Raw genomic sequence first — 112366 nt, 5'->3', positions numbered from 1 at the left:
AGGTTTGGAGCACTGACATCACCACATACAAGGGCTTGTTACTGCTGATTGTAAAGAATAGGGATTAACTGGATAATATACATTCTTTCTTCTGTGTTTTCTGGGACAGTGCTTCAATTGCTGAAAGTTCCTTTTCTATTAGTAATAACTGTGTAAAACCAAAATGCAATCAAACAAGGAGTTAAAAAACCTCCACAAAAAACCCAACCCTCAACTGACCACAGCATGAATGGGAAGTAACACAGCACACTGTCATTGAAGGGGTTTTGACATGATGACCAAATCCCTTTGGGATGCTGTAACACTTCATCCTGCTGCTCAGAGGTCAGAGAGCAGCAGGACACACTGGCCACATCCTAACTGCTTCAAATGCAGTTGTTTTCTGGCCACAACACAAAGAAATCCTTCTGTCTAAGAACAGTAAATTCTCCCCTGATCCTCAGAGCAAGATCAGGTCAAACCAAGAGGACAGGAATATGATCCTGCTGGTCACCCACATTTCCACACTGAGAATTACAACACCAGGCATCTTAACCGGTCTGCATTTCCATTTGTGAGGCTCCAGCTTTTAGCTGCTGTGTCCTATCCTGCATTCAGTAACTTTGTGTGAGTTTTGACAAACTGGAAGGTGTGGGGAGGGGGCTGGGAGCTGCAGTGCTGAAGCAGAGCATCTGTGCCAAGGAAGGGGCTGAACAGAGCAGCCCTTCCTCCTTGGTCTCCAATCTCTGGCCATCACCTCCAACCTCTATGGCAAAAGAAGGCCTGAAACAAGTGCCATGGGCTTTCCCTGCCTTTTCATACAGCAGAGGAGACCAGTGTGTGTTAAAATGTGAGAAATGTGCTCAGTTTCCTCCAGACAGCCATTGCTGTTTGGCACTCACCTGGGGGCCACAGTCCCTGGCTTTGAGGAGGAGCTTGTTTAAAGGAAAGAATCAAAATTGCAATATCTCATTTTGCTGGTTGCAGAAATGATGAATGAAAAGCAAAGCAAAGGATCCCCAAAGATTGTGCATTTAAAGAAAACAAGTTAAAGAGATGAAAATAAATCCTTCCATGTTTTTTAAAGCAGCCTTGGGACTTTTAGGAATTCCAGTTCAGAAGTTTAGAGAGGGGATCATTCACAAGTTGCCTTTTTCCTGATTTCATATTCTGTCTTTTAATTCTTCCTAGGAAAGAATAGGGACTTTGTATTACAAGCAGCTTGAAAGATTAAGCAGGCAGAAATCCCGCAGCTCAACCTGCAGATTTGCGTTTGTTATTTTAAGTTTTGACCGGAGATTGACCCGGTGTAAGTGGGTGCTAAAGGTTATCTGAACACTCTCACTTCATTGTCTATGGAAAGTGGATCTTCCCCAGTCTCTGTGAAATGGTCTTGCAGTCCCCTCTGCTGGTGGCAGCTTGCTGGGGAGCTGCACCGTGCCACCACATGGGACCTGCTTGGTTCTCGATGGACGCTGCAGGAGAGCCCCCGGGGCTTGGAGATCCCCCAGCCTCCAATGAACAGGCACCGACTCCTCCAGAGACCAGGAGGCTTTCCCTCACCCTCTCTGCATCCTTAGTATGAGCACCTGGCGCCTCTGACACAGGGCAGCAGCACAGGAAAGGGTGAAAAAATGAACCATGGATAACCTTACAAAAACCCACCATGCCTGGGAAAGCTGAGAGCAAATTATCTTGCCCTGGGGAATGTATAGCTTGATATGTTTGTTGAATTTATGACCAAAGATCACCTGCATGTCTGTAAGGCACACATGCTTATGTCCCTGAGAGCCCACAGCAGTGATACTGCAGGCTCTGGCAGCATTACAGCCCTACAGCTTCTCCACCAACTCTACCATGGCCACTGGGATCCACTTTCAAAGCAACCAAACCATAGTTTTCCCCAAGAAGGTGAAAACAGACGTTCAGAGAGGGGCTATGCAGAAAGTCAGCATGGATGTGTCCTGGAGAATGGAACAGGGCCAGCAGCACAGGGCAGGGCTGGCTCTCAGGGATGTGGGGTTTGAGCACAGCCCATGATGTGCAGCTGCACGTGCTGAGTGGTGCAAATCTTCCAGCACAGAGGTGAAGTTCAATTCCTGGATGCAGAGAGCACCCAGGAATTTGTGAGGCTGCTGCTGGAAAAGTCTTCCTGATCAGCTCACACTGACCAGTGTGGGCAGTGGAGGCAGAGCTGGCATGGATGGCCATGGCTGGCAGTGTGCCAGTGCTGCCTGCCAGCCAGCCTGAGGAGGAAACCCAAGTGACAACTCTGATAACAGCCCCTGCTCGTGGCCAGGGGCCCTGCATGGGAGGGCAGTTTCTGAAGGAATCATCACTAAAGGGATTACTTTGTATGCATAAACCCTCCAGAAACCACTCCAAACATCATGCTATGGCGCTAGCATAGGCACCATGAAGGGATGTAGTAGAAAAACTAAAGGTTTATTTTTTTAATAAAATACATCCTTACAAAATAACCATTTTTCTCCCAGGCAGAGAGCTGGGGATGGTTCCTGCCAGCTCTCCTTCCTTCCCCTTCTCAATTTGGAACTGTCCAGCGGTGCTTCTGGGGCAGAAGAGTCAGCTGTGCTGTCCCCAGACCCCTCAGGTGCCAGTGACCTGGCACGGGCCTGGCACACCAGGCAGGTGCAGTGTGAGTGCGAGCTCCTCTGAAGGGCCTGCGGAGGCAGCAGACCCAGTGCCCTGCAGAGGGCTGGCAGATGGCCCCAAGACCCCTTAGTCTGACCCATCCACAGCATCATGGCAGGTCCCACCACAGGCTGTGTGCTGGGCCAGCCAGCCCCTGCCTGGCTGCAGGGCACCACCTCCCATGAGCTGGTGCTGGACGCTGCTTCTGCTGCTCTTGGGGCTGGCCCAGGGAGGTGATGGGATGGCCACTGTGTTGTAGGAGAAGAGGAGGAGGAGGAAGGTGCAGGTTTGTCAGTCAGTGTGGATTCTGCTGAGAGAGAGGTGCACAGTGATTTCTGGTCTCTCACCCCCCAGTGCCCTTTTTCAAGAGATGCTGCCATCAAAGATGCAATGCCAGACCCACATCCTGCATCTGCTGCTGCCCCATGCAATTGCTTATGTTGGGAAGTGCTGACCCCATGTTAGGCACTGCAGCCCACAGCTCGGGTCTCCTCCAAGCCTCCCTGGATCCCTGCTGCCTTCCTGAAACCCTCCTGCCTTCTCACACACCTTGGAATAGCCCCAAGCCCTACAGCCCTCATCCCTGACAGATGTGTGCTAGCAGGGCTGGGGAAACACCACTCACCTCTCACTGTGTGTTGTCTGGCTCCTTTACCTTCTTATGCGACTTTGACTAGGGGTTAAAGGAGAGAAAACAAAGATTCTTTTACAGACCTGCTCCTCTCTAATGTCAGGGAAATGTGACTGGGCAGCAACTCCTAACCCCCAGTGTACACACATTTTCAGATGAATATGAGGGGAAATGTTTTTGTATCCTTTCAAAGGCCATGAAACATTCCATGGTCATGGAGATGTTCTCAAAGAGCAGAAAAAAAAATTTTCTAGTCTGCTAAAGCACAAATCTGCCCCTGCTTCCCTTGAAGCAATGCAAGTATTACCAGATATTGGAATATCTGGGGTTAAAGGCAGAGAATAAAGTTATTAACAATGAGTCACACAACATCTCAGTAATTTTGGAGAGAAGATTCATGGATCCCAGTCTCCAACAGTCCCAAGGGCTCAGGAAGGCGCCTGGTTGCCCCTCAGCGTGGATGTTTGTGTTACAGCATCATTACTCATGCACACATCCACACACACCCCTGCAAGAGCCTCTGCAGGGCAGCACTCACTGTTACTTACAGGCTCCGGTTCTGCATATTTGAATTTCTTCTGCTTGTAATAGTCTCGTCCATGGAGAAAATGCAGCAGGAGCAGGTCACAGAGGACAGAGGCCTTGAATCAAAGTGCAGTTAGGTTTGGAGTTGCCCTCCAAGATTACCTGCACCACTGTGTACTTCCAGTTTTTCCCAGTTTGCCTCACAATTCAGGGTCACTTCAATTTAAGTGATTTGAGCCAACAAAAAATGAAATGTTTCCCCTTTAGGTAAGTGCAGGGCACAGCAGCCTTTGAGTTGTGCTCAAGTTTTTAAAGCCATAACCAAATCACACACTGGGCTTCTGTCCTGAATTAAATACTGCCAATCACATGCAGACTCTTCCTCAATGCCAGCTCTAACTTGAAACCATCAGGATACCAAGACCTGCCAAGAGAGCCAGCCTTCCCTTCATCAGCAGGGCAGAATTCACATCGGCCAGGGACCAGCAGGAATCTATTTTCCCGAGCTGACAAGGCAGGAGAGCACCTCCTTTCCCCCTTTTGCCCATCCCCTGATTCCCTGAGCAGTAGCCAGTATTTCACTGCAGCTCAAGGACACTTCCCACGGATGTCACAGGCAAAAAGAATAATTTGAGAGTCTCCATATAGAGGCTGGAAATATCTGAACTTACCACTCCAAAAATACCAATTCCAGAGCCAATTGTGGTCATGGTCGGGATGATGTCAAATTTGCCTGCCTGGATAAAGTCAGAGAAAATAGGTGATAAGTTACAGTCAGACCAGGGGGGAAAAAAGGGTGCTCTAGCTGTAGGTGGGGCTCAGCAAAAGTGCCTTGCAGCAACCCAAACCACAACCACAGCACACAGAGAAACAGGAGCTAGGAAAGAGCTGGTCGAACAGAAAAATATTGTAGGTTGGTTTTTAGGCTGAAATAAATTGAACTTACTTTTCTTCCTGTATTTTTAATATAAAAAACCCAACCCAAACCAAGCAACCAAACAAAAAAGGTATATAATTTGAATATTCTCCATGGGAACACAATAAGAGAAGACTTCTCTCCCAGTGGGAAGAAAAAGACAAAATAGAAAAATGCAAATGTTCAGCTTTTGCAAATAACAGTAAAAGGTTTTGAGTTTACCAAGTCCTCCCCACTCCCATCACAATTTTTTTAGACAAAACCACTGATCAAGCCACAGCTGAAAGATGTGACCTATAAAACATGTTTTCCACCTCTCTTCCCTTCCCCAGAATTTCCCAAGGGTTCCTGTGAGCAGGCCAGCACCCAAGGAAAGCATTCACACTAATGTTCCTGATCCCACAGGACCCTGGTGCTGTGTTCCAGAGCTGGTCCCTTCCAAGGACATGGCTCTGCTGTCCCAGGGACCCAGAGGATCCATCCTTACCTTGCCATTCACCAGAATGTCGAGCCGGATCCCAAACACCTTGTAGAGTGTCCTCTTTTCCATCCCATCTTCTCTGTAGTATTTGGCATATCTGTGCCATTGGATGGTGAGTGTTAATGATCTGCCAGGGGGTCCAACAGCCCTACAGCATTGGGATCTTGCACAAAGATCTGGGAATGTGCTATCACAGACCTGTCCTGACCTTCTCCTCAAACCCCCTGCAGGAGCTGGGCTGTTGGCACCTCTCTTCTCTGTGCCTCAGTTTCCCTGCCTGCAGGATGGAGTTCCAGCTCCTGCTGTTTGATCTGATGTCCCCAAGTTCTGTGTGTTACAGATATTGATGAAACACTGGTGACAAACTCACACAGAGCAGAGGATACAGACTATGAGAACATGTGACATGATCCTACACCATCTCCAGTCTTTCAAGGGGCTTCCCAAAAGCTCAGCCAAGCAGGAGAGCCTGCAAGGGGGAGGAGATGGAAAGGAAATGGGGCAATTTTCAAGGCAAGGGCTGTATTATCACTTTTCTGATGCTGTTTAAAAGAGCACTGGTACTGCTGCCTGGCCCTGCAAAGGTAGTGAGTATTTTGAAGGACAGTCTCTGGCCTTCCACCATCCCTTGAATGGGAACCTGGAAGCTGTCGCCTCTGAATTACACTTGGAGAATCAGCAGGTATTTCCTTACCTGAAGTTGAACCCTGGTGAAACATTGCTGTCATCGTTGTACAGGCCATGGAACTGGTAAATGGGTTTGCAGTAGCGCAGGGGCCAGTCGAGGTCACAGTTCCAGTCTATGGTGATGCCCACCACTCCACCCTGCAGCCAAGAGGGAGTCACAAGGTTGCCCCTCCTTGGACCTGGCCCACACAGAGAAATGCTTTCCCTTCTCACAGGTGCCCTGTCTCAATGCCATGAGGTGTCCTAGCTCTCCTAATTCACGCATCCCACAGCTGCCTCAGCCTTCCTGAGCAGCCCTGGCTTTGTGGCCTGTACATAACCCCTTGCAGAGACTCTTGTTTCTGTCCTGAGTGCTGGATACACAAATAAATTCATGCCTTCTTGTTTCTGATCAGAATCCTGTGCCCAAGGCACAGTCCTGAGAAACAGTGCTCACCACAGATCCCTCCTGGTCCTCGTGGGACAGCCTTCCCTTGCCTGATTATGCCCAAGAGATTGCTCAGGAAATGCAGGAGTCCCTCCTCCCTCCTGAGCTCACTCCAGGCTGTAAATAGCTGTGCCCTAGAGGTTTGTATTTTTACACCTTTAATATATAGAATGTTAGAATGGTTTGGGTTGGAAGAGACCATAAAGACCATTTTGTTCCAAACCCTGCCATGGGCAGGGACACCTTTGTTTAGACCAGTTTTCTTCAGGTCCTGGCCAGGAATGGGGCAGCCATAGCTTCTCTGGGCCATCTGATCCAATCCATGCAATAAATGTTCATATATGCAAGCCTCTGATTTTGTCCAATGCCTGACAAAGTTATCACAAGGTTTTGCAGCAGAGATAGCAGATACTCCCACACACCAGCCTGAGGAGTGTTAGGCAAAGCTGCATTTTGGAGCCAGGGAAAAGGCTGCAGTTAGCACTGTGCAATGACCAATATTTGACCATCCAGCTGGGATTTCCATGCTCAATCAGATGGGACTTGGCCACACAGATCTAGTTATTCACTGCTCAAATTGAAACAAGCTGAACCCTGGGATTTACTGCCAGAGGGTCAAATATTCTCAAGAGTTTCCAAGAAAAATGTAAATATTAGGCCATGTCCAAGGAGATTCATAATCTTTATGAGATAATTCTGACACTTGTTTTCTCAAGAATTCTTGAGAAAACTGAAAATCATCTCAACAGCTGGAGGTGATTGCACTGTTGAGTGTCCCTTTCCCATCAACAGCAAGGAACATAATTTGAAATTGACGTACCTTAACAGCCAGGAAGGTAAAATTCTGACCAGATTCCTTCACTATGTATCCCAGTTCAAACACAGGACACAAGGAATCAGTGACTTTGTGATAGGTGCATTTCTTCAGGTACTGCTTAGTAACACTCTCAACCAAGTTGCGCCTGTGAACGAAAAGAGAGTGAGAAAAAATCTCAGTAACACAATAATTTGGAGGGGGGAAAACCTCTGTAAGTCCCTTGCCCAGTCCATGTCACTCTCCCATTCACATGCCACTTGCCCATGGGCTCTGCTAGGCAGTGTTCTGAGCTCCAGCAATTCTTATCTGGGACACCTCATGGATAGTGAGTGTATCCCACACCTTTCACATTTAGCTGGAGTTTGCTATCTCCTACCGCAAGGGTTAAAAGGAAAGGGCAACTTCTTGCCTTCCATCCCACTCTGCCCTTTTGCCCAAAAACATCCTGTGGTTTTGTAAGCCTTGTGCCTTGCTCCAACTGATCCCATCTCTGATGCTCAGCAGTAAATTGTCAGCAATGATCAAAGGCAGGAAGTTTCCCCACAGCAGCCAGCCCAGCCACCCTCACTGCCAGGACCTGCTCCCTCTCTGTCCTCTTCAGCCTGTCCTCACCTGGGCCACCTCTCCTTGCAGCTGGAGGGGATCCCCTCTCCCAGCCACCTCCTGGGAGGTGTGAGGTCAGCCCAGGACTTTGCCAAGCATGCTGGCTGCCAGGACACTTAACCTTGGCTGCAGCACAGGGAGATCAGCTTAGAGAAAAGAATCCGCTGTCTACAGCACAAACAGCTTCTGTTAATTTGTTCCAAATCAGATATATGGTCAGTGCCATCATAAATCCTCTTAGGAGGGTGCCTTCAGCCAGCAGCATTTCCCCCAGTGCTGCCAACCCCACCCTTTGCTGAAACAGGTGGGATCTGTGATGTTAAGGGGGACTCTGGGGCACCAAGCTTATCCTGGCCATGTGGTATTGTAATTTTGTCTTCAGAGAAGAAAAATGAAAAATCAGAGTAACTGATTTGCAACTTGGGAGGGTAACTCAAGAGAGGTTAATTCCAGAAATCTTTCCAGTAACTACAGCCACCAGCTGAGGTGGGACACAACGGGAGGGAAATGTCTCAGTTCCTATGAGCTAATGTGGGGTTCAGTGCAGCAGTTAGAGTAGTCCTGGATCACTGAGAAGGTGAGGTGGGCAATCCTCCATACCAAGCATCCAGTTACACCCATCCAGCTGAACCCATGGTTTCCTCTGAGGGACACAGCTGGAGGAACTGACCAGGAGCCATCCCCTCAACCTCTCCTTACCTGGATACCTTGAACTTGGGGAAGGTGATGCTGTTCTTGATGAACAAGGTGAACTTCTCTGCTTCTGACAGCAGGGCAGGGCTGAAAAAACACAAGTATAGATATGTGTCCATCACTTGGCTCTCCAGGTTCTAGAGAAAGCTCCATCTGGTGGAAATTCACCCAAGCTTAGAAAAGCAGACCCAGAAAACTGGTGGTCTCATCCCTCCCCTTCCTGGTCTTTCACAACACAGGCTGTCCTGGCCACCTCCCATAAAGCCCCAACTTGGTCTGCTCTACACCAAGTGCAGCTGGGATGGGAAAGAGGGCACCAGCATCATTCCTTACCTGGGAACATGGTAATCAACTTCAACAGGGCACCAGCCAAAGATCTCACAGGTCTTCACAGTGCTGTTGAAGTGCACACACTTGCCGGTCATGAGCCCTGTGGGGGAAACAGCTGCTCACACCCTGGATCCTGTGAAATCTCAGCCTCACACTGGGATGGATGGGATCTGGCTGGGGCTTCAGCTCTGCCAAGGGCATTCAAGACACAAAGTGCTCAGGGCTTTGGCACCTTTCTAAAGCAATTAGGAAATTCATTGTGGCCTCTCAGCTCAGGGCAGTGGTTTCTTTTACAGTGCTGTCTGTACAGGAGAGCAGCTGGGGATTTTCCTTGTTAAAACACACCTAAGAAAATGCTGAGCTAATAAGAGGACAACAGTTTGGGGGAAATGGCTTACTCCTGATTAACCTTTTGTTTGCAGCTCAGGTATCTTTCAAAAGAGCAGAGCTGGACCAGCCCATGTGGAACCTTCAACCAGCATGTCAGAGGTTTTCCTGTTCAAAGCAGGTCCCCCAGCCAGGGGACACCCCAGCCAGGCAGCTTTTCTCAGTGTTGTCTCACCAGAAGCACCAGGACCGTGTGCCATACCTTGTCCCTGCCGGCTGTATTTCCCTTTGCTGCAGTCGCTGTCCTGTGTGCACAGCCCGGCATCTGGCAGCTGTTTGGAGAAAGCAGCCACCTCTTAGCATCCCAGCCTGCAGCTTCAATCCCCTGTCCCTCCTGCCTCACCAGACAGCATTTTTTCTTGAGGGAAACACTGCTCAACTACAACCAGAGCCTTGTTCATATACTGTTGCCTTATATATTACAACAGCTCTATTATCATTATAGGTTCTCTTATATATCAAGAGTTCTTTTATCATTATGGTGCAAGGGTTCCATAGCCTCAGAGTTTCACACCTCCTCAATGTTTCTTGTAGGCAGCTCCTCTAAGCACTGCCTATTCCTGGTCCTTGCAGCAGCCATCTGACTCCTCTGCCTCCAGTCCCCACCAATTCAGTCTTTTATACCACTTGTTCTTATTTGCTACAGGTGTTGCCTGTTCTCATCCAGCCTGCTCCTAATCTTTAGTAATAGGGTCCAGCTGGAACTCATTGGGGGATAAGATTACATTCTACATAACCTTCATTTATCTATACTGTGTCCCCCTACAATATAGTGCTTCCCAACCAAGGCTGTCCAGATAAAGCAGGAAAAAAGGCAATTTATTCACTCCAGGTAGATACTTTCATTTAAGCCTCAAGTCTGCTCTGCTTGATCATTTCAAAGGGAAGAAAAAAATGGATGCTACCTGTTTTTCTGCAGAATAAAAGTCTTCACATACCACACAGGAGTCAGGAACATTAAATATGGGGCCAGGGCCGGGCTTTTACTAAACCTCTCAATGTCAGAAAAGGTCTTTCCACCACAATCCCCTGAATTACAGAAGCTTAGCCCACTGAAGGAAGCTGGTGTGTTTACCTCTGGGCAGGTTCCTTGTTTCTGTCCAGGAGTGACAATGAAGTTGGTCATCACCACAAACGAGTTGTCCCCCTGTGGAGACACAGCCAACGAGCTCACGGCAAGCACAGGAGCCTCTCCCTGGGTGGGGACCTGCAGTGCCACCAGCCCCAGGGACACTGGAGGACCCCACTTGCTGCCTGAGACACTGCTCCAGAGGCACTGGAGAAACCTTGATCCTTTTGGAGGCAGCCTCCAATGTGCCCCCTCAGCCACAGTGGGTCCCAAGTACCAGATGCTCCCCAGGGAGAAGCTGGGCAGAGGTTTGTGACAGGAGCAAACTCCTTCCCACCACAGGGACACCCTGTCATGCTTAGCCCCATGGAAAGCCTATGCCAAGGACCCATCTCCACCCCAGCACAGGAGGAAAAGCAGCCACTGGGACAAAAGCAAATCCCTAACCCACCCACCCTGACTCCTTACCTGGGGTGGGAAAACATAATCCACCACATCCCAGATGTGAGGACCCAGGACACTCTCGTTGGTCAGTGTCAGCCCTTTCAACTTCACGGAGACCGAGCTGACAATGCTGTCCTGGGACTGGTAGCCCTTCTCGTAGAGGAACACCCACCTGGAACAGGGAAGGGTGGCAGGGTGAGCATGGCCACCAGCACTCCTCCACTGGCCAGATCCTCAGCACACACCTGTGCACTGGGGCTTTTTCTACCAAGTCTCACATGGGGAATCGTTTGCCAAGTTTCTTCCCGCTGGATGAGGGACATGTTGTTGAAATTTCCTACCCTTTGCCTGAGGCATGTGGTAGCTGCAGGACCCAACTTTCATGCCAGGATGATGTGTTTTGGGGACTGGGACCCGTTTTGTGGCTGGGGGTGTGTGAAGGCAGGTGGAGCACAGTAGCCATCAGTCATTCAGGGTTAAGGCCTATGGCAGGTTTGCAGCTTGCTGGTCTCAATGACCTACCCCAACGTTCCTGACCTCCTGATTCACTGCAGAGAAACTCTCCAAAACCCAACGCCTCCAGCACCAACACAGAGCTGAGTCTGGACACGGTTCACATCCAGAGCCGCTGTTTTCCCATCCAGCAGAGGGAATGTGGAGCAATGGCCCTGTGTGCAAGAGGGCTGCAGGAGCAGGGTTAGGGACACTGTGTGGCCAGAACAGAGCTCTGCCTGCCTTTCCCAGCCCATCACACAGCCATTAGGACAGGCTCCTGACACTATTTAACCTAGAGCATAAACAAGCTGCCGCTGGATTAACTCTGACTCAGGGACACTATAAACATGGGCAAGCGCCCATTTCGGGTGGTGCCTGCGGCGCCGCGGAGCATTCTCGGCACTAAAAAAGGAGCGATCTGGATTTTGTCCCCTCTGCCGCAGGCATCGGTCCCGCTGGCTGTGACAGAGGCAGCAGGATACCCATGGGACAGCCCATGACACCAGCCTGGTGTGTCAACCTCGCCTCTGACACCTGGCTGATGGGCAGAGGGGGAAATGGGGAGGCCCAGGTGCTGCCTGGAGGTTTTCTGTTTGGACTTTCTTAGAGAGGGAGCATTTAGCTTGCAGCCACATCAGCATCCCAGGACTGAGGGCAAGAGGACCTCAGGGATGGTTTGCTCCAGAGCATGGGGATGGGAGCAGAAATTCAGCACTACTGCCACTGCAGCTGGGACACCCTGCTCCAACATCCTCCTCCAAGGCAGAAGAATGTACTGAGTTGCACTGGTTACAGTGGGCATCTTCCCCAGTGCCCTCAGGGCTGCAGAAGGATGTGAACTGGGCAGAACATTTCTCTAGATCAGCCTCCAGCACAGACTCTGCTGCTGACCTTATCCCCCCCTGGCAGAGCTGACCATGGGCACACAGGGCTGGGCAACCCCACCTCCCCTGTGGCAGAGCCAGGGTCATGACAAACAAAACCATTTCCCAGGAGGCTGTAAATGCTGCAGCAAGTCCTGCCCAGGTTGTAAAAGTCCCCTGGTGTCACACCCTGATGTGGCAGAGCCACCAAGCCCTCTCCCCTTGCTGGCCTCATCCTGTGGCTCAGCCCACAGCTCCTTGCATGCAAGAATTCAGGAAGCGAAACCCTGAAAGTACCCAGCATGTCCTGGGCAGCAGTGATACCACCTTATCACAGCCATCACAGGAAAAAGAACTGCTCCCCAGGGGTGACACAGGGTCTCACAGGGGGGCTGGCCCCATTTCTGTGCACTGATGGCACCAGCCATGTCCTTCTAGCAGACACACATTTCCATGAGCATCCCATGCCTGCTGTGAAGGGAGGACAAAAGCTGGGAGAATGGTAAATAAATACACATTTGGCTGCCAAATTTGTTTTCAAAGGACAGAAAATCTCAAGCATTGTAGCTTGGTGAGGGCAGCAAACTGGGGGCAGTGTTGTGGGCAGAGAACTGGGAGTAGTGCTGTGAGAAGGGAACTGGGGGCAGTGGTGTCAGCAGTGAGGGGAAGCCAGGGGCTGGCAGGGCTGTGGGCAGCTGCAATCATAGGCAGCCCCTTGCTAGAGGAGACCCATCCCAACAAACCAGGAAAAACTTGGGAATTACAGCAACTTCATGCCAGATTCCTCTGCTCTGCCACTGGCTGTCACCCCTTGGCTGGTTCTTTTCCTGCTCCCTCCTGGTTGCCTGTCTCACTTCAAGTTGCTTAAGCCACATTTCCTTAGTTGCCCTGCACAACCATCTGTGCCAGTTCCCCATCACAGGAGCAGCTGCCCCCAGCCACATTTGGGACTGGAGCCCTGGGACTTCACAGGCTCAGTCCTTAGGAAAAACAAAGCTGCTCCCAGTAACACCAGCGCAAAACTCTTTGCAACAGAGCATCCTTGAGACCTTGGTTGAGGATAACCCTTGGGAGCCAAAGTACTGGTGAGCAGGGTGGGATTAATGGGGGGTCCAGCATGGGGGTTTCACACTTATCCCCTGAGAAGGTTTTTACCCTTCCCAGGGAGTCTGTGCTAAAAGGAGGGGTGAGCACTTCTGCTCCCCACAGCGACTCCCTTGCACTGAGGCCAGGGAGCCACTGCCTTTCCTCTGCATGAGACATTCTGCACCCCAAAAATTCCCAGATTTTCCAATTCATGGCCAGACACCCCCTTTCCTTTCAAACATCCTGCCCTGGGGCCCTTCCCCGTGAAAGGGTGCTGATCCCACAGCAGCCAAGGCTTACCAACCATCACATCCCATCGCATCGTCCCACACTGAGGGACAGGCACAGAGTAACTTCAGCAGGAGCAGCAGCCCCAGGGCACCTGAGGACACACATCCTCACCCATTCCGATCCCGCCTGCTCCACTCACTGCCTTTTTTAAGCAGTTGCCCTTGCTTTTGGAGCTGCCTCCCAGAAGCAAATAAGACCAGGAATTTTGGAGCCAAGCTGCGTCTCGGCCGCAGCGTCAGAGCGGTGAACAGGGAGATTTATGGCCCTGTCTTGAGCCGCTCGGGTCTCACAAATCACTGCACTGGCCCCAAATGCCTCTTATTTAATATAAATGAAAATAAAAATAACAACAGATTCTCAGGCCACCGTCCAGCAGCTGGAGCAGGATCTGGATTCTCTGTAGTGAGAGGACGGGGCCGCGGTGTGTGGAGCAGGGCTGGGCAGGGATGGATGAGTCTCCAGCCTGGACATACAGGAGCTTCTGGGGAGGAGATGGGGACTAAGCAGCCATCCAAAAGAGCCATGGTGAGACACTGGGCTGCACGGGAGCCACAACCAGGGGGATGTGAAGCCATTAGCAATAACCCTCCTGCACTGGGATATAGGGGATATAGAAGCCTTTCTCTCTCAATTGCTTTTTAACCCAGTGGCAGAGCATTAATGTCAGGGAAAGCAGGTGCTGGGCAGGCTTACCCGATGATGTACGCCAGGACGATGAGCTGGATCAGCCTGAAGGTCAGTCCCACCTTCTTGTTCCTCACCAGCACCATCCGAGGGGTGTCATACTCGAAGAGGAAGGAGGACAGCTTGTCCATGCACTTCTGCCCCATGGCTGTGCCAGGGCCGTGCCACAGCCTCCCAGCTCTTCACTGCGCCCTGGGTTGGGCCGTGCCCGCCGCCGCTCCGGCAGCTCCTCTGTTTGCAGATTAAAATAACAGAATAAGAATTGCTATCGGCGTGGCTCTGAGCACATCTGGGCTGCCGGGTTTCCTCCTCTGCGCAGGGATGAGGCTTCCTCTTCCTATAAGCCCTGGGCTGGGAACAGCGGGTGCCCTACATGGTCTGGGGGTGGGACAGGGTGTGGGAGGGTGCAGGGCCACCCTGTTGCCAAGCCCACATGCCACCAGGACGAAGCCATCTGTCTGTGAGCGATGCTCCCTCGCCTGGCAGGAGCCTTCCCTGGGGACAGAGAGGCTGCAGGCAGGGCTTGGGATGAGCAGAGACCACGAGGCATTCCTGGGGGCAACAGTGGGATGGGAGAGATTGTGGGGGTCCCGGGAGAAATTTTAGGAATTAGGATTGGGGTATCTTTCCTACCACAACAGCCACCTCAGGCTGTGTGTCCTGAGCCCATGTCCTCTTCTGTCTCCCAAAAAAGGGTTGGGAAAGAGAAGGGGGAGCACCAGAAAGCCCAGCTCAGCAATTCAGAGCTGACCCATGGAGCAGAAGGGCACCCAGCTTGGCCCCCTCCCATGGTGAGGCCAGACAGCTGGGGCTTGGCTCCTTCCCAGCACTTGCGCTGGGCTGGGCTGGGTGCACTTGGAAGCATTTCCAGCATTTCCTGAATGGCCTGGATGTGAGCAGGGCCAGGCGAGCCGGGGTCACTGCGACCGATGCTCTGCAGGGTGGTGCAGACACCACTTAAAACAAATGTCACTGAGAAAGGGACTGGATTTGACAGTGCCAGACTGAAATCTGGGGGGCCAACAGCTGCAATGGGGAGCTTTGAAGGGGGTGGCTCATTGCTGGGGAAAGCACAGAGGCTGTGGTGGATGGGGGACCCTGTGCCCTCAGTGCATCCCACTGGGCAGCTCCAGGGCACGCTCTGTGCTGGGGAGCACTGGGGCTGAGAAAGGAACACTGGGTTTGTGTTTTTGGGGGAAAGAGAGGATGTTTTCCCCAGAAGTCCCAGCACTCAGCTTCAGCACTCCAGGCAGGGACAGACTCCACGAGCCTCAGTTCATCTGCTGCCTCCCTTGGCCTCAAAGGAGACACTGGCTCTCTGCAGCCACCAAATCCGGCATAAAGGCCCTCTCTGCAGGAGGAATAGGTTTTGAAAGTAGGGAAAATCTTCACCTGCTGGGATAAATCTTTCCTTTCAGCAATATTTTTATTAGTATCACCACCTCTTAAGTTCACTTGCAGCTTGCTCAATGCCACATTTACCTTTCGACTCAATACATTACAGACCTGACAACTGTGAAATAATTGGGAAAAATCAATTATCTTTGCTGGGCAATAAGGAAAACTGGGGAAAAAGCAACTGAATCATTTATCTGAATCTTTTGGGCGCACCATGAAGCCTGGGAATCAAAATCAGATGATCCCACGTTGCAAGTGACGTGATGAGATCCCAATGCCCCGGTCCTCAGCAACATGGAAAGCTGTCAGACAAGGAGCCAAAAGCAAATACAAAATGCTGATGTTAATCATGTAGATTGAAGGCTGATGCTGCTATTGAGTGGAGCAGACAAACCTTATAAGCTTAGATATCTGTCAGGAGAGAAGCAAATAACTTACTGTATGAAACGAGGCCTTTTAGGGAAGGCTGCTCACCCTTGCCAAGGCCATGGGGATAATGAAAATAGGACAGCTAAATTTAACAGCAAAATGACTTGTAAAAAAGTCACTTCTAACCTCCTCTCTGGTACTTGGAGTCAATAAAATGGTTATAGCATGGATTTAGCTAAAATACTTTCCATTGGGAGATAATAGGCATCTGCCATTTTATAATCTCTTGGAGCCATGTTGCAGCTGGACAGAGGGGCCAGACCCCGTCTGGAGTGATGTGGAGAGCAGAAAACCCCAGCCTGGAGCACCAACAGAGCCTGAATCTTTTCCTGGGCTGACACCAGCACCCAGCATGGGCACCCACTTTGCCACAGCATCCAAATGCTTGAAAAAACCACAGCCTCAACACTTGTGGGTTCACACGTCTCCCACACCCACACCATCCCTGGGATTGCCACCCCTTAAATTACTTTATCATAGGGAATTTAGTAAGTTTGCACAGGGATTGTTCACCTGTGTGGCCCTGCAATGATGCCAAGGTGGTGCCAACACACCTCCCTGCCTCTGCCAGGTGGTTATCGAGGGACAGTGCCCTGCTTGGGCTGCTCAGGTGTTTACAGGGCACTCACTGGCAGAGATGCTGAGATCATGGGGCTGTGATACTTCCAGCTGTGGTGCAGGCCCTGGGCTGTCCTGAGGCCAGGTTGGGATGTCTGTTTGCTGTGATAATAAATGCATTGCTCTAACACCCAAATGAAAAAATAAAGATGGAATTAAGAGAAGAGGTTTTGTATCAGCCTACTGTGTAAGGTGCAGCCTGGGGGTGTCCCAGAACCCTCTGCACCAATTCCCACACACAGCTGGGATCTTGGGGATGGTCTTATCTTAGGTTCCCACAGACACCAGCTGGTGTGGTGCTGCCAATACACTGACAGCCATCTCCTCTGAATAACTTGTGTATCTCTTGGCTGCTTCCGAGCAGAGCAGGCAGGAGGGGCTGGGGATGCTCTGCCTGGAATGATGAGGTGCAGATGCTGCTGGAGGAGCAGGGGCAGCTTGAGTTTATCTGCAGCAGGTCCTGGGCACTGAGCATGGGTTTGCTCAGGGCACAGAAAGTGCTGAACTGGACTTGACCTGAGCAGCATGGAGACAAAGGACCAAGTGGGACAACACAGGGACACAGAGAGTGGAGCTGCAAGTGTTCAAGGCCACGTTGGACGAGACCTTGAGCAACCAGGTCCAGTGGAAGGTGTCCCTGACCATGGGAGGGCGTTTGAACAAGATGATCTTTAAGGCCCCTTCCAACCCAAACCATTCTGTGATTCTATGGCTCTAAAACCAGGTTGAGATAAGGAAAATGAACCCATCTAGCTCCACTGCCCACAGGAGGGGAAAATGAAAGCAGAAACAGCAAATACAGCTCTAAGCCCCCTGTGTTTGTGTCTGAGATTGCAAAGACCTGAGGCCACATTTCCCAAACACTCCCCTGGGTCAGCTGGCATTGACTGATCTCCAGTGCCAGGCTTTGGCCTCATCCAGCACCTCCAGCTGGGCGAGGTGCCAAGGGCACTGAGGGCTGGTGACCCTGCAAGGGCACCCCTGGCAGTGTTGGGCAGGGGTAGCACAGGAGTCCATCCATGCTGTGAAAGGAACTAATTCCCCTGTCCACGATACACACTCAGCCTGTGCTTGGGGCTGAGAGAAAAATGAAACATCTGCTGTTTTTAATGGAGACATTTGGAAATGCAAGTGCATCCTTGCTTTGAGCTGGGACAGGAACTGCTGGAGCACAAAGAGGGTTCTGAAAACCTCTGCATGGGGCTCAAACCCTCCCACACCCAGGGAAGCACCACTGTGGATGGCACGAAAGCCACCAGGTATTTCCAGGCTCTCAGACATTGATAGGGGGAAAAGAAAATAGAAAAATAATAGATGAAGCTCATTGCACAACCCAGACTCATGCTTGGCAGCGTCTAGCACAGAGCTCTGAATTTCAGCACAAAAATGTGTGGCATGCTGAAGATCCATGGCTGGGGAGGAGTAACATGGAGGCAAAGTTTAAAATATGAGGGTGGGTGAGGAGGGGACCTGCTGTGGTCAGGGTTGCCCCTGAGAGCTGCTGGCTTTCCCCAATAATTTTGGCTGCCACAGCCCCCTTGCCCTCACCAGTTGCAGGAGGTGCTTACACCGCACCACTGGCAATGGGAAGGGGAGGGTGGAAAAAAATTGGCAGATGAGAGCAAGCAAGGTCCTCCAAAACAGCATGTTCAGTTTTCTTTCCAATTTTAACTTGTCCTTGACCTCTCTTCGCTCCCTCCCAGCAGGGCTGGCTGGGCTCTGTACTTGTCCTGTGCTGCAACGCCCTGGCACGAGATGTTTTTGGTGGTGCTCACCCCTCAGAAGTGGCATTTCCATCCCCAGTTGCTGTGACAACACATCTCCCTGGAAATATTCAGTTGAGCTGATGCCAAAGCCAACGTGAACCTGAGGTGCTGGGGGTACCAAAAGGTGTCAGTGGCCATTGTGGGCTCCAGAAATGGGGATGCACATCCAGTGGGGCTGGACCTGTGCCATGGGATACAGGGACCCTTGGGATTTTTTGGTAGGGTGACATCTGTTTTCTGAATCATGCCTTCAAAAGACAAGCATAGCCCCAAGTGATGGCACCCAGGGGTGCAGGGAGTGACACAACATCAGCGGGAATTTGGGGTGTTTTTGGCTTCACTGCTGCGTCCTGACACAGCATTTCTGGTACGGGGGAGTGGCTTGAGGGTCACCTGCAGCCATGGCAGTGGTGCTCCTCTTGCTCTGACATGAGTCTGCACCAGCAAAGAGGAGGCCAAGCAATGGCTCCTTCCCAAAACCAGCATGTGCCAGGGTATCCCATGTCCCTCTTTGCAACCCCCTGTGGGTCACAAAGCTTTTGGCTTACCTTGTGCACCTCCTTTGTCCTGCTCACACGTTGGGAAGGAACACATGGGGCCTCATCCCAGTGAAAAAGCACCAAGGGTAGATGTTGCCATGAGCACAGATTTGCTCCAAAACAGGACCTGCAGCTGGATCAGGATTTTCTGTTTCAAACATCACCATGGGCAGAGCTCTGGGTGATGCCAAGATGGAATTGCATAGCCCTGAGCCCTGTGCCATCCCCCCAGAGGAGGCCAAGCTATTTAATTATTATTTATTTCACAATTATTTCTTGTAGAGGTTATAGCAGGGCTTATTTAAACCCCCCCTCCCAGCTGGGGGAGATAAGGTGATGACTATTCTGGATACAGTCAAAATTAGCACTGTTATTTGTATTCTCGTGCCCCAAGAGTGAATTTAAAAATTCCCAACAGTCGTATTATGCCACTCCGCTCATTTTGCCTTTGTCATCCCATGCCAGGCACAAGCTCAGCTCCATTTCTAGTTTGGCTCCTCTGAAAACCCACAAGAAATCCTGATCTGGTGAGCACAACTCCTTTTACGGCTGAAGAATGCCCTCAGGCTCCTGTATGGCTCCATGGGCTCCCAAATATCCCCCAAATCAGCCACAAACAGGACAAGAAAAGCAAAAAAAAACCCAAAAAGGTAAAACAACAACAACCAAATAAACACAAAAACCCCCAGTCATCCAGTAAAATTGCTTTTATTTCTGTAATTTTCTAAGTATAAAACAAATCAGCCCAATATTGTGTGAACAGAGTGGATTGTATGGATGTGACCACAAGGAGCCTTCCCACGTCTTCCCGGCACACCTGGCTATTTACAGTCAGACAAAGGACATGGTTTAGGAAGCAGGAATTTAGTGGAAAAATATCTCTCATATAATAAAATAGGAAACCTCATTTCTTTCAGTTCTGTCCCTCAGAGAACACCCTCCCACCCCCCAAGATATAACAATTTACCTTTTACTATGAAGCACAATCTCAGAGATTTCTACATTTGGCTGTTCAGGCATCTCATATTAAAAAAAAAAAAAAAAAAAAATCAGCATATTCCCAGACTGAAGCCACTGAGGGCACCTGCTGGTTGCCCTCCTCTTGGTCCCAAGTGCCCATCACTCCAGGCACACACAGATTTTGGCTCATTTAATGCCCCATTCACACCAAAAGCTGAGTGGCACCACAACAACAGGTCCAGGGAGCACAGTTGACCCTGTGCACTGCAGCCCTGCAAATCCTAACCCCAGTTGTGCCTCACAAGATCTGCATGGGGTAAAGCCTTTTCCTTGGTCAGTACTCCCAGGCTGTTTCCCCAACATGCCACTGCAGAAGTGGGAAGAAAAAGAGCCCAGATGGGGCTGAATCTCTGGCATCATTTATACAAAGTGATGGCCATGCCAGGTATGGTCCAAAAATCACAGTAAGCCTCAGGAGTTGGTAGTGGGGCCTTGGGTGTGTTTGAGTTTCAGGAGTGATGTAATGCCAAGGTCACTGAAGCTCATGGACATCTCCCAGCCAGGGCCCCTGCACAGCTCAAATCATTATTTGGTGAGTTTTGGTGGAGCAGGAGCCTGACTGGGAAGCAATATTATCAACCTGATGTACAAAAGAAGGACCAAAAATTAATGCTGAGTTTTCCTCTTGCTCCTCCTTCTGCCATCTCCATGAGCACAAAGTCCAACTCAATCTCTGATGCTCTTACAGGAACAAAGTCCCGCAGCCCCTCCATAGAGCCTGTCCCTCCTGCTGCCCCCCCAGAGCCTGGTGGTGCCATCCAGCCTTGGCTGAGCAGAGCATCAGAGCATCACCAGAAACACACACACAGGATGCTCACAGTGCCAAAACCCCAAACACACCAACACAAACCTCATCCAGACCTGGGCCACACGACACAAGTGAAATGCAGGACGCAGCACTTTGCTCTTTTTCCTTTTTCCAACGTGGGATCCCCATGGGATCACACACCACAGGGGGAAGAGCTCATCCAGCAATGACACAATGCCCCAAAACAGTACAAAAGGCTTCCCACCACAGCTGATCCCCCTGGTGCTCAGCCCAGGAACACAGGACCTTTCCCTCCCACCGTGGCCCCTGAGGAAGGAGTATAAAGTGCTCATGGATAATCACAACCCCATGCTGCCATCCAGCACCTCCTCTGCCCTGCATCTTGTGGAGGATCTGTCACAGCAGCCCACCACTCCTAAAGGTCTTGCTGGAAAGACCTGAGTTTTATTTATAGACTTAGACTATGCCAGGCAGCACCATCAAAATAAAACTAAAAAGGAAATAATTTCTAACCTCTGCTGCCAAGAAAAGCAAGGATCCCAGAGGTTTTCCCCTAAGCTGCTTTTTAAAAAAAGCTTTAGGGCTAAACAGCCACCCAGTGTCCATCTCCCTTGTATTGCACAGTCAGATGCCTTGGTAAGACACAAGAGCTTATCCCAAAGTGATGGTCTTGGCTCTGGGACCTCCAAGTTTACAAAAGAACATGTTCCAGCCTGTAAAACCTCCCAGCAGGCTGCTGCTGGCACACATGCAATAAATAACTACTCTGTGATCTATCCTGACCTTTCACCGAAGAATAAAGGAAAAAATACTTACATCTAAGGATATTTTTCTACTTCATTGAGGTGTTTGAAGTATGAGCCTCTGTAATCAAAAGTATGGGGTGAAACCTGTACTCCAAGTAATTAAAGGATGTGGGGAGAGACAAGAGATGTGGTCAGCCATTCTGAAGGGGAAATGGGGATGTGTCAAAATGGTCCCAACCTGCTCCAGGCAGATCTAATGCAGATTACCTGGGCATTTTCTAGATAGATTTAAGGCTTATAATATAAATAAAACACAATTTGCTGCTGCTGGGAAGAACAACCTGGGCACAGCTCTGGTTTCTTGCCCATGATGGTTCAGGCTTTGGTAACTCACAACTGTGACCCAATGGTTGCATGAACAGACTGACCTGCCTGGGCTTTTACACAAGAAACTTCTCCACACCACACACATTTGGGTTAAATTCATAACCCTCCACCTGACATTAGGTCCAGGGAAAGCAGTGTAACTCAGGAGGGGGATGGACCAAGCAGGTCCCTGCAGGCACAAGGGACCAGGGAGGCTGCAGGCCCTGCTGGACTCTCCAAACAGGGCTGGGATGCTCTGAATCCAGCCCAGCCTCTGAATCCAGCCCAGCCTCTCCCAAACTGGAGGTTAACCTCAGAAACAGAGAAGCTGCCTCCTCTGATGACACTGAGCTGGAGCTGGACTAAATTCCCACTGGCTGTTTTTCTGCACAGAACAATGGAGATGGACTCAATCATCTTGGATGTCTTTCCCAACTTAAACAACTCTTTAGTTCTGTGACCTGTACAAAAGTAAGGTGGAATCCACCCTTTTGAGGAAAGGCAAATCACATGTCTACAGCATTAGTCTTACTGAAGCCTTATTTTGGCTTATACAGTACCTGGGTCATGTCCTGGTCCTCTACACCAGGGTGGGTCTCATCCACGGTGAAAATCTTTGAAGAGGAATTGGTTATCCCATGGGATCAACTGATTAAATCATTTTGACAGAACACATTTGAAAAATAAAACTTCTTCAAGACAAAGTATAATAAGATTTTAAAAAATCAGCAACAATTTTCTAACGACAGAGTATCTATAAAGATCTTTTTTAAAGAGCTCCATATTAAAATTTCTTGAATACATTATATATTAAATACAGTAACAACATTTCATGCAAGGTTTTCTGTACAATAAATCAGCTCAGTAGTATAACAATTCTGTACATTCCCATTGGTCTGGGGGCTCTGCTCATCTTCAATGCTGGTGATGGAGAAAAGAAAGGAGGGATGATATTTGGCACCTACTGTATGGAAGGAGAGATGGTCTTGCCCAGATGATACAGAAAAACACTGGAAGCTTTGAAGAGGCAAAAAGTAGAAGAGGAAACCCAACAGCAAAGGAGCAAATGCTATCCCAGACCCTGGCTCTAGTGCTGTTGCTGGAATGTAAGAGAAAGGAAAGATACAGGCTCTGGCTAACTAAACATCATCAGGATGGATCCTAGGGGATGGTGAGGAAAACAGGAGGGAGAATTTGGAGAGCTGGAGAAGAGACCACCCACTATCAGCTTCTCAGCTGATGCAGCTCAATGGAGAAAGATAAACTTAATGGATCCCAAAATCCACTCCTGATCTACAAATCCTCACTGAAGACTGTCTGACTCCTGCTGTGGAAAAAATCCCCAGAGGGCAAGATGAAGTTGGTGCCTTACAAAAAGGGATGCCACAACAAACACCACTCATGGAAAAAGACCACATTATGTACAAGCATACATTCATTGCCATCGTGATCCCTTGGCAGGGATGCCCTGTGCAAGTCAGTGATGGTCTCCAGAGCAGAGCACATCAAGCCATGGATGTGCTCCTAAAAACTTAGGCTGTACTACTGCTGGGGAAATAGTTAAAAATTCACTGAGGAAAGAAAGTGTGACCAGGAAGGAGTGGTGGACATGAGGAATGCAAGGTGGGCATCCCCTAGCTTTCTTTACATGGCTGCCCCTCCAAGGAGAAGGACTGCCTTATATAGTGCAGATGGGATCCAGCAAGATGCCAGATGGAGAACAGACAAGACTTCATCGTGCTTTGGTGCTGGATGAGCCTGAGAAGGTGCTGGGCTTTCCACAATGCAGGGATCAAACAGGACAGCGTGATAAACAGGGAGAACTTCAACTTCCACCATAGGCACCTGACCTCGAGGTATAAACACACCTCCATGAGGTTCACATCAGTGTTGGGACACACTCTGAAGCCATGCCCAGCTGCTGCAGCCCTGGAGCAGAGCACAGCAGCAGCAACACTATGGACATCAGCAAGGCTCAACAACACAGCCCCCTCTCCTCTCTCCCTGCCCTCACTCACTGCCAAGCCCTTCCCAGCCCCTGAAGCTGCCTTGTGCATCCCATCCCACTGGGGGATGTGGCCTCAAATCCCAAATTCCTGCCTTAACCTCTCATGAAGGCCACCTTGCCCGTGCTCACTCAGTCAGGGTGAAAATTGCAAAGAGGGTCTCAAATTTGGCAAAAACAAAATCCCAAGGAACCACATTACAACGACTCAGATCCACACAGCTCCATCCCCAAACTCTAGGCCAGCTGTCCAGTAATTGCACTCATATGTACAGGAAAAAGAAAGCTACAGAACAAAACGAAAATCAGGATTTTTTTTCTTTTCGACGATTCACCCGCATTTGTCTGAGAGTCGGACACATGCATGTCCTGCTGGCTTTAGCGATGGTCACGCATGCAAGACTTCAGTCCCAGGGACAAGTTAGGGATCCTCTAGTTCAGAGTCGCCCTCAGGTCGTTCATTTCTTGTCCTCTTCTCCTGAAAGGAAGGGCAAAAGAGAGAAATGAAAGTATTGGTGAGGGTTCAAAAGCAAAGCAGCCCCATGGTTTTGTTACCGAGAGTGGTTGCTCCTGGGTTGATCCCAGAAGGAACCTGGGATCCTGTCTGCACAGAGCTGGCCTGACTGCAGCTGTGGCAGCTCAGGCTGTGGGAGGAGGAGGAGGAGGATGCTGGTCCCTGGGTGAGGAAGGTCTCTGCAAGAGTTGGGAAAAGGGATGAATTCATAGAATTCACAGAATGACTGGGTTGGAAGAGACATTCAGGATCATCGAGTCCAACCCAGCCCCAACACCTCACCCAGTGCCACATCCAAGCTTTGTTAAACACACCCAGGGATGGGGACTCCACCACCTCCCTGGGCAGCCATTCCAGAACTTTATCACTCTTTCTGTAAAAACATTTTCCCAATATCCAACCTGAGGTGGAGCCATGAGGGAAGGCGAGGAGGCAGGACCCTCCTCACTGCTCCCAACGAGGCATCATGCAGGGAGAGGCAGTGGCTCAGAGAGGAGGAAGGTCACTGCATCCTCCCACCACCCCAGAGCCCCAGCCCTGCTGCAGACATGGACACTGCTCCATGGGCTCACACACTTACACACACTGCCCATGTACCACACCCATAAATCCCTTCAAAACAATGAGCAAGGACCAAACTCCATCACAGCCACTGCCCCAGGGCTGCGCTCCCACCTTCTCCCCCTTCCAGATGGATGGGGTTGGAGAGGGAGGGTATCAGGCAACACATGGCCTGCAGGAAAGCGATGGTATCCAGCTCAAATTCCATGTGAGCAGCCTCAAAATCCCTGCCAGAATTTGACTTACAACAACTAGATCCCAAATTTTCAAGCAGTTGACAGGAGTGTCCCTGATCCCTGAGGCAGCAGCTGCCCTCCAGCCTGGGGTAGCTTCGTTTACCCAGAACACACCTTTTTCCTTAAAAAAAACCTACCCAGAAGCAGCACTTGCTAAGGAGAGTTAGAAAAATCCCTTATCATGAATCTTTTGACTGTATTTCTCTCTCTTTCATCACTGCACACATCACAAAATAAATCTCACTGGGGACTGCTGTTCCTGTGCTCTTGATAAATAAGGGTCCTGCCCAGGGTTACCCTGGGGCTCTGTGCCTGCTGCCAGCCCTGGTGCTGACAGCTTCCAGGGGAATTAATAAATAACAGGCAAGGCAGAGGGAAAAGGCTTTTTTGCAACTTCTGCCAAAATTTTTTTCCAGTGCTGGCTGCAGAGCCCCATCCTTGTGTGCTGGGATAAAATGGTTTGCAGCATCCCTCTGGATGACACGGCAGGCTTTGGTGCAAGGAAGGGATGCTGGCAACTGCACTGCACTAAATATCAATGCAATAATCAAAATTAATGTCCTCCCCACTGCAGCAGCCTCTCTTCCCTCTCCTCCAGCAGCTGAGCAGTCCCCACTGGGTGACACACCAGTGGTAATTTGCAAACCATGGCAGTTCCCCTAAAACATCACCCCATGGCTGTGCAAACGGGGAGGAGGATGCCATGGCATGTGGCAGGCACAGGAAGGGGACATGGCTGCAGTGTTAAACCACAGTGGATGCTCTTCAAAAAGTTGCTCTCAGGTGTCTAAAGTGACAAAATCCTGGCATGGAGTGAGTCAGGTGTTTCTACCAGCCAAGGGTCCAGCTCCAACATATGCAGGTCCCTGCATGCCAGTGTCTGTCTGTCCTTCCCTCACACAGGTGACAGGAGCAGGGCGGATGCAGGACCTGTTTGCAGGGATGATGGGATGGTGACAGTCTCTCTGGATGCTGCCTCACACCAGGGGTGTCACAGCCCTCCAGCACTTGCAAACCACAACTGCACAATGTGAGCTCAGCTGCTCCAAGCTCTGCTCCCCACAGACAGATGAGGCTTTTGGGGGGGCTTTTCCTTACTGCTTTTGACTTTCCTCAACAGGTTCCTGTAAAAGGTGCTGCTGGAGGGATGCAGGCTCCCACTGCCAGCCCAGATCACCTCCTTCGCCATGGGAAAAGCTGCAGCCCTTGTAGCTCTGAAAACTGCACATCTCCCCCATCACAGCAGGGCACTCTGAGCTCCAGCTGAGACCCCAGACCCCAGGAGAAAACCAAAAGGGAAATTGTCCACCATCCCTTTGCAATACCAGAGCAGCAACACTGGCAGCTTCCCTCTGCTCTTCCATTTCTAAAGCATGACACACAGACACACATAAAAAAACAGGAAAGAGGGGGAATTAAAACAAAAAGTGAGGCAGCAGAGCTGTAAAATCCTGTGTGAGTATTCCAGCCCTGGAAGGTGCAGCAGTGCTCTCCTGCAGAGCATCCCACAGCTCAAGAGAATATTTGGCCCATCACACAGCTCAAAGGATGGAAATTGTCCCCCCACCCCTTTGCAATACCAGGGCAGCAACACTGGCAGCTTCCCTCTGCTCTTCCATTTCTAAAGCATGACACATGGACACACATAAAAGAACAGAACAGAGTGGGAAATAAAAACAAAAAGTGAGGCAGCAGAGCTGTAAAATCCTGTGTGGGTATTCCAGCCCTGGAAGGTGCAGCAGTGCTCTCCTGCAGAGCATCCCACAGCTCCAGGGAATGCTTGGCCCACGGGGACACATCCTCTGCCAGCACCCAGCCAAGGTAGCTCCAGGCACACATTTCCCTACAAGGGCAGGCGCTCGCTCCCCGCTCTGCCGTGCCAGGGAGAGGATGGATGGCTGCCTCCTCTGCAGCAACACGGGCAGCTGCAGCAGCTCCTGTGCTCCTGGGGCACTTCCAGGAGCTTCCCTCAGACCCAGGTGCATGGGGGAAAATGAGGGTGAACAGCTCCTTTTTGCTATATGCTGGAGGATTTTTTGTGTTGGGACATGGAGATTTTGGTCCCTGCACGTTTCGGGCGGTCTCAGATGCAGAGCTGTGTCTGCCCCTGGCAGGGAGTGCGATGCATTTGTCACTGCACTGCCACCTCTGCCAGCCACTCTCCTCTGGGAGGATGCTGAAGCCTAAATCTGGTGCCAGCTTTGCAGAGAAGTGCCCAAAGCTCCCTCAGTGGTGGAGATGTTCACCCCAGGGACCAACCTCACCTGCAGATCAGCTGCAGTGCACTGTGCTGCCATGGGAGAGGGACCAGGAACAGGGTGGGGTTGCCACCATCTTTCACCTCCTGCAAAATGACCCTGAGGGCTGCTGTCCTCACTGGGCACAAGGACAAACAGCTGCCTAAATGCTGATCTGCCACAAAAGACACCAAGTCAATTCCTGTGCATCCAAATCTCCTGATTTTCAGTGGCCCTGCTGCTGTCAGGGCAGCAGGCATGTAGGGCAGAAAACACCTGCTTTGTGGTTTTGTCCCTGCTTTTACCACAGCAATGGTGATGCTCAGCACCCAGACAGGGCCTGCTGCTGGAACATGGTGAGAACAACCACAGCAGAGCTCCAACACCTGTGAGGGGTTTGCTTTGAGATGGGGAACATGAGGAGGTGCAGGGACAGTGCAGGAGGGGAGCAGGGTGGGCTCAGCAGTGGGCTGATGGTGCACAGAGGAACCTGAGCACTGGGGTTATCTCAGTGTCCTCCCCATATTTGGTACTTCTTGAGAACCACTTAGAAAAGAGACAAAGAGGCTTCTGCAAGGCCTTGGCACAGATGCCTGGAAATCTTCCTCCTGCATGCCACAGGATTCTGAGAGAACAAACACTTGAATGCATAGAGCATGGAAAATATCAAAGATACTACAGCAAGAGATCCCTGAGGGTGGTGAGCCCTTGTGAGCCTGTCAGTGTGTGACAGACCCTGAGAACATCTCCATGCTCCAGAACATCTGCAGCTCACACAAAGCCAACCTCAGAGGGGCCAGAGGGGAATGGAGGCAGTCAGATATGCAAAGGATGTGAGATGAAAGGCTGGATGTGAGCAGAGTGATGGGGAGAGGAATGTAAAGCACTGAGACCACAGTGAGAACTCAAGAGTCTCAGCTTTCTGCCACTTCAAGGACAAGGAAAATCCAGCATAATGGAAACACATCTTATCTAAATCTCATCAAAGGAGAAACCTTTCCATGCAATTCCTGAATCAGCAGAACTCACAGCTATACATTTACATTCCTCAGCTGAACACCCTTGGCCATCCCTTGGATGCTCCCATGCTGGAGACCATTCCCAAGCCCTGTCTTGCAGAGACCAAGTGCTAGCCTGGCTCCTGGCAAAAACTGCCATCAAACAGCTACTTCACAGGCTTGCTAGGCCTTATTCTGGAGCAAACACAGAGACCACTGTGGGAAAGGAGATCCTGTCTGGGTAGAGTCTCTTGGCTCTATTATTGTATCTCTGTTCTATATCTAAGCCATGTTCACCCAGACACATTCCAAGCAGGTCCCCACAAGACTGCAGGAAGCACAGGGATGCAGCATTCAGGGATGCAGCATTCAGGGATGAGACAGTTAAGGAAGCCAACCCTTGCTCTGGAGTCTTGCAGGTATTCAACTGGTGCTCCCCGCTCCATTTGGGTGTTACTGTCCTGAGAATGCCTGGCAAAAAAAAAAAATCACAAGACCACACATAAAAGTGGCTTTTGGAGGTATTTTCCTTTGCTTTTCAAAGGCCAGAGCAATCAGGAAGAGGAAGAGTTTCAATTGCTTCTTTCAAGTGTGATGACTGAAGCGTGATGATTTTGCCACACAGCTGTGATAGGAGAGTTGCATGGGAAACCCTGGATCCGTGAGACAGAGCAACCCATGAGCATCAGCAGCACTGTGACTGTGGGGATGAGGGAAGCTCAGAGCACCTGAAACATTGGGAGTGTGCCATGGGAGGAGAAAACTGAGCTGCTGTGCTGGCACTTGAGAGGATGTGTGCCTACCAGAAACCTCGCTGTGCTTGGAGCTGAGCAGGCAGAGCAAAGAAAAGCACTTCCTCCAGCAGTGCAGAGATTTTACAGAGAAATACAAAGTGTGGGAGAAGGACAGACTCAGCCTCAGAGTACAGATTGTGAAGTGAAGTCCAAGGGCATGCATAGGATGCAACATTAACCAGCTCTCCTACACCCAGTCTGGTGCCATGCTGTGGAATTGTTGCTACAGGCCTGTAATTGTGGGAGAAAACAGACTGGGTGTCTGATGAGAGATGAAACAATTCAATAAAAACAGGCTAGAAACAATTTCTATCTGGTTTGTAAACACAGGAGCCCTGCACTTCTGTTTCTCTGAGCAATTGCTGAGTTTCTGCATCAGCCCCATACAGGAAGAAAGGCTGACATGAGCACCACCTGCACACCAGGACACACTGATGGGGAGGGAGATCTGTTTGTGACCATTTCCTGCCTGCAATGCTTCCCCATCCCATATTTCCAGGTACTTGCAAAGCCCTGCTCCATGAGAAACCAAACACAGCTGTGACAATGCCCCAGAGCCCTCCTTGACAGGGCTGGCCAGACCTGCCTTCATCCTGGAAAGGCAAGAGTGGCTTTGCACAGATTTTCTGGGTTGTTATTACAGGGTGAAGGAAAAAAGAGGGGTTTGCTATGACACAGGTTGCCTGAGGGGTGAAAAGATGGTTTGAGCAAGGTGATGGTGTGGAAGAAATCCAGTCCTCACACTCAGATTGTTCAGATCTTCCCTAAGCAAGGACAGTGCCCTTCCTGCCCCGCTTCTCCCTGCTATCACTGTCAGGGCAAGCTCACCCCAAAACTGAATAAATAAATCCTATTTCTGGAGAGGGGCCACCCCTGTGGCAGGCACAGCACTGCTCAGCAGCCCTGGGAAAACCTGTGGGCTTAACTCAGTGCTGAGATATCCCCCACAGCAACAACTTCTGCAAGAAATGAAAGAAAAGATGATATCATCTCTTTGGAGGGCTGCCCAAAGACAGGCTGTGATTTACAGCATGGAGCCCAGGAGCACACAGGAACTGCTGCTCCAGTGTCACAGGAGCTGCTTCTCCTCTGGTTGTGCCAAGGGCTGCATCCTGAGAGATCCCTTTAAAGTGGGCAGCCACTTCAAAGCCAGTTTAAAACCAGTTTATAAGGTGTTCAGCTCTCAGTGGATCTTAGCACAGAGGTTGCCAACACCAAATAAGGATGGACGGAGAGAGGTGGAAATCTGAGAGGAAAAAAGACAGGTTTCCTGTTACAAATCAGTGTTTGATTTGTTTTGCTTCATAAGCAAAGGGATCCAGTTCCTGGAGGTTTAAGAGGAACTGAATTAATAACTTGTGGCAGGTTTATCTAATGCTCCAGCTCCAAAGGGAGCATTTCAAGCAGATGCAATCACCAACTGCTCTGCCAGGCGTGGCACCAGGAAGGAAGGGAGCAGGAGAAGACCCTTGGCACAGCAAAGCTGGGTGAACATGCAGGTGCAGACATCACACAAGCAGAGGAGGTGAGTTAGGGGTCCACAAAACCCCCAGGAACCCCAAGCAAAGTGCCACCCTAACCCAGGGGGTGCAGACCATGCTCACCATCCAGGTGGTTGCGGGAAAGGTACTTGAGGCCTTCATCCAGCAGGATCACAGGCAGGGAGATCTTCATCACAACCACCCACTGTGGCCAGCTCAGGGGGGTCACCTGGAAGATGAGCTGCAGGGTGGAAAGGGTTGGACATGTCACTAGGGGAGCAGGTGGGATATTTTGTTGTTTTAGGGATCGCATTGTTGTATACAAAGGTTGAGAGAGGGTCATCACAGGAATAAAGAGGGAGGATCCAGACAGCCCAAACAGGAGGATTTCTTCAAGGTCTGTCATGATCCAAGGTGGGTTTTGGCCAAGATTAGTGAAAAATTATAGTCTTCACCTCTCCTGCAGATGGGGAAAGTGAGGCACAAGGCAGGACTGTGTGTTTATGTGGTCACAGGTGCTCAGCAAATGACAAGGGACAATGCAACCTCCTGGGTACAGAAACTTCATCTTAAGCACCTTTGGGCACCAACCAAGACATCCCCAACCTTGCAAAGGAGACAACTCCTAAAGGGCTGAACCAGCCTCTGGAGATATCTAGAACCTTTGCATTGCACACAGGGAGAGCTTTATACTCCTGCCTCATGGGGCAGAATGACTCCTGATTTCCATGGCTCATGGGGCAGAATGACTCCTGATTTCCATGCTGGGTTGAGCCATGGGACCTGGCCCTGAGAGCGCCTTCTGGGAACAGCCACCCCAGAAGTTTCCCGACCCAAAGATTGCCCCAGGGATGTCCTTGTCCACAGGAGGCACAGGGAGGTGACAGAGGGCACTCACAGGCATGGGCTTGACATAGAGGATGAGGAAGTGCAGAGCCATGGACATGATGATGGCCCCCAGCAGCCAGATGTTGAGCCAGGGTGGCATCCTCAGCAGCGACTGGTTCTCAGAGACACTGTGAAAGTGAGGGGACAGGGTTAGCCCCAGAAACCTCCCAACAGCTGCCCATGCTGGGAATTTCATTTCCCTCCAATATGCAAGGCCATATGCTATATCCTTTCTTTTCCAGGCTGTTCATCCCCAGGCTTTGCTGCAAACTGGATGTGGATACAACCAGCAATGCATTGATTAGGGCTGATCATTAATGACCAAATCACTAATGAATGCAGATCCAGTCCTTCCTTCACTGCTCCCAGGCACAGCACACTGCCTTGGAGCAGTTCCTCTGTGGAAAACCCAGAGCTCCCCTGTGAGGATGCTCTGAACGGCTCTGCTGAGCCAAAGCAAAGCCCTCAGCCCACCCAGAGCCACTCAAAGGGACAAAATCAGTCACACACAGAGCAAGGAGAGCAGCCCTGTGGGCAGCACACCTGTTCAGAGCATTGCACATTTCGATGGTCACCAGCACAGACAGAGCCATCGTCGTTGGGTATCGCGACTCGAAGATCTCACAGTCAATTCCTTCAAAGATGGGGTTGTCCTCAGTGCACCTCATGAAGTTCCTCTGTCAGCACAGGAAACTGCTGGTAAATACATGGCAGAGCAGCAGGAAAGGCAGGAGGAAGAGTGGACTGGTTGGGGGGCAGGTGATGAACTGGGCTGCTGTTAAATGTCCCAGGGGTCAGAGCAAGCAATAAAGTGCCTGCAGTGACCCAGCTTCTGTTGGGGTTGGGCCTTAGGGGTATGGCTGGGCAGTGCCTTGAGGCTCTCAGGTGCAGTTAGGAAGGAGTTTGAGCAGACACATGTGTCTCCATCAGAAATCCATCTTCCATTGCACATGCCATTGGGACATGATGGCACCTGCTTTCCCCCTGCCCTGCAGTTTTCACATTAGCTACAATAATGTAACATGAGAACAGATCCCTTCCAATATGGGATGAGGCACAGAAGGTACTTTCAGCTTCTCTGAATCTCTCTGAATGTGAAACTTTCCCTACTATGCTGGTGGCTGGCAGAAGCAAGGCTGGAAACAACCTGAATGAGAAAATTTGCTTCTGTTTTAAATTACTGTCTTCTCCACCAGGAATTTGGGAATGCCACAACCAACACAGAGGAAAGATAGATAAAAGACCCCAAGACATGAAAGCACACCCTCACCCATGTCTGCAGCTGTCAGCCTGTTCCCTCCTGACTCACCAGCTGATGGAAGGAGACCTGCGGTCCCTCGGCGTCGTACAGGAACCACCAGGTGGCTGCTCCCACTGTGGCCAGGCCCACGTACACTGTGGCCAAGAGAGACACCCTTACCCCAGCACCAGACAGGGACCCCTGTTGTGTGGTGATGTCAGGGTTTACCCCAGAACCTCAGGCCCCTCCCCTGATAATTCCCTCCCCAGGTGTGTCAGTCACCTCTTTTCCACACCTTGACCCCTGCCCAGCACTGTCTGTCAGTCCTGGCATTCCAGAAGGGCACTGAGTGATTGGCAGATCCAAAGGATGCCCTCTACCCCTGGGGGGCACTGGGCCATCCAGGTGTCCTTTGTCCCTTTGGCCCTCCCCTCCTGTCCCTGCTTGGTGGCTCCCTGCCCCTTCCCTGCCCTCTCCCCAGGGTTAAAGGAGCAGCAACCACGGGCTCAGGGAGTTCTGTTGGAGCTGGTGCTGCATTCAGAGGCCTGAGGGCCAGAATAAAGCTCTGGATCCAAACCCTCCATCAGAACCAACTCCTTTCCTTCACCATCGCCTCAAAGCTTCTCCACAGAGGGAAACCTGAGGAGCAGCCCCTGTTATGGGAGGAAGCTCCATCCCAGCACCACCAGAGCTCCTGCAGGCCTGGACTTGTCCCCACGGGCCCAGTGCAGCACCCAGCCAGCCCAAAGTGTCTGTGGGGTGAACACCACACACCCAGCCAGCCCAAAGTGTCTCTGGGGTGAAACAGCACAGTGCCACTATTTGGTTCAGCAGTGAAGGCCAGACAAGCTCAGGCACGTCTCATCCAGCTATACTGGTAATTATTCCAGTAGACCCCAGCCCAGGACAGCCCAGGCCCACCCTGACACACCCTCCCAGCCAGCAGCACCCACCTCCCACAGCCAGGTAGCGGAAGAAGAGCCAGCCACTGATGAGGGGCTCCTTGGGGTTGCGGGGCTGCTTGTCCATGATGTCCAGGTCGGGGGGGTTGAAACCCAGCGCCGTGGCCGGCAGCCCGTCCGTCACCAGGTTCACCCACAGCAGCTGCACGGGGATGAGGGCCTCGGGCAAGCCCAGGATGGCTGTCAGGAAAATACTGCAGAAAAAAAAAAGGGATGTGAAATTATACACACTCTGGGCAGCTAAGGTTCTGTGTCATGCAAGGGGGAGAGAACATCTGGATCCAAAGCCTCAAACTGTCTATTCACCCCAAGTCCTGCAGACGAACCCACAGCCCCTGATAAGGAACCTGAAGCCCAGCACTGAATTTTGCAGCTAAAATTTGTTTCTGTTGCTATCAAAATCTGCTTTGCAGTTATCCAACTATTGATGTCCCCAGGCCACAAAGGTACCTGTGACAGTGTTTACTGGGGTCTCAGGTTGAGGGAAGAGACGAGGATTTGACTCCATGTTTCAGAAGGCTTGATTTCTTATTTTATGATATATATTATATTATACTAAAATAATAGAATAAAGGATTTCATCAGAAGGCTAGCTAAGAATAGAATAGCAAAGAATGATAACAAAGGTTTGTGGCTCAGACTCTCTGTCCAAGCCAGCTGACTGTGACTGGCCATTAATCACAAACATCCAACATGGGCCAATCACAGATCCACCTGTTGCATTCTACAGCAGCAGATAATCATTGTTTACATTTTGTTCCTGAGGCTTCTCAGCTTCCCAGGAGGAAAAATCCTAAAGAAAGGATTTTTCATAAAAGATGTCTGTGACAGGTTCCCATTCCCAGCACAAACACCCATGCTGAAATGCAAGGGCAAAGGATGATCCCAAGAGATCCCAAGGTTGTGCTGATGTTGCTGAGGACTGGGAGGGATGGGCAGGGGCAGGGATAGCTCTGACTGGGTGATAGCAGCCTGTGTACAAATATCTGCACCCGGATCAGGCACTTGCATGAGCTTAAATAGGCAATACTTTGACAGAACAGGTCCTGCAGTATGGCAGGATTGTAAAACTACCAAAAAAAAAAAAAAAATCAATCTCCCTGCCCTTGGGGAACAAGACATGGTGCCTGGGATTACCAGTTTGGGCGCTACGTGCTGCTGCCTGCAGGTGCCCTGCCCCAGGGGATGTGTCCCCCCCTGCAGCATGGTGCCCACTGTGGGAGGCTCTCACCAAACAACCTCCCCGACATTGGAGGAGATGAGATAGCGGATGAACTGCTTCATGTTGCTGTAGATGGCTCTGCCCTCCTCCACGGCCGACACGATGGTGGAGAAGTTGTCGTCAGAGAGCACCATCTCAGCAGCTGACTTGGCCACGGCCGTGCCCGACCCCATGGCGATGCCAATCTCTGCCTTCTTCAGCGCCGGGGCGTCATTGACACCGTCACCTGTCTGCACACAGCCGGGGTCAGCGTGGAGGGATTGTGCTGCGCTGTGATGTCATGGTTTGCCTCAGATACCCTGGGCCCCTCCCTGAAGATCCCTTCCCCAGGTGTGTCAATCACTTCTCCTTTCCCCTCCTAGCACTGTCTGTCAGTCCTGGCATTCCAGAAGGGCACTGAGTGATTGGCAGATCCAAAGGATGCCCTCTACCCCTGGGGGGCATTGGGCCATCCAGGTGTCCTTTGTCCCTTTGTCCCTCCCCTCCTGTCCCTGCTTGGTGGCTCCCTGCCCCTTCCCTGCCCTCTCCCCGGGGTTAAAGGAGCAGCAACCACGGGCTCAGGGAGTTCTGTTGGAGCTGGTGCTGCATTCAGAGGCCTGAGGGCCAGAATAAAGCTCTGGATCCAAACCCTCCATAAGAACCAACTCCTTTCCTTCACCATCGCCTTAAAGCTTCTCTGCCAGAGGGAAACCTGAGGAGCAGCCCCTGTTATGGGGGGAAGCTCCATCCCAGCACCACCAGAGCTCCTGCAGGCCTGGACTTGTCCCCACGTGGCCAGTTGCAGCACCCAGCCAGCCCAAAGTGTCTGTGGGGTGAAACACCACACACCCAGCCAGCCCAAAGTGTCTGTGGGGTGAAACACCACACACCCAGCCAGCCCAAAGTGTCTGTGGGGTGAAACCCCACAGTGCCACTGTTTGGATCAGCACCAAGGGCCAGCCAAGCCCAGGCACGTCCTGTCCAGCTATATTGGTATTTACTGCAATAGGATGGAGCAGGGTGGGGAGGAGGGGACAGGGGCTGGCAGGGTGTCCCTGAGGACTCACCATGGCCGTGATCTCGTTGAAGGACTGCAGGTACTCCACGATGCGGGATTTGTGCGCGGGCTCCACGCGGGCGAAGCATCGCGCCTCGCGGCACGCCTGGCGCTGCGCCTCGGGGGGCAGCTCATCGAACTCCCGGCCCGTGTAGGCCCTGCCAGACACGTCCTCGCTCTCGGAGAAGATCCCGATCCGGCGGCAGATGGCCACCGCCGTGCCCTTGTTGTCGCCGGTGATCATGATGACGCGGATGCCGGCCTTGCGGCACATCTCGATGGACGAGGTGACCTCTTTGCGCGGAGGGTCCAGCATCCCCACGCAGCCCACAAAGGTCAGGTTGTTCTGGGAGGGAGGAACACACCCCAGACCCACGTTAACCCCTTGGGATGCATCCACTTCCCACCTTGGGCTTCACTGGGATTTCCCCAGTGAAGGGGAAAAACTTCCCCTTCACTGGGAAAAAACTTCCAAGAGGTTTCTGGAATTTATGGTATAAATAGGTAGGAATTTATGGAATTCCAACACACCCCCTATAGCAAGCCCCACCACCACAACCAACCCTATCCCAAGGCCATAGCCAACAACACCCCAGTCGGCCCACTCTTCTGGGTAAGGATCCAGTGAATAAACAAACACTTCCAACATCCCCCCTAAATAAACCATAACAATCACCAAAGACACAAAGCAAACCCCCAAGCTTACCAGCCTACCACACCCTACAACCGCCGCTACAACCAGCCCCAGCACCCAGTAATAAGGAGAGGGGTTAGATGCAACTGCCAACCCCCCTAAAATAAAGCACAACCCTAAAAATAAAATAAATTCTATCATAAATTCCTACCTATTTATACCATAATTTCCTAACTATGGAATTCTGTGGCAGTGTTGAGGATTGCAATACAAGATGTTTTCTTGTATTGCATTACCGTCTGTATGACAGATTATCTTTTGTCAAGTGGGCAGTTTGCCTTATCTCTCTCTGTGAGTGACCACATTCACACCTCCCTTGGGAGGGGACACCTGCTGATAACAGCTATTGAATGTCCCTGCATGGCTGATAAGAACTACAGCATCCCATTAGGAGATGTGAGCCCAGAGGGAGGAGCCAAGCATTCCTACATGGATATAATCTGGAGGTTCTGGAACACCAGGACGGCTTCTCCACTGGATTCCCCAGAGGAACAGCAGCTGCCTCTCCTTCCACTGGATCTTCACAGGAAGAATCCATCCTTCTCTACAGGATCCCTGCTCCAGCAGAACCACCCCTGACACTGCAGGAGGGCTGCAGCCACATTTCCAATTGGACTGCTGCCAACACCCTGACCCAAAGGGTCACGTGAACAGCTAGGATTACCCAATCATGTATTAGCTAGAGACACGTGAACAGTAGAGATTTATTATAAATATAGTCTTTTTAGGAATAATAAATTTGCCTTCACTGGATCATGTTGGTCATGGTGTGATGTCCCTGAACCTCTGTGCCCTGCATTTTTGGGGGAGAAAAATCCTGCTGGGACAGCTGGGGAAACTCTGGGCACAAGGAAGACGGAGAGCAAGGCCAGATGTGGGGCGCTGTACCTCGTAGTGGACGAAGGCGGCCGAGTCGTGCAGCTGCATGCTCTCCCTGTGCACGGGCGCGTCCTGCGTGGCCAGGGCCAGGCAGCGCAGGGTGTCCATGCCCATGCCCCAGTCCCGGATCCTGCCCAGGATCTTGTCCCTCACCGGGGCCGTCAGCGGGACCTTGGCGGTGCCCACGCGCACGTGGGTGCAGCGCTCGATGACGCTCTCCGGGGCGCCCTGTGGGGAGGAGAGGAGGACTCAGGGGATGGGGTGAAGATGGAGGGTCAAAGGAAGTGTCAGAGGGAGGGAAGGCACCATGTTTGGGTAAAAACAGAGGAGATCTCCCCAAATTCCAGCACTCATCCCGGCCCTGTGGCTCAGGGCACTAGATGGCAGCCTCTGACTGAACACACCGGGATCACACCCAGGTCACCAAGAGCAGGATCTGCTGGAGAGCCAGCTGACTCCTGCAAAACCTACAGATCCTCCCGAAATACTTCCACCCCACACTGTAAGAGTGACAGGGGGTAACATGGTCAGGACAAATGGAGACAAGAGATCTCTGCAGCCAGGTCTTGGGTGGAACTTGGGGTTTATTGCAAAGGGCCTGGGTGCAGGGCCCTGCTGGGAGCTGCCAAACACAGCTCAGAGCAGGCCCCAGAGAAGAGAGGGCGAGAGAGGATGAGAGAGTAAAAGCGTAAGAGAGTAGAAGGGGTGAGAGCTAAGAGGCAAGAGGTAAGAGAGCGAAGTTCTCATTACAATACAATAAATCATCTTCTGTGTTGAATATTCTCATTCTCACTAATCAATCTAGTACAATATACAAATCCTATAGCATTTACATCCAGCCTATAAGAATCATTACATTACCACACTGTGTTACATTTTAAACCCTAAAAACTCCTCTTTGGGCCCCTTCTGCCAAGCTGTGGGGTCTGCTCTGACCCTTGGGCCTGTCTGCAAGCAGAGGGTGTTGTTCCATCCAAAGGGGATCACCTTCAGCTGGCCACACCATTGTTTTCCAGTTGTTCAGTAACTGAGGTATCTCAAAGCTTGCTTTCATTTCAATCTCGCTTTTAGTTTCCATATTCTCAAAATCTTTTGCCAGGCAATCATATTTATAAGGCTTTCCTGTTTCATCTTCCTCAACACCACCCCAAAGACCCCTGCTCTGACCTGCAGAGGATGAGAGCTGGAAATCTCTGAGGGAACAAATGTGTGATACTCAGAGGATGTTTGTGATGCCTATGCAATTCAGGAAAACATGTCCTTGAGCATCCCAGCCTCTCACCCCAGCCCTCCTGACCTTACAAAGCACCCTGACATTACTCTTTAATATAAAACTTGCAATCTTTCTATTGCATCTCTTAAAAAGCTCTCCCAGGGCCACAGATCCAGAGGCTTCAGAGGGTCCCAGCCTGGCCTGGAGGGCAGAGTTCACCCATCCAGATAATTTCCCAGTGGGAACAACAATATTCAAATCTTCTCAGAGTCAGCGGGGAGAAATTCCACCACATCTCTTCCCTTGGGAAGAAAATTTCCTATGAAACACTATTTTATTTCTGGCTTCAGTGGAAAACTGGACATCATCCTTTGGGCATTACTGGCATCCAGAGGGTCCAAGCCTTTAATAAAGGCAAGTGCCCAAATTCTGCACAAGGGCAGCTCTCCCTTGCCCCAGCACTGGCACACTCAGCAGCACCTTTCCCTCCCTCTAAACCATCTCATCCCCTTTCTTCCCTCATCAATATGGCAAACACTCACCTCCTCCCTGATCCCACTAGCCTACCTGCTGGATCCTGAATCCCCAGGCAGCTCAGAGTTTTCTCCAGCACTGCAGGAAATGCTCTGCAGTTCCCCTCACCTTCCCCAGAGTGTGAGAGTAGCTGCAGAGCATCACCACTGCCCTGTGCAGCCAGGGCCAGATGCTGCTGTGTCAGGACCTAGGGCATCCCTCTGGCTGTCCTGAGCAGCCCAGACCCTGCCAGGGGGCTCAGGGACCCTGGCACAAGAGCCCAAAACACCTGTGGGTTTGAATATGACCTGTGGACCAAATCACCAATGTTATATGAAGGTCTGCAAGCCACAACAGTTTAGGTAGAATAATAGTGAAGTTATCACAGGGTGGAAAAGTAGATTTTAGAGTTTCTGGTATGGGGGTTCAGGAGGCAAGATGGAGGGAACTGGGCATGTCCAGCCTTTGTCCTTCTTCTTCCTGGCCTCCATCTTCTGCTGTGATGGTGGCACTTTTGGATTGGTTTAGAGTAGAAGCTCACTATCTAACATAGGTGATAGGTATTGGAAAGTAATTGCAAATAATGTATTACATGTAGTTTTTAGTATAAAGACATAACACTGCCCTGGGGCAGGCAGAGTGCCTGGAACTGTCTTGCTGAGCTGACCTTGGCAGGGCAGGAGAAAATCTTTTATAGGTAAGACGCAATAAACAACCTTGAGACTGAGAACTGAAGAGCTCAGAGTCCTTCTTCAAGCGCTGGGAAAAGAAACTTCTGAACTTTTCTTGGGTTCACTCTGACAAGCTAATGATCCCGACACTGCTGGGTGTGTGAGGGGAAGCTGGACCCTGCAGGTGCTGCAGCCCTACCTTGACAAACAAACCAACAGTGGCTTCAGCCCTACCTTGACAAACATCTTGCTGCCAGCAGAGTTGTTGCCAGCCCCGCTGGGGGTGCAGTACACGGACATGGACTTGCGGTCCCGGGAGAACTCCAGCGTGCACTCCTTCCTCATCAGCTGCTTGATCACCTGCAGGACGAGCACGGGGCTGAGCAGGACAGGCCAGGGACACTGCTGCTCTCTGACAACCCTGCTGAGCCCTTGCGGTGGGAGGAGAAAGGCAGCCACAGGAGCCAGGAAGGTTTCTGATAAGCTTGCCTTATCAGAAAGGAGTCAGAATATTTATTACAACCTGCACAGATCTATCCTGAGGAAAAATGCTGGAACCGAGAGCCCTCTGAGCAAGGGAAGACATTGTAAGATCCAACAGAGGAAATACAGACCCAAAATAAAGTGTGTTTTCACCCAGGAGGACAGGGAGACACTGGAGCAGGGGAGTAGCCAGAACAAGATATTTTCTTGTCAAAAATAGATGTTTCCAAGGAGCAAATGTCACTGGGGCAGGCCAGGCTCTGGGGAATGGGGTTTGGTTCCTGCTGGAGGGTGGCTGCTCAGTGCAAACTGGGCACCCAAAGATAACTCCAAACTTGCTCATCTGCAGCCAGACCTCAGGCTCTCATTTAGAGGGTCTCTCCTGCCTGAGCAGGGACTGCACTGAGTTGAAGCCTCAGGAATCACCTGCTCCAAAGCTGGTCCTCAAGGCCCTGGCATCAGCTCCCCAGGGCCACTGTTCCAAAACCAGCTCACCATGAGAGCCCAGAAATCACATCCTTGTGCAAATCGGTCCCTTAGATCATTGCAAGTGTTTATTTGCCCAAAATTCAGCCATCCTCAATCCCTCCTCTCCCTCCCATCCCCCAGTGCTGCAGCTCACAAGGGTTTCTCCCCACTCACCGAGTTGCAGGCGTTGGCTCTCTCCACCTTGGACAGCTTGCTGAGGTCAGTGTTGAAGACATTCATCTTCTCAACCAGGCACGTCAGGGCTGTTTCAGTGGCTTCCCCCACCTTCTCATAGACTTTTTTGGACTAGAGGGCAGAAAGAAAGAGCTTAAGCTTTAGAGCACATCCTCCACACGCTGCTGCTGCTCCTGAGGATGCTGCCACCCACCACACCAAGGCATCCCCAGGGGATGAGGGAAGCCAGGGAAGGGGATCCCAAGGGACAAACTACTCTTGCTGGACCTGAAGCACCTGAAGCACAGCAAGAGCATCCTCCCTACCCCACCCAGGCCCTGGTGCCCCCACACCTCATTGTAGTCCAGCGAGGAGTCATTGCAGAGGGCACAGATGGTGGCCAGCTCCACCAGCCCGTCGTACTGCCCGCACTGCACCGGCTGCTCGTCCTTCAGGCTGTGGGCAGAAAACAACAATGGGGAAATCCAGAGCACACAGGGAATATTTCCCTGTCTGCTCTGGGGTGCCCTGACCCCCAGGGGAGCACTGACTTTGACCATCATTCATGGAGAAAGTTTCCTAAACTCCAGAATAGACTGGAGTCCACAAAAGTATGAAATAGATTATAGAGAGTAGTGTAGGTATATCACTTAGGTGGGAAATTTAGGTTTTGGGATTTTTAGTATGTTGTGGATGGAAACAAGATGGAGGGCACAGGGTGTTGTCCTGGGTTTCTTCTTCTTCCTTCTTCTTCTTGGGTTTGGGTGGCATTTTGTAATTGGGCAGGAAAGTCTGCATTGAGGGCTCTGTGGGATCAGTTATTGGGTTAAAAGGGAAAATAATCCAGGTGTCAGTTCTTAATTGGATAGTTTAATCTTAAAAGACCTTGTACCAAGAGATTGTTGGCCATTTTGTGCCTTCTAATGAAAAGCTGCCAAGCTCACAGTAGTGAGGCTGTTTTACTGATAAGAAATAATAAACACTTGAGTCTGAACATGAACTTCTGCCCTGAGTGCCTTCAATCCAGACCCAGGGAAACCACAACTGGAACCACCACGCAACCCCAACAGCCTCACACCAACTCACACCTTCAATACAGTTAGCTCACCCTAAACATCCCTCCTAGGGGGATACACAGCCTACACATCACTCTTGTAAAAGCAGAAGCAAAAGCCCAATTAAAGCACCAGTGCTGGCAATAAATCCTTGGGTTCACATTTTGTACTTTATTAAATGGGGCAGCACTAAATCGCAAATAAAATATCACAGGAGGCAAATAAATTCTGCAAGTGGCCCAGAACAAGGGGAGCAGCAGAGGAGTTCAAAGGAGCAAGCAGGGGCTGCTCACAGGCTGATGATGAAAATGACGGACCAGAAAAGGGGCAAAGAAATTCATGTTAAAACCCATCCCCTCAGGGGTTTCCATTTGCTTTGAATCCAGAGGAGCTGTGGAACCAACAGCAAGTCCCTTCCCCTCCCTGTGATGCTGTTTCACACTCCAGAGGGAACCCAGGGGAGCATTTAGGAGCAGCAGAGAGCTTGAACAGCTGCACTGCTGTGGCTGCTTCCAAGCAAGTGTTGAACTGTGATCTCTGCTTCCTCAATAGCAGCTCTTTGCTACGGAAAGGAGCAGCCCTGAACACTCCAGCTGCTTCTCCTCTCCTGGTGGCAGGAATGGTAGCAGTGGTTTTGAAGGAAATCAAAAATTCCCCTGGTTCCAGCAGAGGTAACTGCAGGTTAGAGCTGTGTAAACCCAGCCGGTCATCTGCTGGCTGGAAAAATAATTTGTCAGGCATTTACTAGGATCAGCTTATTCCACTGTTGGTTCCCAATGGAAAGAACATTTTGGAGCCCTTGTTACAGCTCGGGAGCGGAAAACACGGAGCAGCCAAGAAAATCTGAAAAATCTGTTTGCTGAGGGAGACAAAGCCACACTGGGCTGTGAGTGGGAAGGGAGAGCCACTGCTCCTGCCCAGAGAGGCTGCCCAGCCCTGGGCTCACAGGGAGGAACAGCAGACACAGCAAGCATGGCTTGTGCAGCACGGGATCCCCTGGACATTGTGGGAAGGGATGGGAGCCCCATGGTCAGACCCGTGTGCTGGGAAAAACATCAGCAAAGGGGCTCTGTCACAGACATCTTTTCATGAAAAATCCTTTCCTTAGGATTTTTCCTCCTGAAAAGCTGAGAGGCCTCAGGAACAAAATTTAAATATTGATTATCTGTTGCTGTGGAATGCAACAGGTGCATCTGTGATTAGCTCATGTTAGTTTGTTTGCAATTAATGGCCAATCACAGTCAGCTGGCTCAGACTCTGTCTGAGACAGAAGCTTTGTTATCATTCTTTTCTGATTCTACTGTTAGCTTAGCTAGCCTTCTGATGAAACCTTTTCTTCTTTTAGTATAGTTTTAATGTAATATATATCATGAAATAATAAATCAAGCCTTCTGAAACATGGAGTCAGATCCTTGTCCCTTCCCTCATCCAAGAACCCTTGTGAACACGGTCACAAGGCTGCTGGCTGGGTGCTGTGTGAGCAAAGGCAGCGTCCTGCATGAAACATCCCCCTGCCAAGGCCAGGTTAAAGCAAACAAGCCTTTAGTGCCACCAGCCCTGGGGGAAGGGGGATTCTCTCCTCAGCAAGCCCACACATCCCTCTCCATACACAACGCAGGCACAGGGCTAAATCAAAACTCAGGAGCAACAAAAAATGTTGCAGACCAACAGAGTGGCCCTGAATGCAGCCCCCAGAGCCAGGGGACACTGATCTTCAGAGGCTGGCAGGCACAAGCTCAGCCCCTGGGTCCTCCTCAGTTTTAATTGAAATGCACTGACTGACATCAGCTTATGACTTGACTCAGCTTTTAATGGAGATTCCTAGCCAAGGATCAAATTGGCTCCATAAATATTCATGAAATTATGTCTGTGGCTGAGATGAGTTACAGCTGCTCCACGGATGAGCAGAAGGGACCACGCTGACAAATGTGTCTGGGATCACTGAGCAAAGCAGAGGGGAGCAGAGAGTGCTCCCACCACCAGCTGAGCTCCTCATCTGCCTTCTTGCTACACTGAAAGCCACCACCTCCTTCCAAAGGAACAGGAATAAACAAATACAACAGCAGAGAACCCCATGAGTGTGATAACACTTCAGAGAAAAGTCCCCAGCTCCCACTCCCTGCCCATGCCTGCCCTGAGACACAGCCTGACATCAGCAGGACCCAGCTGCCCTGGGCACACCAGCCATGGCAGCCACCCCTGCTGTGGGCACAGGGCTCAGGGAGCACTGTCCTGGTGGGGTTTGAGCCATTTGCAAATCCCCCTGAGCATTGCTGGTGGCTCCTGGACAAGCTGCCCACCCTGCATCCTGCAACAGCCACCAGCCAATACCCAAACTGTGCAGGCTCCAGAAACATGGTGAGGCATCTTCTGCTGCAAAGTGAAATAGATTATAGAGAGTAGTGTAGGTGTATCACTTGGTGAGAAATTTAGGGGAAATTTCTATGTGATGAAATTTCTATGAAATTTTTATGTTCATCCCCAATCCCACGTTTGTCATCTCTGGTTCACGGGTGGCCTTGTTTTATTGGGATTGCTAACCAAGGGAGAGCCAAGGGTGTGGAACCCTCTGCTGAGCAGTGGGAAGGCAGAGCCAGGGTGAGCAGCACCCAAACCGAGCGGGGCAGGATCTGGGTGTGAGGGAAGGGAAACACTGTCCTGGTGCCCATGGACAGCAGAGCCCAGCCCATCACCCAACACCTGCAAGCCCACTGGGGATCCCCATGGACAGAACTGCAAACCACCATGGAAACCCCTCCTTTCCCCCAGCCATGGCCATGAACCCAACCCTCCCACCTCCCCCAGCTCTGCTGCCAGCCCAGAGCCCCCTGTGTCCCTGGGGATGGGACCCTCACTCACATCTGTCCCTCGGGCGCGTAGGTGGAGCCGGTGATGCTGAACTCGTGCAGGCTGCACTGGCTGCCCTCCACCTTCTCCATGATGAACATCTGCCAGGGCAGAGGGGCAAACAGAGCATCAGGCAGCACATTCTGGGTACAGCCCTCGTGCCCAGCCTGGAAACCCACCACAATGCACTGTCCCAGTTATCATAGCCCTGCTGGCACCAGGCTCAGGTGGCACAGACATGGTTTATGAAAATTCCTTTCCTTAGGCTCTTTTCTCCTGATAAGCTGAGAATCCTCAGTAACAAAATGCAAACAATGGTTATCTGCTGCTGTGGAATGCAACAGGTGGATCTGTGATTGGTCTCATGTGGTTTTTTGTAATTAATGGTCAATCACAGTCCAGCTGTCCAGACTGTCTCGGTCAGCCACAAACCTTTGTTATCATTTTTTTTCTATTCTTAGCCAGCCTTCTGATGAAATCCTTTCTTCTATTCTAATACATAATTTAAATAGAATCACAATATATATTATATATTATATATTATATATTATATATTATATATTATATATTATATATTATATATTATATATTATATATTATATATTATATATTATATATTTTTTCTAATATATTCTATATTCTATTCTTTTATAATATACAATTTCTATAGAATTATTCTATTCTTTTATAATATATAATTTTCTTTTATATATAATATAAATATATATAATAAAATAATAAATCAGCCTTCTGAAACATGGAGTCAGATCCTAATCTCTTCCCTTGTCCTGGGACCCCTGTGAATACCACCACACTCAGGCCCATCCCTGGTCAGCCACTACCCCTGGGTGTCCCCAAATCCTTCCAGCTCTCCTCTGCCTTTGTCATGTTCACCTCCTGCAGCTCCTTCTTTCCCTAGGAGATGAGAGATGCTGAGCCTGTTCCTAAGAAGGTTCCTGTGTTTGTCTTGGAGCACAGGAGGGTCAAGGTTTCCACTCCTGCCCTGGAAAGCCTCTGCAGGGCAGGATCCAAGCAGGGGTGGCTGCTCCTGCCACCCTTCCCAGCCAGCTCTCAGCCACCAGCCTTGTGCCTTGCTGGGATCACAGCTCAGCTCTGTAATAAAACCCCAGTGAGCCATAAAAGTCCCCCACACTCCATTTTTAGTGATTTTTGCCTTTCAAAATCCTTCCAGTTTTTCTTTTTCTGCTATAATGAGACAAATCCCTCAAACTGTGAAATAAAATTACAATTCCCCTCTCCCCAAGCTCCCCCAGTCCCCTTTGTCCCTCCCAGCACAGCCCACCTGTGAGGGCAGCATCCCTGGGAACAGGAGCAGAGAGTTCAGAGATGCTCATTTCTGCTTCTTGTTATTTATGACCCACACTGAAGCCAAAAAGCAACATAATAAATTAAAAAAATAAACAAAGAAATAAATAAAACTGGTTTGGCAAATGCATTTCCCTGGCTGCAGAGGGAAGCCAGGATTTAATGTGGATGCAGAGAAGTGCTGCTCTCCTCAGCTCCACGAATTTGCTGAGTGCCTCCAGAAAGCAGGTGCAGGGAAAACTGTTCCACTCCAACCTGTCTCAAAATAATTGTTTTTTTACTCTATTTATTTTCCTCTGGTTGTTTGTGTTGTTCCCCAGGAGAGGGAAGCAACAGATGCTGGAGAAATCAGCAGGCATCACTCAAGCACCAGAGATGCAACAGCTCCAGCTACCACCCACTCCTCTGCCTTCCACGTTTCCTCTGGCAACAAACAGAGGTTCACCTGCTATTATTATTAATTATTAGTTGCTATTATTATTAATTATTGTTAATAATACAAGGACACCTCATCAGTGTGAGCCTCCCCCATACAGGAGGGGTCCCAGGTATGAGCTTGGGGACAAGCCAAGCCATAGGGGATGTTCAGGGGAGCCCAATCCCAGCATGGTCAGCACCAGGACATCCCAGGGGCTTTTCTCACTTTTTCTCACCTCCCTAATTTACAGGTTTAAGTAAATCAAAGGAGCAGGTTCAAAGCATTCATCTCCTGTGTGAGTAATTCTGAGCCCAAAAAAAACCTCACCATGGCTTCCCAGTTATTTCCAGATATCCACTACCCCTATCCTGGGCTAATGCTGATGCCTCAGGTTTTGGCTTTTCTATTTTTCACATTCTGTGCTGCTTTAGTGTGTGGGTCTGAGCTTCCTGTGTGGGGATGGTGAGCTCTGTGCACAGAGCAGGGAGACAAAACAATTCCTGCTCCAGCTGGGCACCAAGGACAAATGATCCAAATCTCAGGCCCAAGAGCATAAACAATATGAACTAAAGAGAGAAAGACAAACAAGATGGGACTGCATGGGCTGGAGCTGTAATTGGACAATGAACTGCAAGATGCAAATGGAGCAGAACTGATCAAAGTGAGAGACCCTGTGCCTGGCTGCCCATTTTGGGGCCATTTTGGTTCATCTTGGGTGCAGCCCTGGCTGGGCTCTTGTGCTGCCCAAGGTGGATCCATGGAGGAGATCTTTTTAATAAATCCCTGCTTTATTCTTTAGCTCTGTCCAGTCCCTGTTCTAGGCCAGCCTTCACAAGGCACCAATGCCCTCAGCTCCTTTCCCAGGGCCCCTCAGGGAGGCCCAGCATCATCCCTGAAAGGTTCTGAAGGAAATACTGAGCCAAAGTGCTGCACAAGAGGTGTCCCAGGGCCCCTGGAGGCACTGGGCTCCTCTGGCAGCTCAATAAAGAAATCAAATCCTATTTCCTTTGGTAACAACCCCCCAAAATGACAGACCCAGAACCTGAGCCGAGGCACCCAGTCTGAGACACCACCACAAGGAACCTTCCAAGCCTAAGCACCCATCATCTTTTTTTGAGACATCCAACACCATCAGCCTTCCAGAGAGCCAAAATCTCCTGTCCTCCTCAGAAAATGGACTCCTGAAACACCAACCAGACTCATTTATTAAAAAGCTGAAAGCACCCACCCCAGCCTGATGGGTTTGCCTGATATGAGCCTGTTTGTTTTCAAATGCCCATGGCTACAAAACAATTATTGCTTTCACAATAGTGTCTTTCTTATTAAAAAAGGGAAAAGGGAAATAAAAAACCCACATAATTCCAAGCTCTTTATTTTTCCATGCCTTTTTTTTTTTTAAAAAAAGGTGCTACATAACCCACAGCAAGCAGAGGTTATATCAAATTTCCTGCTGCTCCCAGCTTGCGTGACTGGGCCAAGCATGGGGGCAGCCAGGGCACTGCAGAGGTGTTTGCAGGACCACAGAATGGTTTGGGGCGAAAGGGACATTAAAGCTCATCTCATCCCACCTCCTGATATGGGCAGGGACATTTTCTACTATCCCAGGTTGCTCAAACCTGGCCTTGGGCACTTCCAGGGATCCCGGGGCAGCCACAACCTGTGCCAGGGCTCCTCACCCTCACAGGAAACAATTCCTGCCTCAAATCTAATCTAAATCTCCCCTCCTTCAGCTTAAAGCCATTCCCCTTGTCCTGTCACTCCAGGCCCCTGTCCCAAGCCCCTCTCCAGCTCTCTTGGAGCCCCTTTAGGCTCTGGACAGGGCTCCAGGGTCTCCCCTGAGCCTTCCCTTCTCCAGGCTGCGCAGCCCAGCTCTCTCAGCCTGTCAGTGTTCTGTCAGATTTCCAGGCTGAGAAGTGGGCAGGTTTGTGGGCAGTGGAAACAGGCCAGAGGAAATAGCTGTTTCTTAAGAAGTTAAGAGCAGAAGTAAAGTTTCCATCACAAAACTAATAGAAATAATGTTAGGAGCAATAGAAGGAGGTTGGAATGCTGGAGCTCAGCTGGGGGCTGCTGACAAGCCAGGCTCACAGAGGGGCTGCCCAGCCTCTTGTGCAGCTCCTGTTTATCATTCTTTGTGAACAGCAAAGAATCACAGTGAACAGCAGCTCCAGCCAGGGGAACACAGACAGCAGCACCCTTGGGCTTCCCCTGCCCTGAACCTTTCAAAGCCATGCCAGTGATCTGGGGTTGTAATGCAACAGAGAGGAGAATGGAAGGAAAATGTAACTAAATGCTCACAGAGAATGTCCCCTTCTCTCAAAGGGCTCCAGCATCACTGTCCCTCTCCTGTCCCCTGGATCTGCCCAGTCTGGTGCTGCAGCACACAGCTGGATGCTGCTGCTGGGTATTTCTAGGAAGAAAAGGGCATTTGTGTTCAAATGCATCCCTGGAGCAGCAGCTGTGGGTTTGTGGGGCAGACAGGTGTGACGGATTTATCTGCAGTACTCTGTATTTTCTGCAGTGTCTTTAAAAGAACTACTCATGGAGAAAGGCAGGATTGCTGACTGTAAGAGCTGTAACCATCAGTCACTATTCCATCAACCAACCCATGGATCAGCATCACTCTCCTCCTGCACTGGCAGCAGCACCAGCCAACCCACAGCCCCTGGGGACCCCCAGGCAGGTCCCCCAGTAATTAGTGACAGGTTTGGACAGGCCACAGTGCTGAACTAAGGCACAGAGCCCTGGGGACTGCACCAGGGAAGGCAGGGATTGCACATCCAGGCTCTGCTACAGCCTTTGTGCAAAATAAACCCCCTTCTGTTCCTGCTCCCCAAAGCACCAGCAGCCATCTCAGACAGCCAAATATCACTAATTACTCCAAATATCACTGATCACCCCAAATATCACTGATCACCTCCTCCCAGACATGGGGCACCAGCATCTTTCCCCCCCCACCTCCAAGGCCACATTTCCTCTTTGAGTCCTGATTTTCAAGTGCCACCTTCCTGGAAAATTAAGGTAGGCTGCATAAAAGGCTGCTGCAAGTTTTAGGAGAGTGATTTAAACATGTGAGAGCAGAGAGAGCTGTGATGCTTCTATTATTATTAATTAGAATAATGTCCCTTCTCCTCCTGCCAGGCTCCCACTGCTCCCAGCTCCATGGTTATTTACAGGGTGGGAGGAGGCTGCCCCTCGTCCCTCCCTGCCCTGGGGGATGTGGTGGTCTCAGAGACCCCCAGGTGACCATGGAGTGACACAAACCACGGGTTTGCTCTGCTTTACTAAATGGGTTTGTGGCTTTGTCACTGTAACCTTGGGTGGACTTGAGGTCAGAGCAGAAACACCAAAGTCTCAGCCATCCTGGGTGGACAGGATCACAAAGTCCCCAGCACAAAGCCCCTCATTTTGGGTGGCTCTGGGGGACACAGATTGACCCCTGCTGAGCCCTGGGTGTGTCCTGGCTCAGACAGCACCCTGGCCATGAGAGCCCAGCACTGGGAGGGACCCAGAGACGTGGCACAGCTCTGAAATCAGCCCTGAAGCCTTTCCAGAGTCCCTTCAGAGCTCCCAGAGCTGATGCCAGCACTGAGACAGTGAGCAGGCCCTGCTCAGCAGCTGCACTCACCCTGTTAATGGGCAACTTAATGAAATCACTCTCAATTAATACATTTCCCCAGGTTATTGATAGGGTTTTCTGGCTGTTCAGCCCATGGCTGGGCTGGCTGTTTGGCACAGGAGCGTGTCCTGGCCACACCAAGGGCTGCCCAGCACAAATATTTAATATTTACCCACCTGCCACTCACAGGGCCAGGCAGGCAGCCCTGTCCTGCCCACGTCAGCACGGGAATCCCTGTTAATTAAACATTAACAGCCTGGCTCTGTGTCCTGGGCCAGCCCTTCTCCAGCACTGTGCCCTGGGAGCCAGGATCCAGCCAAGGGAATAAACAGATATTGCAACAGGATTATGGAGACATGGGCTGGAGGATACTTTGACTTTTTAATTGCCTTTTTTTTTTTTTCGATTTTTTAAAGTTGCTGAGTTCATTCTGCAGAAGACAATTGATGCAGGAATATCAGCCATTTCCATCCATCTGCAGTTTGTGCTCAGCTAACCAGTGGCCAAGGCCTGTGCCTGCTTTGCAGCACTGTCACAGCTTCCCACCACACTGCCTGTGTGTCACAGAGGAGGGATGCTGGCCAGCTCCTTCTTTTTTTCCCACAGCAACACATTTTCCAAGGTTCTCCTACAAAAACAACATGCCAAAGGCGTGTAAAAAGCTCTCCTGACACTCATGGACTAATGGGAAAACTGAGAAGTGCTCAGATGGTCCAGGCTTTCCTACCAAGTCACCTCTCCACAGGGCCAGTCATGTGGGAGCAAAATTCTCTGGTAGGTGAGGAGCCTTCAAACCCTTCACCAAAGCACCCCAGGGGCTCCCTCCTTCCATCAGAAATGCTTTTCATGGGTCCAGGCTTTGTAATTTTGCATGGTCCAGGATTTCTCACTGGTTGGGTCAAAAACAGGGAGGAAAGAGCAAGAGAGCAGAGGAGGCTGACGGCCATCAGCTCTGTCTCAGTGTCACATCCCAGCAGGAAGAAACATTCCCTGGAAAGTGACCCCTGAAATGAGACTGCAACACAGCACCTCCACAATGGTGTGCTGCTAAAAGTGAGTTTCCTAATTACACCCAAGCCAAGAGAATGGGCTCTGTGTCCTCACCAGAGCTGTGTGGCGGTAGCAGTGTGGGGGTGAGCAGGGAGGAGGGTTTATAGGAAGCCCTGAGGGTTTATAGGAAGCCCTGGGGGTTTATAGGAAGGCCTGAGGTTCCCCAGGGCTCAGTAGGGATCAGGGCTTCTCCTGGCTTGGGTGTAATTAGGAAACTCACTTTTAGCAGCACACAAGATTTCTCATCTCTCCCCACGTTGAATTTGTCTGCAAATTCAACACCTCTCAGTTTCCCCATCTCTGATCCAGAAAAGGGTTTAACCCCACACTCCAGCCTCTCCTATGCCCCTCCTTGGGCCTGGCTCTGACCTTGCACACAGACATCTGGTTGGTGGTGAGGGTGCTGGTCAACACCTCTCAGTTTCCCCACCTCTGATCCAGAAAAAGGTTTAACCCCACTCTCCAACCTCTCCCCAGCCCTGGGCTCTCACCCTGCACATGGACATTTGGTTGGTGGTGAGGGTGCCGGTCAAAATCTCTGTTTCCCCATTTCTGATCCAGAAAAGGGTTTAACCCCACACTCCAGACATCTGGTTGGTGGTGAGGGTGCTGGTCAACCCCTCTCAGTAATCCCATCTCTGATCCAAAAAATTGGCTTAACCCCACTCTCCAGCCTCTCCCCTGCCCACGGACATCTGGTTGGTGGTGAGGGTGCCAGTCAACCCTTCTCAGTTATCCCATCTCTGATCCAGAAAAGGGTTTAACCTCACTCTTCAGCCTCTCTCCTGCCCTGGGCTCTCACCCTGCACACGGACATCTGGTTGGTGGTGAGGGTGCCAGTCAACACCTCTCAGTTTCCCCATCTCTAATCCAGAAAAGGGTTTAACCCCACGCTCAGCCTCTCACCCTGCACACGGACATCTGGTTGGTGGTGAGGGTGCCAGTCAACACCTCTCAGTTTCCCCATCTCTGATCCAGAAAAGGGTTTAACCCCACGCTCAGCCTCTCACCCTGCACACAGACATCTGGTTGGTGGTGAGGGTGCCAGTCAACACCTCTCAGTTTCCCCATCTCTGATCCAGAAAAGGGTTTAACCCCACACTCAGCCTCTCACCCTGCACACGGACATCTGGTTGGTGGTGAGCGTCCCCGTCTTGTCGGAGCAGATGACCGAGGTGCAGCCCAGGGTCTCCACGGAGGGCAGGCTCCTGACGATGGCGTTCTTCCTGGCCATCCTGCGCGTCCCCAGCGCCAGGCAGGTGGTGATGACGGCGGGGAGGCCCTCGGGGATGGCGGCCACCGCCAGCGCCACCGAAATCTTGAAGTAGTAGATGGCGCCGCGGAACCAGGAGCCGCCGTGCACGGGGTCGCTGAAGTGGCTGATGTTGATGACCCACACGGCGATGCACACCAGGAAAATCACTTTGGAGAGCTGCTGGCTGAACTCATCCAGCTTCTGCTGCAGGGGAGTCTTCTCGGGCTCCGTCTCCACCATCTGGTTGCGGATCTTCCCGATCTCCGTGTACACCCCCGTGGCAATGACGATCCCCACGGCCTTGCCAGCTGCAATGTTGGTGCCCTGGGGGGGAGGAAGGGAGGAGAGTGGGTATGTGGGTATGAAAACCCTTGGTTGGAGCAGGGAAATGGGTTCCTCATTGTGAATAGGAAATGGGTTCCTCATTGTGGAAGGGAAATGGGTTGCTCGTTGTGAAAGTGAAATGGGTTGCTCTTTTACCCCCTTGGTTAAGGGGAAAATGGGACATCTTGAGGTTTTTATATAAACCCACCCCAAGGAGCAGGAGAGCCCTTCTTGAGAGCTGTAACCCCTCGAGGACTTGGCTTCTGCCTGAGAAGAACATGAAAAGGGAGGAAACCCAAATTTGCAATAGCTCCAGGCTTACCACAGACCTCTTCCCCATCCATAATGCATGGATGGAAAAAGTGCTCTGAGATTTCCCAAGGTATTTAAAGGCCTCATGTGCCACAGCCCAGATGGAATCCAAACGAAGCAGGTTCTTATTTTTATGGATCTGGGGCTCTTTTTATGGATTCAGATCTTATGCATGCACTCCCTTTCTCGGCTCAGAGATCTCCCACATCCACCAGCAGCCTCTGCACTTTGGAAAACCACAGGAGAGGTGGAGTCAGGTGTAAGGGACTTACAGAGAACAGCATGTTCTTCTTGTCCTGGTTGACAGCCCGGGGATCAGGGATGGGGTCAGCATGTTTGATCACCGACACCGACTCCCCTGCCAAGACAAGAGGGGAGAGATGGACCACCCATGTTCCCTCTCCAGCCTCAGCTCATCCCTGTTCCAAGCCTGCATCACACAGTGCTCTAGAGCAGCACTTTGCCACCAAACCATCCAAATACCCACCACAGGTGGCTTTGGTATTTTGGGTTTTGGGCTTTGGGGTTTTGAGGACCTTTGGGGTTTGGGGGATTTTGGGGTTTTTGGGTTTGGGGATTTTGAGGTTTGGTGGGTTGGGGTTTGGGGGACTCTGGTTTTGGGATTTGAGTTTTTTTGGGGTTTGGGGATTTTGGGTTTGGGGTTTTTGGGATTTGGGGCTTTGGGGTTTTGGTGGTCATGGTCAAGGCAGTCCCAAGGTCAGGTGGTCACTCTCAAGGTGGTCATGGTCAAGGTGGTCATGGTCAAGTTGGCCACTCTCAGGGATGTCCAACCCCACAAGTGACACAGGAAAGGCCCAGGCTTTGTGCTCTGCAGGAAGGACTCCCAATCACCAGACACATCTCACCTGTGCTGTGGCTTTGATGACCTGGGAAGGTCCAACCATCATCTAAATCTTGCTCTCCCACCTTTCCCACCACAGCAAAGCCCTTATCCCAGCATCAGCTCCAAGGCTGGCCTCCAGGAAGGCAGCAGGAGGCAGCAGGAGGCCCTGCCCCACAGGCCCGCACTCACCGGTGAGGATGGACTGGTCGACCCGCAGGGTGGTGGAGCGGATCTCGATGATCCTGATGTCTGCTGGCACCTTGTCCCCAACTGCAAGGACAAGCACGGCAGCTCTGCCAGGTGGCACTGGCAGCACCCAACACCCAAGAAATGGGCACAGAAAACCCCAACTGAGTCCAGCCATGTGCAGGTGCACAGCAGCACCAGCCTGGAGCAATGAGGGCTGCAGCCCCTGGCAAAGGGTCCTGCACTGGGATCCCTAATTTCTGCATTTACAGCTTTGTTAAAGCTTCATTTGGTCTGTCTGTAATTTACAAGTCTGCCCCCAGCCATACCCTGATGGTGCCCTGCCTGCTGTGCCTCATCCATTCCCCACCCTGTCCCTGTCTCTCCTCTTCCCTGCAAATTCCCCCTGCACCCCCATTTGCCTCTTTCCTGCAAAAAAACCAGAACATCCCCACGATGAAGCAATCTGAGCTTCCTAATATCAGTCTAACCCTGCTTCAGGTTTCTCTGGGCTGACTGGAAGCTGTTAACAGTGGAAAATCTTCTGTGTCCAAGACAAACAATCATCCCTGGCTCTCCTGGCATGGCACACAGGGCACAGTGAAAGCTGCACCATCCACTGCCATCCAACACCACCCTCCAAGGCACTAGTGCTTCCTTAAAAAAAACATTTTAAGCTGCTTTTCCTGCTGGGTTTCTTCCCCCTGGCTCTTCCTCCTGCTCCCTTATCGCTGGACACAGCCACGCTCTGAGTTTTGGAAATACTGAGGGGAGCCCTGGCTCCCAGCCCCTCCCATCCCTTACACAACACTGCTGGCCTGGCTGCTAACGATGCTCTAAATCCCAAACTTTAATCCCAAGCTTCCTCCCGGGGCTTGTAAACCCCCCCAGAGCAGCAGGAGGGGCTGGCACTGCTCCACCACCCAGCCACTTATTCCAGCTGCAGATCCCAAGGCTCCAGGATGCAGCAGCAGCATCTGCCAGACCCCTCCTGCTCCCTGTGCACCTGTCTGGGGGTGCCAGCACAGATCTCCCCAAAATATCATGCACAGAACTCAGACTCTGCATCTGTCCAAGGGGGCTGGAGCATCCCAGAGGGAGGAAAGAGCTCCTCTCCCCCTGGGAAAGGCAGGAGGAGCTAAACCTGCAGAGGAAAACTCCTGCAACATCTGGCGACAGAGAGAGCCCTGGTGGCTCTTTGCCTTCTTTAGAGGACACAGCCTCAAGCTACCTCAGGGAAGGGATAGATTGGATATTAGGAAAAGGGATAGGTTGGATATTAGGGAGAAATTTTTCACCAGAAGAATAATAAAGTACTGGAATGCTCTTCCCAGCGAGGTGGTGGAATCACCATCTCTGGATGTGTTTAAAGAAAGACTGGACATGGCACTGGGTGCTATAGCCTGGTTGAGGTGTTAGGGCATGGGTTGGACTCTGATCTTAGAGGTGTCTCCCAACCTTATCATTCTGGGATTCTGTGATTCCTATCCCACAGAATGGACCTGGCCTGGCCATTATCCAGGTACTGAACATTTGCTGACCACCCAGCACCACAAATCTCCCCAGAGAAAGAGAGGAAAACAGGGGGACACTGCCTGGCTGTGGCTACTGGCTCTGCCTGAGCACCACAGGGGTCACAGCAACCTCTGGTGCTCCCAAAGGGATGCTCTGCCTGTGCTTTTTGGGAAAGGCAAAAGCTGCCTGCACCAGGACTCACCTCCATGGCCTTGTCACAAAAGGGCAAAACTCAGCTGGGTTTGAGCAGCCTGCCAAGTTCCAGCCACCCCCTCCTTGTCTCAGCCTGACAGGTTTCCTGCTCCCTGCTGCCAAGTTCATTGCATTTGCACATGCAAACAGCAGCCAGCCCCTCCTGCCTGTGCTGTCACACATCCAGGGCATCACCTGCATGTCCACGGCAGGTTCAAAGCTTTTCCTCCTTGTGTGCTTTCCTATCAGGCACCTGACAGCACCCTCACCACTTTCCATAACCTCCTAAACCCACAATTTGCTAATAATTTGCAAAACCCCTCCAGATAGCCCAGCTCTTTCCATTACAGTTGCAATGCTGATTGTGCCATTAAAAAGTAATATTGGGCTGCTGATGGGCAGGCAGTGTGCACTTGATTTGGGGAAGGATAGCAGAATAATTCATTAATTTAATTAAAGGCCAGGTCAGCAGCTGGACTGCATTGTCAGAGCTGCTTTGGGAGTGCTGCCAGCTCACCCAGCTGAGGATCTGGCTGGCTTGATCCTCCCTCCACTATTTTTTTATTCATCTTCCAGCTGAAGCCCAACTTGAAGACATAAATAACAGCAAGCTGGCTGGGCAAGGGAGGGATTGCAGCATGTTTCCACCAGCAGGGCCACGAGGAGGAAAGGAGAGGATTAGTTTTGTGGCTCTGGGGGGTTTACGGCATCATTTCAGGAACAAACAGAACGGAATCATTGGAATGAATCCTCCTCAGCTATGCTGGGGCAGGCAGCAGACCCCCAGGCAAGCTCTGCTGAATGCACAGCTCCAACAGAAGGGCTGGGGGGTACAACCCACCCAGAGGAAAAAGCACCCTGCTCACCCCCCCATTTAGTGATGAGTTCATCACAAAGCTCATCCCCTCTGCCTGTCACCCTGCCCGGATGAGCAGCCCCAGCTCCCAAGGAGGCCTCCCCACCCAGGGGCCTGCAGCAGCACCCACACCCTGTCCAGGGATGTGTGTGGGAGAGCAGCTTCCAGAAACAGGGAATCTCAGCGGAAAATTAAAATTCTCCTTGTTCTTCCAGAAAAAGGGGAAACCCTCCCGAGACACAAAACCTGCGTCAGAAATTGAGATTTTTTTCTCTTCTCTGCTGTTCTCTACTGCCTGATGCTCAGGAAAGCATGAAGAGCCTCAGCTTTGGGGATGCCCTGGCCAGTGCCACCTCCCCATGCAGCCCCATGCCCGGGGTGGTGGCTCCCACCTGCCACCTCCACGATGTCCCCGGGGACGATGTCGCGGGCGCGGATGCGCTGCACGCCGCTGCGGTCGGCGCGGATCACCTTCCCCATCTCGGGCTCGTACTCCTTCAGCGCCTCGATGGCACTCTCTGCATTCCTCTCCTGCAAGCAGACAGGGGCAGAGCTGATGGTGCCAGCAGGCTCCTTCCCACCCACTGCAAAGGCAGGAAAACCTAAACCCAGCCCTGCTTTGGAATCCATTCACACCATGCATGGGACAAGCACCTTCAGCCTCTGCAAAATGATTCCTGCTGGCTTAAACCACCTCGGGTCCTGGACCTTTGGGGTTGATCATCTCATTCTCGGTGTGAGAAGCAGTGTATCCCAACAAAATGCATTTTTCCCCACCCAGCAACCTCACCTCAGATCAAGCTGCAGAGGAATAAATGGCTTTATAATGAATAGGTGGAAAAGAGGAGCATCACTGGCTGAAGTGTTTGCTCATCCCCCAGGAGGGACACATTGAGGTAAGGGGCAGCAGCCACTGTGGCTGTCTGTGGACAGAGCAAAGACCTTCCCTTGGAAAATGCATTTGGCCCAGGAGACAGGCAGTTTTTGCCTGGATAAGTGCAAGATAAGCTCCAACCTGCAAGAATTGCCAAAGAAAGACTGAAAGAACAAGCCAAGAGGCAGCCATATGTGCAGGGGATGGGGAAGTATGGCCAACATGAAAATTGAACCTTTGGAAAATAAGTTTCCAGGGGCATGAAGCAGCCAGACCTTTAGATGAAGGCTCTGAGCCTCGTGGAGCAGACCTGGAGGGCAGCTGTGCTCACCTGCCACACCCCCACCACAGCATTGGCAATCAGGATCATGATGATGACAATGGGCTCCACAAACGCCGTCGTGGTCTCCTCCCCTTCCTCAAACCAGGCCAGGATCTGGTGGCAAGACAAAAGAAGGAGCACAACGTGGTTCCAACCAGCGCAGCAACATCTTAAGGAGGATGATGGAAAAAGAGCCAAACCACAGGTGGTTATTTGCTGGAGAGGGAACGGCCTGGAGGTGGCCAGACCCACATGGTTTGGTCAAAGAGTGGAATTGCCATGTCCCACTGCTGGAGCCTCCAGTGCTCTGCTGGGATAAGCTGAGGCACTGAACAAGTGGGGCTGGAGCAAGCAGCCATGCAATGCCTGAATGAGTGCCTGCAGCAGGAAAGCCTCTCCCTGTGTTCAGGGCCCCTGTGGGGACACCATGGCCATGAGCTGATGAATGGGGACACCAGGCAGTACTGCAGCCCCTCCTGGGCAGAAGTTCAGTGAAGCAACACAAATAATCAGTGCAGTAAGAGCAGCCCTGCAGAGCAGGGACTGACCTCGTGGCTTCCACCACCCTGAGCCCCCCTCTCCACCCCAAAAGGCCTCATACCACAGTACAGATAAAACATAAATGTTTCCACTCCATTTAACTGCTCATCAATCTGCCCTGTGTCAACACAGCAGCACCTCTCTGCTCTGTCACAAGGACCTGACTTCTACCTGCACTCACTTCATTGCATGCTGTTTTGGGAATGTCTTAAACCCCACAAGGGACCAGCCTTCCCCCTTATCTACCCATGGGTCACATCCTAAAGGAAGAGACAGGAGTCTCAGCTTTGCCATCCTGCTGCCAAACACACTGACTTACACTCAGAAAAACCCCAATTGTTCTCCAGCACCTTGGTGGGAAACATCTCCTCACACAGAGATGCTCCCAGGGTAGACTGTGGGCAAAACTGCACTGACAGTTCCGTCCTGGGGCACAGCAAACCAGGCTCAAATCATCAGCCTGGAACAGCCCAGGGAGCTCTTTGATATCACTTTTGGTGCCTTTTGATCAGCATCACTGAAAAATCTTCCAGTCCCATCTTTAAGCAATGCAGTGATGTTGCCACCATGCCCTACAAACCACTGCTCTGCAGCTGCACCTCCTTCATCCCACAGGCACCTGCCCTCCTTTCCTCTTCAGATGTCACCTCTGTGTGCCCCAGAAGGTGCCACCCCAAGCCCTGGGTACTCACAAAGGACAGAAAAGCTGCCATCAAAAGGATGCGGACAAGAAGGTCTTCAAACTGCTCCAGGACCAGCTCCCAGAGGGACTTTCCTGGTGGGAAAACATGAAGCCAAGCACAATCAGTGCTCAAAAAAATCCCCAGAAGACAGGTAGACCACTGAAGCCCTGAGAGCCACAGAACCATATCCGTGCTTGCTTCAGGGCTGCCCCTTGGCATTGGTGAGGACATGCAGCACTGTGGAGGCTCCTCTCTAAAATGAAATGCTTCCATTTCTGGCACTGCCCTGCTTTCACTGGGTCTGGTTTTAAAAATCCTCTGTGTTTCTATCCACAGAAGTAGCCTCACCACCACAGAGAAGCTCTACAGCCAGCCCAGCTTTCTCTGGGCTCAGATTAAAAGACCAAGATTAAAACCAAGATTAAAAGACCCCAAGATTCCCTCTGCCTTGTCCCCAGCAAACTCCACCCAGACTCAAGGTATGCACTGCCACCTCCAGCACAGGACTTACCTTCTTCTGCAGGGAGCTCTGTGGGTTTTCATCAACAGCCCAAGGAGCATAGGACAGCAACAAATGATAAAAATAAAAAGATCATTAGTGATATGGACCCAGGCTAGCAATCCCTTCCCTTATGCCTCACTCAGCATCCCAAAATGCAATTTTTTCTGCACAAATTCCCACATCAAGGCAGCTTGTCCTCAAACTTCTCAGTCCAACACCAAGTGAGCAGCCCTGGAAATTTCATTTCCCTGCTCAAGTGGCTCCAGCAGCATTTGTTCCTACACTCAGTCTGCCTAAAAAAATATTCCTCAGGAGCTGCCCTCTCCAAATCCAAGACACAGAAGTGCAACCATCCCATAAAATGCCCTGCCAGAAACCCAATACAGCCCCACTGGGGACTGTAACTTTCAGACCATATTTCCTATTAATCTGTTGTACTTTACAGCCTGCAACGCTCTAGGAAACAAATCCAAGGGCGATGCTCAGCTGCTCCAAGCTGCCCTCCTGAAGCCACCCAGGGGGTGCAGAGCCTCCATCCACACTGCTGCCAGCCAAACCCAAGCCCAGGCACCTGCAGAACCCCAGAGAAACCCAGGGGCTCCCAAGCACCCAGCACAGATTGTCCAAAATTTCCACATTCCAGGAGAGACCGTGACCTTCACGTGCAGCCATGACCACTAGACAATGTGATGCCCTAAGAGATTTGAGCTTTTATATTTTCCAAATATTTCTAATCCTGCAATTCTTTAGTGTTTCACTCCAAACTCCATATAGTGTTAGGCTACAGTTTTCCCATTTTGGTCAGACAAAGCAATTCCTCTCCAGACCTGGGAATCAGGGACACCTCACTGCCTTAGGCCCCAAGAGATGGGAACAAAAGTGAGTTGGGGGGAGCAAACTTGGGGTAAATTACCTAATTACCTGAAGCTGTAATTGCAAGATTAACCCCCAATATGCAAATGGACCAAATTTATAAAAGTGTGAAAACCCATGACCTGCTGTCCATTTTGGGTGTAGCCCCTGGAGGGCTTCATCTGCCCTAAATGTACCTGAAGGCCCTTCAATAAATATAAACAAACTGCTTTTTATTCTCTTAATTTTGTCTGGCTTCTGGTTTTAGGTCCCAAAAGGCATCAGTGCTCAAACCCTGGTCCCCTCCAAGGGAATCCTCCTGCTCCTGGGCAGCCATGGGGGAGCTGGGCCTGCTGAGGCAAGGCTGGGCCCAGGACTGTGAGGCCCTCACCCAGGGAATGCTCAGGAGTGACCAGGGAGGAACCCAGGGAGGGTTCAGGAGTGACCCCCCTGATTTTGGGGGCTCATGGGTGCTTGTCTCCACTTGACCCCATCAGAATCCCAGAGTGGGTTGGGTTGGAAGGGGCCTGAAAGTTCATCTTGTTCCACCTCCTGCCATGGCAGGGACACCTTCCACTAGACCAGGTTGCTCCAAGCCCCATCCAGCCTGGTCTTGGACACTTCCAGAGATGGGGCTGCCACAGCTGCTCTGTGCCAGGGCCTTCTCATCCTCCCAGGCAAGAATTCCTTCCCAATGTCCCATCTATCCCTGCCCTCTGGCACTGGGAAGCCATTCCCCTTGTCCTGTCACTCCATCCCTTTTCCAAAGCCCCTCTCCAGCTCTCTTGTAGCCTTTTTAAGCACTGGAAGGGGCTCTGAGGTGTCCCCAGAGCCTTCTCCTCTCCCCACATCTCTCAGGATACTTCTGCACCCCATGGAGCTGACAAGAAACCCATGACAGCTCTGGGTTAATGGTTAGACTCAATGAACTTAGAGGTTAACTTAATTCTACGATAAAACAAGACATTTCTCCAACTCCTTGTGTTTCTGGAGGGAATAAGGGACCAGATGAGCCCAAGAGGAGCCAGCCTGAGGCAGACACTGATGCCCCACCACTGTGGCTGTCTGCAAACACCCCCAGCCTGGAGCCCTGAGCGAAAGCAGGAAGTGAAACCTGCTCATCTGTTTTCCATCACCTATTTTCACTCAGAGGAATGAAGAAAAAAAAAAAAAAAAAACCCAAACCAAACCTACCTTGACTAAACCAACCAGTGAAAACAAGAAGCCTGAATGTGCTCATGCTTCAAACTGTACCAGGGCCTCCTCAGCCCTCACAGACACACCCACCATGAGCTGCTTTAAACCCACATCCCCCTGGGTCAGGCTGCTCTGATCCCTGCCACTGTGAGACACAGAGCAGCACACAATGCCTGTGATTATTTTTATACCTTTTACATTTTTATTATTATGTATTATATATATATAGTATATTTAGATATGAAAATATATATATATTATAATTTTATACATTTTATATTTTTAGTTTTATTATAAACTATAATTTCTATGGAAAAAAAAATTAATATTGGAGCAGTCCTCACAGACACACCCACCCTGAGCTGTTTTAAACCCACATGCCCTGGATCAGGCTGCTCTAATCCCTGCCACTGTGAGACACAGAGCAGCACACAATGCCTGTAATTATTTTTATACCTTTTATATTTTTATTTTATATATATATAAATTTTATTATATATAATTATATATATGTATTAAATATATCTGTATACATAATATATATTACATATAATATTTATATATATAATTAAATATATATTTTTATACTGTTTATATTTTATATATTTCAATATATTTATTATATTTTTATACCTTTAATATTTTTATTTTTATTATAAACTATAATTTTTATAGGAAAAAAAATTAATCTTGGAGCACCTTTAGTGTTTCAATCACTCTACAGGGCATGTCAGAGCAAAGTGTCCTTTCACAGCTAGCTCCTCTCCACCCCCAGCTTCCTCTCCCCAGCCCAGAGAGCCTCCAAAATTAAAAGCAGAAGAAATGTGCTGCTGCTATTTTCATCCAGACTGCACTTTAGGGGTGCAAGAGGGCTGGGGGCAGGCAGGTGCCCTCGGGGAGGCAGCTGGGGCTCCCACAGCTCCTGGCCCAGCCTGGGGTGAGTTTCCACCCTGAGCAGCCACCTGGAACTCTCAGTGCTGTCCCACACTGAGTTTGCATCAAGAGTGGCAGCAGCACCTTCACAGGGCTGGGGCTTTGCATGAGATCTTGATGAAAGTTCACCAAAATGGGTTTGTGTGAACTCAGGAAACGTGCACAGGGGAGGCAGCTGAAAGCCTGCACAGTGACACTGCCTCCTGTCACCAAACCTCAAAGGCAGCAATGCTGCTGCAGGCACCTCCCAAACCCCCAGGTTTGAGTACAGGCAGCTCCTGCTCTCAGTAACTCCTTCCTCCACTCTTCCAGGGGCAGCTCAGCACCCAACACCCAGAGAAAAAGGGCAGAAATTCACAATAAGTTCATATTTTTGGGTGATAAAAACACACTGGAAAACAGGAAAGTTTGGGGCTGGAGTTTCTCCCTGACACATCCAAAGCCTCACTAGAAATAAGAGGGTTTGCTGCTCCCCAAACCCCAAGTTCTGTGTGAGTCACCAGCAGTGCTGCCATGTCTCATCCTGCAGGGAAACCCACCCCAGGCAGGGAACCAGGAAAATCCCAAATCTGTGATTCCCTTGGGACACCATGGTGAGGGGAACCAGGCTGGAATGGAAACTCCTGGCTGGCACCTGAATAGCCCCTTTCTTTGAAATCCAGCCCTGGGCAGGAGCTCCTAGCCAGAACACAAATGCAGTGACACCACCAGGGGTGGAAAATGGCAATGGTGGCTCAGAGAATCCCAAAATGGGTCACCCACATGCACCATAAATACCCAGCCTCCCCAAACAGGACCTGCAGCTTGTGGACACCCCCGTGGTTCTTCTGCTCCTGCTCTCCTGCATGGCAGCTTTGGAGAGCAGAGCCAAGAAAGAGGAGACATCCCAAGAGCTGCTTTTTCCTGCGTGCCAGGTGAGGTTTGCTCACACCAGTGACAGCCACTCATACAGGGCTGCTTCAAAAGGCATCAGAAAGATCAAATAAACAAGATACAACCCCCCTCCCATGGCAAACACCACTGGTTTGCTGTTCCTGTCATTCCCCAGCGTTCACCCCTGCTCCAGCCCGGCCCTGCACTTTGCAAAAGCCCAGAACCTTCTGGCTGGGGAATCCACTGTCCAAAAAATAAGCAAATTCAGTCAAATTAAGCAAATTAAGATGTCACAGCAAAAGAGCACTGTCCCCTCTGGGTTAAGGCATCACCACCACATGAGAGGGCTTTGCCTTGCAGGGACACATCCACAGCTCCAGGGATGCTGAGCGTTTGCAACTTGCTCTGAGCTTGCCAGATCATGACATCTCTCTTTGCTGTGCCACCACATCTGTGGTGATGTGTGGTCCATACCAGGGTGCAAAATCTCCACACAAGATGCTCCAAGGAGCCTGGGCATGCTGGGCAGCCATGGGGCTGTTCCAGCAGGAGGTGAATCTCCAGCTCTGCCAACTCAAACAGGGCTGGCAGCCCAGAGCTGGCGCCTGCAGCATGGCAGGGCACGGCAGTCAGGTGATGAAAAATAAATAAACAGTGGTGCCACCCAGGAGCACAGCACAGCTCTGCCCAGGCTCCGGGACAGCCCCGTGTGACGACAGTGCTCACAGGGATCCCAGGATGAGGGATGAGATGAGGATCTGACTCCATGTTTCAGAAGGCTTGAATTATTGTTTTATGATATATATTACATTAAAACTATACTAAAAGAATAAAAGAAAGGATTTCATCAGAAGGTTGGCTAAGAAAAGAATAAAAAGGAATGATAACAAAAGCTTCTGTCTTGGACAGAGAGTCTGAGCCAGCTGACTGTGATTGGCCATTAATTAGAAACAACCAACATGAACTAATCACAGATGCACCTGTTGCATTCCACAGCAGCAGATAATCAATGTTTACATTTTGTTCCTGAGGCCTCTCAGTAGGAAAAATCCTAAAGAATTATTTTCCATAAAAGACGTCTGTGACAGCCCTGCTCTCCCGGCCAGAGCAAACACACACCCGGACAGGCTGGCACTGGGGGAGCTTCAGGGAAATGTTTGAGTTTTTCCTGCTGTAACAGGAGCAAAAATCCCTGCAGCACATCCCTGCACAGCTGGTGTTTCTCCATCCTGCCCTGATCCCATTCTGCTTTGGGGAAAGGGAGGAACAAGGTGACATCTCAGAGGCCAGCATGTGACAAAGCAACCCCTGGTGCACATTCCAGGGTGCAATCCACAACAGCAAACACCCTGAAATTTCATTTCCCTCACCATTTCAGGAGCTTCCCTTGGATAAAATCAGATTTCCCTCATGGGAAACCCTTCTGCCCCCAAATGATGTGGGAAGAGCATGATGCCCTCTGGGAGAATAATGATGAGCATCACGTCCAGGCCCAGCTTTCTGCTCTAAATAACTTTATTCAAGCTATATTTCTATGTTGTTATCACTTTTTTTTTTTCTCACTGCCTTTAGTATCTTTTCCCTTATGCAAGGAAGGGGAAATGAATGTGCAAAATAAGGGATGCATCCAATTCCTTTGGACTTTGCTGACAGGCAGTAAAGCAGCAGTGAAAAGGGCAAGAAAACCCTGAAACAACCCCAGCTGGGAGAGCAGCTCCTGTCCTGTGACACAAAGCAGGAGCCCAGGCAGGGCTGCTCTGGGATCCTTCCACCATCCCACACGACAGCAGGCAGGATAAACTGTTATTTTAACTGGCTGCCTTTCCCAGGGCCGGCTGCAGGGGAAGGATCCCATCCTGCAGGGGTGTCTGCTCTGCCTCACCCTGCTGACAGCCAGCACTGCACACCTCCACTCCCCAAAACTGCTGGGGACAGGTTTGGCTGGAGTGTTTAACTCACACTGAGCCCATAAATCCCAGCTGAGGATGGCGAGTGAGGCTGCTCCTCATCCTCACTGTGAGAAGTGTGAAAAGCAGCGTTTGGCAGCTGTGTGCCTGGGGATTTCAGCGTTATCTGCATGCAAACACTCAAAGCCTGATGGTGCTGATGCTCCCAGAGGACAAAACTCAGTGATCCAAGTGCCTGGCTGTGCATTACTTAACTCACCCACACCATGTCCTGTTGAGAAGGATGAAAGTTTGACAAGAAAGTCTCACAGATATGTGTGCTTAGCAGAAAGATTTTTAAATGTAGAGTCTGATGAAGGAATAGAGATGGAAGCAAGTTTTGATATAGAAGAAAAGAATTGCTGAGCCAATTTTACTGGATGACCAAGAAGGCAAGAGGATATATTAGTTAGAAGGGGTTTTCATGACTTAGAGCAAAGGATAAACCCACCTCAAACAAGATGTTTTTACCAAGCAGAAAGAGAGCACAGGCAAACAAGTCAGCAAATGTGGCAAGCAGAAAAAAGGCCTCAGAATTTTCCACTGCAAGAAAACTGAAAAACAACTTCTACCTTAAACTGTAATGTACTGACTTTTAGTGATTGGAGAACAGTAACATGAATATGGTAATTACAGTAGCTATGATAGGCTATAGATAAAAGTTAAGGTATAGATTGGTTCCACTGTATTAAAATGCTCAGCAAAGAAAAGTCTATAATGCATTGTAACCAAAAGAAAAGTCTATGATGCATTCTAACCTAAACTCAGGGTCTCCAGGCCTGCCTGCAGCTGGAGCTGACAGCTGTGGGCACAGCTCTGTCACCCATGACCCTGGACTGCTGTAACACCTTGGATCCAATAAACTGCATTTTGGAGACTGCCTGGAGTCCCACATCCCTCATTCAGGCTCTTACAGCTTCCCTTTCTGCACAGCTCCTGAGCACCACAGCATCCCTGGAGCTGGCCCTGCACCCTGTGCCAGGGCAGGGGTGGCTCTGCTCGGGCACAGTGGCACCCTCAGGGTGCAGCTAAAGGGACCCTGCCTGCTTCAGCCTCTGCCCCCACATCCCACGTCTGAAGGAGCTGGGGCTGTTTAGCCTGGAGAAGAGGAGGCTCAGAGGTGACCTCATTGCTCTCTACAGGTACCTGAAGGGAGGCTGCAGACAGGTGGGGTTGGTCTCTGACAGAAGCAGAGGACACAGTCTCAAACTACATCAGGGAAGGTATGGGTTGGATATGAGGAAAAGGTATAGGTTGGATATTAGGAAGAAATTTTTCACCAAAAGAATAATAAAGTACTGGAATGCTCCTTCCAGGGAGGTGGTGGAATCACCATCTCTGGAAGTGTTTAAATAGAGACTGGACATGGCACTTGAGGCTATAGTTTGGGTGAGGAGTTAGGGCATAGGCTGGACTCTGATCTCAGAGGTCTTTTCCAACCTCATTATTCTGGGAATCTGTGATCCCCACAAGCTACTGCACCACTATGGGGGCACACACACCCCAAAGATCACCTTGCCTTTCCCCAGAAAAGCCCCAAAGGTTAAACCCATCAGGCAGCAGCCCGCTGAGACCCAGCAGGGTGAGGGGCTGTCCCAGGGCACCCCCTTGGCACAGGGGGCACTGACCCTGAGCACCCAGCATGGAAACCCCAGCCCTGGGTGGGCACAGCTGCAGGGAGAGCCCCCAGACCTGCAGCCAGCAGCATTTCCAGCTGTGCTGAGCCTCTGCCACCCAAGGAGCACAGGAAATAAAAAAAAAAAACCAAACTAAAACTCTCAGAGGTGCAGGCACAGCACTGGGGGCACAGAATCACAGACTGGCTTGGGTTGGAAGGGAACTTAAAGATCGTCCTGTTTCAATGCCCTACTTTGGGCAGGGACACCTTCCACCATCCCAGGTTGCTCCAAGCCCTGCCCAAGCTGGCTTGAACACTTCCAGGCATGGGCCATCCATCCCCATCCTTGGGAGATGCCACAGCCAAGCCAAGCCCTGCTTGGTACCACAACCAGGGACAATCCCAGAGGATCCAGCCCCTCCCCTGCCCTCCACCAGCCCAAGGAGCTGCTCCCAAAGCCAGGGGTGGTTTCCTGCTGTGGTGGCTCTGGGTGTGCCCTGGGTGGGGAGCCCTCCAGCCCCAGCCCTTATTTGCCTATCGCCTCACAGCTGCTTTTTCCTGCGTGCCAGGTGAGGTTTGCTCACACCAGTGACAGCCAGTCACTTAGGGCTGCTACAAAAGGCATCAGAAAAATCAAATAAACAAGATACAACCCCCCTCCCATGGCAAACACCACTGGTTTGCTGTTCCTGTCATTCCCCAGCATTCACCCCCTGCTCCTGCACTTTGCAAAAGCCCAGAACCTTCTGTCTGAGGCATCCACTGCCCCAAAAATGAGCAAATTCAGGCCAGCTGGGGATGGCAGCAGCTGAAGGAGCACATGAGGAGGGATAGCAGAGGTTTAAGGGCCAGAAACATCCTTGCTGTTTTCCAGGCAATGCTTTAGGGTAAAATGATCCAACCGCTTTCCTCGCTGGCACCTGGACTCTGTCAATGGCTGGCAAAAAATTCAGCCCCAAAAATTCCTGGTTTGGGTCACAAGGCTTGCCGGGGCAGACAGAGCTCCAGACCAGCTGCTCATCCTACCCTCAAACTCACAGATTCTGAACACAGCACAGCACCATCGATTCCCCCAGGACAATGATGGGGTCCCAGTGGAGAACTGGGGGCACTGCTCAGTCAGGGGGGAAAGCTGAAAGCTCATTTGCTCCTTTTTTGGCCAGCTGAGCTGATCTCAGCAGGTCAGGGACCAGGAAATGCAGTTATGCCGGATGTGCCCCCCAAAATCACCAAAGAATCAGCAACCCCAGCCCTGTGCTGCCTCCTTCTCCCCAGAAATTCAGAAGTGACATCCCTGTGCTGAAGGAGAAGCCACCGCCCCCATGTCCCACTGTCCAGGGAAACAGGGATGGAGGAGGGACTGTGGCATCTGACCAATGGTCCAAGGAGCAGTGTGAAATAAATAAGGAAAGCCTCACCCATCCCACTTTAAACTTCCCTTCCTTTATTCTTGGAAATGGCTCATCCCCAAAATGTTGGGCAGCACAAGCTTCCCCTCACTGCACTTCAGGGGGGTCCATAAACCCTGCCCAGCCCTGAGCATCCTCCTCCCACGCCACAGTGAAAAACAAATTGCTTCCTTGCCATTATCCCACCTCCCTTAATGCCAGGAAAACAAGCACAGAAGGTTTTGCCCATTTTGCTCTGAAAAAACAAAGCTGCCACTTGGGCTTGCCCCTCCAGTGCCCGCGTGGTGTTTGCAAGAATAAAATCTTGGAGACATTTAAAGGAAAAATCTTAAGGAAATGGGGCTTGAAGCCACATCCCCTCACCCCTGTCCCCCATCAGCACCTGGAGACATTTTAAGGAAAAACCTGAGGGAAATGGGGCTTGAAGGCACATCCCCTCACCCCTGCCCCCATGAGCACCCCCAGCAGATCCTGGGATTGCTCTGGGAGTGGGAGGGAGTGGGAAGGAGGAAACCCATGGCTCCAGCCAGGGATGGATTATTTGAGCAAACTAAAAGCAGCAGTTTGTTCCCTCCTGCACCAACGCAGTGGAAAGAATTTCCAGCTCCGGCTCCCGGGTGGAAAAGCTAAAAATCTGCATTGAAATAGTAACAGTTTTGGAAAAAAGGAGAAAACAAACCCAAAACCCCACAACCACTAAAGGAGCTTGAAGAAAATAAAGCTAAAGGTTCCATGAATTTTTTTTATAGTTTTGGTGTCTTGTTGGGTATTTTTTGCTTCTCCCCACCTCTACTTCAAGCAGATCCTTTCCATAAGTGCAGGGAAAGGCAAGGGAGGGACTCTGCCTCATCTGGGAACCTTCTGCCAAAATTACCACAACCCCAACCAAGGCACATGCTGCAACCTCAATATAATCTCTTCTCCCACCCGAGAAATATCATTTTATTTCCTCATTTATCACCCTAAACCTAATTCTTCAGCTAAGTGTTAAGTAAATAGGGAGTTTTTGTCTCATTGTTTTGGGCTCTGCTGCGCCCTTGGCTGCTCCCCACATCCCTGAGATGCTCAGCTGCCCGCAGTGCCAGCAGAGTGACCAGAGAGCCCCAGCCAGGCCAGGGGCAGTGCAGGGGGGATCTGTGCCCCCTCCAGGCACACTGGGCAAATTTGGCCACTTGAAGCAGCTCCAACACCAGTGAGAAATCTCAATAATGTGATTTTCCTGGGCAGCACTTTAGGAAACCAAGCACAGGAGCTGCAGAGGTGGCAGTGCCAGGAGCCCCAGTGATGCCCCCAGTGCCAGGTCAGCTCACAGGGTGCCCAGCACCTTCAAACACCCCAGGGGAGGAACCAAAATTGGGCTGAGCCTTTCAGCTGAATTCTGCAAGAATTGGGAAACAACAAGGTGGGACCATGTTTGGGATTTTTTTTCCTAAAAATCCCAAAGGATTTAAGAAAAATCCTATTTTTCCAAAAAATATTTGAACTGAAAAGACTCCAAGTAAGAAAATGAGACTGGGATGCATTTTTCCAAAGGGATGTGTTTGATTCTGGAGGAGAGATGCTGCTCAGAACACAGAAATGCTGCTGTGCCCAGTGGGGGAACAGCAGAACTCCCTCCCCAAGGACCAGCTCCAATATTCCTTTACACTGAGACAAGCAACTTCCACGAGGTTGTGATAAACCATTAAAGATATCACATTTGTATGTCTTGGAAAATATACCAATAAATAATAAAAATAAGTAAGAAACAGAAATAATAAATTACATTACAAATGTAGCTAAAGTTACTGAAACAGAGCCTCAAACCTGCAGTGTCCATTTAAAAAAAGAAAAAAAAAAACCAAACCAACAACAACAAAACACAAACAAAAAACCCAAACACACACACACAAAAAAAGGAAAAAAAACCAAAACCCAACAACTACAGGATATTGCATTTAAATCCAAACTGCATCTTTTCCCCTTCCCTGCCAAGGTGAGGAACCTGCTCACCCTGACCCCTCCAAAAGCTGATGTTTGCTTTAATTGCTATCTTTTAATTCATATGTTTTAATAAATCCTGGTGCTGCCTGCAGCCAAGCCCCAGGGCCCAAACTCTGTATTTATGGATCATGAACACCCAGACTGTGAACATTGGGGTGGAAAAACTCCCTGCCCCAAGCTCGAGGCTGAATGGATCCAACTCCATCCTCGATGTGCTGAGGTCTGGAGGGAGTTGGGTTGGAGTCTTTTTTCCATTTGTTTGTTTTCTGGAGGAAATGTTTCCGTCATGGCAAACCTGTGGGGAATATCAAAGTTTGAACATGGCATCCCATCCCAAGCCATCTGCCATGATCAATAAAATCAGGATGATAAAATACATCCAGGGTAATGTATCCCTTAATCCACATGGGTTGCTTTTAACTCAAACTGAGATTATCAATCATGAATTTATTTTGCAGAACTCCTTGCCCCAGATGACCTGCCTCCACCCCTCCCTTTGCTTTTTCTGGTATCTGTTCTCAGAGAACAGTCTATTTTCAGCAATCCTCTTGGATGGGTTTTCATGGAAAATGAAGTCTACCCGGCCCTTAGTTTGGATTATATCACAAGAAAAAAATTTCTGTAGGATAGAAAGGATCTGTTTTTCTGGATGGGAAAAGAGGGGTGAGTTGGACAATTAATGCTTTTCATGGATGAACTCTCTGGGGATCACACATTTCTGTGTAGTTGAAGGAGTTCCTTTCCTGGAATGAGATACTTGGAGATCCCTGGAAATATGAGTCCGTTCTCGGGTTTTTTCATAATCACATCCCAAATATACATAATATCTGTGTGTGTGACTATGAAGATGAAATATAATACATATATGTATGAAATATTAAAATATACAAATATACATATATATATATACAAACATGATACCAACATATATTTTTGCATAAGGGTAAAATCATATATAAATCTTATATATATATATAAAATAAATACAGGGAAATTGAAATATATTTGTGTGGAAAAGGGAAGAATAATTTGAATTAGGCTTTATACAGGCCTATAAAGATGAAATATTACACATATATGTATACAAACATTATACCAGCATATATTTGTGCATAAGAAAAAAATCTTATATATAAATACAGGGAAATATAAATACATTTGAGTGGAAAAGGGAAGAATAATTTGAATTACGCCTTATAAAGGCCTGTAAAGATGAAATGTTATACATATATGTATACCAACATGATACCAGTATATATTTGTGCATAAGGATAAAATCTTATATATATTAGAGAGAGATATAAAAATACAGGGAAATCAAAATGTATTTGAGTGGAAAAGGGAAGAATAATTTGAATTAGGCTTTATAAAGGTCTATAAAGATGAAATATTATACATATATGTATACAAACATGATACCAGCTTATATTTGTGCATAAGTATAAAATTATAAGTATAAAATTATATATATATATATATATATATATGTATGTAAATACAGGGAAATCTAAGTATATTTGTGTGGAAAAGGGAAGAATAATTTGAATAGGCTTTATAAACAGAGGAGGAACCCCAGAGTGGGTCTGAAGCAGCACTGCAGAGCAGCCCCTTCTCCTGGGCAGGAATCCCCTCTGGAGGGGAGTACAGAAGATCCCTGGTTCTCAAAAGCGTGGAAAAGCCCAGAAAAGCTGCAAACCCCCAAAGAACACCCCAAGGATGACCCGAGGGGAACCCTCCGTGCTCCATCACTTCCCCTCTCCCTGCTGAGCCAGCCTTTTCCATTTTCACTTTTCCACTCGCTCCCCACAGGTTCCTTAATTTAGCCCTGCTGTTGACTCGGGAGGCTGCGGAATGGAAAAAGGAAAGTGCAGACAGGCAGGTGAGGGGAAGGGGAGGGTTATCCCGACCTCGGCTGCCCGGCGGCTCCTGCTGGGCTGGATCCAGCCCGGCCGGGCCCCGGGGGTTGGGGCTCGGCCGGAGACAGGGACACGGCTCAGATAAACCCAGCTCAGCTAAACTCAGCTCAGCTGAGCCCAGCCAGCTCAGCTAAGCACTGCCCAGCTCAGCTCCTCCTCGAGCATCTCTGAGCTTTCACTACCCTTTGGAAGGAAGCAGAAGAGGAGAGACTCTCCCCCACCCACACAGCCTTCCCAAAAAACAACTGCTTTTTATCACCGACCCATGCAAGGAAAACTGTTTCCAAACCAGAGAAAGAAAGATACAAAACAAAACAAACAACCTCCATCATCATCATCATAATCCCTCCTATTTAGCCCTATATTATTATTATTGTTGTTATTATTTTAAAGCCCACCCTGTACAATAAAGGACGCATCTAACGCAAAACGCCCGGAGCCCTGCATGTGCTCTGAGGACAGCTCTGCAAGCGCTCCAGGGGGTTTCTCCAGAAACGCAAGGGAAAAAGCCAAAACAAAATAAAGGAAAAAATGCGTTTTGGCCATTCATGACCCCAGGAGGACACGGAGCGGCTGTGGCGGCTGGAACAGCTCTCTCAGGCAGCCCGGGCACGGTTCATTTGGGGACCCGCGGGTGACCGGAGCGCACTCGGGGACAGGGACAAGCCAGCCCGGGTTCTCGGCCATCCCTGCCCCCGCTGTCACACTCGGAGCGCTCCAACAGCAGGAAACACCCGGAGCAAAAATACCGCGGGCAGGAACCCAGGGGCACAGGGGACACGCGGAGCGAGGAGCGGATTTCCTCCCAAACACCGCACCGGGACCGAGACCGGCACCGAGAGCTTCCCCCGCCCGCCAGGACCGCCCGGCTCCCAGAGGGACACACACACAGCTTTTCACTGCCCCGGCTTGGCTTTCCTCCAGAAAGGGGTTTTTGTTCAAAGGTGTCCCATAGTTACTTGCAAATGTTTGTATGGGGGGAAAATTTTGGGAAATTTATATATATATATATATATATATATATATATATATATATATATGTATGTATGTATGTATATGTATATATATATGTATATATATATATGTATGTATATGTATATATATGTATATATATATGTATATATATTTATTTTTATATATATGTATATATATAAAAATATATATACACTGTATATATATATACTGTATATATACACACATATATTAAAAATATATAAATTTTATATGTTATCAGTGGGTAAATAAGCTATATTAGTTGGTCATCAAATAAGACACATCTATAAGCTCAAATGGGAAATTATACACACACACATATATACTGTATATATATTATATATGTATGTATATATACCTATATAAAATATATATATTATGTATATGTTATCAGTGTGTTAATAGGTTATATTAGTTGTTATCAAATAAGACATACATCTATTATCTCAAATGGGAAATTATACACACACATATATATACTGTATATGTATTATATATATGTATGTATACATATATTTTTTATATATACATATATGTTATCAGTGTGCTAATAAGCTATGCTAGTAGGTTATCAAATAAGACATACATCTATAATCTCAAATGGGAAATTATACTCATATATATACACTGTATATATATACTGTATATGATTATATATATACATATATATTTTTAAAAGATACGATATGTAATACATATATATAATATATATATATATGTTATCAGTGGGTTAATAAGTTACATTTTTGGTTATCAAATAAGACATACATCTATAATCCCAAATGGGAAATTATATAAATATATAAAATCTCAAATGGGAGATATATATATATATATATATATATATATATATGCATAGATATAAAAATCTCAGATGGGACATATGTTGCTCTCAAATGGAGCACATATGTGTAGTCTCAAATGGGACACACATATACAATCTCAAATGAAGAACATGTATATAAAATCTCAAATGGGATACGTAAGTGTATATATCATCTCAAGTGGGTTCAGGTATGACCAGAGGGTACAAAGCCAGGACCTGCATCAGCACATCCAGCAGATTCCTGAGCATTGAAATTTTAGGAGGATTTTGATGATCAGAGCAGTGACACAGGTTTAGGACTATTACCGATCTGGACTTTAACAAGAGCTACAACATTTCAGCTTTCAGGCATCCCAGGTCACAAACTGATGCTACCCTATGTCCTCAATACCCAGGGATGTGCTGGACCGGGCAGATGGGATCACCACCAAGCCACAGCCTGACCTCACACTCGCCACCTCTGCGGGTGAGAAAGAGAAAAGGATTTTATAGAGTGATAACGAGCAGCCAAACCTCAGAAACCGGGAGGTTCCCACGGCAAAGCAGCAAATGCTTGTTACAGACACCAGGTTAATCGCTGGTGAGGATTAATTCGGCATCTCAGCGGACTCAGATGAGTCCTCCCTTCTTTCAGGGGATGACTGGCTTGACTGCGGCCAGTCACGGAGAGGATCGTCAGCATGAATCCCATGAATGCTGAAGGGAATTAGGAGCCTCCTGTGTGTGCTGCAGGCAGCGCTGCAGCCCGGCCCGCCAAGGGTTAACCGCCCCCGGAGCAGCCTCCGGTGCTCGCTCACGTCATGGAAATACTGGAGTAACCACAATTTTCTCTGCTGCTGTTTGGCTCAGTTCTTTCGACATTTCTACACTTCCAGCCCAGATCTCTGCTACCTGTTTTGCAGCGAGGTAGCTGCTACCAACAGCAGCTCCACTGAGCACTGGGGATTTTTTAAAAAAATATAGGTTATTGATGTACTTTCTACTGCCAGTGCTACCAACACTGAAATACAAAAAAAAAGATTCAGACCAAATTCTGGATTCCAGATCTCTGCTACCTGTTTTGCAGCGAGGTAACTGGTACTAACAGCAGCTCCACTGAGCACTGGGGGTTTTTTAAGAAATACAGGTTATTGATACACTTTCTACTTCTAGTGCTACCAACACTGAAATACAAAAAAAAAAAGATCCAGACCAAATTCTGCTACCTGCTTTGCAGTGAGGTAACTGGTACTAACAGCAGCTCCACTGAGCACTGGGGATTTTTTTTAAAAATATAGGTTATTGATGTACTTTCTACTGCCAGTGCTACCAACACCAACATACAGGGAAAAAAAAAAAAAAAAGATCATGAGTAACAATATCACCCAAAAAAAGAATTATCATATGCAGAATAATGAATGGGCTTCAACCCCATTCAACACCAATGTGGGGTTGGTCCTTTCTGAGTTTTCTGCGTGTTAACATTGCACTGGGTTGGACTGAACGCCCAGACAGCTCTGTCCTGCTGCCACCCAGAGCAGCCCAGGCCCCTTCTCCTCCACCCATCCCAGTGCCCTCAGCATCAGCTCCTTCTCCTGCCCAAGGTGCTCCAGCTGAGCAGGAGGGGCTGCCTGCACTGCCTTCACCCCAGCTGAGATGCAATGGGAGCTCATCCTTGAGAACCAGGGGAAGGGACAAAAGGAGGGTGAAAAGTGAAAAAAGTAAAGAAATATTTTAAAAGCTAGCAGAAAAACCCAACATTCTTCTGATAATCATGTATTTTTACCTTGTAACTGAGACCATGAGTGCCAGCAGTGCCAGAAAACATCATCCTGCTCCAGCTCCTGGTCCACTCCAGGTGCCTCCCCTCTGGAACACTTTTCCAGCCCATTGCTGCCCTAACCCACACCCCAGCAGCCAGCCCAGGAGAAAACAGCCTCATGCCTGCAGCTCCACTGCTCCTGACCAGCAGAGAGAAGCAAGGGGCTGGGCAGAGAGCACTGCTCTGATGGGCTTTTCCCATCAAAAATAGTGAGTAGGAACTCTAGAGCACCCTCGTGTAATGTCAGCACCCACATGTCCAGCATTACCTGCCCACAGAGGTTTTTTATTCTGCCTTAAATGCCCTAATCCCCCATGGAATGCAACCCAGGTGGTGCTCTTAACTTCTCAGTCCTTCTTTCAACAGCCCTGAAAGCATTAACAGGATGGAGCACCCACTGCCCCCCAGGTGATCTGGATGGACCAAGAGAGGAGTTTTGGGGCTGGTCCAGGGAGGGGCCCCTTCCCCAGAAGTGGGGCAGCACCAGCTGGGAAAAAGGCACAGGATGCAAACACTCAGGATCATAGCTCACAAAAAATAACCCTAAAAAAATCCCCCAACAACATTTTGGAGGGGTATCAGCATCCCAACTGACTCTGCGAGCGCTGTGTGTAGGAGAAAAATCAAAGCTGGCTCCTCCAGAGGTTTGAGCATACAAAAAAGCATCAAACCACCTCATTTTTCAGGGCTGTGAAAATAGAAGCACCTTGGGGCTGCCAGCAGCCCTTTGATGGGCAGTTCAGATCCCTGATGCAAATCCCAGGGCAGCCCTGGCAATGCTGCTCTCCAGGGAGGTTTTGTGCAGAGAGCATCAGCCTTGGTCCTGAGAGACCACCAGAAACAACAACCACCTGCTTGAAGGCACTTGAAGTGTCCCTTGCTCAGCCCTGTTTTCAGCCAGCATTTGTACCCCTGGCCCCTCTTCAGGGGCATCACCAGGGCTGTGGCTGTGCCAGGACAGAGCCAAGCCACAGCCAGGAGCCTCCTGTTGTCACACCATCCCTTCTGCAGGAGCAGATCAAACGCAGAGTGAAAAGGCAGCAGCTTGGATGCTTCTCAAAAATTAAAATTCTCTTCGGGAGGAAGAAAGCAGCAGCAGCAGGCATGGAGTGAGGCTTTTCGCTCAAGAAAAATGGGTTCGAGGGAAGCTTTAGAAAGGGAAACTTACTTGCAACATAATTATTAATAGGATTTTTCATGGATTTACCCTGGGGGAGGGAGATGACCACAGAAATGGAACACTGCAAATCAGATCTGGAGGTAAGAAAAGGTTTAAAACATGCAGAAAGACCAATGGTGCTGAAATGGCAAAAAGCAGAGGTGTGACTTTGTGGTGATGGCAAGTATGGCTCCAGGATGGCCATACACCCTTGGCTGGAGTAGGGACTTCAAAAGAGACACCTGAATTACTGGGGAAAGGATTACCCTGGGAGAAGAGGGGTGTTTTGCTCCGAATGGTGTTTTTGGAGGACACATTCCAGCCCCTTACTGGAAGCAGCACATCCCAAGCCAGCATCTGGGCATGCACAGTGCATCCAGCTCCTCTTAAATCGGTGTTTTGTAGCACCAGCTCTACCACCCCCAGCTTTAAACCCAGCAATGAAATAAAAACACTCATGAAACAACACTTGTGCCACAAGGCAGACCAACCCCAGGGGTAAACACAGGACCTGCAGGCACAATCCCTTCTCCCACAGCAGTTTCTATGCCTTATGGCCCTGCAAACCTTCCTTCCCTGGTTCCTGCAGCATTTAGACAGCAGATGTCAGTTTTTTTGAACCTTGCTCTTGATTCACAGTGTTTTTTAAAGGTAGGTGTGAATGCAGGTAACCTCAGAGGATGGCACGGGGATGAAAATCCCAAGTTTCCCTGTCAATTACAAAAACTTTGTGTAGTCTCTCCCCAAATTTGAAGGCACTCAAAAGGTTTGAATGCCTCAGCATGTCTCCTCAGGGAAAGGATTTGGAGGAGGAGGAAAAAAAAAAGCCCCAACCCGTAGCATGTTTATGAATCAGAGTGTTCAGCGTGTGTTTCGGGGGTGGGAGAGGTGGGCGATGCACAGAGGAACAGAGCGCAGAGTTTGATGAGTCAGAAAATGCTGCTTTTCCTCTCCTTGCTGCCACCTCAAATACTTCAGCGTGAAATAGGAATTTTTTTTCTCTTTTTTTTTGCTTTTTATTATTGTCAAGAGAGAGCTGGAGCATAACCTTGGCTCGTTAGCAACCGCCAGCAAATCCAACGTCAAGCCCCCGCCGCAGGCGCAGACACACGCGTGTGCCGACACACACACCCCAAAAAGGGTGCAAATAAATCAGCTATCGGCGGTGTTTCTAGCAAAACAGGGGCTCAGGTGTGTGCTCCTGCCTTGAGAAAGAGCCTTGGTGGGTTTGAGGAGAGGAGCAGCACAGCCCAGCTGGATTTGGGCTGGGGGATGTCTCCTCCTCCTGCCCAGGCAGGCTGGGCACGCAGTGGGAAAATACACACAGGGATTTGGGGATCCTGAGTGAGGCTGGCAGAGACACAGGGAGGTGTGGTGGAAAAAACAACCAAATTTGCTGGTGGGCTTTGAGCTGAAGCTGGTTTGCAGCTCCATTGCACCTGCAGCAAGGCCTGGGATCTGCAGCACACGGGGTACCACAGTGGGGACACCCCCAGAGCAGGGCAGGGAGAGAAGAGGATGGGTGAGCCCCAAGGAGCCCCACAGGCAGGATGGCCCTGCCCAGCTGAGTTTCCAACCACAGCAGAGCTTCAGAGTCAGAGGAGATGAAAGATGAGATAAACACCCCTATGCTGGAGCCTCGAGTTTGACTCTGCTGACATTCACAGCCCATTTAGGTTACCGATGGAGCAAATAAAATTATGCATACACATTAATGCCTGCAATATCCTGCCTGAAATGTATGCTCATTTACACTCAGAAATCCATTTAGAAGAGATAAATCAGAGCTATATTTAAAACAGAAAAATCACTTGTCTGTCCACAAAGCAACTCCTGCTTACATCTGTTGTTCCTTGGCAAAAATCAAATAATTTCAAGGGAAATTGTGCCCCTGGTTTTACATTTAGGAAGGGTACATGCCCATACCTTCCTGCTCAGTCTGTTATAAAATAACAGATATGCATTTAGTTATTTTTGTTTCGTTGGTTTTTTTTTTTGTTTTTTTTTTTTTAAGTTTTGTGGTAAAAACAAAAAAAACAACCTGTGGATCTTGAGCTGGTGGATGGGATGAGGTACAGGGAAGCACCTGCCAGGCACATGTGAGACATCCAAAGCATTTATTAATTAAAATTGACTTGGGAGATTCAGAATTGCCATGGTGAGACCTAAATGTTCTGTGGCTTCTCTAGTTTCCTTGGCAAATGAAAGGCCACGCTGACAGCACTGATGACAGAGTTGAAACGAGAACACAAGCTCTTCCTAATGCAGAAATATCTCCTTCCACTCCACTAATCTGTACCACACTGCTTGGCTCCCCAGCCACGAGCTGGAGATACCAAATAATCACTATTGCTCTCTGCTTCCTCCTGCAAATGTGTTTGTGAGCCCTGGATATGAAAAAACAACAATTTTAAGCTCCAAAAGAATACCGCCCCCAAAAAATGAAATAATTTTACATCAGTCACACCAATGATGGCTGCTTCTCACTTAACGTCAGAGCTCGTTGCAGCTCGTATTTTTTTAAATGCAATAAAAAAGCAGCAGCCAGCAGCTCTGTGAAGCATGTCAGGAGGCAGATTTTCAGAAAGATGATGTATTTTAGATGGTGATTCACGACCACACTGGCAGTTTGAAGTTCAAGATTAGAAGGAAATGAATGAATGTGAGACAGGAGGGTGCAAAAATGAAAGTAGCTGGAGCTCAGGGCCTGCTCTGCACTTCGAGCCACACAAGATTTTTCTTCCCCTTCTGTGCAAGCTCAAACGAGTCACCAAACTGCCCCACACTCCTGCTGCTAGAGTTTAATTTAAAGCTAAACTGAAGTGCAATTTAATACAGCCCAGCTCATCGTCCCAAGCTGCTCCCTTGTGGCACCCTCACCCCAAGCTCTCCCAAACAGGACACTCAAGGTACCTGCTGCCACAACACAACCTGCAAGTTCTCACCATGCTGGAAAAAACCCCACTTTCTGCTTAACACTAAGGTTTTAAACCAAGCAAACCACATAGGTCCCTATCTGCATGGTTTTAAGGTGTTGTAAACCATCTACGTCTCATTTGCACCATGAGAAACACATAAATATTGCTCAGAAATTGCAGAAGTTCAGAATTCTTGAAAACCTTCAACCACATTTCACTGAGGGTTGCACTGCCCTCAAGATTCAGGCACGTCACTGCAGGCTGTGCAGCACAGGAGCAGCAGAGCTGGGCTTGGGGGGTGAGAGGCACAGGACACCCCAAAGTCAGCAGCTCCTGTGAGCCAACAGCCCATGAGAAACCAAAGCTGGGGTGCCTGGGAAACAAAACTGCTACGTGAGGAGAGCACAGAGACACAGCTTGCAAGAGGAGGAAGCAAAAAGAAAAAAAAAATTAAAGGCAAACTAATTACCACCACTAACCCTCTGCTCTGCACCTACGTCACAGCTCTGAGCTCCCTTTGTCAAGGCAGAGCCCGGTGCCACCGAGCAGCCAACGTGCCTGACTCAGGGATGGTGATTCACTTGGGCAAACAGCACAGGGACAAAGCCACCAGGAGCCCCACCATGGTGATGCCCATGGTGGCACCCTGCTGCACAGCACAGACCACCCCTCAGCCTGCTCCTGTGGGCCAGACACTGGCTGCAATTGTACCCCGAGATCGGAGCAGCCACCTGTTGGATTAGGATGTATTTTGCATTTAGGATGTACTTTGCATTAAGGATGTATTTTGCCTTCAGCCCCCAAAGCAGAGGGGCTCCTCCCAGTTAACCAGACAGGGCCCCAGCTGCCCTTCTCCAAAATCAAGCCCAGCAGGAGCAGGTGTGATGCTCCATTGCTTGCAGCTTGTGCAGGCGCTCCATGGCAAGAGCTCCCAAGGGCAGCCCTGACCATGCTGGCCCAGGGAACAGAGCTGGAGCTGCCTGGGACAGGGAGCACTGCTGGGATGGATGGATGGGGGGCCCTGAGCACAGCTGCTCACAGGGCTGGAGGAGCCACAGCCCTCTGATCCCACCTAACAGACAGAAATGCACACAGCAATGCTGCCAGCATCTACTCAGGCTTCCCTAAGCCTCATCCGTGAGGATCAAGCAAAAAGCAGATGCAACAAGCTCTAACGCAGGGGAGAGTTTACACTCTGATCTCCTGCAGAAGTTTGAGAAGGGACTCACTGCCCCAAAGCACCGGAGCACACCACCCCAACCCTCCTGTTTCCCATGCAGAGTTAAGGACCCAGCTCGGGCACAGCCTGAACAAAGCCACCCTCAAATCACCTGGGTAGGTGCGGACACCCCGGCCAGCCCTTCCTGGGCACACTGAGCACTTTCAAAGCGTTTACAGATTTCCCTTCTCAGTGCCGTGAAGATGCCCAGGTGCCCGCAGAGGGTCCCCCGGGTGAGTGTGACACCGGCAGGGCGGGACACACACGGACATTGTCCCCACCACCGCTCCCTGTCCCACAGCACCCACAGGCAGGGCTGCGGCGGGGGCGAGCGAGATCCCCCCAGGACACCTCTGACGGCTCTTCTGGGGCTTCCCTCGGTCACCCGCAGGCAACGAGACCTTCCCCTCTTTCCTTCCTGGTAACGAGATATCGCTGTCCCTCCCCGCTCTCTGTCACTCCGCCAGCGAAATTAACACCCCGCTAATTGCCGACGTTCCTGGCCGCCCGAACCCGCTGCAATTAGCCTTCAATTATAGCCGGTAAACACTGCCCTGATCAACAGGTGTCCCGCGGCACATCCCCAGCGATCCCCGCACAGCCGGGGCCGGGAGGATGCTCCGGGGCAGCACCCCGCACCCTGCCGGGACCGGCGGGGAGGATCCCGGTCCAGATCCACAACCCCATCCCGGCGGGGAGGATCCCGGTACCCATCCCCATCCCGGTAGAGAGAATCCCGATCCACAACCCCATCCCGGTGGGGAGGGTCCAGGTCCACAACCCCATCCCGGTAGAGAGAATCCCGATCCACAACCCCATCCCGGTGGGGAGGGTCCAGGTCCACAACCCCATCCCGGCGGGGAGGATCCCGGTCCCCATCCTGATCCCGGCGGAGAGGATCCCGGTCTCAGTCCCGGTCCCGGTCGGGTCCCAGCCGGGATGTCGGTATCCCGTTGCCGGTGTCCCGTTATCGCTGCCCCGTCCCACGCCCGCCCCGCATCCCCCGCACTGATCCCGTCGCTCCGCACTGACCATTGGGGCCGTACTTCTCCCGGTTGCGGCGGACCTGCTCGGGGCTGAGGCCGCAGCTCTCGCTGACCCCGAAGCGGCGGAGCACGTCGAGCACGGGGATGCTGTGCGCCGCCTCCATGCCCCGGCCCGGGGCTGCTGGCCGGGGCCGCAGGAGGCACACGGGGCGCCGCTCGCACGGCGATGCCTCCCTCGGCACCTCTCCGCCCGCCCGCCCGGCGCCGGGCCCGCCCCGGCACCGCCCCGCTCCCAACGGCTCCGAACGGCTCCGTCCCGCTCCGTCCCCGCCTCCCCCGGGGCCAGCGCCGCCCCCTCGGCAGCCCCGGCACCGCCGGACCCCCGCGCTGCGGCTCCGTGCCCGCTGCTGCCCGGGGCAGGGGCTGGAAGGGACGTTAAAGGACATCAGTGCCACCCCTGCCATGGCAGGGACACCTTCCGCTGTCCCAGGCTGCTCCAAGCCCCATCCAACCTACACTGTCAGGGATCCCGGGGCAGCCACAGCTGCGCTGGGCACCTGTGCCAGGGCTCCCCACCCTCACAAGGAACAATTTTCTCCTGATATCTAATCTAAATCTCCCGTCCTTCAGCTTAAAGCAATTCCTCCATGTTCTGCCACTCCAGGCCCTTGTCCCCAGTCCCTCTCCAGCTCTCTTGGAGCCCCTTTAGGCTCTGGACAGCGCTCCAGGGTCTCCCCTGAGCCTTCCCTTCTCCAGGCTGCGCAGCCCAGCTCTCTCAGCCTGTCGGTGTTCTGTCAGATTTCCAGGCTGAGAAGTGGGCAGGTTTGTGGGCAGTGGAAACAGTCCAGAGGAAATAGCTGTGTCTTAAGAAGTTAAGAGGAGAAGTAAAGTTTCCATCACAAAAATAATATTAAAAATATCAGGAGCAATAGAAGGAGGTGGGAATGCTGCATGGGTGAAGCTCAGCTGTGGGGTCTAAGGGAGCTGCCTAAGAGTGATGCTCCCTGGGTCCCCTCCAGCACCCTACTTCCAGCTGAAAGCTGAGCATGCCCCATCCCCTCCGCTGGAAGCTCAGCAGTTCCATGCCCACTGCCTTTGGTGGGATCTGGGTTATCACTGTGTGATAGCAGCAGGAGCCCTGGAATTACAAATCCCTGCCTGACACCTGTGGAAGCCACTGACACTGCTGCCACCAATGCACTGTGTCCTGAGAGAGGCAGCTATGCTGGGCTGCCTTTGTCCTTGGAAATGTGAGATGGAAATTGTCACTGCAGGGAGAGAGAGGAAGGATCCAGGGACCTCCTGTGTGGTACCACCTGAGCACTGTGCATGTCCCAGACAGGCTGGGACGTCCCACACTCCACACTCCTCAGTGCTGCTTGTCCCCACACACAAGGCACAGCATCCCTGTTTGAGGAATGGGTTTATCCTCTTATGGTTTTGCAAGAATTTTTCAACCTGTCTCACTCCCTGTTCAGCCAGGTTCCCTGTCCCCTTCCTGCCATGGTGGGCCAGAGCTCCAGTTGCAGCCCACAAGGGCTTTGCATCCCTGTTTGTCACGGTCTACTTAAATGACCTCTTCCAGCAACAAAATTACTGTTTTTAGCAGCTCCCCCATGCAGCAGAGACCACCATGACAAGTTACCCTGACATGGAAAAGAAGGGTTGCTCCCAAAATCCACTCTACAACCCAGCTAAGGGTCACCACCACCACCACCACCACACCTGCAGGACATTTTGATGTAGTGCGCCTGATCCAGCTCCCCCACTCCAGCAGTTTGTCCATGACCCGGCTCAAACCTGCTCCCAGTGACTCTCCCCACGTGAACACCAACTCCTGACTTTTCAGGTACTTCCAGTTTCCTCACTGTTGCTGGAAGAAGCCTGCAGTTGATGGTGACTGGCACTGCTCTCCAGCTGAGAGGGTGACAAACCCAATTCTACACAAACATGCCCCAGGCAGAGACAGCAGCCAGCATGAGGAAGGGACAGCAGATATCTCAGGGAGGAGCTCTGGCTAATTTATTTCTATGTAAATTCATATCTAGAAAATGTCTTGCAGCTTCCACTGGAGTGGAGTCCTGAAGCAATGCAGGTTCCCTTTTCAAGTCTGATAAACTTATTTTTTTGGTTCACCGCAGCTGAGGCGTGGGAGGCAGAGGGTGCTCCAGAGCTCAACCCAGCATGTCACAGCTCCTCCTGCAAGGAGCACAGCTCACCAGTCATCTTCCTCTGCCTCTTAGGAGTGTTTTAGGAGGAAAAGTGCTGTTCCTGCTGCTGAGCCTCCCAGGCAATAGTGCTGCCCTTGGCCAGAGTCTGCCCCAGAGCTGCCTGGCTCGTGGGGCTGGGTGGTTCACAGAATCCCAGGATGGAAAAGACCACAGCAACTCATCTGGTCCAACCTTCCTGCTCCAGGAGGGTCATCCAGAGCAATGGCACAGAGTGTGTCCAGAGGGCTCTGGAATATCTCCACTGAGGGAGACTCCACACCCTCTCTGGGCATATAGTTCAGTGCTGGGTCAATGTAAATGAAAGAAGTTCTTCCTCATGTTGAGGTAGAACTTCCTGGGCATCAGTTTCTGTCCATTACCTCTTGTCCTATTTCTTGGCACTGCTGGGAAGAGCCTGGTCCATCTTCTTGACATCCCCCCTTCAGACACTGACAGACATGGGTGAGGTCCCCTCTCTGTCGCCTCTTCCTGAGGCTGAACCTCAGCCTGTCCTCATTAGAGTGATTTCCACCAGGTGCCTGGGAAGAATTGATGTGATGTGCAAACATTAACACATGATGTGCTCTTGACCAGGGGCACAGAGGTCCTGATGCAATAGATCACCCCCAAAACCTGGGGGGCTGCTCCCAAAGCAGTGACTCTGGCAGGGGTGGGATGGGACCCCCCATCCCCAGCCTGCAGCCTGTCTGGGAGCTCCTAACAGGCAGCTCAGCCTATTTCAGGGCAAACATGCTGCCCTTGGGGCAAGGCCTTGGGAAAGTGGGTTCTTGGTGTCCTCCTGAACATGATTTAGATGACGTCCTACACCCCAAACTGCCTCACCTGCACACCAGAGGGTGAAGGTCTGGTTTAGTGCTCGTTGTGCAGACCAAGAACAAAGACACAGACAGCTCAAGCTGTGTGACTGTGCATAGAGACCCTCACTGCTCTTCCCAGTGTCTCCTGACCCTTTTGTCACATTCTCCCAGACCAGCAGTGCTCCATCAGGCTGTTGCTCCTGCTTCTCCCAGTTTCATGGGATGATGCCAGTCCTAGAACTGGAAGAGAGCACAAGGATGATTTCCCAGCTGCCAAGGTGAAAGTTTGGCAAGGCTGGGAGAGGCTGAGATGAGAGTTACAAAGGGAACATCTGGCAGCCCTGCTAACACCAGCACCATCCACCCCACGAATAATTAAGCAATCAATGAAAACCATTAGCAACTGGAGCTGTAAATTAGTCAGTGAGGGAAAATGGACTGAAAACACTCAATACTGCAAGGGAAGGGTCCACAGACACCCCGGGCTGTGGGGGGACCTGGGCTCCATCCCTGGCACCCCCCAGGTGTGGGGGATTCCCTCTGTACTAGGTCAGCCCTGACACAAAGGGCAAACTTCCGTATTTATCTTGGCTTCCACCACGGTAAAAGCTTTGGGAGGTAAACACGCTTAAGAGAGCCATAAAAAGATGAAAAGAATGGATTTAACACCTCCCAGGCTACTGAGGAGGTTTTTTGTGGTTTTTATTTTTTTTTTTTTTTTTTTTTTTTTTTTTTTTTTTTTGCTGTGGCTGCGGCGTGGGAGGAAGAGCAGGACCCAGCCAGGGCTGACTGAGCTCTGTACAAGACATGGAAGTCTACAGGCAGTTTTGGTTTTAATCTTGGTTTTCCATAAGGAAATGAGGAGTAATTCTCCCCAGAGCCGTGGGTTTGCTGCCTGGCTGGGCTGAGGGCAGGGATGGCTGGAGCCTGCCGGGGCTGCCAGCGGCGCTGAACCGACGCCACCACCCTCACCCCCAGGGTTTTACAATCCGTGGAAGATTAATCTTTTGTCTCCACTTTGTTCCTCTGAGATGGGGAAAATATTCAGTGTGCTGGAAAGGCTGAGGGAGCAGGCTGTGTGCTGGTGAGCAGCTCCAGGCTCTGGTGGGGCTCAGCTGTGAGGGATCCCGGCGCTCCCGTGACGAGGGCTCTGTGTTGAGATGACCCCAAGCTGTTGGAAAGTTAGAAAGTTTTCCAGCCCCTAGACTGAAGAAGAAGACAGGATTCCTCAGCTCTAGTTCTCAAGGTTGTTTATTTTTTCTTATCTATAACATTCTTTCTCCAACCCACCAAGTTCTGTCCAGTAGGTCAGTCTGTGGCACACTGACACCCTCAGGGCAGTGTTATCTTTTTATACTAAAAACGACATGTACTTTATTTACAATAAGTTTCCAATACCTATCACCTAGATTAGACAGTATGTCCCTACTCTAAACCAATCCAAAAGTGCCACCATCACAGCAGAAAATGGAGGACAAGAAGGAGAAGAAGGACAGGACATGCCCAGATTCCTCCATCTTGCCTCTTGAATCCCCATTCTAAGAACCCCAAAATTCTACATTTCCACCCTGTGATTAATTCACTATCATTCTACTCAAACTCTTGTGGCTTGTAACTCCTCACACAAAGCTGGTAATTGTTTCCATGGGCTAAAATCAAAGGCACAGGTGTTTGTGACTCTGTGCCAAGGTGTCTGAGCCCCCTGCCAGGGTCTCGGGTCCTCCAGGGCAGTCAGAGCAATGTCCTGGGTTCTGACACTCTGCGGCTGTTGGCACTGCCAGCAGCAGTCACAGAAAGCACAGAGCTTTTATTCCATCCTCTCTGTTCCTACACCAACCTGGTTCAGCATCCACAGCTCCCCACCTTGCTCAGGTCAAGGACACAGTCTCAAGCTGTGCCAGGGGAAATACAGGTTGGATATCAGGAAGAAGTTTTTCACAGAAAGAGGTGATAAAATATTGGAATGTTCTGCCCAGGGAGGTGGTGGAGTCCCCATCCCTGGGTGTGTTTAACAAAGCCTGGATGTGGCACTGGGTGCCAGGGTTTAGTTGGGGTGTTTAGGGCATGGGTTGGACTCGATGATCTTGAAGGTCTCTTCCAACCTGGTCATTCTGTGATTCTCTGAATTCTGTGAAGTTCATCTCAGGGCAGAGGGCGTCAGAAGCAGCAGGAGCCAGCCTTGGATGTGCCCTTCACACCTTTCCAGGGATGTCACTGCCACCCCCGAGGCCACCACAGCTGCACACCCATGGTGGTGGCTCCCAGGAGAGCAGCTGAGAGCCCAAGGAGAGCAAATCCAGGGTTCACCAACCCAAACCAAGCCGGGGATGTGACACCAGGAGGTGTAAATCTCTTTCATTAACACCTCTCACCTTCCTAAATCAGCCCGGGTGATGAGCAGCTGCCCCTTGTCGGGTTCCCACACCCTCCCCTGGCCCCAGGGCCGTCACACACAGGGGTATTAATTAATTAATTAATTAGAGGTGACAGTGCCACTGCCATTTGTCATTCTGCTCCAGGCTCTCGCTCACTGCATACCCCAGTTCACAGACAGCAAATCCTCATCCACAAGGGCGAGTCAGGAACAGCTGCTTTTTTCCCCTTTTTTTTCCCCTGCAGCAGCTTAGATATTTGCTTTTCCTATGAAGAAAAAAAAATAATACTCCTTGAAATAACAGTTAGAGGCTTTTCTAAATGTTACATGCCAGCTGACCTTTCAGAGCCAGGCTTAGGGGTTTATTTCTAATCCCCTGACCAGGACTGGCAGCAGCTGTGGGTCAATCCTGCTCCCTGAGGGCTCAAACATCAATCCTCACCACCAGGATGCTCAAGGCTGGAGTTTTGGTGTTCCCACCCTTCCTGGAAGTGTATTCCCTTGGCTGTGCATCCTGTGCTGCCCTGTGCAACTTAGGGTAGTGTGGGAGTGTGGTTTACCAGGATTTGGCTTTTTGGAGCACCAATGCAGCCACTGCAGGTGGCAGGGAAGCAGCAGGCCTGTCATGCATCCCACCAGGGTGCAGGGGATGGTGTAGATCTGCAGCACAGGGTGCAGGGATGGTGTGGATGTGCAGCACAGGGTGCAGGGATGGTGTGGATGTGCAGCACAGGATGCAGGGATGGTGTGGATCTGCAGCACAGGGTGCAGGGATGGTGTGGATCTGCAGCACAGGATGCAGGGGATGGTGTGGATCTGCAGCACAGGATGCAGGGGATGGTGTGGATCTGCAGCACAGGATGCAGGGGATGGTGTGGATCTGCAGCACAGGTTCAGGGATGGTGTGGATCTGCAGCACAGGATGCAGGGGATGGTGTGGATGTGCAGCACAGGATGCAGGGATGGTGTGGATCTGCAGCACAGGATGCAGGGATGGTGTGGATCTGCAGCACAGGATGCAGGGGATGGTGTGGATGTGCAGCACAGGGTGCAGGGATGGTGTGGATCTGCAGCACAGGGTGCAGGGATGGTGTGGATCTGCAGCACAGGGGCACCAGTGCCAGCTCTGCAGAGCCCACCTCAGGCCATGGATGACACACAGGGACATCCTGGGAGCACCTGGCCAGCACAGGTGGTACATCTAGGGACAATGAGGAGGAACAGTCTGTCTGGATAATGATTTTCTGTGGGAGGCCGTGGCTGCACAGGGAAGTCTCCCTCTTTTCCAGCTGTGATTGTCGCAGATATCTTTTCATGAAAAATCCTTTCCTTAGGATCTTTTCTCCTGAGAAGCTAAGAGGCCTCAGGAACAAAATGTAAACAATGATTATCTGCTGCTGTGGAATGCAACAGGTGCATCTGTGATTGGTCTCATGTGGTTGTTTCTAATTAATGGCCAATCACAGTCAGCTGGCTCAGACTCTCTGTCCAAGCCACAAACCTTTGTTATCATTCCTTTTTATTCTTAGCTTAGCTAGCCTTCTGCTGAGATCTTTTTCTTCTGTCCTTTTAGTATAGTTTTAATATATATCATAAAATAATAAATCAAGCCTTCTGAAACATGGAGTCAGATCCTCATCTCTTCCCCAATCCAAGAACCCCTGTGAACACCGTCACACTCTGATCCTGCTGCAGATGGCTCTGAAAATGAGGATTCACCAAAGTGTCAGACTTTTACAGCAGCAGCTCTTAAGCACATGTTAAGCTTTTCTTCCATGTCCTGTCCACAATTTAGCTGGAAGTGGGGCTTGCCCAAGTGCAATGCTCCATCTGGGGCATGTCAGGAATGGCTGCCCAAACTAGATTTGAGCTTGGATCCTGTGGTGTTTCCAAATTCCCTGGCATTTTCCTCCAGCGGCACACTTAGGAGCCTCTGTGTATCAATCCAGACCAGTATTGGCCCATTATTATATTATTTTTTTTAAACTGTATTCCAATTCCTTTCAAAGGCAGGAAAATACATTAATATCCATTAAAGGGAGAACACCACAACACTCCCTCTGACACTCAAGTGGGTTTTTCCCTGATGCAAAATGCCTCCTGGAAAAAGAAAAAAAAGTGCCTTTGCGGTGTGTCATTCCTGGGAAACAGAGAAAACAACACAACAGGAGGGTCCCAGGCAGCTCCAAGGGTCCCTCACCCACCTGGGGCTGGGTTCATGCTTGAGGTGGTTAATTCAGCCCTCTCCCTGTGGGCAAAATTTCACTCCATGTTTCCTTCCAGCCAAAAAAAAGCAGAAGCCAAAAATGGAAAAAGGTCTGGTTTCCAGCTGGCAGAAGGAATGATTCCTGCTCTCCATGGAGATGTGATGTTCACCAAGGGGAGGGTGAGGGCTGGTGACTTGCTTGGCCCTGGACCAGCAGCACCAGGGTTTGCCTCTCTCTTCCACATCCTCAGCACTGTGCCCTGCAGGAACTGCAGGATGGCACAGCCAGGATATCACTGACCCCTCCAGCTGCTCCTGTCCCTTGCCAGGGGACAAACACCACAGTGGCTTTGAGGCCAAAAATGCCCACAGGATGTGGGGATGTAACCAGGGGAGCCAACCAACCTCATCCCTCCTCACCCTGGGGCTGGCAGGAGGCGACATCAGCACCCAACACACTGCAAGGGATAATGGGCTGGGATTTTACCACACTGCTTCTTTTTAAGACTGAAGAGAGGGAAAAGGGGAAACAGGGGTTTTCTGGCTGTGAGTCCTTCCTGCATTTCCCAGGAGATTGGCTGCCCACACTGAGCACAGGAGAGGAGCTTGTCCCATGCCCTGCACCCATCTCCTGCTCCTCTGCAAGTCACCAGGGTCACACTGCTGACACCTGGGCTGCTCTGCACAGCTTATTATTATTATTATTATTATTATTATTATTATTATTATTATTATTATTATTATTATTATTATTATTATTATATAATTTTAAGCACCAGGGTCACACTGCTGACACCTGGGGCTGCCCTGCACAGCATAATAATAATAATAATAATAATAATAATGAAGTAAAATTTAAAAATACCTAATTTAAAAACCAAACTTCAAAATATTTTAAAAGAAACATTAAAATAACAAGATTTTTTTTAAAAGAAAAGTTAAAAAAGTAATTTCAAATTGAAAAAAAAAAAATTAAAAATAAAGAGCCACTGGAGAGCCAGGCCCTGTGCATAGGAAAGAGGGAGTCAGGATGCTCCAGCTGCAGAGATCCCACCAGGGCTGTCACACCCTGACACTGAGGAGGGACCCCTGCATGTGTCACTAGGATGGAAAACAAACTCCACGCACAGCAATGGGGATCCTGTCATCCTCCAGGCTCCTGGCTGCCTCTGAGCCACCAGCAATGTGCCCAAAGGTGTCACTTGTGCCCTGTGTGCAGCAGGGGCTCAGGGAAGGGCCCTGCAGCGAAGCTGAGCCGCAGCCCTGCTATTTTTACCCGAGCAGCAGGCGGGCAGCAGCGCCTTTCCTTCCTCTTTCCTCAGTGCTGAACAAAGGGAAACCAGATAAACCTGCACCAGCCCTCGGCTCCGAGGCAGGGAAGCCCTCAAGAGACAAAAAAAAAAAGGCAACCCAGCACATTTCTGTGCAGTGTTAGGATGGATGGCTCGGGAGGAGGGTTGGGAAAACACAGCAGTGATTGTGAGGATGCGTTTGTAGCCAAAAAAATGCAACTGGGAGGAAAAGGGACTGGTTTGGCTGAGCAATCAAGCTGGAAAAAGCAGGGAGAAATAAAAGGCAGCAGCATTTTTTTCCCCCTCAAAAGTCCCGGGATCTTGTTCCAGCACTTCTTAAGGGAAAAAAGAAATGGGGAATTCTTTCCTTTAAAGATTTTGCTGTATATAAGGAGGGGAGGAATCCCAAATGATGAAAAGTATAGGATTGTTTGGAATGGAGGGACCAAAACAAAAGTTTTTTTTTATTGTAGCTCCCTTCATCAAAATTTTTACTGTATTTTCATCTTGAAAGCAGAAGCCAAGTCACCACCACCCCAACTTGACACCCACACCAAGAAAATTTCTCAACCATCTGAAAATTTGCCATGAATTACCCAACACACTGCTGCAGCTCCAGGACACCTTATTCCTCTGGGTGCACTGATACCCAAAACACATGGGCCATATCCCTGCAGCATTCACAGCAAACACAAAGGTGTTTTGCATGAAAACTTTGGAGAATGGGCTGTCAGTCAGTGTAATGGCTGTATTTACAACTTCAGAGGCTGGCTGTGTTTTGCAGGTAGCCTGCAAAAGAAGTGGAAACAATATGTGAGGGAGGTCTGTAAGTATGGATCTATTTATAGCTTGCAAATACATCCAGTGCTACCTACACCCAACATAAAAAACACTCTTTGCCAAATACTTCACATGCTGCTGTCAGCTTCTCCATCTCTCTTCCTTGAAAAAAAAATCTCCTATATTAATCAGAGAGCAAATATATAGCCTGACAGGAACTGCTTTTGGCTCCACAAGGAAAAAAATATGTGTGTGATTGCTCAGCTTCAGTTTGGATTGCGAGCCTGGAATCGCTGTGGACTGCTGTTCACACCAAGGATTTTATGGGAGATGTAAAGCTTTTTTTCCCACCATTTTTTCCTTCCAGATTGAGGAATTGATGGTGATTTCCCAGCTCCAAGCATCGTTCATGAACATCCCTCCAAATCAAATTGCTTTAGTTGTTCTTGCTGGGCTTGGGCCTGGCGGGTTCAGGCTGTGCCTCTGGCCAGAAACCAGGGACCAAGTAGGCAAAAAAATAAAGAAACCAACCCAGAAAACCCAACCTTTTGAAATTCTCCTCTTTACATTGCTGAAGGGACTGAGGCTTTGGGGGAAAATACATTTCTAAGATCAGAGAATCATGGAATGATTTGGGTTAGAAGGGACCTTAAAGGCCATTTAATTCCAATTACCTGCCATGGGCATGGACACTTTCCACTAGACCAGGTTGCTCCAAACCCCATCAAACCTGGTCATGGACACTTCCAGGGATGGGGCAGCTTCTCTAGGAGGAAATGCCCCATCTCATCCTTCTGAAACCAAGGACCACTTACTTGCTTTTATTTATTTTGTGTGCTCTTTTATAAGTTATTGCTCACGTCGCTCTCCTCACCTGAGCGCAGAGGCTCCATCCCAGCAGGCTCCTTGTGTTCCCAGCTTCTCCCAAAGCAGTGTTCTCACTTGCACACCATTCTCTGCCCTGGCAGGTGGCTCCAAGGGGGCCTCTGAGGTGCCACAGCCCTTGAGGTGTCCATGGGGGAGAGGGAAGAGCTGCCAGCCAAGGAGAGGATGTGCCCACCTTCCCCTGGGCCATCGAGGAGCTGAAAAGCAAATTCACTGCTGAAATTTGCCCCCAGTCCTCAGCCTGTGGGGCAGGGATGAGGGAAGCTCTGGGATGGATGGATGGATGGATGGATGGATGGATGGATGGATGGATGGATGGATGGATGGATGGATGGATGGATGGATGGGATGGTGCCAGGCTTTGCTCACCACCCCCAGGCCCAGTGTGCCAGGGCTGCCCTCAGCATGGCGTCACCACGGCCGGCACACCGGGAACAGCCTTCCCACAAAAACTGGAGCCGGGAATCTGGAAATAAAAATATCACAGATGATTTCAGGCTTGCTGAAAGCATGATTGACTGTTTAATTCCCCCCCCACACACACATACATACACTCCTTCCCTCATGACGAGGCTGACTCAGCCCTGGCATGGACACGGAGGCTTCTCCCGGCTCCTGTGGAAAATGTCCCCTCTTGGAAAGGCCGGGGCTGAGCGGGCACTGCCAGGGCAAACAGAGCCAGCCAGGGCTTTCTCCCACGCTCAGAAACACCCAGTGCCAGCAACACCTTCTCCATCACCCTGGCATGGCCCTGCTCCTACTCAACCCCAATCCCCACAGGCCTGAGGCTGCTGAACGGCTCTGCTGCTGGCACAGGCCGTGCTGGGGTGGGAAAGGCAAACACAACAGTGTTGGGGATGGCATTAATGCCAGGGAATGGCCTCTGCAAAAAGCCAAACACAATGGGGTTTGGGGTGTCATTAGTGCCAGGGGATGGCCTCTGAAAAAAGCCAAACACAATGGGGTTTGGGGTGTCATTAGTGCCAGGGGATGGCCTCTGATTCCAGTGCTGGTTGTAGGAAATGCTGCCCATAAATTCATGGCTGTGCTGGGTCCAGGAACGTGGAGGAACATAAACCTCGAGGGAAAAAGCTGAGCCCCTTGGGATAGCTCATCTCCCAAAGATGAGATATTCCTGGGCAAAGCTGTGAAGAGGAATGGCAGGAAAAGCAGAAAAGCAGTGCAGTGGCTATGACCAGCATTGCTCCTGCACTGGGGAATGAGAAAAGTCACGTTCAAAGGAGAACAGGCTCCTTCAGGGCTGACTTTTTATAGGGCTGCCTGCTCGAGGGCCATCAGCCTGGCGTGGTTTTGGTCCAGATGATTATTTATAGTGTCTGCAAGTCCTCACTGTGCACTAAGCACAAGCAGCCCTACCAGAGGCAGGGAAATCCTCCCTTGGCTGGCCCAGCTTCCCTTCCTGGCAGCAGGCAGCAATTCCAGGCTCACCTTGTGCCAGTGGTGCTGGAGTGACCGAGTGTGACCCCAGTGATCAAACACAGCTCTCCTCACCCCAACCTCCTCTTGTCACTGACATGTTTTATGAAAAATCCTTTTGCCAGGATTTTTTCTCCTGAGAAGCTGAGAGGCCTCAGAAATGAAATGTAAACAATAATTATCTGCTGCTGTGGAATGCAACAGGTGCATCTGTGATTGGTCTCATGTGGTTGTTTTTAATTAATGGCCAATCACAGCCCAGCTGTCTTGGACTCTCTGGTCAATCACAAGATTTTATTATCATTGTTTTTCTATTCCTTGCCAGGCTTCTGATTAAATCCTTTCTTCTATTCTTTTAGTACAGTTCTAATATATAATTTTCTTTCAATATTACATTTTCTTTTAATATAATATGTATCATAAAATAATAAATCAGCCTTCTGAAACATGGAGTCAAGATTCTCATCTCTTCCCTCATCCTGGGACCCCTGCGAACACCACCACATCTTCTCTCTCTGCTGCATTCACCCCTCTCAGCTGGTTCTCTCTCCCAGGAGAGAGAGAAAAAGAAAAAAAACAAACCTATATACTTATACCACCTTAAAATTTAATAGCATGTGCTAAATATACATTAAAAAAATCCCACATTAAAAAAAACCCTTTAACTAGACTTTTCTTACATAACCATAAATTAAACCAATTTTTTCTATAACATAAAAACTACATTTAAAAAACCCCAATAACTTAAACAAAAAAAAAAATAATCTACTACAATAACACCAAATACAAAAATTTAAAAAAATATATAATAATACCCTCTATCTTCTTCTCTACCCCTTGTGTCCCCTTTTCCTCAGCCCCCAGTGCAGAATCAGCAGCCCCACAGCATTTCAGGGGTGGGCTGTGCCCCCTGTGTGGGGACAAGTGGTTCCATGTGAGCTGGCATGTGCTGTGCCTGCCTCTCCTCCTGGAGTCTCTCACACCAATCTTGGCTCTCGTGCTATTTTTACACTCCAAGCTTCAAGCTGTAGACATGCAGCAAGTGCTCTCCAAATGTAAACCCCAGGATGCATATATTTAGAACCCAGCGTTTCTTTCAAAACAAGGTTTGGGTGAGTTTTTGTTTGAGGTCTGAATTGCCAGCTCTGGAGGAGGGAGCACACAGGGCATCTCCTGGCACTGGTGGGATGCAGTGTGGGACTTGGCTTCCTTCCTCTCCCCCTGTGAAATGACACGTGCCTGTTTTCCAGCTTCCCTGTGAAATCTGAAGCTCTCTCCCCTCAGTCAACCTGATCCCACAAGCTCCTGAGTCCCCAAATGCACTTTAAGTGAAATACAAAGAGCCAAACTGACATTTAAAACACAAGAATCCCCAGGTGTATAAAGACTGGGAGGGTTTACAAGGCACCCAGCTGCATTCCTCTGAAGATGGAGCAGAGCTCAGCCCTTGTCTCCTACATCAGAAACAGCCTGGGATAAAAAGATTTCTTAAAAAAAAAAATCAAATCAAATAAGAAAAATCACAAGAACATTTGCTGCTGGAAGTGCTGCTGGGGAGGGAGGGATGCCTGGAAGGAGCCTGTGCTCAGAATGTGTGCCAAGGAAAGGGATGGGGTGTGACAGCTCTGCATCCATCTCAGAGGGCTGCAAAGAGCATCCCCATGGGCATGAGGTGGTCTGGGACCACCCTGGGCTCCTGGCCAGGCCCTGTGGAGCCCAGCAGGAGCACCCTGAACCCTGGGCAAGCACAGAGCTCAGGGAATGGGATCTGCAGGAGCGTGGGAGCGGCTCTCTGCAGATGGCACCACAGCAGCTCCAGTGCCAGCCCCACCGTGTGTCACCGGCTCTGCTCAGCCTGCAGTGATGAAAATGCACCCAACCATGTCATTGCTGCTGGGATTTCTGGGCTCAGGCTGCCTAGCCCGGCTGAGAGCCCACAGCAGGGCTGGGGAAGGATGGCCACCAGCAATGGTGGAGCTGGAGAGGAACATGGGTGACTCTTCCAAAGGTTGAGTCCTTTCAGTGCACAAATTATTTTTTTTTCATGGCTCAGATTATTATTAATGTCACAGACATCTTTTATGAAAAATCCTTTCCTTAGGATTTTTCCTCCTGAGAAGCTGAGAGGCCTCAGGAACAAAATGTAAACAATGATTATCTGCTGCTGTGGAATGCAACAGGTGCATCTGTGATTGGTCTCATGTGGTTGTTTGTAATTAATGGCCAACCACAGTCAGCTGGCTCAGACAGAGCCTTTGTTATAATTCCTTCTTTTTCTATTCTTAGCTAGCTTTCTGATGAAATCCTTTCTTCTATTCTTTTGGTATAGTTTTAATGTAATATATATCATAAAAAAATAAATCATCCTTCTAAAACATGGAGTCAGATCCTCATCTCTTCCCTCATCCTAAGATCCCTGTGAACACTGTCACAATTAACACTTTTGGCTCCTGTAAGTCTCCAGCACATCAAAGTGTATCCCGTGAGGGGCTTGGGATGGTGGCAAGAGTCACCCCAAGTGACCCAGTGCACTGGGTTTGCTCAGCCCTGGGCTCTGAACCCATGGAAACATCTCAACCTCAGTGCACAAACTGACAGAAACTGGCATTTATAAAACACCAGACATTCTTATTTACCTCTGAAATTCTCCCCAGTGCCACACTGAGCACAGTGCCAGGGCAGCAATGAGGGATGTTAAACCCTTCTGAACCTCCCCACTCCATCACACCCTGTGGCCAGGTCATGGCACAAGGCAGAGGGTCCAGAGCAGTGACTCCTTCTCAGCTTTTCTGGCAGCAGCAAGGACATGGGACAGTGGCTTTGCCATCCTCTGCCCATGGGGCTGGCACAGTGGTGTCTCTTCATCCCTGTTTTTCATGGGGAGTTGTGGGCAGTCCATTCACTCCACTCCAAACCAAGATTTTTCCTTTGAAAGCTCTGTGCCCAATGAATTTCTGTACCCAGGAAGGGCAGTGGAGCTGGGGAAGAGTCTGGAGCACAGGTTTGATGAGGAGCAGCTGAAGGACAAAAGGAGGCTCAGGGGGGACCCCACAGCTCCCTGACAGGGGGGTCAGGCTCTGCTCCCAGGGAACAGGGACAGACAAGACAAAACAGCCTCTGGTTGTGCCTGGGGAGGTTTGAGTTGGATATCAGTAAAATATCCTCACCCAAAGGGTTGTCCAGCCCTGGCACAGCTGCCCAGGGCAGTGGTGGAGTCACCAGCCCTGGAGGGGTTTAGAAGCCTTGTAGATGTGGCACTTGGAGAGATGGTTAGTGGTGGGGGAGCAGGTGGACCCTGTGATCTCAGAGGGCTTTTCCAGCCTACAGAAATCCAGAAATCTGTGATTCTATGACCACCTGCTCCAGAGCCTCTCAGGGAGGCACGCAGCTCCCAGGGCTGATGCACCCTCCTTACTCAGCTCAGGCTGCCTCCAGCAGAGCCCAGGAAAATCCATTTGCCATTCCATGAACTGCTGATCTTCCACTCCATGAGCTGCTGATCCTCTGTGCACCAGGGGCTGCTTCAGCTGGGACCCTGCACCCCTCTGGTTCCACCACCAGGACTCAGGATGTCCCTGGCACAGGGCTGAGGAAGGAGAGGGAACAGCTTCACACAGGAAAGCCTTGAGTCCTCCATCATGCACACATCTGACACCCAGCCGCAGCCTGAGCAGCTCCTCATCCCTGAAAATACACAACCCTGACCTATTTCCAGGGAACGCGAGCGCCCTTTTAAACAAACCCCTGACAAATGAAGGCAAGAAACCATTTCCTCCCCATTTCCTTCCATTAGAAATGAAACACTGCCATTAATCACCCATAAAGAAATAAAACTCCTAAATGGTCTGCTAGGGACTGGTTGAGTCGGGTCCCTCTCCTGGAGCTCAGCACAGACCCAATCCCAGGCACAGCTGGGATCATTCTGGCTGTGCTCAGCCAAACCTTTGCTCTCTCCTATTTTCACTGCATTAAAAACAGCAGAGGATACAGAGCTGCTGCTGGGCTTGCTGATGCTCAGCCCTATGTGCACCCCCATTTTGTTACTCCAACTATTTTCTTTTTACTGTGATTATTTTTTTTTCCTCCCTCCAGGAAAAGCTTGTGTGCAAGAACCCTTTAGGAAAAAATCACACCCTGCACTGGGTACAAGTTATTCCTGGGGAGATTCCAGTTGGAGACAAGAGGAACATTTTTCACAATGAGAACAATCAGCCATTGGAATCATTTCCCCAGGGATGTGGTGGTTTCCCCAGCATTGGACTCTTTAGAATTGGCTGGATGTGGTGCTGGGCCATCTCGTCTAGACTGTGCTTCTGCCAAGAAAGGTTGGACCAGATGATCCCTAAGGTTCCTTCCAGCCTGGGATTCTATAGAACACCAGGGTCTCTTTGCAAGAGCTGTTTTGCAGCCCCAGTGAGTGATCCCAGTCCCTGCCTGCCCTCCCAAAGCCCAGGAACAGCAGCAGGAGCACCTGGTGGCTGTGGCAGCACTCACAGTCCCTGAACACTGAGTCCCACCAGGAGCAGCCTGCTGGAGGATGGAGCAATTATCCCCAGCACGGGAGAGGGCACGCACAGATGGCAGAGGGGAATTCTTCCTGCATTTCAGGCTCGGTTTGTGAAGATAGCTTTGGGTGGATTTGCTTTTTTGGAGCCAGGATGGAACCCTCCTCATGCACCCTGGGCAGGGCTGTTTGCTGATTGCTGTTGGCAGAGCAGAGCCCAGCACAACCCTCAGTGCTGGATGCAGCTCCCAGCTCAGGGGAGGGTGCAGGACCCTGCTCTGGCACAGTCACTGGGGCAGAGGGGTTTTCTGTGCCCCACATCCAGCAGATCTCTGGATACTCATGCACAGCATGCAAAGAGCTCCTTTTGCTCAGGCAGATTGGCTCTGACAGTGATGAGTGGATGCTGAGCAGATGGAGGTGTCCCTGTTCCTGTGCCTGCTGCATTCCCCTGGGACATGGGGGCGCTTCACTCAGTCCTGGAATGAGCTGGGTTGGAATGCACCTTAAATATCAACTCATTCCAGCTCTCCCTTCCAAGTGTGGAGCACCTTCCACTATCCCAGGCTGCTCCAAGTCCCATCCAGCCTGGCCTTGGACACTTCCAGGGCAGCCACAGCTTCTCTGGGCCTCACCACCCTCACAGGGAACAATTTATTCCAAATACCCAATCTAAATCTCTCCTTTTCCAGTCTGAACTCATTCACCCTTACCTCCTCCAGCTTGCCTCTCTGGGGTGAGTGTGGAGCTGACCCTGGGGTGCTTGTGCCCACCCCTTGTGTCACTGCAGGCTCCCTGCCAGGATGGTTGTGTGGCTGCAGGATGGGGATGTTTGTCGCAGACATCTTTTTATGAAAATCCTTTCCTTAGGATTTTTTCCTCCTGAGAAGCTGAGAGGCCTCAGGAACAAAATGTAAACAATGATTATCTGCTGCTGTGGAATGCAACAGGTGCATCTGGGATTGGCCCTATGTGGTTGTTTTTAATTAATGGCCAATCACAGTCAGCTGGCTTGGACAGAGAGTCTGGGACAGCTGCCTTTGTTATCATTCTTGCTCTTTCTATTCTTAGCTTAGCTAGCCTTCTGAGATGAAACCTCTTCTTCTATTCTTTTAGTATAGTTTTAATGTAATATATATGAGAAAATAATACATCAAGCCTTCTGAAATATGGAGTCAGATCCTCATCTCTTCCTTTAACATAAGACCCCTGTGAACACTGTCACAGATGTTGGCAGTGCTGCCCCACCTCCTGAACCCTCCAACCCCCCATAGGCACACTGGGACTGTTCCCAGTGTGGGACCTCACAGAAGAAGCATTAAACCAACCCCAGGGTTATCCCCACACTGCTGAGGGACTCAGGAGCTGCCCTCCAGCCCCAGCCAAGGCTCCTCCATCCCAGCATGGAGTCAGACACTTCCTGCCCCACTCTTATCTCCCTGGCCAGGCAGCTGGATGGAGGAAGCCCAACACACACCCTGGTGCTGCTGCTGGGTGGCTGCAGGCCAGGGCTGCCCTTGTGTGTCACACAAACACTGCAGGGCTGCTCCCTCCTGCTCTGGGCACAGCTGGCAGCAGCCGAGGGTGGCAGCGTGTCCTGCAACCAGCACAGGCTGAAAATAAACATTTCTGACCTGCTTTGACTCTTACATCACTCAGCCCCTCATGGACACGTTCTTGCCAGAAACCCCAGCCCTGTGAAGGGGATGGGATACTCAAAATCCCTTTGATGCACCCCAAGGTGCCTTCAGGCACCAACCATCAGCTACAAATCAGCTCCAGCCCCTCAGAAACCTTGGCTGACAACCCACAGACAGAACAACAGGGAATTTACTAAATAAACTGTGCTGGGAGTAATTTATCTTCATTAAAATCCCCTCACCCAGGCAATGCCTCCCTCCAAGGGGCTGGGGGCATCTCGGGGTGAGGTACCCGGTGCCTTGGGTGTTTTGCACCCTGCAAGTGCATGAAGAAATGCCAGAAACAAACATGCAGAACCTCGATAAGGTCAGCAGGGAGGAAATGTAGCTGAAATCCTTGAGTTTCATAAGGGGCTGTGACAATGGGCTGGGGAGGTGCCAACTTTCCTTTCACGCACCGAGTGACAACCGTGCTTGGAAATTTCAGCCTCTCTGCTCAGAAAAGGGCTGGGACAAAAAGAAATGTTGCAGGAGAGAGTTTTGGAATGGTTTTCTGAATTTTAGCTAGTTTTGCTGTAAGATGGTGAGAAAGGTCCCCTCTAGCATGGCTAAGCTGTTACAGCCTTTGCTCATGCCCAGCCCAGGATGGAGCAAAGGAAATAAATATGAATTTCAAGAGCAGAGGAAAAACACAATGTTTCTAAATAAATATTTAGGCTTTTCTGCAAACTGCCTGCTGCAATTGCTTCCATCACATCACTTTTTGCATTTCAAAGTTGGGATTTTCAATGCAAATGCTGCTGAGCAGCCAAGCAGGGCCTCTGTGATGTTCCAGGGGTGAGAGCACCCTCAGCTCTGCTGGGATCTGCCACAGGTTGGGCTCCTGGGGAATCCTCAGCCCAGCTGGAGGGTGGGATGGAGGTGAAAATCCTCTGAGGAATTTGCTCAAGGAGGTGTTTAGATGAAGCTGTGTCCCATTCCTGGTGGAGATGGGGAGCTGGGAGGGCTGCAGAGGTGATCACAGCACCACAAAAAGCAGCTGCAAGCCAGGAGTCCCCATAAAACAACAGGAAAAGGAGAAAAAGCAGCATTATCTGCTGAGCTCTGCAGTGTTTGTGCCCTAACTGGGGCTGCAGAGACCCAGATTCAAACCCCAGGGAAGCCTTTGTGGGGATGCACAGGTCACAAAATCCTCCCTGAGCTCCCTCACTGGGGGCTGGGGACCCTCAGTGCTGGGCAGAGCCAGCAATGGCCATGGGGCCACCCCTCCCAGCAGGGTCAGGGAGTCCTTCCAGGGCAGCAAAGAGCTTCCCCAGGCACAGCAATTGACATCTGCACAGGGCACCAGCTTTGCAAAGCCTTGGGGATTTGCATTTGATTAAAATGAAGTGCTAGGAAAATAAAGGCAGCCAGTTCCTTACTGCAGCTGGGCCAGGGCAAGGTCCAATGGTGGGACCTGTGTGAGGGAAAGAGCAGGGATAGGGAGGACAAAACCCCCAAAATTTGGTGTGAGAGGGGCTGGAGAAGGGCTGGGAGCTGGGGGTGATGAAGGTGGCCAAAGCAAACACCCAGGACACCTCTCAGGGATCCTTGGGATTTGTCGCCTCCGCTCTGACACAGAATTTGTGTATGGAAAAAACATGCCAGGCCCATGACAGCAGAGCTGCTCCATCTGGATAAATAGTTAACTGAGTAGTCAAAATAGCCAGTGCTATAAAACAGCTGCTGGGACAGGAGACAGCAGCAGCAGCACTGGAAAAAGGGGATGGGAGGAAGGAAGCGATCGAGCGAGAGGATGTGCCAGAGGAGAGCAGGGAACAGGCAGCACCACGGGGCCCTGGGGGAGCCACGACCCCCAGCACTGCCAAGGCTCAGCAGGGACCCCCACCAGCCTCCCCCAGGCTTTGCTGAGCCAAATCCCTGGAGCACCCCAAAAACAGGGCTGGAGAGGGGGCCCATTGTCCTGCACCGGTACCCAGCTCATGCCAGGGTGTCTCACAGCACTCAGGGGGTGTCACCCTGGTTTTTAAAGATTTTCTAAGCCTTCTGATGTTGACATTCTTGTAATGAACTTTCCCACACACTTTCTGTAAATAACTCATTGTTTTGCATTCCTTTATGGAGGAAGAGAAATTTGATGGACTGTTGGTCTGTCCAGTGTCATTGGAGAGGTGGCACTGTCACCCTCCAATCCACTGTCACTCTTGGAAAACTATAAATGTTGGAGTCAGAAAATAAACTTCTCTTCTTCCTTCACCTTGAGAACAGCAGTGTGTGCTTGTGTTCTTTTATGTCCTATAGTGACAAAGGGGACACAGCAGAGAGGCTGGAGCAGGGACCCTGCAGAGCTGCTGACCTGGAGAGCTGAGAGCAGGAGCTGCAGGCTGGGAGGTGATTCTGGCCTTGTTGGGAGCAGAGGAAGATCTCACACAGGAAATGCTGCACACCCAGCCTGGGCAGGATGTCACACAGCACCAGGGCTGTGGGAGCCCTGCAAAGGCTTTAGAGGAGAGACTGCCCCCTTTCCACCCTGGCTCAGTCCTGCTGCCACACCTGAACCAGCCCCCTGCTCCTGCAAGCCTGGATTGATTTCCCCCCACTGCTGCACAGGGAATGGTGGCACAAAAAGGGGAAGTTTCCAGCAGAAAACTCAAATACTGAGGTGTTTGTCGCACAATCCACCACAGCACACCCCCAGCCCTGGGTGAGCAATGAGCTGGGAGCCTGGGATGTCATCAGGAGCATGGATGGGACAGAGGACAGCCCTGGCCAGCACTCCCAGCTGTGTTCATTGCTCACCGTGCCATGGGCCCAGCACCTCAACATCGGCTGCTCCCAGCACAGGCTCAGGGGAGGCTCCCACTGCTGGGGAGGGGCTGGCACCCCCCTCCCAGAGCCCTGCAGCAAAGCTCCTGGTGGGAATGGGATGGAAGGGATGGAGCCTCTCCACACCCTCAGGTGCCAGCAGGCATCACAGGAGGCTCTGAGAGCAGCAGCAGAGAGGCTGGGGTTGGGGATGGGGTTGGAGGGGTTTAACTGTGCAGGATTAAAAAAGATTTTAAGAAGGAAAGGGATGACAAGCACTGTAACTCTGGAGCCTTGTGGTGGGGACACTTGTGGTGGCACAAACTGTGAGGAGCAAAGTGCTTGTGCCCACCTTGTTCCACCCCACAGAAGAGCTCTGGGGACAGCAGTGCTTCCAAGAGTCCTTAATCCCAAAGGAAAACCCCAAGACAAGGCTGGATGTGGCCACGATCTGATGCCACAAGGTCGATGAAGAGAAACTTCTGACCCTGGAGCCTTCCCAGAACCAGAGGCTGGAGCCTCTCCCAGCCCCAGCCCTTCCCTCTTACCTGCTTCTCCCACCATGGGCAGGGATGTAATTCCCCTGCCCTCCCCAGCCTCATTAGCTGTGGTTTTATTCCCAGCACTAATTACCTGAACCTCTCCATCCCCCCCAGGACATGGAAATCACCTGGAGCCATTCCCACACCTGGAGGGAGAAAACACACCTGTGCTCACCCAGCCAGAGATGGGTTTGCAAAGGGAGAAGATTTTCTTTTCAAATGCTATTTGCATGATCTGGAGGTGTGACCTGCAGCACTTTGTGTTAATTATCTCTAATTGATTTACTCAATCCCAGCAGTGCCTCTGGTGGGAGCAGCAGATGCTCTGGGTGGGTTTGAGCACAGCAACAGGAAGTGGCAGATGGCTCCAGTCCCCAGAACCAGGCAGTACAGGATGGATTAAAAAATTATTATAAGATTTATTAACCCTTCAAGAATTATTATTCCATGATACAGCTGGAGAAACAGGGACAAGAGCCTGCTCTGAAATTTCTAAGCTGGAAAAGGCCCCAAAATGTCAATGTTCCCAGGAAAAATTAGGGAATAAAACCAGTTGTTCTTCTTTAGCCAAAACATCATATTTCTGCAAAGTCACTTTGTTTTCTTTGTGATTTGTCAAAGCTGGTAGCAGAGTGCAAAATAAAACAAATTATTTCCAAACAAGAGTAACTTTACAATAAAAAAAATGTAAATATTTGTACTGACGGAGTGAAAAGAGCTGCTCCAACACTTTCAACATCTTCCCTAACCCCTACTTCCCCACCCAGCATGTTTTGCTTTAGTTTTTACAAGGAATCAACAGTTGGAGAGAGGTTTTGGATTTTCCAGTGGAAAAGAGCTGGAGGGACACTCTTCCTACAAGTTCCGCCAATTAGCGCCTGGCTCCCCAGCCCGGGGCTGCTGTGAATTTTCCACTGCTGGAAATCTTAAATATCAAAACTGGATGTTTTCCTTCCTCCAAGACAAATGGGAGCGTGCTCAGGGCAGCTGACACCACACACAGCTCCCTGCAGCCCTCAGGGTTACAGAACATCCAGCTGTGTGTGACCCATTTCTCCTGAAAATGCTCATTTTCCACCCAACTCCAGCTTGGCTTTGTCTGCTGGTGGGACAGTGAGCAGGGGGAGAGCCAGGACATCCCTGAAATCCTCCAGCTGTTCCCCTTCCTGCTCTGTCCCTCCTGGAGCAGCTGCCCAGCTGTGCCTGTGCTCCAGATGTGCAGCATCACTGCAAACCTGCAGCAGAGCTGGGATGGGGGATGTGACTCATGGGATATCCTGAATTCCTGCTGGAACACAGTGCCAGGGTCAGAGCCTGCTTGGGGACTGCCCAGCACAGGGGCAGACGAGGTGCAAAGTCTCAATGGTGTTGCCAAGCCCAGTCTTGTTTTATTAAAGAGCATTAAAGGCCATTTTTTTCCCTTTTAAAACCATAACCCACGCACCACATACCTCCCATTAATTAGAAATTCAATATCCAACACATTAAATATTTAGAAGCTGTGCCAAAGCAAGGGGACAATAAAGAGCAATAACATTTGGGTGAAGTACAAAGGTCTCATTTAATTATTCTGCTGCACAAAAGTGAGGCCAGATCCTGGAACTGCCCCTTGCCCCAGCCCCTCCTTCCCACCAACACCAGGTGTGTGTGCTTGGGTGGATTTGGGCATCCCCCTGCTCTTGTCAGCAGCACTTGGGGTGCCAGGAGGAAGAGTTGGGGCCAAGGTTAAGGCTGCAGCCTGGGCAGGCTGGCTCTGCCTGGCTCTGGAGTGTCCTGGAGGTGTCCTGGGATCCCAGAGTGTGGGAGCATCAGGGGGCAGGACAGTGGGGATGGACAGAGAGAAAGAGATCTCTGAAACCAGGGCTTGGAATTTGGGGTTTATTGCACAGGGCCTGGGGGCAGGGCCCTGCTGGGAGCTGCCAAACACAGCTCAGAGCAGGACTGAGAGAAGTAAAGACAGAGAAGGCAAGAGTGTGGTAAAGAGGATGAGAGAGTGAGGTTCCCATTAAAATACCATAAATCTTCTTCTGTGCTGAATACTCTAATTCTCACTATCCAATCTAGTACAATATACAAATCCTATAGCATTTACATCCAGCCTATAAGAATCATTACATTACCATACTGTGTTACATTTTAAACCCTAAAAACTCCTCTTTGGGCCCCTTCTGCCGAGCTGTAGGGTCTGCTCTGACCCTTGGAGCTGTCTGCAAGCAGAGGGTGTTGTTTCATCAAAAGGGGATTACCTTCAGCTGGCCATGCCATTGTTTTCCAGTTGTTCAGTAACTGAGGTATCTCAAAGCTTGCTTTCATTTCAATCTCACTTACAGTTTCCATATTCTCAAAATCTTTTGCCAGACAATCATATTTATAAGGCTGCCCTGTTTCATCTTCCCCAACACCAGAGGTGTCCTGGTGATCCCTGAGGTGTCCCAGGATCCCAGTGATCCCAGTGTTCCCGGTGACTCAGCTGCAGTGAGTGTGACTCAGCCTTGCCAAGGAGCAGGGAGGGAGGCAGAGAGAGGATCCTGCTGTGTTAGAGATGGGATCAAACCTCAGCTGCATCTGAAGGGGGAGAAATGAAACATGGGGAGATAAAAACAGGGTTCCCGTGATTGACTCACCCCACAAAGGTCACCATGAGCACTCTTTGCTCACAGAATTGCTCTTGAAACCCACCACCATCCAAACCTGGTACAGGAAAAACACCTTGCAAATGAAGGGCAACTTCCCCTGGGTGGTTTCCATCTCTGGGTGTTTTTTTTTCTGGGAGCACAACAACCACAGATCATGAATGTGGGATATTTTCCTTTTTCAAATGTCTCTAGAAGGCAGTGCAAACCCTTGGGAAGGCTCCTGGTGCCAGAGAAAGCAGATTCCTTCGGAGGAAAAGCCTTTCTCCACACTGTGCTGAGCCCAGGGGCTGGGGCACTTCCAGCTGCCCAAGTGGACACATGAGGTAGATCTCCCAAAAGCACTGATTTGGGGGAGTTTTATACATGAGAAGCATTCAATGAGAAAACCCCCATGGTGTATCTGCAAAATCTCTGCTGAGGGGCCATGGAGTCATCATCATTCCTGATCCCTTCCAAGGAGTTGGCTTCACCTGGCTGCAAACACCATCCCCAGCCCTGCTCCATACAGTAATTTTAAGGGCAATAACCAGAAAACAAATCCATACCAAGGGGTGGCTGAGCAGACTGCTTTGAACCCACTGCCTGCATAAAACTGATCCCAGGGGAGCAAGGAGTTTCCTTCATTGGCAACGGTGAGTCCAGCACAGGAGCAGGGCAGGGCTTTTCTCAGGATTTTTATTTGGGTGGCAGAGAAATATGAGTGCAACAGAAAGGAGCTGGAAAAACAAACAGGTGTGTCCAGCAGCAAAGGGGCCGTAGCTATAGCAATGGGACAGGCCCTGTTGACAAAAGGCTGCACAAAGGACCTTCTTGAGAGATTAAAAGGGGTTTATGAGCTGGCAGGCTTTCCCGGGAAGGCGCCGGCGCTGGATCACGGCCCAAGGCAATTGTTGAAAACTCAGAGCAGGAGCACAGGCACTGAGCACAAATCTGCCACAAATCTGCAGCATCCCCCGGGGCAGAGCCAGGCTGGGGTTCCTCAGCAGTTCATGGAGATGTGTGGCTGTGCACACGGCTGCTCCACTGCTCCAGCAGCACTGCAGGGCCCCAGCTCTGCAGCAGGCACCCCAAAGGGATGGTTTGTGATGGTTTACTTTGGGCATCACCCAGCTTTGCCTGTCAGATGCTGCTTTTCCTGTTACTCTCTGCAGGTACAGCCTGGGGCTGCGCTCTGGCCTGTAGAGGTGTCCAGGGTTTGGGTTTGGGTTTGGCAGGCGCCCTGACCAGAACTTTAGCTGGACACCTCCCTCAAGCCTCCCTTGCTCCCATCCTAGGCACCCACAGTGGGAGAGCTGAAATGCTGCTGCTGGGCTCTGCAGCTGTTGCCAGAGCCCTGATGGCAGCACCTAAAACAAAACCATGAAAACCAGCAGGTCAGCCCAACACCCAACACACGGTGTCCAGCACCCTTAAACAGCCCCAGGCTCCTGTCTTGCCTTGTTTCTTCTGCAGCCCCTGCAGAAAGTGAGGCTCTGGTGCAGCAAAAACCTGCTGGGAGATGCAGCAGCCAGAAGAGACACGTGTGAGGCAGGAGTTGGGCTGTGCCACCAAGGAGAAGCTCAGAGGATGGAGCTGCAGAGCCAGCTTGAGAGTCAGGGGCTGTTGGGGACAACTGTGGGAACACCACCAGCAGCCTTTGCCCAGAGAGATTCACACTCAGCTGGGGCTGAGCTGCAATTTAATTTTTCCTGGTTTAATTTATCTGAGGCTTTCCAAAGGACTAGTTTGTAATTAAAGCCAAGGATCAGTTGTACTGACAACTGTGTGACCTCATGTACAGTCACTCCACTCCACAGCAAGGAGGAAAAGTCTTAAAAGGAAAAAGCCAGAGATTGCCTCGGGCAGATGATGAACCACTGGCACTGCCCATGGTGGCATCGTTGCTGTGTCCATCAGGGTTATAAAGGGCTGATGGGTCACTGTGTGCCACAAGCCACATTCTGAGGAGGGAACAAACTGGACACAAACCAGGGAGGCCAGAGTGCCACACAGAGCTGGTCCTGGGGTAAGGTGAGGGACAGGGCGCGGCTTTCTGTAGAAAATCCAGAATTCTCCCAGGGAGTGCAAACTCTTCTTTTGCAGGAATCCAGGAACGAAACACGTGTTGCAGAAAGCAGAGCCGTCCCCGCAGTGTCGGGGCTTGCAGAGCCTCAGAGCTGCTTTCAGCCGGGGAAATTGGAGCATCTGCAGCTGGCCTGGCAGCCCCGGGCCGTGTGTGGCTGTGGCTGTGGCTGTGTGGGACAGGCAATGCGGGGCCTGGCAGCCCCGGGCCGTGTGTGGCTGTGGCTGTGGCTGTGTAGGACAGGCAATGCGGGGCCTGGCAGCCCCGGCCCGTGTGCGGCTGTGGCTGTGGCTGTGTAGGACAGGCAATGCTGGGCCTGGCAGCCCCGGCCCGTGTGCGGCTGTCCCTGTCAGGAACAGGAGACGCCGGGCTTGGCAGTTCCGGGCCGTGTGTGGCTGTGGCTGTACAGAACAGGCGGTCCTTGGCCGGGCAGCCCCGGGCTGTGGGTGTCTGTTTCTGTATGGAAGAGGCGTTCCCAGTCCCGGCAGCCCCGGTCCGTGTGTGGCCCTCCCTGTATGGAACAGCCCATGCGGGACCGGACGGCCACGGTCCGTGTCCCTGTACAGAACAGGCTCTCCCCAGTCCCGCAGCCCCTCTCCGTGTGTGGCTGTGGCTGTAAAGGGCAGGCTTTCCCCAGTCCCGCAGCCCCTCTCCATGTGTGGCTGTGGCTGTAAAGGGCAGGCTTTCCCCAGTCCCGCAGCCCCTCTCCATGTGTGGCTGTGGCTGTAAAGGGCAGGCTCTCCCCGGTCCCGCAGCCCCTCTCCGTGTGTGGCTGTGGCTGTAAGGAGCAGGCTCTCCCTGGTCCCGCAGCCCCTCTCCATGTGTGGCTGTGGCTGTAAAGGGCAGGCTCTCCCCAGTCCCGCAGCCCCTCTCCGTGTGTGGCTGTGGCTGTAAAGGGCAGGCTCTCCCCAGTCCCGCAGCCCCTCTCCGTGTGTGGCTGTGGCTGTAAGGAGCAGGCTCTCCCTGGTCCCGCAGCCCCTCTCCATGTGTGGCTGTGGCTGTAAAGGGCAGGCTTTCCCCAGTCCCGCAGCCCCTCTCCATGTGTGGCTGTGGCTGTAAAGGGCAGGCTTTCCCCAGTCCCGCAGCCCCTCTCCGTGTGTGGCTGTGGCTGTACGGAGCAGGCTCTCCCTGGTCCCGCAGCCCCCGGTCCGTGTCCCCGCACGGATCAGGCCCTCACGGCCCTCCCAGCCCTCACGGCTCACGCCGCTCCCCGCTGGCGAAGCTCCGCTCTCGGCTGCCTGGCGAGGGCTCAGGGATGCACTTGAGGCAACGAGAGGAGAGGAAAAGCGATTTTAGTGCGGGAAAAAGTCTCTAAGAGCAGCAGCCACTCAGCCTGGAGAGCCCCGGCACCATCGCTGCCCTGAGCCTTCGCTGGAACCCACAAAGGGGCATCGAGCGTTGGAAAAAACAGGGAAAAACCCCCAAGTAGGGATATTTCTTGTTCCTAACACTGTTTTTGGCTGTGAGGAAGCCTCGTGGAGCAGAGGAGCTGCTACAGAGCAGGGAAGGCACAAGCACAGGAGACAGGCACTGGACATCAGGCCTTGCACCTCATCCATGGATATCCCCCATCAATTCTATGCTGGTTTAATTAAAGACAAGCTATTACTGCCCAGCAGCACCCTAATAATAGTGCTAAGCATTATTAGTGCAAAAGTGAGGCTTTGAGTCTCTGGTAAATAAAGCAGCTCTTCTCAGCTCCCCAGGTCCTGCCCCCACAGGATTGCCTCCCTCGGCCTAAGGAACTTGAGGAGCCAGAGCAGGAGCACTGAGCACACCCTCCCAGATGCCATCACATCTGAACGGGCTGAGCCATCTTCTGCAGAAAAATAAGGTGGCAAAAGATCAAACACATCACGGTGTATTTTGAAACTGGCAATTGAGTGGGGGGAAAAAAATGATGTTGTTTAAAATCCAGTAGTGTGTCCAATACTGACCCCACAGAGGATGAAATTTTCCTTTTAAATATTAAGTCACAGTAGGAAGGAACAAAACCAAAAACCAAACCAAGCAAACAAACAACCTCCCCCTTCACTCCCACCCCAAGAAAAAAAACATTGGTGGGGAGAAAAGAGCCCAACCTGCTGCTCAGGGGAATAAAAACCCCAAGGTGAAAGTAGGGAGATTTCTGGGAAACCATTGACGTTTTTGATGAATGAGCTTTCTGTGGGTGGTTGATGTAGAGGAGAAGGGTAAGAAACACAGACATGATTTATTCTCAAGCAGAATGATGAGACTAAAGGTCTCCTGACTCAACACTTCTCCTGACTCAAGAATTCATCTTTTTGTTTCCTGCCTTTGCAGATTCTGCTGGGTGCCAGGGAAAGCCACGCGATTTGCGCACTTCCCATCAACAGCATGCTCTGTTTGGGCTCCAAGGCAACAAACCCAATTTAAAGCCTACCTTTAAAAGCTGAACTAGATGTGCTTAAGATTACACCTTAATTCCATATTTAACTTGATCCAAGATAAGTACAGTGATGAACTGAAGCCCCAGTAAATGTCTACCTACGTACACACGTCTAAGCGTTATCATAGATGAGTTATTGGAGAGGAAAATCTGCACAGGATGCTTTTGCTGATTAGAAAGTATAAAATCCTAAGGGGAAGCATTTCCTGTGATTCCTCAGGTGTTTTGTTGGTTCTTAGTGGTTGAAGAAGTTAAAACTTTTAGTGTCTGAAAGGCAGCAAGGTCAGAGGTCCAGCCCCCAACACAAAGATGTATAAAAGATCAGAGAATCATAGAACAGGATTGGAAAGGACCTTAAAGCCCATCCCATCCCAGCCCCTGCCATGGACAGGGACACCTTCCACTGTCCCAGGCTGCTCCAAGCCCTGTCCAACCTGGCCTTGGGTACTTGCAGGGATGGGGCAGCCACAGCTGCTCTGGGCACCCTGAGTCAATATAAGGGGAATTATTCATTATACAGAGCTAAAAAGAATTCAGTGTGGCCTTACCAACACCTACTGGATGTGATGATCCAGCTGTGAGGAGATGCCAACAAAGTGTTTTGGAAATGAGCCTGTGAGAGAAGCTACCACTGACAAACATTTGCAGGCACTTCAATTCACATTTCCTTAGGTTTCAGAAAATTGACTTTTTCCATGCAACTCAAGTTTAAATATTTGTTATTTGCACTGCAAATGTTAAGAAAAAAACCTCCAAAAATGCAATAAGATTTATGCAGTAAGATTATGGAAAGTCAGACAGTAAAGTGGAGAATGGAAAGAAGAAACCAGCTGAAAAAAAATAAATTCATTGCTGTTGTCAGGAAAGGATTAGAAGGAAAAACTCCCCAGCCAACTTGTGAGGAAAGACCCCATCTTTGACACAGACCAGTTATCCCTTCTCCCCCTCTTTCCCATGCTCCCTAAATCCAAACACTGATTCTTTTTATACTCAAGAAATGGGAATTTCTAAATGCTAAGGACCACTACAACACTGCCGAAATTCCCATCTATTTATCAGGAATGCTTGTGAATGTTTCCAGTTGGAGGAAAAAAGAGTTTGGGGTTTTTTTCCCCAAGTGTTTATGGCTGCATAGCCACGTGTGAGGCCCACTGCAGCCTGGGCTGGAGCTGGGTACCAGCTCTTTATTATTTGTTCTTTCCTAGGCAGAAATCAGCAAAGATCTTGCTGCAGAATAGACCTGATTACATTAGCCCTGACTGCCATGGAAAGAATGAGCTTTAATCTCACTTCCTTCACCTCTTACTTATTCACAGTGGATTTCTCTCTTATTCACTTGAATCAGGGCTGACTGCTTTGGTTTAAAAGCAGAGGTGAGGTGGGCCAGACTTCAGCTTCCCCCTACAAAACCCTGTTTTTTTTTCCTGTTTTTCCAGGCA

General features: G+C 50.4%; 2 protein-coding genes across 4 annotated transcripts; both read right to left on the bottom strand.

The window, feature by feature from the left end:
- Window positions 1-2403: 2403 nt before the first annotated feature.
- P2RX1 (purinergic receptor P2X 1) lies at window positions 2404-14385 on the bottom strand. Of its 2 annotated transcripts, none has more exons than XM_063173878.1 (13): window positions 14070-14385; window positions 10666-10813; window positions 10204-10275; window positions 9331-9400; window positions 8745-8841; window positions 8418-8498; window positions 7119-7260; window positions 5879-6009; window positions 5191-5281; window positions 4459-4524; window positions 3811-3903; window positions 3257-3304; window positions 2404-2941 (listed from the first exon to the last, which is right to left on the bottom strand). In XM_063173878.1, exons 1-12 carry the CDS (start codon window positions 14204-14206, stop codon window positions 3260-3262), a joined length of 1173 nt encoding a protein of 390 aa, XP_063029948.1. In that variant the 5' UTR covers window positions 14207-14385; the 3' UTR covers window positions 2404-2941; window positions 3257-3259. The 2 variants fall into 2 exon arrangements, with proteins under 2 accessions (XP_063029948.1, XP_063029947.1); XM_063173877.1 differs by having other exon boundaries at window positions 2404-2938; window positions 14070-14384.
- Window positions 14386-22411: 8026 nt separating this feature from the next.
- ATP2A3 (ATPase sarcoplasmic/endoplasmic reticulum Ca2+ transporting 3) lies at window positions 22412-82579 on the bottom strand. Of its 2 annotated transcripts, XM_063174082.1 has the most exons (22): window positions 82373-82579; window positions 59707-59724; window positions 59205-59287; window positions 57982-58086; window positions 57169-57307; window positions 54217-54297; window positions 53456-53541; window positions 52407-52871; window positions 44895-44983; window positions 41334-41436; window positions 40981-41112; window positions 40090-40215; window positions 37468-37686; window positions 35896-36231; window positions 34859-35079; window positions 33619-33821; window positions 32735-32820; window positions 31969-32102; window positions 31436-31553; window positions 30661-30778; window positions 28661-28733; window positions 22412-24194 (listed from the first exon to the last, which is right to left on the bottom strand). In XM_063174082.1, exons 1-22 carry the CDS (start codon window positions 82488-82490, stop codon window positions 24149-24151), a joined length of 3099 nt encoding a protein of 1032 aa, XP_063030152.1. In that variant the 5' UTR covers window positions 82491-82579; the 3' UTR covers window positions 22412-24148. The 2 variants fall into 2 exon arrangements, with proteins under 2 accessions (XP_063030152.1, XP_063030153.1); XM_063174083.1 differs by lacking the exon at window positions 28661-28733.
- Between the last annotated feature and the right edge of the window lie 29787 nt (window positions 82580-112366).

This window comes from Melospiza melodia, chromosome 21 (genome assembly GCF_035770615.1).
Source record: "Melospiza melodia melodia isolate bMelMel2 chromosome 21, bMelMel2.pri, whole genome shotgun sequence".
NCBI classification, from domain to species: domain Eukaryota; kingdom Metazoa; phylum Chordata; class Aves; order Passeriformes; family Passerellidae; genus Melospiza; species Melospiza melodia.
The sequence above is the reverse complement of the archived record's forward strand: the minus strand, read 5'-3'. Positions and strand labels throughout refer to the sequence as shown.

Coding starts and splice junctions, on each gene's coding strand:
- P2RX1 (XM_063173878.1), bottom strand. CDS start 14,206: ATGGGGCAGAAGTGCATGGACAAGCTGTCCTCCTTCCTCTTCGAGTAT. Junction 10,814..14,069: donor GTCCTGGCGTACATCATCGG/GTAAGCCTGCCC, acceptor TCCCTGTTCCAG/GTGGGTGTTCCTCTACGAGA. Junction 10,276..10,665: donor ATTATGTTTTCCCACCCCAG/GTAAGGAGTCAG, acceptor GTGTCTCCACAG/GGGGACAACTCGTTTGTGGT.
- ATP2A3 (XM_063174082.1), bottom strand. CDS start 82,490: ATGGAGGCGGCGCACAGCATCCCCGTGCTCGACGTGCTCCGCCGCTTC. Junction 41,113..41,333: donor CCTCGCTGGACTACAATGAG/GTGTGGGGGCAC, acceptor TCTGCCCTCTAG/TCCAAAAAAGTCTATGAGAA. Junction 24,195..28,660: donor TGCAAGACTCCAGAGCAAGG/GTTGGCTTCCTT, acceptor CCTTCCTTTCAG/GAGAAGAGGACAAGAAATGA.